Source organism: Paramormyrops kingsleyae, chromosome 1, assembly GCF_048594095.1.
Source record: "Paramormyrops kingsleyae isolate MSU_618 chromosome 1, PKINGS_0.4, whole genome shotgun sequence".
Lineage (NCBI taxonomy): Eukaryota > Metazoa > Chordata > Actinopteri > Osteoglossiformes > Mormyridae > Paramormyrops > Paramormyrops kingsleyae.
This window is the reverse complement of record NC_132797.1, coordinates 66,910,848-67,055,026: the sequence shown is the minus strand read 5'-3', so window position 1 is coordinate 67,055,026 and position 144,179 is coordinate 66,910,848. Positions and strand designations below refer to the sequence as shown.

The following is a 144,179-nucleotide window of genomic DNA, read 5'->3' as shown; positions in this document are numbered from 1 at the left end:
TCTTAAATTGCAGTTCTTAAATAATGAAGCATTTTTTTTCATCTGAAGAGAAATTATTGTAATCTCAGAAGAAATTTGCCCTCAGGATTGTGTCTGAGACATCGAGATTTAAAAGAAGATGCTAGTCATTCATAAGTTAATGTCCATCCATACATACATTTTCCAAACTGCTTATCCTTCTGGGTCTTGGGGGGTCTGGAGCCTATGAGCACAACCCAGGACAGGGGGCCAGCCCATTGCAGGGCACACTCACCATTCACACCTACAGATAATTTTTAATAACTCCAATTAGCCTCAGCATGTTTTTGGACTGAGGGGGGAAACTGGAGGAATCCCCAAGATGACATGGGGAGAACATGCACACATGGAACCCAGGAGGAGACTTGAACCCGGGTCCCAGAGGTGTAAGGCAACAGCACTAAACACTGCACCACCGTGCCACCCACCCAAGTTACTGTATTCATTAAAAATACTGTTTTCTTTACAAAAAATGGTGAAATGATGGTCTATTGGCCTGATTTTCTCTGTGCTGAAATATCAGTTGATTACATCCTCATAAACTGTATGCAAATCGACAATACTTGGCTAGATGAGGAATGCATTATTTCCTTCCTATGTATCAATATTTAACAAATGAACCCTCCCCCCCTCCACACACACACACACACACACACACACACACACACACACACACCCAGTTTATTCCCAACCTAGATCTATCAACAAGAGAGTAGACATTATCTTCATTCTGTACACATTTGGTTTCTGGAAGATTCTCAACAGTGATGGTCTAAATTGTTGTTTTGTGAGGGATTGGGTCAACAATGTCTGTGTTTTGTTAGATATTTTCACTGCATAAAATCCATCTTAAAATCCTTCTTCTCGCACGGCAACCGATATTGCCGTCCAAGTCAGTGAGTCTTATTTAATCACATCTTGCACAGATGCCAGGTATGAGGTCTGGGCGTCGCTAATGGCAGCAGTGCAAACTTGTCTCTGGCAAGCCGTGTGCTTCTTGTGGTATTGGGATCACCGCGGACCCACTGTAACTGATGATTCTCAGTTTGTACAAAACAGTCCCTTTGTTACCTTGCAAATTGGTCCCTGAGACAAATATGTTATGTAAAGGTCAGATTAATATAAGGTGGCTATTACCAGTAGCTTGTGGCAGGAGTGAGTCAGCAACCATATAAATAAAAAATGCAATTATATTTATAGAATTAATAATAACGGCAACAACAATAATATATAACAGAACCAAAGATTAAAGGCTTTGCTTGTATGTTATCATTTCTGAAATAATTACACTGTTTGGAGGATTTAAAAGATGGCTGATGAGCTTGCAGTTTAACTAATTTCGTGCAGATAACTCTGATCAAAGCGGCAGAGTCCGGGGTCAGTGCGGGGCGGTGGGAGGGGCTGGGCTAGAATATAATTCCCGGCGCATAGCCAAGAGCGCCCAATTTCTACGGTTACCAAGTGTAAAAATATTGATATATTCTATTTAAATTTGGGTGTCAACCAGGCCATGGCTCAGCTAGATATACTTGATCTCTCGGACAACTAAAGAAGTGCAGAAAGAATATTAACATTTTAATAAATTTGATATCCTGAAGGAGTTTCAAGAAAATCGGCAGCATGAAGAAAAAATACTGCATGAAAACTGTGCCACATTCAATACCTTGGTTAGTTGGAGAAAATAACAACACTTTTTAAGACACACACTTTTATTTAAGCTGTCACATACTCATACTCTGTCATATTTCAAACAACAAACTAATGAGTCCCAATGAAGTACTTTGCAGAGCTTCTTATGCAAATTACAGGACAGGTCAGCTACGATGCGGCCTCCTCTCTTTGAACGGCGCTCTCCACGGGGTCACGAGATTATTTCAACTTTTCTGGGTCTTGCCCTGGGCTGATATATTTATCTAATTTCCTGCCCTCGCCTTCCCATCACCTATTAATCAGGAGTGGTCGTTAACGAGTTTATGACACTGGTGCTTTGATGAAGACGCTCCCACAACGACATGGAAGAGGCACCACAGACTGACACGTCTCCTGATGCAAACCAGGAGTGAAAAGCTCCACAGCTGATAATTGATCTAAGTACAGAGGAGGATCTGGGACTCCAACCGACAACATGGGCTCTAATCTATATCTGCAGCATAGAAACAAAAAAATGAGTTTCAGTGAAATTTACATTCAGTAAATTAATGCAAAACTGGGGAGGAAAAATGGCATTTCACTTCAAAAATGACATTTTATAAGATCTAACAGCAGATATATACCTGCTTACATATACTGTAAAACTACTGGGGCAATAGGATTTTGTGCTGGGTCTTTTCATCTCAGTGCACGTTTTTGTTCCATGCTGGGAATGCCAGCCCCAGAGAAATCACAGGCAGCTAAAACTTTCCCAGCTATTGCTCTGTTATTCACAAAAGATTTACCAAATTCCTTTAAATAATTTTTCCCCCTTATCTCTTTAATGACTTCACCTAAAATTACTTTCCCTTTGTTCAGTCCCTCCCCCCACCCCCCCCCCCCATCCAATTTTGTTAATGAAGGCCCAGAATGCTAACTCACTTTACCACTCTCACGGGAGAAAAATCTGGACCGGCCGTCGTGCTGTGAGGTCCGGCCCTGAAAACACGACGGTTCGTCTGGGAGTGTGAAACATGCATAGACTTCAAATAGATGATGTCACTCCCTCTGGCTTCCTCCAGACTTTGAAATTCGTTTTTCCGTTTCTAAATATCACATAATGTGAAGACAATACACTGTGGTTGTCCTGTTTTCCCTGTGAAAATTTGAAGAAAAAGTGATTTTTATACGCTGGATTTTAGTGTTGGGTGCTCCAACTGCCTTCCACCATATGAGCTTGATTGATGTTGGATGGAAGGATAGATTTTAATTCTGATAGGCATACCTGGTTGTCTTTTGCTTATAAACCATAGCTATAATAGCTGTACTTAACTGGACTATGATGTTATTTAATGCCAATATGTTTTATATACTCTACTCATTGAAGTATAATAAATGTCATTAACATATATCCAGGAAGCACAAGGTTATGATGTTTTATAAAACAGGCTTCAAGATCCTTTAAAAAAAGCAAAACCGCTAACAAATTATTTAAAAAAGCTAAATTTAGGAGGCCGTAGAAAACAAAGTTTCAAATCATTGGGCCAGCAGGGCAAGCTTGATGACACTTTTATGGCAGACGGTGAGGAAATATTTAACCTTGCCAATCAATATTGCAGTGGGTCGCCTCTTGTATCCCTCGTTGGCTGCGTGCGCGCAGTCGATCAGGCAGGAAGCTGAAAGACCAAATCCTGTGTAAAATGGAAGCTTGGATAAACAAGGCTCCCCAACCGCCTCTGCCCCAGACCATCATTCCACTGTCAGCTTAGGTCTCCAGAACGTGGCATCAGCGCCGTTAAAAGCACTGCCTGATCTTAATATTTCATACTGCCAGCTCGCATATAATATGACACAGTCTTATGTCTGCTGCTGCAGAGTTCTGACGAAACCGCAAAGTGACCCTGATTCAGGTGTTACTGGAGAAATAATGTGCGAAAGGTACAGTCTGTTAATGTTTTCAAGCATCACTTGTAAACTGATTTATTTCAGGAATGCTATAGACTCCTGAGTCCCGGGCTTTTGTTTGGTCTGCATGTTTTATTTCCGTTAGCTATTTGGGATTAGTAGGACCTCATAATCATAAAAACTAAACATTATTTTTTTGAACAATTAATAGTTTTAAACTAAAAACGATGTCCTTATATGAGGACGTAGGACCTCAGGAGGATGCGTAACATTCTCGTTGTTTCGTTGGTCTGTTGTTGCTGTATGTACCATGCTTTATTGCAGGGTTCTTCAACTCTGGACCTCGATTCCAAATCCAGGCCGTGTTTTCAGTTCTCCCAGGTAGTTAGTTTAATAATTACTGCTTCTGATTGGTCAGAGGCTTCACACCTGACTGACAGGTAAAGGAAGGCTGGAAAACCAGCAGTGCTCGGACCTCGAGGACCGTGAGTTGAATAACCCTGCTTTATTGAATTAATGTTTGCATTTTAAAACTTCCTTGAGTGTGAGAAAGGCGCTATATAAATAAAACTTATTATTATTATTGTTATTATGTGCAAAAATGGGGATGTGGGGGATGTGGGGTGTGAGGAAGTATCTCAGAGGACGCAGCGGTGCAGCACAGATGAGGCCAATTAATTATGGATTCAGATTCATATTTTACCTTTCTTCAAACTCCAATAAATGTGACAATGAAGAAGGGACCTCATTACTTGTCATTTCAAAAACCATGCGTGCAGCTACAGAGAGTGCAGGTCATACGACCAGGGACACAAAAAGAAAATAAAACAGGAACATTGAAATGACAGGTACCCCCCAGGTCCGCCCGCCACCCAATGTACGATTCTCTTTGGGTGATTTGCCAGTTTGGAAGCTCTTTGAGAGACTCGGAAGCATGATGCGTTTATGCTGCTTTTCCGTATAACATTTAGCATCTGAGCTAGCAGCCACACTTCAGCATGTGGAATTGAGTGTTGCGGTCTCTATCCTTTAGCTAACATTTAACATTTAATTGATTGGAAAATTTTGGCAACTGAGTAGAAGGAGGGCTCCCCTTGGTAGATTTTGCCGATGAGGGGTGGTGGTGGTTGGACTGGAAGTTGTGTCGCGATCGACCGGAAATGTATTGGGGATCTACCTGTCCGGCATGATTGACCAGTTGTTGACCACCACACTAAGTCAAGTGGAGCTTTACTCTGTATCACTCTATACCTGCGTTTTTCCCACAGCATTATGTGTCACATTACAACATAATTCCCCAGAGAGTGACTGTCAGGAGGAGATAATGTCCAAGATGGGACAAAGAGAGAGAGAATGGCTCAAAATACCATAGCCCATTATAACCAATAAAGGTGAAGTCTTCCATGATTGATGGTGATGCCTGCCAGATTACTGTTTCTACACTTTCAATTTCATTTTACAAAATGCTCTGTTCTATCTAAATATATTTCTCTTTAATCTACTGCCAAGAAATATAATGAGATATGGTGGCTGATGATTTCACCTTGTTATCCTGTCACGCCCTAAAGGTTTCTGATATTAAAAAGGGTTATTAATGTAAAGACAAGTGAGCTAATGATTTTTCTTTCCTATAAGAAGGTTTTCCTATTACAGTTGATGCAATCTGACCAAATGAGGGCAGTTAAAACCACAACTGGAATCCAGTGATGTCGTGCAGCGATGATGTCAAAGTTTCTCACTATTTGTAGGTGACACTTTGGGCTAAAAAGGGGTCTACTGAGATATTGCAGTTTCACTAGAAGGGTGCCGTAAACCCAGATGAATCACTGCCTCTTTCCAGATTAATTCTAGTGTAGAGAAACTTTAAAAACAGGAATTTGCTATCAATCTATCTTCCAACCACTTATCCTGGTCATGGTCGCTGGGAATTCCTATTCAGATTTCAAAATTGCTGACCATGTGCTTATGACTTTGCCCTGTGTATGTTCACATCCTACTGCCGCTGTGAAGAACTAGCTTTGTGATGCATCAGCCTGTTTCATCCCCAGACTAAACATCAAAATTAGAAACAGATGATTAGAATAGATTAGAGGCCAATGTTTTTATTGGGATAAAAGGAGGGTGACACGCTTATTGCCGGAATTCCAGGATAACCAGAGCCTAATTGGCATATCGATGCATGTTGCTGAGGCGTAGGTTGTAGCTCTGTGTTTTTTTGTCCTGCAAGGTTGTAGTTTGCTATTACATTAACAGCTGACACTTTGATCCAAAACAGCTTGCAATTTCACCCACTTCAATTGCTGGATAATTACTGGAGTCGCTCGATTTATGTGCCCTGCTCAAAGGTACAGCAGCCTTCTCAGAAGTGACCCTGCAACCCCCAGCTTATGAACCCCTGTCTTTACCCACAGCGCTACCTGCTCACCAGCTGTTTCCCCATGCTGGTTTTACTGGGACTTTTACAAAGGCTGGACAATGTTATACGGAGTGCCTTAGTTCTCATTTCTAACTAAAGAGGCCCTTCCTTTCCTTATAAATGTAGTTGCATGTTTTACAGGAGCAAGACATTTTACAGATTTCTCTCTTAATTGTTTTCAGTTACAAGATATCCTTGAAAGATGTGTGTCTTTCTCAGTCGACCTATCTGTATGATGCAAATCATGAATATGTGGATCTATGTAACATAAATTGAATTTTAATCTGGATTTGAACAATCCCAAATTTATAATTCTACAATACTAGTTGTAGGAGGGTTTATCAGACTACACTAACAAATAAATCCTATTTGTTTTGAGTACTTGCAGAAATTCATGTAGGATTTGTACTAATTGTATGTCTGTCTCTTCATAATCCACATAGTGATGTAATGCATTAGGAGTAGTTGAAGCTTCTTGTGCAGAAGGTTTTTGTGAGCTTGTATTGTGCGGAATTTGTGTACAAATGCTGCGTGAATGTGTACCATGAGGACAGCAATGACTGGCTTTTTGTATCCTGGCTGTCGATGAGACCCATCGCTGACAGATGAATCTGCCGCGAGGATGTGCCAAGGGCAGATGTCAAACGTGAATCCTGGGTTCTGAAGCAGGGGCAAGTTCTCACAATTCAGGCAGCGAAGGAAAAAAAAAACAAAAAACGCACACACATGAACTTCTGGCTAGAACTCAGTGTAATTCCTGCTACCGTTGAAGTGCACTGGAAACTCTTTCAACTTCTTCATTTTTAGAGCGTATCTGGATTAACGCATCTTAATGGTGCAGCAAATACATGCATATGGCATCTCTAATAGTCCAGTCAGACAGTTATACATATGAATTGAAGAGCAAATTTCCAAAACACACTCAATCATTTTATTATCTACAGAGATGAGAATGTCAAGTTTACTCATAATATATTACATTATTGGGAACCAAAACTCACTCAGTGCTCATGTAATCAAAAGAAGAACTTTTGTTAAATTTCCAAAACTCACCAAACCTAATGAGTACTTACTTACGAACATATCCCCTCTACATATCCCGTAGACTGAGTGAGTTTCAAAAATTAGCTCTTCAATTCCTAATGTCATCTACCTCCAAGTACAACAGCTGGCTCCAGTTATTACAGATATTGACACTATTCTACTGAACATAGCATTAAAACAACAAACGCATGTTCTTCAGTTTGCTGACTCATGACAGTAGGCATGTATCAGCTGTCAACCCTTTAACTACTGGAAACCAGAATTTAACGAGGTACACTGTCCCAGTTTAAGTTACTTTCATGTCGGAGGTTGCAATCAATCAAAACCATTATTCCACATGTGGCAATTAAAATTAACATTACATTTACAATGTTATATACAATATGGGTCTGAAAATGTCATTCACCAACAAGCCAGATTCATCAGCACCCAGCCTGACGACAGTAAACTTTGTAGGAAAGCAATATTCTTCGTTTGCAGTCTTTATTAAGACTTTTGTTTTATTATTATGACCATTTTAGAATCCCATTTATATTTAACATTTAATATCGTTTACAAATATTAAGTGACTCACAAAAATAAAATAACTTATTAAACTTAACATTACATTTATACATTAATAAATTGCATTTCGCAGCATCAAATCTCCGACGCTTCAGTCCAGTTTAATACGTGTGCAAACTATTCAGCTGCAGCCCAATGAAAATTTGAAGACAAGACACCGATGCTCCCTTATCTGGGCCAAAATGAATGTATGTTTACTTCATGCAATAGCTTGCAACTCCCAGCCCCTGATATTATGCTTGTTATTCCCTTGATGGGGTCGTACAGGACTATGAGTTTCTTCACGGCACATTTACAGTACGGTGATTCCTTTTCGGCATTGGCGTGCGACTGTAAATACGTCCAACGATGTATACCGTAATCTAGCAATGTTCTTGTCGTTCATTGAGGCGGACTGGCAGTGCATCGATAATTGTCAAAAGTATCTGAAGATGAACGCTGTACATTGAGAAGCCAAAGTGGCAAAACACACAAGAGGTGGGGGAACTGGAAAAGCATCGTCTGACAGTTGCAATGCCTCTTCTTCGATTTGGCGTTCTCTTCATGTACCAGACCGTACAGTCGCTTCGTAAAGACCGTCTACACTCAAATTGATGCAACACACAGAAAAAAAAATCAAGCCATATTTAAATACTAATGAGTGCTCACTTATAATGTGACCATTTTAATTAAATTAATTTAAAATACTTCCAGGAAACAAAATGCAGTGCAGGTTGAAAACAATCAATCAGAAGCTACAGGAATCACTTCGATGGTATGGACGACACGCCTGGCACTCGTTATGATTCCAGTCGTCTTCCCGCTTCTGTCTGTAGTGAGGGGAAGAGGCATCCAGCAGTCCTTGTCTGTCTGTGAGTTTTTTTTTTCACTGTGGCTCATTTGCAGACGCTAACCCATTCGGTTATCCTGCATTCCTCGCACACCACGTAGCAGCACCAGTGAAACCTGCAGTTGCATCGCTCACTGCGCGTCTGCTGCAGGATGTTGTGTCCCCGGCCGCAGCACAGGCTCTCACAGTTGTCCATCTCCAGGCTGGTCTTGTTGCAGATCCGCCCATGAGTGCCTGCTGAGTCAGCGCCCGGTTCCCTCTCGCAGAAGTCGGGTGACTTCTCGAAGTAGACCAGCTCGTTGGGCCCGGGCCGCCGCCGGTAAGATGGGTGGGCGTGCTCCACTTGGCCTGTGTTACGGTTGTGTGCCTTGATGAGGGAGGCCACCTGGAAACGCTCCTTCAGGATGGTGCCCACTGTGCGGAACTCGGGCGTCACCTGCCAGCACGTCTTCAACTGGCAGCTGCCTGACATACCGTGGCATTTACACTTACGCTTCATATGGTCCATCACAACCTGTGCGGAGGGACAAAGGGGGAGAAGAGAGTTGGACAGAGGACAGTCAGACACTCTACTCAACGTGAAACCTCCATTGTACTCACAGGTCGATCCCACTAGACTTTGCTCAGTCAACATTCTCAAAAAAAAAAAAATCAATAAGGTGTGAAATCTGCAGCTAAAACTCTCTCAAAATTCCATCCAGAAAGTCAGAACTCCATCTTGCTGCCCTAAAGAAGCCTCCCATAGTCGCTGCAATGGATGTGTCTACCAGCCTGAAGCCTGTCTTAGATCCAGTTACAGAACGGGAAAGTCTGCCCATAGCCATGACGAGTCTTTGTACATCGATTCCGATCAGCACAGCAGGTCCATACATTCCCCTTCAATACGGCTAATCTTTCAAAGTCCCCTCTAAATCAAACCAAACTGAGTCATGGCCAACAGTTACAGTGTGATGAAGTTTTCAAACCAGCATTGGGCTACCACATATACCGCTTTGCACTCTCCCACAGCCTTTAATCGCTTTAGTGAAATACTATTATGATAGGATTCAAGTTCCTAAATCAGTTACTAATGGAAATGTAACCTAAAATAATGTAGACACGGTAGACCTCCGTGGAGGAGAGATCTCCTTTCTTGTCTTGCATCATCCCTACACAACCAGACAAATCTAGAGAATTTATCATAAGAGATTCCAGTTAATCGCAATGACTTAATTTAAAGACACTAATCCACCAAAATGGCTTTTAAACATGGTTGGACACTGGAGATCCTGGAGGAAACCTGTGTAGACAGAACCTTTGATGGCATGCCTTATATTAGAACAGGCCCAGGAAAATACATCTGTCTGACAAAGCAACAGGTTGAGGACTTGTCTGTTACCGCTGAAGCAACCAGAGGTCAGATCTCATAGACTAACAAGTTCCTTCTGTCTTGGCGTGAACCCAGAACAGACGCCAAGGTAATATGAGTGTAGAACGGGCCAAACATGCATGAAGATGAATATTCTGGGTTACAAACATAATATTTAATACTAATTATCGTTCCAAGTAGTCACTAGCACTCCCTAAACCCAACCACTTCTTTGCAACAATGAGAAATGCATTTCGTGAACACCATCATAAAGCCATTGCCCTGGAACATTTGAGCATTTGCACAAATGTCATACAAGTCTACGCCTTCACTTCCTGTCTGCATTTTATGAAAGTATGCAGCAGCATCAGTGATACACACACGGTGCAGACCAATATTAGATAAAACTGCTTTTTGAGATTTCTAACCATGTGGCCATTAATTTGGTGGAAAAACGCAGGCATGTTTTGAAGTAATTATAGTAAATCTCTTGGTGTCAGAGCTGTCCTGAGTTCACATCTGGCAGGTTGTAATTGGAAAACAGTGGAACAGCCTCGTCTGTAAACTGGCACCAGACTGAGATCAAATACAATGTACTCATGACACATTAAGACGACGGGAAACTCAAGACTGCATTTCATAATGAGTTTTAGCGTTACATCTACTGCTCTATGACCTGTACTATGCTACAAACTTCAAAATAAAAATAAAAAATCATACATTACTTGCAATAGTAACTGAACCCAAAAATTACATTTGTTTAATCTCAGACTACAGAGTTGCTTGAGTCATTTGTTTGCATTCATAAACACAATTAAAATATTTCAAAGTCTTTAAAACTTTACATTTTAGGACATTGTGATATTCCTGCCACAGGACATTATAAAATATCTCCTAATAGTTGCAATATGTGTGTAACAGAATCTCACTCAACCCGTCTTTATAAATAAGCATTTTGCTGGTTTGTTCAGCAAGTTTTTTTTTTTAATTCTTAAACTTCAAAGGCCTATTTTAATGCAAAAACAGTTAAAAGTCTTCAAAAGACCCAGTTTCAAAGCAAATAAACAGGCCGGCTTCAGCATTATAAGCAGCATTTAAGTCTCTGCGTTGCTCCAGCAAAGCATGCAGCACACGAGAGCATGCGGTTAACTAGGAGCATGCAATTACAGAAGCTGTAGCACGCTGCACACTGAGAACCCACTCACCAAGGAATTAAAGCTCAATTAAACCTAGCTCATAGACTTCATTTGTTTTTTGTGCAGTTACTCTCAATGTGCTAGACTTAGACTGTCTACTTGCTCAAAAGCCATTAAAAGCACTCTACCTCTGGACAGGAAATGAACACTACATGCTCAGATTCTGCTTCCTGGTCAGAGGGTACATACAGTAATATTCTGTTTCTGGGCAGCGGGCAAAAGAATAGAACCTTAGATTCTGACATGATTATCAACTTAATTGGCCACAAGGAAGTCTGAGGTGTTTATCTAATACATTTAGAATATTTTATAAATATTAGGTGCTGTCAAGTTAATGTCAACTCTTAGTGACCAAATAGATGGCACTCTTCCAATCTTTCAACATTCTGTCTTGAGTTTGGCTTTTAAAGTGCTTGTCATAGAGGTCCTTTAAAGTGTTCCTAGAATCCCAATTAAATAACATTCACAATGTAACCTAAATGCAACAGCACTGTAAATTCCACTAAAAGTATCACTCACAAATAACCATCAAGACCATCCAATTCTGGTGACATAAAAGGCACAGTGGTTGGGATTATCATCAATCACTGCCTGGTTTAAGCTAATGGAAGCCAACAGAGCAGCCACTAAGGTGAGGCTTGATATGGATGCCGACTGATGACATGCAATAAACTTTGTAACCTCATCGCTCCCAGCACTACTTGTATACGCCATCCGCGAACATCTATTGCGACACAAACTTTGTTGCATCAAACACTACAGTCCAAAGTCATATCATCTTCAACCACAGTCAAAGCTACTTTAGCAAAACACGTTTGTAATTATAAAAAGCAAAAAGTTCACATTCACCTCTAACTTTAGGAAGTTGCAGTTCTTGAATCATTCTTGCAAATTAATTTTTGGCCTATTGCTGATCAAATCTTGGCGGTGCTTAACGCAAAGCGACAGATGGCATTTTCAGAGCACAGACAAGCTAGCACGGCCTGCAAATGCTTTAGCTAGTCAGTGATGACCGAGCTTGGAGAATTTACTTCATTCAAACATTAAAGCTAATGTCTCTTACATGCAAGTACACAGCGTGAAGGATACCCACTGCTTGTTTACTTTCGATTTATCTATCTAGCATAAATTACTGTTACGCTATTTTGCAGCATGAGGTAGGCCAGGGAATTCTAACATGTGAGGCGTGTTGTTGTTCTACATATAAATGCAAACAGACACACGCAAAAACACACACAGTACAATACGTGATAACTTACGCTCCTTGCCTAAACTCTATGGACCCGTCTGACTTATTCGTTGCCTCTTCTCCTCCATCGTAACCTTTTGAGAAAGGCGGGGAGACTCTCTTTCTACATTCCGCCGTGTTTGATGTCCCAAATCTTCTGCTGGCTTTAAAAACATCTGTTTCCATACAGCCAGGAGCTACTAATTAGAGCTTTTAACAAGACTGAACACCGTCAGAAACAGAAGGTGGGCATGACATGACATGTATTCGGCATTAAAAACCTTCACATTCCCCTATAAAAGGGGACTTTTCCAGTGGCCATGTGCTCTTTCAGACCTCACCTTTTTGTTGTTATTTTTATTGGGGGTGGGGGGTGAGGTTTGTATACTGTCTCTAAAGCTACAGCGCTGCATCACTTGCATGTTGATTATTTTAATATCCTCCTCACACCCCCCGCCCCCTCCCCGCAGAAACTTTAATCCCTTTCTGACATTATGGGAGTCATTTCACACTCATACGATCCACGAAGCAACCGGTCTCATATGGTCTCGTATGATCTGTGTAGCAACAGTTCAAGATGACGAGGAACCTGATACTGTACAGAGCCACTAAATATGCAAATCCTGCAGAGATCTGAGGGACACTGGCTGCGGGGGTTAATTGTCATAGTGTCAGAAAACCTGTAAGTCAATGTGGATGGTGACAGAAAGAAAAATGAATACTAATATAAGATGTTCTTACAACTGCCGAGCAAAGATAGGGTTCCTGTCCACCCACGCAGCCTGACAAACTGATGAGTCAACTTCATTATTAGGCCTAAAAGACCATTTATTATGCATATGAGGTTTTATGGATGGCTTTGTAACTCATTAGTTAAAATTAAACCCATATCAACTATTGAAAATCTTAATTTCTTGCAGAAAAGCATGTGGTGGTTTATGAAGGAACAGAAAAAGCACAGGATATTAAATATTAATTGCATTATGTGTCTTGAGTCAAGTCATGCTAACTAGTAAAAAGAGGATTGTTGAATGTGGGTACTCTCATCGTGGGTATTGAGACCTGCCTGATGCACACATCAAACTTCATGGCCCATTAATTCACTTTAGAGAACTCGGCATGGCTGAAGAGAACCGTTGTTGGGGTATTTTGTCTTGTGCAATCAAGTGCTGATCGCTATCATTAGGGCTACAGCCTTATGGAGAACAGATAATACAAGTTCCATTAGGTGCATATCAAGTGTTATGATTTTCAAAAGAATAATAAATATTTTCTGATATGCCTGGATTATCGTTTGGTAAACTAGCGCTGCACTACTGTGCTGGGTTGCTACAAAAGTACGTTAATTCTCACAGTTCGGTCTTCTTTTTTCCGATGAATTGGTTGAAGGAATGACAAAAAAATGCTTCAAGTAGCATGCTGGTGACGTACGTTGTGGGCTGGGAGGGACCTTGAAAGTCCCTCTGAAAAGAATGCTTGTGTCTTCGATTCAGCGGCATGAACTCTTTGAACATCCCATATCTCAGAGGTGAAAGAGATACGGAACAAAGATCCGCACGTCAAAGACGCGTGTTTACGTGCAAGTGTTTCGGCACAATGGCCTCCGTGAGACAGAAAACGAGGCAATCCCTTTCGGCTCATAAATAAGTTAAATTGAGCAGGCCTAAACTGTGAGCGCATATCCACTCAAGCAAACAAAGCCTTGACTTCCACAAGCATATCATGTAGCTATCTGATCGAAACTTCAATGACTTTGAAACTACACTGCATAAGGTGAATTCATGTCTTTTGGGTTTGCATAAAATCTATTTTAGGCCTGTCAAAATCAGCCATGGTTTTATGAGTTTTAGGGGCAGATGTTTCCGGAAGTCTTACTGCTCACGCTCAGACTCGGGCTTTGCCTAAATCTCAATGGCTTAAAGCATCATCTCACCTGCCTTCCGACTCTGTTGTTGTGCAGCCGCATCTTGGCGTGGATGTCCTTGTGTCTCTCACGGGAGTCCAAGAAGTCCCGAGAGAACTTTTCACCAAACTCCACATTGGGGCTGCAGCCACCCCACTCCCAGGATTCCTGGGGCCCTGGGGAGTCATTGGGGAAGTGCTCCATCACCCCGTGCACCATGCCTTTCCCTCGGTGGACGGCCTCCAGCTGCAGGCGGTTCAGCTTGATCCGAAAGGCCTCCTCGTCCCCCCGCCGCTTCTCGTCGCAGCTGCATGCCTTCAGCTTGCCCATGGCACAGGCGTTGGAGACGGCGTGGACCACGCCAGCCGCCGTGATGGCGTACGCAAAGGCGCTCTCTCTGAATCCTAAGCCGGGGGAGGGAGGGAGGGAGTGGATCAGTGAGGTGTTTCAGATACATTAGCAAAGCTCTTCCCTGTTTTCATATTCTCTCACTGCCCTGGAAACCAAACAGACTATTACCTGACACCAAAAGAAGGTGGGTGTCACGTGTGTCATTGATTGTCAAATGCTCCTAAGAAAGGAGGACCTTGAGAATGTGGACAAAATAACAAAAACACTGAAAAATATACTTATATCAAGGAAAGAATCAGTCCTTCTTGGCTTGATTTCCAGAATTCCTGAGCCTTTCCTTGTGTAGTGGGATATTGGGCCATTAGAAGAAAAGCCCCCAGCCCTTTGAGGGATGATGGGGGTGGGAATGGACCATGCACTCTGTGTTCCATGACATCCCATAAAGGTTCAAGGATGTTTAGGCACAGTGACTGAGGAAGCCATGGAAATCACTTGACTTTTATTCCAGCTCCAGCCTTCTACTCGTCATCCTTTCAAACATCAGTCAGTGAGTTAAATTGGACTGTAGCGCACACAAAAGGCCAGGGGATCATCATTGTCCTCTCAGTTTGCTTTCCTGCTGCTGATAGGTGTTACTGTATGTACGTCGGAACATTCTCTCTATCAACTAGTCTACCTCTCATGGACATTTTGGCTTACATCATCAATCCGGCCCTTACATCCAATCATCTGGGCCTGTTTTGCCCAATAAAAAAAGTTTGTTTTGCTGATATGATGAAACCAGAGGTTTCAGAACCATACAGAAAGACCACAGCCATTTCCGTTCACCCTTGACAAAATCTATAACAATATGCGCACAATTTATTGGATAATGATTAATACAGACCTATAAAATAGGCAAAACATTGAATTTTACTTCCGCTATTTCAGAAGTCAAAAACAGATAGAGGTGGCTGTGTTCTGCAACATCTTAATCAGATAGCCTCGAACAATAATAAAAGTAATAGCCTCAGAAAATAATAAACTCAGGTCCTATAAAAGCAGGTCTCCTCAGGGTGCTCCGTGACCACATTCAAGGAATGATGAAGTGTTAAAGAGCTGTGCTCAGTTAATTTGAAAAAGCCCTCACACAGAATAAGTGTTTGCAGTTGGTAATGTTTATGCAATTAGGGAGGAAAAGGAGCTTGATCTAAACTCCATAGCTTTATGTAGGACATACACTCATTGGCCAGTTTAATGGGTACACCTGCTGGCTAATGCAAGCTGCCTTCTCCTTTAAACAGTGAATGAATTTGCAAGATCTGAATATACACCACAAAGGAAAAGGGTCAGGGGTTTCAGTTACTGTGCAGCTAAACTTACCAAAGGCTCAGACGTGTGATCTGAGTGATTTCAAATCTGGTGTGATTGTTGGTGCTGGACATGGTGATTCTAGAATCTCCGAAATGGGGGTTTTCCTAGATTTCTTATGTAGTAAAGTGTTGAGAGTTTACAGAAAATGTCACGATAAACAAAAATAATGCAGTCAGTGACAGTTCTATTGCCAAAACACAGTGTTAATGAGAGAGGTCAGAGGAGACCAGACTCATAAAGCTAACAGGATGTGCAAAACAGCATAATACAGCACTGGTGTGCAGAAAGGCATCTCCAAATATGAAACTCATCAACCCTTGAAATGGTTATGGAGATGAAAGAGGCTCCTACCTGCACTACATAGTGGTACCTAATAAAATGGCCCCTCAGTATACATGAAATTTACATTGTGCATAAATCACGTGAGAAAACATACTTTAGAACATAAATGAGTTAATAACACAGTAAAGGAGAATTGCATTATTTAACATTGCATCCTTCACTGACTGTACAGAATATATAAGTGCATTTATCACAGCATTTAACATTAATTTGATCTGGAATGAAGATGGATTAAAGATCCGGTAAAACTAAATTTAGAAAAGAATCACGTTGATTGTGACTAATTCTAATATCTTTAAATTATTTTCAAGATGTATGATATTTTAAATATTCATGTACATATGTTCCAAAGTTAAATTTAGAGTCAGTCACTTTACTGTAAAGAATTAACATTTCTTTCTTTTTTTATGTTTCTTGGGAGTATAGAGATCAGATGCACGCATGATGTCTTTTAACGCTGTGGAATGTCTACTGTTGTATCTCTGCATGCAGAACTAACAAGCAAAATGCACTGTAATCCAGCTAGCAAATAGATAAACAAATAAATAAACAATTTACTACTTGATAGATTTTCCATTGATGTTCTTTTGCATTTAGTTAATCATGGCAGTTTTAAAACACAATCTACTTTGGTTTTAAGATGAATCCTATTGAATTTTTCTTTTCATCTATCAAGACTGACAGTAATTTTATAGTCTGGCTGTTATAGGGAGTCATGAATCATCCATGGCCATGCATTGTTGGGAAATGACCCGGACAGTAAATACTAACTGGCCAATTGGGAGTCTTCCTGTTTGACCTCTGAATGCAGCTTCATGTAACGTCTGATTTCCCTTGCCTACCATGGAGAAAAGTGCAGATGGCCAGTCCTTTAGCTGTTTAAATTAAAAATGAAATTATGTGATTGAATTTGAACTGGAACTGACTGAAAATGATTCGGTGAACCAGTCATGAGGACAGAACAACTTTTGGATTAAACTGGGATCAAAAACAGTTAATATATACAGAACTGAAATCCTCACAACACCCAGCTTGCCTTCTCTAACAGAAACTTACTTCCAGACATACACAAAAATATGATACTGGCTAGGTATGGGCACCCCTAGTGTGGAGAAAAGCACTCGTTTCTGGACTAGGGTGAGCTTTGTACATGCACACACACACACACACACATACTCACACATACATCGGGAAGCCAATCCTGTTTTATTCCATCCCCTTCTAATTCCATGGGGGGTGGATGGCACTTAAAAGCAGCCTAGAGACATAGACATGGAAAGGCTGTTTTAGACAAGAGGAGCCTGGAACAAATCAATCTAACAAATAATTTAAAGTGAGAGACACGCCCGGGTGAGCTGATGGCCAAGGGAGTGGGAAAACGAATTAAAGATTGAAGAAAACTGTCACTTTGGGTTACAGAAACCAACTAAACTGGTTTTTTATGCTTTGCACCTCTGAGAGTTGGGAAAGTGCTGAAAGCGAATTCACAACAGTCATGCTGGCAGAAAGTGGGGAAATCAGACAGCAGAGGAGAAACTCCATGGATGCGTCTGAAGACCCCTGCAGCTGTAGGAACGTGGCCCAGTAAACCTGCCTGTTTTTGGACATAATTATTGACCGCACTGCTCAGGGCAAGTCCATAGTAATCGGACGGGAGGGTATAGCTTTCATCACGCGGAATACAGACAGTTAATCCCCGCAAATAAAGAAAATATTAGGGCACAACTTGCACGCCTGCTCCACAATCACACAGGAATATCTTTTTTAATTTATCAGTTTCTTTCCAACAAAGACAAGCAAATCAGCAACAACAGGTTCTCCTTGTTTCTAATCAAAATCTTTCCAGCACATATGAGTGTTAGTAAAACACAGGATCCTTTGGATATGTGGTAATATTTAATCACTACAAGCATGATTCTTATTACTGCTATTACACTAATGGCATTATAATAGCTGCTAAGCAAATATATTATCTATAATGAATTAGAGCAACAGGTGCATACTTAAAGAAGGAACACATCTTTTTCTTAAAGGTACAACAGAAAGATTCCTATTGGATTTAAACCACTGGGCTTAGAGTCATTGACTACTACATAAACCTTCTACCTGAGAAGGTTCCTCCTGGGATCCGTCCTCGCTTCTCACCTCGGCTGAACATGACGCTGTCGTAGGGGATCTTGTTCCTGGTTTCCAGGCTGGAGCAGTTCCAGCGATGGCCACGGAACTGGTGCTGGCACTCGTGGATAGCGATCTGGATGCCCTGGATGGCTGAGGCCGTGACGTCGGGATTTCGCATGCACACGTCCAGTTGTTGCCGGGTCAGGCCCGAGAGGGTCAGGCACACGGTGTTGGCATTCAGAATTGGATCTATCGGGATCTTCAGTCCCAGAATCTCATTGGAATCTACCCTACAACACAGAGGAACGGAACCTTAATGCCCTTTGAGTTGACATCAGCGTTCTCCACAGAAAGTCAAGCAGAAAGATCAAAATGTGATGCAGCTGGAGAGAACATAATTACAAGTGAAGTGAAACATCATATGCTGGCTACAAGTAATAACGTGTTATTACACGTCATAGCTGTAATAAGTTATGACATTTTATCTTTACGAAACATTGAAGAATTCAAATTTATAAAAGTATTATTAAGTCTTTAGCTAGTTACTGGGTCTAACGTCATTACAGCATATGGAAATATTTATATACTCCTTATTATCAATGATTGATATGTAAATATACACATAAGTCTTCCTTTCCAAGACTGAGAAATACTTATGAATTGGAACGCAGTCTCAGAGCAATATTATATTTGCAATTAACAATGTCCATTGATTCGTTCGTTGAGCCTGTTTTCTCAGTTTAAAACATCTTGGATCCTTTTAATAAGATTATTAACCGGGAGAAACTCTATTAATTGCATGCATTATGCATTAAAACAATAATAAAAAAAATCTATTAATCTATTAATATTAGTCAGAGTAAAAATAAACATCAAAAGAGCACATTAACCAAAATTATCCCAGCGCGGGCAGGTATGTTATTACGTATTCAATACAGTCAAATGCTGCCAAACCTATTAAATAGTTTAAAGAGTTCCACAACTACTGCAGAACAGAAAAAGAATACTAGAAAATACGCAGTAGCTCTCATATGTTAACATCCAGTGCAAATGTAGACTGAATCATCAATTGACTAGGAGAAATAAGCGCAAAAAGGTGGACTACAACTTTGACAGTTTCAAAATAAAGCTCGCATAGCATTGGACTGCTTGTACAGTTGCAGACTTCCTGTTAGCACACGTATCGTGTATGAAAAGTAAATGCGCGGAAATAAAAGCCATTTCAGTCATGAACTTACCACTGTGAAAGGAAACCTACTAGCAGTGCTAAATACAGCATTGGGAAATCCATGACTCGCTGTTTCGGATACCCCAAGGGTCTTGGAGGAGATGTCCTAATCTCTTCTGGGTAAGATGACAAGCTCTTAAAGGAAAAAAAATCAGCAAAACTTTCCCTCCTAAGAATAAGTTCCCAGTAACAGAGAGTGAGAGGCGAGATCCAGTTCAATTCACAGAGTACTACGCGTAAGTGTCATTGAAACTATAAGAAGCTGCCGGACGACTGACTTTAAGAGGAAGACGCCGCAAAAGTTTCTATCAGATATGAGCGACTTCTTAGAGCCAGCGTAGTACATTGGACTTATGAAATGAAACAGAATGAATGAAAAGCGGCACTCTGGCTGCCCTGTGATATTCACACGTGTGGCTCCTATCCGAAGTGATTTTGGTTTTAGACCCACAGCGCTCTCTCGATCTCCAGCCAAGCCGACTTGTGATGTTTTGCCTGTCCTGATGGCATTGTAACTACACCTCTGAGAAGTCTGCCAGCCCACTGATGCGTCACACGACAGTAAACATAGAGGAACATGTTCTTTGAAACAACACATCGACAGCTCTCCATAACCTATTCAACTGATATATATGTACATATATATATACATATATATATATATACACACACACAAACACACATATATGTCATGTTGGTTACTCCTTACATTAAAAACGCAGTCCCCTAATTTATGGATATCATTTTACAAGCGGCATAATTCAGTTTGATTCAAGTGATTTTTTTTTATTTCCTGAATTGAGATATTGACCATCCAAACAAACGCTGCGTTAATGTGAGGTTTATGCTTGTGAATATGAATCATGCATGATATATCTTGTCATTGGACTATAAGTTTAGATTAAATTAACTTTACTTATCACAGGGGGAAATTCCTGAAATACGTATATGATTTATATAATTAATAAGATCTTAATATAATTTGTTAAAGTGAAATCAGTTTGAAATAAGATTGAAAAAAATATATATCTCTGTCCATTTCTACTTTTAATGCATAAAAATGCGAAATAAAGAAGGACTATATTAATAATTTATTTGATATAAAAAAAAATGTTGACCATAGATCATATGTTAAAACTTCTGAGTACATGCACCAAAATTCATAGGGGTGTACATAATTACTGCACAGTGTGTGTATATATCATACATCATTATCATAAAAAACACGAAAGGGACACGAAATTTCTCTAAGCAAAAATAACTGTTTCCTCGGTGGCCACACGAGACGCGCAGTTACATGCACCGTATCGAAGTTATTGAGGTGCAGACTGTTCACATTGCAGACCGTTTTCCAGGCACCCACACAGCTCATATTTACATAGATTATGTGGCCAACAATACAGGGCTTGTGTGTTCCTTCAACATTTCTGCTCTCACTCTACAACAATCCAACTAATAATCAACGTAAAACATCCCAGACACTCGCAGCTACACAATCGCGCAATGCAGCAGACCCGCATTTGCGCGCGCGTCCCATTAAAACTCGGTATTGCGACATTCTCGTGTGTCTGCTGCTGTATGCCAGCAAAGCAGAGCGGGTTCATTAGTGTTGCTGTGCTGCATACATCATTGAAGCCTGCTGCCAGTTACGTTGATGTATGTTTAATATCTCCATGCATTGCGCGTGCCTATGGAGGCAATCCGACTTACAGATCCGGGGTTGACATCCAGGGTTCAAAGTAAGCCCTGCAAAGGATCCATACAACGTTTACTCACCATCCAATAATTTCCTCCCGTATTCCAAAAATGTACTTTTCAGCTGAATTTATGACTTTGAACATTCTGTATGTGTGTGTGTGTGCTTGTGTGTGTGGGTTATGTATATATTACATTGTGGAGACCAAATATCCCCACAATGCGATAAAAAAACTTTTATTTTTACATTGTGGGGATCATTTATTTGGTCCCCACAAGAGAATCTGACTTCAGTACAAATCTTGTGTTGTTTTTTTGTTGGTTACATGTGGTTAAAGTTAAGGCTGGGAAGGGGCTTAGGTTGTCATTGTTGGGATTAGGTGTTTTCTCATAGAAATGAATGGACAGTCCCCACAATGATATGAATGCAAATGTGTGTGTGTGTGTGTGTGTGTGTGTGTGTATTTCTGAATGCAGCGGTTTTCAATGATGGAGAAGCCTATGCCACATCACAGGTGAACCATAAATTTGACTGTGCTTCGCTGATATTAATGCATATGGTATATATACATGTTAGCAGCAAGGGTGAAATTGGGGGGGGGGGGGGGGGCAGGTGGGGTGAGAGGGGAACCCTGGGCCTTGTAATTTACGGGGCCCCCTGCCACTCCAAACCATCTATATAACAATTTTGGTTAAGATGTAATCATCTATACTAATACAAAATATCTTAAATTTAGCTGATCGATTTTCCAGCGCAAGCCCCCCTCTCCCTCTGATCGGAGATCTTTTTCCAATAGCGCTCTCGCCCCCACCCTGATTGCTACAGTAAGTGCTACTGGCACTCCTTGCTTTGCTTAATATATTGATGTTCCATCATTCTTAATTTCCTCTTGTTTCTCCTTGGGCTCCAAAAATTGCTCCAATGGCTCACTTTTCCGGGGGCCCTAGGCTGGTATGGGTGGGGGGGGGGGGCCCTAAGTTAGTCCACCCCTGGTTAGCAGTGATCAGGGGCACAGTCAGGGAATGGACACCCCGGCAGATTCTGGGGGCCGTTGAATGCAAAAAATTGGATGATGGGGCCTAGAATTTCTCGGTGTGGCCCTGGCAGTCAGTATAAACACCTTGTCTTAATATCAGTTGAGGCTTTACCATTCTGTTATGTTCTTTATATAGAATTTCCAGCTTGAAAAGTCACAAGCTCGTCTAATATGTGTCTTTGGCTTCCGGCCACAGAGGAAATCAGAGCTCCAGCTGATAAACTTCTCACCACTTGTACGAGTCCCGCACCTGAGCATGTTGAGAAGCGTAGACAGGACCGGACTGCTGCATGCTGTCCTATTCGCTACCTGTGAGGTCATGTGACCACCCATCTGGGGAATAACTGAGCGACCAGGAAGCTCTGGCAGGCAATGTGTGCTCTGACAAGTCAACCAGGTTGAAATCATTTCAGCGGACATTTTTTGCACAACAAATCCATGAAAACGCATAAATATGGTCTCCATCAAGAGTGCGGGATGTTGCCAGAGATCTATAACTAAGGCTCTAATACAAAGTGATGTTAATTTTCCCCATTGTTCTTAGGGGATTTATCCTCTGGACATACTGCAACATAGCCAATTATAATGGAAACAATACTTCTGTTTAATTTAGGCTGCTGCCATTGTTGTTTTCTAACCTGCCCATTTACACTTTAATTTCTTCATTGAAGGAGAAATACTCTTATAACCTATATGTGTCATTATGACAACATTGTACCTTTGCATCTCGAAAAGAAGATAATTCCAATGCATCTGTTTTTTTTTCCATTTTTCCCTGTTACTAATTTGGATTTTTTTAATTGTTTCATGTAATGTCTCAGTCACCTTAAGTTTTATAGGATTAATGGATGGCGGACATTTCAGCTTCCTGTCTGGGGGAAAAAAAACACCTTTTCAGACCAAAATTACAATGGCCTTGGGCTGAAAATTCCTTGGGGTGGCTCCACTAATGAAAGACATTCTTTTGGCAAGTTCTGTGCTTTCCAGAAATTATATAGCTTTAGTTTGACAATTTGTTTCATAATTAAATTCCATACCACTGGACTGGAACCACTGTTTTTCGTGTTCTTTTTTTCTTGAAGTACCTATTACCAATGACATCTGATTATCACGTCAAGGTACCGCAAAACAGATTACGTGAGAAGCCCAGATCAGTAAGGTAGACTCCTGAAAGATAACAGGTGCAAAATATTATCATGTTGTCATAGCTGTGTGATGCTTAAATAAAACAGACTCTATAGACAAACAAAGTCTTAATCGAGGATAAATTAATAAAACATCTTGCAGATTATTTTCATAAGGTTTTGGTAAGCAGATTTGTTTTATTTTATTTGTTTCACTAAGAGATTGTTCTGAGATTTTCTGAATTTAACTGCAATTATTTCAATGTTAGTGCAGCAAATAAGTCAAAACAAAATTAATAATCAGGTCTGGTTTATAATCTGATGACAATTCAGGCACTGTCAGAATTACTGACAAATGAACAATCCGCCATTCCCGCTATTCTCCTATAATTTTTAATATATATGGAGAGAATTCTTTATTGTCAAAAAAAATTTTGGGGGCCTTTATATAAATAAATAGCACTGGATAACACTGGACTCCCAAGAACAAAAGTATGTGATAGATTGTCAGGCTGGTTACAGGTGCATTTGCATTTTGGAGAATGTGTATTTCATATTATTTGCGATTTTTAGTGAGGAACGAGAGGAGTGCAGCAAAGGCTAAGTAAGAATATTGCTATAACGTAGAAAAACCTGTAATAAGCAAATATACAACTTCGTTGTAGAGTTGAATTTACTGAGGCAGTAAATTTGCTTAAAAAGGCTGTGAGTGTTCCAGAAACATGTAGAATCTCTTGGTAGGAGATTTTTATTATACGATGATGGAAAGAAGCGTGAATGTGTTCATTTGTGACTATGCCTTTTCAGTGTAGCACACCAAAGAGTAAGAAACCTTTTCTTCACCTCAATGAGTCACATAAGGTCAACAGTCATTCACCCTCTCGGGGATCATAGTTCGAGCAGAGAAGTGAACTTTTTCACTGACTTTGCAAAACAGTGTGGCATTTTGTTTTTCTTTCTATTAAGTTGTTCGACGCCATCGAAGAGGAGGCAGAATTTTGTTCTTTGTTCCTCCTGTTCTGCTTTGTTTATTTGCTTGGGATTGGTTGGGGTTGGTTTACAGTCTGAGAAAGTTCTTATACCTCATCTCATTACAAAAAATAAGGGCAACAGCGTGACTTGAGCATCACTTGGTAATAAATCTTGAAGAAGTTCATACTCTATCTTTATGTGCATTTGCCTCTTTCTGCCTGTAGGCGGCAGTAGAGAGAAGTAGCTACTGGGTTTACCAATTCTGGGTGAGGGTAATGCTGCAGATTCTTTGGCCTAGGTATGGATGAAGTCTTGCTCTGTTCCCTGTCAATAGTTGCAGGAAGGACATGATATTTTCCACATTCCTTGTATGTATTTCAAGACAGAGCTATATTGAGATTTTTCGATCTTAAAAGCAATTATAAGATAGTAAATTTGACTTTGGGAGTCAGGTAGAATAAGAGAGTAGAAACATAGCTCATAAATCTTCTGGACAATTTTATTTACTAGTGAGGAACTTCATTATTCTTCTTGAGTGTTTTATGTGTGATTTCAGACAAAGGGTTCTCATATTTTCAAGCAGGTACATAGATATTAGGTTTCATTATTAATTCAGATTTATTGCAGTGAGTGAGGTGTGTCATTAGACGTGGGACTGAACTTTGTCTGAACATTCAAATATACCACAACTTACCATGCAATTTAAAGACTTTCGGTGTTCTGGTTAGGTAGCAACTGGAGGAAGGAGTGGTCACGCGAGCCGGGATCGGCTTAGCCATTGTGAAACCTTGGACTCCCTCTACTGGAGAGTATGGAGATGCCAGTGTACCTGCGTGGTTCCAGGCTGGGCACGCTTTGCGGCTGTAATCCAGTCTGACTTATGCGGTACCTCCTATTAGGAGAACATCTGGTGAGAACCTCTAGGACCTGTACTCTGAGATAACTTGCTACCGTCAAGAGAAAGCAAGGTTGTTTATCGTTTTGTTAATGGCTGAGCATCTTTCGTTTTTCACTCAGACTTTGTTGTTCTTGAATATGCATCCAGGATGAACACAAAAGCGAATCAGAAGATGTAGGATGATGACCTTGCTTGGCTTGCTGTGTCATTGTAGCCTGCTGAGAATTAGCCAAAGCCAGACTGAACGTTCTTGACTGCCTTCTCATGGATCAGTCATCATGCCCTTTGACAAACGTTTGCGAAATGATGATGCAGTTATGACTAACTTCCACTTCTCAGATTGAGAGCAAGTCATTTTTTGTTCTGTTTATCCAGATAGGAAATTAAACAACCATAATAATCAAAAATAGATGCATTTGCTTTTGATGGAAGAAAATACCTCATGTCTGCAGGCAGAAGGATAAAGTATTTTTAAAGCAGTTTTTGAGCAAGGCCCTTGATCAGACCCTGCTCTCTGAAAAAGGTATGTGACTTTGGATAAACATGTCTGCTAAATAAATAAAAAGTAAATGCAATGTAAATGTTTCAGAAAGAAAAGGGTGAATTGAAGCTGGAGATAGAGGTCCTGTGAGATGGTACGTTTTGCTCTCCTTTAAAAGCCTTGCGCAACACATTTTCAGGTCAGAGGAGATGGAGGTGAAGATAACATGGGAAGAAGCGTCAGCCTGAGGTCAGTCTGGTGACACATCTGGCTGGCAGGGTGGAGTGATGCATGGAACACTGTCCTGGGGTTCTGCTGACAGCTCAACTCTGGAATTAATCCAGTAATATAAATACAACAGAAAATAGCCCCGGTTTCTCATCCACTTAAATTGACCATAAAGTTGCCCTGACCCACAGTGTAAATAACTGTCAGTGATTCCCTGTTTCTCTTTGGCACTGGACTCTTCTTCGCAAGTCGCACTCCCAGTGACCGAGAACATGCTGCTCAAATAGCGCCATCTTGTGTTCAGAAAGCATAGGGGAATTCATATTATCTACTCCAACCCTACAGTGTCACACAGAGTGTTTTAACTCTGCATCAGAGTATTTCTGTACAGGTCGTATGGGCCAGAAATTCTTAGCGTGTGGCATAGACGTAAGATAGTTTTGTTTAAAGATGTAGCCTTTGATTCGGAACAATTGCAAGTAATATCTTGCAATGGCAATTATGATAGCTACCGTTTGTTTCTCAGAGGCTTGACAATGGTCTATGACAGTGATTGTGGCGGTGATTTAGTGTACGTTTGTGTTAAAAGCCATAGGAGGATGCCCTTTGCTCTTGAAGAATCTGTTCGTGCTCATCACACATCTCTGAAATTCATTCCCAAACCCAAAGCACACACATTTGACTGATTCATCTCAACCACTTAAATACAGCAAGGCTAGAGATTATCTTTGTGGGTTACAATTAGATGATGAACCCACAGATAAACCTCCAGCTTCAGACAATCATTCCCTGAAGAGAAGGATTTAGATCCAGATAGGACTTTATAAAATGACTTACATAGAGTAAGCACCTCAATTTGGATAAATAATGGTTGTCAAAGCTGGGTGTACACTGTAGTATTGAATTACCTCCGGCACTTGTCTCATACCTTCTGTCTCTCTCTCTTCTCTCCGTCTTTCTGTGTTTAATTGCTTGTCTCTGATTGAGACAGGCTTGCGAGCCGAGTCTCCTGTAGGGTGCCTTGGGAGAAGGCTGTGGTTTCCAAAATTTTCAAAAAAAAAAAAAGCCTCAAGACCTGATTGGCTCAGAAACAGAGGTTCGCAACATCAGATAGCAACAAGACGTACAACTGTAACCTTCCAAATCGGACAACTGCAGATTGAAACATGTTACGGGCCCCTGAAAAGACAAGATGATGTCAGACGGGTTCTTTTCAGTGGAGCATATTGATTATGCAAAATGACTCGCAACAGTACAAACAGAGCCGACGCGAGCCAAGGCGGCTACTACGTTCGCAGCGTGGAGAGTGTATGCAGATATCTCTGACAAGTTAAAGCATTGTAATATATTGTAGTCCCCAGGCGATGACCACTGCGAATATTCAAATTATTTCTTAAAGGTCTACAGCAAAGATCGCATGGCTAATAGAAGGTGTTAGACAGCAGAGTTGAGATAGCAAGATGCTTAATGAGAAATGATTCTCGTTTGATTGACCCAAGGAAATGAGAGCGTCAGGGGCTGGCTGCTCTCCCCGTACGACGGCTGGCATTCGCGAGCGCCGGGAGTGTGTGCGTGTTTGTGTGTGCTATTAACGACAGGTACAGACAGACATGCCCCCAAAGAGGCCACATTCCTGGAAAAATATGGAGCAGGAGGTGGCGATGCCGGGTATGGCGGGGGAAAGGAGTTCGCGTCGACCTCCACGTCCATCATCCTGCCTGGCTGTGAGGCGTCCATGGGATCCCACCAGCTTTTGCCCCCATCGAGCTGCAGTTTAAGCAAGATGAAGCTCTCCCCCTCGCCTTCCATACTGCTGGCCCGAATTCCTGGAAAATATTAGCTTGTGCCGACTTGCAGGGCTCGAACTAATACGTAGGGAGTCTATTCCAGTGGCGTAAATAACTCCAAACAACACCTATTTTCTTGATGGAGTCTCATGCAGATGAGGCCTGATAGACGGGGTCAGGAATGGCCGCACAGTGCTGACCTAGCGTGAAGTCACCTGGTTAAAATAACACTTGTGGCGTTTGAGGTAAATGACGGGACAAAGTGGTACTGGCTTTACTAAACTGACTCAAGAATGGGAGAGAGAGAGAGAGAGGGAAAGAGAGAGAGAAATCCAGTTTAAACAAATGTCCTGTCTTCTGGTGTGAGCTGCGATGTTGACTGGTGCATTTAAAGCCAAGAGCTACAGTTGAAAAAGGACCGCTCTCTACTCGAAGGGTTTTTTTTTAATGCCAGTTTACATCAAATATTTTGGCAGGTGTTTTTAATGCTCCGTATGAAGAACTGCTAAATGCCAGAGTCTGAAGTGATCATGCAAATTAGTGCAAAATTCCTTAAGGTATTTTTACATATGTGCTAAATTTAGATTTTCTTTCCAGTATTCGTGCCTCTCCACACTTACAGGGACAATGACAGGGCAAAAATCTTGATTTCACTGTGAAATTACGTTTGCTCCTAAATTTTCAGACAGTCTCCTGATCATTCCCACAGTTTTTAAATTTTTTATTAAAGGCTTGTGCATTATAAAAATCTGTCCGTCCGTCCATCCATCCATCCATCCATCCATCCATCACCCAGTTCTCCAGTCTGAGGTCAGGGGGTCCTGGAGCCCAGGCAGCCTGGGTGGGACGTCAGTCCTGCACACTTGAACATTACGGCTGATTTTGGAAGACTGATTTCATGACCTTTGGCAGAAAACCTGCATGACAAGTAGAGAACATGCAAGCTCTTTACACAGAGCTACTGACCGAACCCACTACACCACCCTCAATAAACCTTGTGATAGAGAAATGTATAATTCTCATATTGGCATAATAATTTGTGCATTTTCCTGCACATCAGATCTAGGTATAGGGCATGTCATGGATATTTAATACATAAGCACAGTCCTCTCATGTGTTGGCCTGTCGTGATTCCTCTTCCGAGGTCACGCTTCTACAGGCATCTCAGGCAGATTCATCCACAAGTACGTTTCATATACAGATAAACCACAAGACAATGTTATTACTGCATTTTTCTGTATTTGGAGTAGGAAAATAATGTTTTGATGAGGATACATAGGATAAGTTCAGTGTTAGGATCACAGTGAGGAACGAGCCTTTTTCGGAGAGCGACAGAAGAGAAGATCAATGTCACGGCCTCAGAACTGGTGCAGCACTCTTCAGATGTATAGAAAAAAAACAGTGATTCACACTGCTGACCAAAATGAAGGGAGAGAATACTCTGATTTTACTCAACTATATTGCTTCAATTGGTAAATAACCAAAGAACCTTAGAACCACTGCTAAACAAGGTAAGGAAAAAAAAATGGAAAACTGGCCATTTTACAAAAAAAAAAAAACAAAAAAAAAAAACGATGTTAATACATATTTGGGGAAGTTTCAGTAAAAGTGCAAGACCCCCATACGTTAAATAAGCAAAGACCAAAGGGTAAAATAATTTCTTGATACCTCACAGGAAGAAATTGTCTTGAAATGCTGCAGGTTGCAGCTCGTTTTAGGTTTACACAACAATATACTCGTAAGAGCAGAAAACAAATGTTTACATGAAGCAGAAATGTTTCCATAGTCTGATACAGCTCTCCTTCTTCAAAGTGCTTTTGACAAAGGTGGGCACATTCGTCTTATCACCGTGAGTAGTCTTAGTGATATTACAGTATCATAAATAAAACAAGAAAAAGAATGAGTATCCATAATTATCTATAGATTTGGGTGACAGGTCACTGAAATGGTCATGTATTCGTTCTGTTCTAGGTATTCCTGCGATCCCATGTGTCTTTGTGTCGATGACCCTTCATCAACAGCAAGAAAAAGGATAATGTTCTAATGTTCTTCCACTGCCTTCTTATGCGGGAACAAAGCATTCTAGAGTGCTTATTCATCGATTCCCATAAGTAAAGGTTTTTAAAGTGCCACACACCCATGCCTATGAGTCACATTAAGTCCTCAAAACAGAAATCTGCTTCTCTTTTTGGTCAAAGATTGGTCTAGAGTTTTATGATGTATAGTCCTACTCCAGCAGAGACACTGACTTCTTTTTTCTGGAGAGTTCCAGAAGTTCAGACTCCACACTTTGCAGAGTTTTAGAAACTTAGTAAGGTACTCTGAAAAGTTTATTTTTTTTTGCCACTGAGGCTTTCGTCTCCATTTGTTTGTGTTCTACAAACTGACACCTAGTCATGTCCATAAAAAAGTTCTCTGTCGTGACAACCCAACATTCCCTTCTGGAATTTTCCACAAACAACAACACTGTTCATGCAGTCAAGGGCATTCGGCATAAGCTGCTCTTCACAGCTCCAGAAGTTGAAATGAGCATCTCATTTCTGGAGTGTTCTGGATTTTATTTTTAGGCCACTGTTTGCCAAGCTCTAAGAGTTCCAGAGGACGGAGCCGAGCTCCCCGGTTTCCAGAAGGGCTCCAGAAGTTCCTGCTGCTGTTTCCCGTTCTTACGGATGCTCCCGGGAGTCTTTTCAGATGCAGAGACTGAGCTCCTTGCGCACGGAGCACTTCTTGCACTGCACTACGCAGCACCAGTGGAACCTGCACAAGCAGTTCTCCTCGAAGACCAGTGTCTCGTCCCGGTAACCGCGCTCGCAGCAGAGCAGGTCGCAGCCACTCACGTCCATGGCCGTGCTGTTGCACGTGCGGCCTCGGGTACCCAGGGAACCCGTCTTCCTGTTGGGCAGACAGAAATCCGGCGACTCGGCCGAGTAGATTAGGTCCTGTTTGTCTGGAGGCTTGATGTTCTGCCCTACGGGGATGAGAGTCTTCCCGTCGTTACCGCCCATCACCTTGAAGGCTCCATTAAATCTCTCCAAAAGGCGATCGCCCACTTCACGAAAATGAGGCATCTTTTTCCAGCAGGTCCGAAGAGTACAGGAACCAGACAGCCCGTGACACTTACATTCAGTCCTCATATAATTCTTCACCGCCTGTAGTTAGACAGAGATGGATTGCCAAGATAAAGGGAGACGCTATTCTAAAAGAATTTACCCTCTTGTTGCCTCAAGCCATCCCAGAGCTTACAGGACTTGACGGCAGAGATCAGTTAGACACACGCTCCCCGATAATTAACCCGTGATAAATGCCGGGCCCTTATCTCCCTTCTGATTTTAATTAAAATGCTTCAAAATTGCACGTTGGAGGGGGGGAGGGGGGTGTTGTTTACTTTTCTCATTATCTGAAAGGACTTGCGCAGCTGTTATCTCAGAAATGTAATATGTCCGTCCAAATCCATATTTCTCCATCAGCGAGGCCCACACCTGCCCAAACACTATGCCTGACCCCCTTGCTCAGGCAGTCTTTAGCTGTGTGGTAGCGTCTCAGGCTGAGATGAAGCCACATGGACACAAGGAGAGCAGAGGTGAATCCTGAGCGATTCTTTATTCTATAATTAACAAGGAAAGCCAGACATGCCCCGAGTTTTACGTTGACTACCAAATCACTGCTCTGTGAGGTCACCACCCTCAACAAGAAAGCCAATCTAGTCCTCAAATTCCAGTCTAGTTATTTACTTAGTCTTTGAAGAGAACATCTATGAACCCGGCAAGAAAATACGGCTTCAAAGCGCAGTGAAGTGACGTGTCGTTCCGACGTTCCCGATATGCAATACGCAACCGCTATAAAAGCTTATTTACAATGACACTAAAATGCGACTCGCAACTTGTTTTAGATGTTTTGACAGACGAACAGAAAAGTCTCGTGAGGCTTAACATGCATTTTCCCTTGTGCCCTTTCAAGTCTGGCGGCAGTTAACAGGCAACATGGTACATAAAGGATGAGAAATGAGGCCGAATCCTTTGAGTAGAGGGAAAGCTTCATAGCTGCACTCTTCTGCCCTGTTTCTGCGGTCTACGACACGCGTTATGGTCATGTAGGCGTGACTATCTGTGAGTATTTGCACAGGTAATAAAACATTTGAGTGTACATGAGAAATTATTCAGGTATTTGCCGCGTCGCCCCAACGTCTCCGAAGTGGTTTTTTTTTTTTCCCCCCGGAGACTGTAAAAACAACGTGAGGTGAATAATTACGCACATGTGCGTGAAATAGCATCAAGCGTAACGTAAAAAAATTAAAATAAAAAATTTAAATCGGCTTATTGAAAGCAGATACGGATATATACTGTTTGCTTGTACAGGTTATGAGAAATTCATCAGGCATTACCAGTCTCCCTGCCTCGTTGTTGTGAAGGTCGATCAGCGTCCGTATGTCGCTCTTCCCCTTCTTTCTCTTGGCGTCCATGAACTGCTTGGACTTCTCGTAGCCGAACTCCACGTCGTCGCCGCAGCCGCCCCACTCCCACTTCACCCCGTCACCTCCGGCGCCGCCGGGAGGCCTGGGTGGGGCTCGGCTGCGGGTGGCCTCGCAGCCGCACTGCAACAGCTCCCCCATGCTGCAGGCCTGCGTCACTGCATGTGCCACGCCTGCTGCCGTGATGGCGTACACGAACGCTGTCTCCCGGATATCTGAGACACACAGGTGGGGTGGGGGCAGTGGGGAGGGGAGGGTGGTAAGGTTAGCGAGGGGGAGTTTTAAGTGGGGGCCCCTGTGTGACCTTGTCCGACAGTGCCTTCAGGTCACGTTCTGATAATCATGTCCTTTCATGCTCTACGCTCCTTACCAGCTCACTGGGGGACTCAAATTAACATCAATGGGCTCCGCTTGTATGGTTATATGGTATGTCCACCTCTACCCCAGTGTTTTTTAACCCGGTCTACAGGCGCCCCCAGACAGTCCATGTTTTTGCTCCCTCCCACTCCCAGACAGTCCACACTTCTTCTCCAGTAGACGGCTGGGAGGGAGCAAAAACGTGGACCATCTGGGACCCCCCCAGGGACCAGGTTGACAAACACTGCGCTAGCCACTCCATCCCTCTGTTCTAAGAGCCCCCCCTCCCCCAAAACCACGACCAGTTACACCATTAGATCCTGGCCTTTCTCTTTCACGTTACTCAGATATTACATTTTGACTTTTAAAGAGATCTAAATCAATTCCCACAAAATATTTTATACTAAATCCTATCATCAGCAGTATAGTCAGGAGGAGAGAGGGGGGGGAGGGAATAAATGACAGAGAAGAGGGAAAAAAACACTGAACAGCTCATTGTGATGAAGCTGAAATGAATAACTTTTATATTCCTTTAAATTCTGAAGCCAGTTTCATATCGCATGATTCAATGAATGGGATTCATTATCGTAAGTCAAATGAAATCTGTGCCATGTGATTGGCCCCTAAAGTCAGCGCGCCGTGATATTAACACCAGCTGTCAGTCTGCACACCAAGTGCTGCTCCCTCGCAGAACGACACCCTGACTCTGTCCGGCCCGGCGCTCCGACACCCCCACGCACCTGCGCCCCCCCATGTAAGTGGGTCCCAGGGCCGCCTCACCCTCTGCTTTCAGTTTGCCTGACAGTAGCCGCATTTGTCCTTGAGGTTGCCTCATTCTGCTGGGATCTGCTGGGCTGAATGTGGTGCCCCCAACCCCAACAAGGTGGGGTTTTCCTTTGGCAGACTAGCAAACTGTCCAAAGGGAGTAACCACCCCCCCCCCACCCACCCACAATTTAAAAACGTCCATACCATTGTACTAAAGCTTGCCATAGCTTATATGTATCATTGAGATAGTCCCCCCCCTGATATTCAATAATTTTGCCCTTCAAGAACTCATTGCCCCTCAAAGAAGTCATTTTTCCCCTACGTGTCCCTACTTTGGAGGGGGGGGGGAGGCAATAGAAAGTGTTTTTGTAGTCGGGGGGTGTACTGGCGGAAGGGATTTGTGGGATAGATGCAATTGAACACAGTGGTTAGGTGGGTAAAAGTAGAACTAATCATAAGCTGGAGAGATTTCACACTGTCACTGAGTCATGGTGCTCTATCTTGGTGCTCTGCTGTGTGGATCCTCGCTTGCACACTTCATGTTTATGTTAGTGGTGCTGAAACAGGAGCCGCAAGCCCATTCTTAGGTCATTTTCAGAACTATTGATTGACCAACTTCTACACAATCTTCTTTTAGATTAATTGTTCTGTAAGTAATTGAAGAGGAAAACATCTATGCGGGTAAAATTTCTAGCCAAGTAGCTGACAATTGTGCATCATTTGACAGACGAAAGTTCGTGAGATTTCAGTGCAGAAACAGATAACTTCACTTTTGTTGAGCGGCTGATCCAGGTGTGCTTAGAGAATTTATACATTTTCCACCTGGTTTGTTTGTATTGTTGAGCTTCTTTTTGGGAGTTCATATCTAATTAAGCGATTAGGGTTATTAAAAATTAAAATTCTCCAGAATTTAACTGGCTGTGTATTCTCCTCCGGGACACAAATTCCGAGCGCATTTGTACAGCTGCCTGTGTCTGGGCCTGTCTGCTAGAGTGACTGATGCCAGGAGGGTCTCCTACAAGAATTAGGATTTTTTTTTTTTTTGCTTAACTTTAAGTCAATGATGCATGGATGCAAAAAAAGAAAGAATGAGAGAATACAAGGCCGTCTTGAGTATGGGAGACACAGACTCATGGTCATGAATAAATATGATTGATTTATTTTGCTTTCTGCGAGCTGTCATCCAGAAAAGGTTAGCCATATCTTACAGCACGTATGCATACCTGAAATCCATTTCATTAACTGCTGATATACAGGAGCACAGCAAGTAATCCACAAGATTGCTTCTCGTTCCGACTCTTCGCAAAAGAGCGAAATTCCAACCGCGTCTGATATACATCCGGAATCGTGCATGATCTTTGTCGTAGCTGATGACATCTTTGTCGTAGCTGATGACTATATATAAAAGAAAAAAAATCTGGGACGGTACGTTAACGATGGTGTTTAATGACGCATTCCTCGCATATTTGCAGGTGTGTAATTGTGCTTATAGGAACAGGAGGGTGAAACAAGAGAGACAATTAGCCTCCAAAGACCATACGCCTCAGGCAGGTAGACGCTGTTTATTCTGCGGCCATATTGTGTTACCTGACATGACCTTGCCGTCACCTCAGATAAAGTCTATTTCGAGAAAAAAGGCTTCACAAAGAGTTTTGGGGCTCTGCCCATGCTTTGGTCCAACAATTTTTAGCAGCATATACAGCTAGATAGACTACCTATGTCACTAAAATGCAAGGTGGTCCTCATAGGGCCCCTGCTGAGACCTGAACCCCTCAACTCTCAGGTTGTGAACCCACATGCTAAGCCGCTGCACTACCCTAAAACGTCCCACAAACCAGAAAAATGCACGAAGTGTTAGAGCTGACTGAGAGCACGGTGGCACTGGAGAAGCTGGAGATCAAATACGGCACCTACAACCACATGGCCAAACTTTGTGTATCTAACATTTTATCCGTATTTCATATACCTAAGCAGAGCATGTTCACGTTAAAGTCTCTGTTCGGCTGTAGCACTGAGACTGAGACATGTATCCCTCTTAAATCTTCGAATTGTCGAATCTGAGTTAGGACATTTTTTTTCGCAAGACTGACTTTTTGAACCCATGGGAAGAACCTATACAGCGAAGCGATTCTCATTTATACCAAAACCCAGCGGCCTTAACAGCCAACGAACAAATGCTGTTGTATCCTCAGTAGCGATATGAATCGCATCCGTGCTAAAACAGAAAAAAACCAACAACCACAATTCATTTTTGCCTAGTTAAAATAATATCATTGCCATAAGCCAAGAAAAGCACTCGACAGGATTATGGCCTGAATTTGCCCTGGGGGGGGGGGGGGGGGGGAGGGGGGGATACTTTTGTCATTTGCCTATGTTATTACCCAGAATGTGCAGGTTTTCTGTTTTTTCCAGTGCATGACCCTGGCGAAAGCAACCAAGCCGAAACCTCAAAACTATATATGACATGAAAGGATGACTGACAGCAACACAGACAGAAGCCACTCTGATAGCAATGTAAATCACATTCTTGGAGTGGGGGTGGGATTACAGACAGATAAGCATATTTATTAAATTTCTCATTATTGTCCCCCAGCATATCTAATTGCTTCATTATAACCCAGAGACAACATTAGGCTGCCAGGAGACATCATGAAAAAGTCTGGCAAGGAGGAGCACTTCCTTGGGCCAAGAAAACAACAGGTTTCGTCTCTAAGTTTGAAAAGAAAAGGGTAATAGCCTGAGGTCAATTTTTGCAAAGGGGAGCAGAGAAAAAACACACACGTCCTAAGCCACTCTTCAGAGTTACACAGGTGGTTTGAGTGGTTTATGAGAGCACTCACGACTTTGTGGTTCTTTAAATGGGCTCATGTTAATTGTAGGTATATTCTACTAGCCAGAACCACCAAGTAACAGAAGCCACAAAAAAATAAAACCTCAGGGAGCCATCGCTTCATCTCGAAATATTTTTGGCCATCGCTCCTTACAGCAGTAAGATATGCCAAGATACGTCTGTCTCTGTCGAATCTCATGTCTCTCTCTAGCAGAATAATCATTAAAGATGTTTGTGCAGAATTGCTCATACAACCCTAAGGAATACAAACACAATAATACGGCGAAAGGAACGCAAGGGTTCCTCTGAAACTATATCGAGTTGCTCAAACATCGCAGGCTCGGGCTAGGGGTCATGAAACTGGGGTTACTGCACCACCCACAAAACTGGGTTGAATAAGACTGACCATTGTCGTTCAGAGGTGTACTGCCCTCTACTGGTCTGCCTCGTTTTAGTCAAAGTTTACAGTAACGGTGCATGCAATTACACTTCAAGAGAACTTTACGATTTTACTCAATGAGCTACCAGCATTGTGCTACAGTACCACCAGCCTGTTCATCTTTTCCAGAAGAGTTCAGACATATGCATGTCTTTTAAACACAAGAGGCCATAACAAAGGGGTATGAAATCCTTCTAGATTAAATGCTTTGAAATGGGTAAAGCCTACATTTTCCTTTGCCACTTTCTTTTCTTAGTACCACTGTTATGGCGATTCCTGAAGTTCAGCTGGGCCTTTATTTGGCTTGCAGTATGATTTTTGCTCACCACCACGAAGCTCACACCACTGACATTGCAGTCGACCAGTGCGGGGTCGACAAAAGCCCCAAACCGGCGGATTTACCCCACGGCACGAGACGAAGGACTTCTACAACGCTAAAACAGAGCAGTGTCTAATGACAGTACGGCAGGGAGGAAAAAAAGCCGGAGAGCTTTTAAAATTCAACAGAATAATTGCAGAGAGCAACAGGCATGCATTAGTGCATTACTTTTATTACAGACTTCAAAGAGCTGGCAGATGAGGAGGATCAATGGTTACGGGAGGCAATTTTAGAGATCATACTGAGTATGCAATCTGAAGCAGGGGAAGCGTGGCAGTGGGTAAAAATGTCTCTCACAGATACAACAGGCATCCTTGTTCTCTGGCGCGGCCACAACTGCAGTGTTGGCATGCGGGAAAAATGGTTTGGTGGACTGGCTCTCCCCTGTGGGGGTCACAGGTTCATCGCCCGGGACTGAAGACGCGAGGATGATTCGCGACAGGCGGACAGGCGTGACGGATTCCAAAAGGGTGACAAGGTGACAGATTAGTCAGCAGGTGGTCTGTCAGCGCTTTTACATGAGCGGCTGATGGACTCGGTCTTTGGGTGACGGTTTAGACAGGTGAGAAGCTATTTCCATGGTTTTGTTTTGCTACTGTATATAGGAGGGAATAAGAAGAGATAACAGATTCATCCAACGTTCAGAAAAGACCCAAATAAAGCTCAATGGAGACTGAGATGCCAAATGCTTAGAGCTGACTGAGAGCACGGTGGCACTGGAGAAGCTGGAGATCTAAACACAGACACAGTGCTACTCATATATTTACTTGGACTTAAACCAGTCTTCAACTTTTTTTTGTGTAACTACAGATACAAGGTTGCAGAGGGTTGGAAGTTCTGAAGCAAAGAATCTGTTACTTTCTGCCATCTTTTCTGCACCCCTCAAACTTGCTCTCACCCAGGCAAAAAGACAATTTCCTCCTGGGGATGAAATAAATATTTCTATTCTATTCTATTCTATTCTATTCTATTCTCTTCTATCCTATAGTTTCTGAAACGTTGCTTGCACTCCATTAATATATGTCTATATCTCTATTAATTCAGTGGATTCGTCAGTAGTCTTCATCGCATCCCTCTAAACAGTGCGAAGTTACCTTTCATCACAACCTAAGCCCTCTGGTTGGATACTACACCCACACGCGTTTCCAAAATCTTGCTCAACATCTAGTGGTGTTCTCCACCACACAACACAGCTCTCCATTACTCACCTTGCTGCAGGATTCTGCCAAAGTACTTGTTCTGACTGGTGCAGTTCCACCGTCGAAAGCGAAACTGGTGCTGGCACTCTCGCACCCCCAGCTTGGCGCCCTTGGCCACCTCGTGGACGATCTCCGGCTGGGTCTGGCACAGTTCTGCCTGCTTGCCGGCGAGCCGCTTGGTCTTCCGGCAGATGCTGTTGGGGTCCATGACTAAGGGGCTGCCCACAGCCCTGCCAGAAACAACATTGGTTGTGAGCTCAGATCCTTGTACAGATTCCAGAGAAGATATTGAATGTTCAACTGCTTTCAAGAAAAAGTACAAATAAAGTCCCGGGCTACAGCAGATAAAGATCTGTTGTTGTCATTCCCCATTATTAGATGAAAATCACTTTTACTCCCCAGAAGGAAACACACATAATATGTAATCATGCATTTACTCCATCAAACACATATGATGGCATTAAGATTAATAATAGAAAAAGGCAGCTGTTGACAGTGGATTTCTGAAACATGCATGTTCAGATTCAGGTTCACAGTTTCAGTGTAGGATTTGCGTCCAGCACTCAGACCCCAGGCCAGAACTTCCCTGTGTCTTCCCAGTTATAACCTAAGAGCAGCAGCATTCAGTACAGTGTCGTTCTGTTTGACTTCCACTTATCTGATCAAGCATATGCTTCAATGGTGATTCACAAAGATTGAGTCTTTATCTAGACAACATCAAAAGTATGATTCCAAATGCACTTTGTCTCCAAAGAGCTCTATCTTTGTAAATAATATTAGGAGAAGCAAAAGCACACTGTTCTTGAAAGTGAAGGTTTGTACCGTTGATTTTTTTAAATTAAAAAGTTATAAATTTAAAGTTAAAAAAGTTATGAACAAACACCTTTGGTTATCTTTTCACCTAAAAGTAAAACTCTCATAAACTATAAACAGATGGCTATGAAAAAAATGTTAAGAGTGTCTTTCAATTAACCCCCAACTGCATTAACAGTACAAACATCTGTCAGTCAAAAAAAAGCCTTGTAATTCCAGTTCTGTTTAGTGATGGATGAATGGCAGCCATTGTCTGCTGTTTGAACACGCACCTCGAACAAACACAAACTTGATCACAAATGAAATGTTGCATGTTCAAACAACATGCGGGCCTCGTCTAACATTACACACATGATGTTTTTATTGAACTTCTATGGTCATTCCATAACTATTTCAAACAAAAGCTTGGAGTGCTTACATAAACCATGTCTTCACTACCTGGTCTTGGAATTCGCGAAATGAGGCAGACAATGGAAATCTGAGCACAGTGGTACGTTTACGCACTCGATGGTCCTCTGGTTCAGCTTGAGAATCTATTTACTGTGTTTCCATAGAGAGGAACCGAGGAACATGGACCGCAGTACTGCTCTGTAGGTCATAATCTACTGAATCCACCCCGCTATTACCAAGAACTGCTGACGTGGTACATTTATACCTCCTTATTATCAAACGGCTCAGAGTCTCCAGACCTGCACAGAAGTATCACCTGCCAGAGTCAGAGACTCTGGATCCACATGTTGAATTTTTTTTTTAAAAAGGCAACTCGTTTTACAGTGAGAGGTGTGGATTTATTAAAAAACTGAAAACCATGACGACCCCCCGCCCCCCCCCCCCCCACACCACCACCACCACATTTTTTAAGCCAGCAGCCTCTCACCACTGGAATTACAGATCCCCATTCAGTCATTCATTACTGGATACTGAAAGTGAGTTGACCTGCAGATGCGCCTCAACTGTGAACCCAAAAGCCAATAGATCGGTCACTTTGCAGTACGCATCACATCTCCATGGTTACAGTTACAATTCAGGGAACAAATTTATGCTACTTTTTAGAGGCTGAATCGGGTCTCTATAATTGATCCTTATCTTTACACCGTTGGGGTCTCCTGTATAAAACATAAATGCTCAGAGCAACACAAAGCTAGCAAACAAGGAGGGAGAATGACCAGCTGGAATTTTCCATCTGGCACATTCACTCTGCTCCACGATCTCAAAATACGGTGACGTGAGAGATCTTTTAGTGGCCTTGTAGAGAAAATGCCAGAGAGAATCCGGGGATGACACACATATATTATATATGTATATAAGACTTATCTTGGCATACTATAAGGTTTGTGTGTGTGTGTGTCCTTATCATTGAAACTTAAGCTCGCAAAGGCAGATAACGTAAAGATAAGGGCTAATCATAACATAAACAGGGATGTAAAGCCATCTTCACAATCAGGAAACGATGGGGCAATGTCACGCATGAAATGCAGGACAAACTAAAAAACACAAAAATACAGACAGGAACTATGATAAGAAACTTCTGACAGAACAATTGCTCCTTATGTAGATGAGGTTTTAGATGCGTCCTCAGTTAATACTGTAGACCTCAGGTTTCATTATAGACAGCAAAACCAGAGATGTCTCGTTTTTTTCTTCTAAATGTTGGAAATGATCCCCAAAGTATGCTGGATATGAAGTCAGTCACGACAGGGCTGGGAAGAGCACGAGCGCCTTGGGTTCAGTCCTGTGGTCGGTGGCACGGAGCCATGGCAAAGTCCCCGGTACGCAGAGTCTGAGATCCCCCGGTGTGGAACAGGGCCGGTCCCACACTAGTGCCTGTCACATGTTTGTCTTTAAACATGCAAATTTGATGGGTGGGGTGTGGTGGCTGTAACGGGATTGGGGTGGAGATGGAGGCTCCCGGAGTAGAACCTGAGGGCCAGGCTAATAGAGAAGCGCCCACATGCAGCGCGTGACGTGCGGTGTGCGTGAGCTTGGAGAGGTGGAGAGGACTCGCTCGCTTCATCTTTATCTGATCCCACCACCTTGCGCTTTTTTTTCTTCTTTTTTTGTTTTTTCACCATAACTGGAAATCGCCTAATTTTTCCAAAACAAAGTCTCACTTACAAATTTGAAGGGGGGTGGGTTGAGATAATATCTCGCGATAACGCGGCGTTCGGCAGGTGGCGGGGCCCCGGGAGGGGCGGCAAGACGCATGCGGGGCCGCCGGGGGAACGAGGCTGCGGGGCTGGAGGCTCGCGCGCATCTGGGGAGCACGCGCCTGGCTGACAGCCAGTGCATGAGCCGCAAGAGAAGGGTGGTGGTATTTGGGGGGGGGGGGGGGGGTTAGCCCAGCCTAGGGGGGAATCAAGGGCAACAGAAAAACAGCCCGAGACCCGCAAATCTAGGTCGGGTGTGTGTGGGTGTATATGCGCCGGGGTGCAGCTACAAGGCGCAGCGTACTAAGCGCCTCTCTGCAGGGGCGACCCGACAGTGAGCAGCGGTCTCTCTAAAGCAGCGCGATGAAAGCATCTTTGTCCCACCGGGCTGGTCGCTCCAGGTGTGGACTCTACTCCGCAGCAAACACCGCGCTCTGACCTTGACTCTGCCGCTGGACAGTCTTGGAAACTCTTGCACCAGCAATAATACCGTTTATATCGTACTGCGAAATATCTAATTACTTGGCATTTTCTTCCACAGTGCCAAAAAAGCCCTTCTGACCCTAATATACACTACAGAATGCAGAAATGGAAATTATTTTATGATGACATATCTGTTGCATCTATGTCCACCAAGAATTCCGTCTCTGACTCCTTCCTCATGTCGTAGCTTTGACTACAGGCTATAACTCGGCGGACTGTTGACCCATCACAGTATCTAAAATGAATAAGCCATTTAGTTTTTCATTACGAAACTAAACATTCTCATGTCTCAGATTGGCCAGATGGTATTGCATTATAAAGCAATAATTTCTCATAAATGCGAAAAAAAAAATCGGGAAAATGTACACAATTATAATATTTCCCATAAACTTAAAGTTTGCTAATATTTTGGGGCCCTTGAATTATGCCATTAAAACTCATTTGGTTTAACAATTAAAGGGGCTCCAAAGAGTGTTAGCCTGCAGAGTCCCTCCGTGTTCCCAGTATAACATCCCACATAAAGATTATGGTTTGGGGCTGCATACCGTTGTTACCTAATTAGCGCTGTTTCTAAAACAAACAAGTTATCCACCCTTCGGAAATGATACCAAGTAACGAAAATGTGATATTACCAAACTGACGACTTAGGGCAGCACGTCAGAATAATTTGAAAAACCTTAACTGATACTACTACTACTAGTAGTACTACTATACTACTACTAGTAACAATAATAGACTAATAACAATATCAACAACATTAATAATAATAATTATTATAATAATGTATTTGTTGGTGGATTTGTTGAAAAATGTTTTTTTTTATCGCGAAATTACCGTTTATATTCAGGTAAATAAAATTGCCTTGTAAATGTATATTTCATGATAACTTACCACCACAACCCGATAATGTTGACTGGACAAAGAAGAATAAAAAACAAGGCAAGCTGAGTTCGAGATATTGGGACCATCCTGTTGAGAGTGAACTCCTCCAGAAAAATCAAAGAAATTACAGGGAAACGCCGGATTCATGCGGGGATTCTCACGGAACGTCCTGAAGGGTCGGCGAGCTTTCAGCACCCCCCAAAAAATGCGTGCAAAATCCTTTGAACTCCTCTTCAGTCATGTCGGTGAGTTCGATCATTCGCCGGGGCGGCTGGAGACGTTCGCGCAGATAGTAGGTGCGTTTGCCTGGGATGCATGATCTCAACCCTCAACAGCCGGGGGAACTAATATGAAGGTGACAGGCACGTCCCGACTGAAAACTCCCAAATTCCAATAGCGCAGCGATTTCGATCTGGCAGCGAGGTTTCTGCAGCCCGAGGGGGGTGGAAAGAAGCCAGACCTCGGGCAGGAGCTACAAAAAAGTGAAATCAAAGAGCCAACACGTTCTACGCGGAAATTCAACCGTATTATCGCACTAATGTTCAGCCACGGTTGGTACTGAACCGACATGTGCTTGTCGCTCTGTGCCAGACTGCGCATGGTTTCGGATTGAAAGGCTACAGGTAGGCGTCAAGCACATCATGTCAACCCCTAAAAGCACTCCCCCCCCCACCCCCCCCCCCCCCCAGCCTTCAACCGAGAATGTTCCTTAGAAATACTATAAACTGCCTCCGAGCGTGACTTGGGGCCAAGAGAAATCCTTTTTTGTCACTCCTAAAAAAGTTGAATAATTGGATGAAACCGACTGCGCTTGAGAGTCCAGGCAGAGGAAGCGTCTCACTTACTAGGAGCTGCGTTTACAGTAAAGAAATCAGAGTTGAATTCGGTGCAATGGGCTCCGTTTGGGCCAGTCTGACAACCAGGTACGTTTTAAAAAGTTGCAAACGTACCAATTTCAAATAAAACCTATATTCATGTAATTACTAGAAAAAAATATATAGAAACATAATTTATATAACATTAAAATAATTTTAAACAGCTTTCAAAACATTTCTTATATTTTTCCCAATTGCATCTGTTGCAGCTGGGGGTCAAACTCATTTAAGTGATTTCCTAAATTTTAAAATATCTTGTGTTCAAAGAAACTCTGACCATGCGTGAGCATTTTTTTCTGGTAGGTTATTATCAAGTTTGATCAGTAAAAACTTGCAAACCGAACGTAACATAAATCATAATCCCCGCCAAATACCTGCTTTTTCAGGAAATATGGGAAGGTGTACTGTACAAACACGTCCAGCTCAACGCAGACGCTGGGAAAACGCGTGCGGTCAAACAGAACCAGATTGTTAACGTTGCATAGTCCTGTCAGGGGGGGCATGTTTGGTATTTGTTTGGAAAGCGCATTAAAATGTGACGGGATAAACTGTATCATCAAAAGACTCCCCAGTCCTTCCTGGATACTTGTGACAGCAAGACCCCCGCCTCCCCAGGAAAACTGCTACAGAGCATATGGGATATATCCAGTGCTTCCAACGCGAAAGCCCCATCAAAAAGACCAATAATAGCCAGCCCTTACTACTTTCAAAACAGCTATAGGACTGACCATTATGTTATTTCCCATGTAGTACAGTTCTTTTTAATGTTCAATATAGTACAGTTATTTTAATGTTCAATCATTACAGCTATCAAGCGTTTTTTATACACAAAACATTTGTTCTTCATATAGGCTCTGTTATTAAACTAAAGGTATTTCAAATCAAAGTAAAAAGTACATTTTTGTTGTCTGACTGTTGTTCGTTACATTTTCTTGTAGAAGTGTGTCAGATAATTTTTTAAGTTAATTGACTTCGTAGTCTGTTGGGTACTAGACGTACCGTCAAATAATAGTAAACTGCAAAAGTCGTTTTCCCAGTATTGGAAACTGTACTGATAAAGCCGGACACAGCTTCCAGTATTTGCCTATTTAATTTTAGTTTTGTACTTGCCATGTGCTAATTCGGCGGAAATCAGACGTTTGAAGACATAATACACGGAGTATTTGAGATGTATTGAAACGTGCAGCAGGGACAGTGCTGAGCCCCAGCCGTGTGCTCGCGCACTAACCACCCACCCGCAACGAGCTCTTTCGCTTTCATCAATTTACTCCGTGATTTTCATTTTATCCCCACCAGACTGGGGAGGCGGGAAGCTCCGCCCACACCAGCTTTACAGCGGGTAGTCTTCATAACGAGTCAGAAATCTAAGCCTCCACACAGACCCGCTCCTACAGAATACGAAAGATTTACTATTGCATACCAATGATATCAATCAAACTCCAGGGGAAAGCAAAATATGTCACTTAGTCGGTGCACGTGATGGGTATATTTTTCATCTAGTTCCTTTATACCTCCGAACAGAGAGATCAGTTGAACCATTTGTCCGCTATCTCACAGCCCAAACTCTTTGATTCTCTCTCCCCCCTCTACTCTCTTCCCTTCCCAACTTCAAAGAGGAAATATGGTAAAGTTTTGTCTAAAGCCGCAGGTGTGTCACAGCCGTATCATTCTGATTGATCAATTTTTACTTAAAAGGGAAGATAAATCTGCTTCAGCTCTGTGATATTTTAATGTGTGCAAAACAGCGATACAGGTACCCTGAGATCATACAGCAAAGGTCGCCATAACTCCTGCATCGGGTTTGGGTTTTACTGTTTTGGTTTGCTGCGGTCACAAGGGGTTTCCTGTTTCTCCACTGTGTTTCACAGTTTTACAAAAGCTGCGTTGCACTTTCCCCAAACTAAACTAAATGGGGAAAAAAACAAACACTTACTATTTTTGACCTAATACTTTCTCCTGATTACTACAAAGATGCAGCAGTTGACTCTTCTTTCTTAGACTGTTGCATATACTTTTAGTCAAAGTATCATTTTTTGCTAAATTATTTAATAACTTGTTCCCTAAAAGCATGTATTATGTAAACTGTCTTCGTTATGTAGTGTGAGGTTTTTGTTTCCCTTATCCTGATTAAACTAGATTAAACTCGACCTTAATCACAGGCCCCAGGTCTCCAATAACACGCTGATTTGCGTGCGAGCACGCGTGTGTGCGTGCGTGCATGCGTGTGTGTTTTGTTAGGGAGGAGTGATTTCTCATACTTGGCTTGAACTTTGTGGACAATAAAGATCCCATTTCAAAGTGCAGCGGGGTGTTAAGCCCAGGGTCCTGGCGAAACCTTCCTGGGAACCGGCTTTAGCGAATCCATCGCAGCGTCTGCAGCGCGGCACTTCCCAGATTCCCGGAGAGGGCTGAGGTATCTCCCCGGATCACCTTTGCCCCGTGCACCCCGCCCGAGTCCGGAGCGCACGCCCTCTCTCATCTCAGTCAACCGGCTGTGAAATTGGGGCCTTTCGTCGGATGGCCCTGCCAAGACAAAACCTCTTCTTCCTCTCGCTCCTCAAGCCACTTCCTGGCCGCCCCACACGCTTCCCTTTTGTATCCTGTCCTTTTAATCCCTGCAGCCACCTCGTCCTCACTTCCCTCCCCGGGGACTCTCGTCTAAAACGATTAGAAACCCTGTCACACATAATATTTTTTACGTTAAGTCGAAAAAAAAAAAAAAAAAAGAATCTCGGCCAAATTAAAAACATATGATTGTTATATGCCATAACCCTTTAAAACAAACCGCAGCCATTTTTGGAATCCCTGCGAGAAGTGGAGTTCACGAAATTCCTCAAAAAACTGGCAGCGGAGCCGTGTTATAAAATGTCACGACTGCCACAGGCTCTTGCGTTCTGGTAAATAACGGCGCGTCAGTTGGGCTGTTTCGGTTATCACGTGACGCCCCGTCTGTGGTAAACGGGACTGATGGGGCTTGAAATACGGTAGTTTGACGTGCTAATATTGATCTGGGAGAAGCCGGGCTTGTTCCAGTCCTCGTGAGAGCCTGTAAAGGATCCACATGTGAGCGGACTATGTCTGCTCCGAACAGCAGACGCCGTTTCGTATTTTCTTCATCGGACAGCCCAAGTCGAGGCCTATCGACGCTGACACTCATGTTCCTGGTATGTCTTTGTTCTGCCGCTTGTGTATTGCCCTCAGAAACAACAAGTTTCACCTCTGACATTTTGTGGGAGTCGCGTGCCTCCTTGTCCACATTATACTTCCATTGAAGATTACATGAACTGGCTGTAAAGCGCATTCAGATTGTTATTTTTGTTTTTTATTTTTTACTGAGTATGAGATCAGCTCCCTAACCCTGACCACTCTCCTCAAAAAACGGGCCAGGTTATTGAAAGCGTAATTAATCCCAGCAGCGGTTGTGTCCATCAGAGCGCGTCAGATTTAAAACTCCACAATAATGTCGCCGTGAAACCTCTCTTTATTAGATTAAGGCCTGGCCCAATCAGTGGTGTTAACCGTTGTGCACTGTTAAAGAGGGCCTCATTGTGTTCCGTTCTGATGCGTACAGACGCCTCGGTGACCCCGTGCTGTCCTCCTCGCGAGTGTCACGTTCACGCTGGCCTGACAGATACTTCCAGCGTCTCCCTAGAAAGTTACAATACACGTCTCTGCCAGTAAAGCGCTATTGTCGAAGAAAGGCTACTGTACAATGGGGATTTTATTCCTGCCCAAAATAAGCTAGAGTCCTATTCATGTCGCTACCTAGCATTGACATGTAACCGCACAGAAAATGTTGTGCAATAAAGCTGCTTTTAATGTCATAAAAACCAGTGACTTTTCCTCATGCTGGCCCAACTGCGGAACCAATCACCGCACTAGAGGAGAAAGACAGAAAAAACAATTGCATCCATGAAGGACATATTGCTGACATAAATAGTTTGCCTAAAGAGTTCTTTGTTGGCTTTCAGAAGGCTGCTCTCATAAGGTTAGTGAGCTGTACCGTATTGAAATAAAAGTCAAGGATTTATGTCTTGCTTTTAGGCATTTTTAAGTTTCAGCAACACGGTGGCCCGTCTTATAGAACGGTTGCTTTATATGCTCAGGGTTTGAGGTTCGAACCCCATCTGTGTTCTGTGCACATGGAGTTCTGTGAGATTCTTCTAAGTACTCCAGTTCCTTCTTGCAGTCCAAAGATATACAGTTAACTGGGTGTCTATATTGCCCATAGTGTGTGCCTCATGATGAATAGCCTCCTGTCCGGCATGTTACCCCCACCTTGCTGCCTGGGATAGGATTGCCCCCCTGCTCAGGATAATTGTTTGCAAGACTCATGGATATTATTTAGTTTCTATTTTATTTTTTATAGACATGTACTACCTTTAAATGACCGGTGCTTTTCCTTATATTCCTCACACATGTGTTTTTAAACAGTTTAAATCCACAGGAGAAATGATCATCATATGAAGAATTAATTCTCTTCTTAATCTGCAGTAACATTACCTGAGATAAGTGAAATAATAGTCATTTTATGCAAGGGGAATAATGGCAAATTTCCAGTGTAATGCATGGCTTTTTTAATCGTACAGAGAGACTATCTTGTAATCTGAGAAGTTACAAATGTAGTAATGGTAACTGATCGTAAATTAAAGTGGCCTCCTTTAAATAAATATTCAACAAACAACATTTGGCACTCATACCTGAAGCTTGAAATATATCACTATATCGTTCTTTTTCCAAAACAAATACTCTTGTCTCGCAATATAAGCTCAGACATGCAATATTGAGTAATTAACGTTTGTCGTTTCTAAGGAAATACCGCCACCCAGTGGATATTAGAGTGAACAACACAATACATGCTTTGGGGTATGGATGCGATAAAAAGCTGTGAAATAATTGCAGTATGCATGACACATCATGCATTATCTGTTTTACACCGTGCTTGCTTATTTTTCATTTAGTTGACCATACATATAGTAATATCCATTTCAATGCAATAGGTCTAAAAACAAGAGATAAATTACATGGGAAGCAGTATACATTTCAACAATTAATTCTGCCCTATGCTTTCATTTTTAATAGGATTTTTCTGTTGTGTTAATCCTATTCCGTATCTTAAACAAACAGATTCTCTGTATCCCAACTTGACCCAGCCTAGTGTGTCAAGAAACCAGAATTAAAATTGTGTGGGTTTGGGTTCAGTCCCAGTCAAGAGTTTACCAGGACTCATATAAAGATATGCTGTAATAAAGTGCTTAATTATGTTCAATTTCTCCCCCTCCCCCTGCTGTGAATCTCTGTCTCCTTCACTTGGCATATGGATGATGAAAGTGGTTTTCTTACAGTTCACTTTGAGTTTGGGACAACAAGAGAAACGACCAGTACCATAAAAGTATCCATTGTTTTAATTCCCTGAGACGTTTCCAAACGCAGCACAGAAAGGACCATTCTTCATTATTTTGGTTTTATTTCGCAATACATATTCTCCGTATAATCTGCTGCTGTTCCAGACCATAAATTTTCTATGGTGAAAATAGTGTGGCAATCAACAGATAAAATTTAGTAGTCTGAATGATTGTGAGGTGCAAGGTAATACTTAATAATCCTAAAGATGATCTGAAAGTTTAATGCCCACTGGGAACAGTTTGCAGTCAGGGGAATTTTCTTAGTACAGAAGGAGAGGAGCACTGCAGGAGAAAAATGTCTCATATTGTGATATATTAATGAAGAAATTCAAATGGCTCATACTCTCATGCTGTAAGGAATCCATTGTTCATGGTCATACAGTAACATGGGAAAATATGGGAAAATATAGGAACATCAGTGCCACGCCCATCTACTGAATTACAAGAACATCCGTTTTTCTCAGACATAGTTTGGAAAGGATACACCAGAATAGTGGATGTTTTTATTACTATTATTATTATTCAGTTGATAAAATGCCACATATATCCAGAGGGACTTGCAGATTTTAACTTTCACTGTTGCTGAATTCAAACAGATCCCATGATGTGGAATAAATACAGGCAAGATTATCATCGTAAGACCACCTCCCTGCCACCAGAAAGATGGAAAATAACTGTATTTATTAGCAAAGTACACTGCAGCACATATCCCAATCTTCGAAAAGAAAAAAAAAAAAACATTTGTGAGCCATGTACGGAACATCGTATCAGAAAAGCTATTTCAGAAATATCAGCGTGCACAGCCCTTCTTGAAGCAGAGTGGCTGGGGCCCCACCAATATTAAGATTTTGCATAAATATCCCAGCTGCCAAACAGCTGAAAAGCAAACAGCGGCTGCTACCCAACTCCTCACAAGTGTTTTCTTTGCTACAGTCAGTCCCGCATGGAGGACGGAGCCAGCTGTGCACGGTACGTGTCGAACAGAACCCCCCAGAAGCCTTGTGGAGTCCAGCGGACACCTCACATCATACCACATGCTGCTAGTGTCAGGGCTTTCCCAAAACGTGCGAGAATGAGTTCACGCCGGATGAAAGAGATCTAAGTGGGAGTGGTGCACGGTCCCATATGGACTCTCTTAGCACGAGTGGCTAGTGAACCTGCCAGCTCATCCACATAAGCGGTGGTCAGGTTTTAGATGCTGCAAACATATCAAAATAATCCCAGATCATGTGTAATAGGTGAAAGTAAGTCCACTGTTGAGTTTGTGGGGGCTCTGGAGATTAATCCAGCACACAAGGCAGGGGTACTGTCACAGGGTACACTCACACGCAATGGGCAATTTAGAAATACCAGCGCATTGGACTATGTGTCTCTGAACTGCAAGAAGAAGCCGGAGAATACAGGAGAACATGGACACACACAGCAAGGGCAGGATTAGGACCCCCTAACTCTGCAGGTGTTAACTACAGTGCTATTCCACATGAAAACATCACTAGCTAACATCAGATTTTTTTAATTTAAAGTTGTATTGAATTTTGTTGATTCCTGCTGCTTCCTGTAATCATACCTGGGACAGATGTCACCTATTGCATTAAACCTTTGCACACCTACATTTGAGTTTGTACTGCTCTTTTTGGGCAGCTGGATGTACATATAAGTGTGTCTGTGCTTTCTTTTTAGAGCACTGGCTGTGTGTGTGTGTGTGTGTGTGTGTGTGTGTGTGTGTGTGTGCACTCCCTTACTGGTTTTGACAAACGTGGGGCCTATGGGTGGGGAATAGTGGGAAGCTTCTGTGATTCTTCCAACACACCAGTAAGAGATCTGACAGCAGCCTGACCAACACTAGACGCCTCACCTACTGTAGCCATGTCCATGATGCCCTCATCCAGTAAACTTTCAGTTACTTCTCAGGGGAAAATGTTACAGTATTACTGCCAGTTCCTAAATAATGTTAAAGGCATTACTGCATGCTTGTTATTCACTTTCTAATCTGACATGCACCATTTGTGTGAAAATGAAGTCTTGTAGCTATGGGATTGCTGGATTCAGTAGACCTGTTACTCTGAGAACACTCATCCAGTGTGACGCTATGCTCTGGTCTACGTTATGCCCAGTTTATCATCCATCCATCCATACATCCATCCATCCATCTGCTTTTTATCAGCTGCTGTGCGTCCAGTTGGGGATCACCGCCATCTGAAGATGTTCCCTGAAAGCCTGAAGAGCAACCCAGGATGCACAGATCAAAGACAAGCTATGTGAGCTGAAGGGACATGTTAGGGCGCGTGTTAAGCTCAGACAGACGGCGGTAGCTGTGCTTAACCAGAAACCAGATCCGAAACTGGATCGACATGGTCTGCTCTCAGTGCTAGACCCACCCATTTCCACTGTTTTACTTAGTGGCTGGGAACAGCATTGAGGGTTTGTTGCTTGGGTGACAGGATCATCTGAAAAAACAGGTTGGGAAGCATTTATACAGCTGTACCTGGATTTGGGCTCAGTTAAACTCAGCTAAAGGAACCTTGCTAAGGGAAACTCTAGCAGGGCCACTGACTGACCAAGGTAAGATTGCATAACCTCAGACAGGTGGTGCAAACCTCAAAGATCAGATCTGCGAGTAGATGCAAGCTGTAGCGTAGCAAATATCCCCAGAAACAGCCTACCTAATATATCCCGGATTAATTTTCAAACTCACCATTGTGACGGGGGGAAGGGGGTGTTAGCTTAGTCTTAAAATATGCCGAACAAATTGCCCGCCTGAGGGTTCAGATTGCCGTCCGGGCAACAGCCTTGCAATCGTATACCATCCGACACCGGATCAGACCGCTTTTCATTGTCGTCTCCCAAATAACAAATTACTTCAGATTCAAACATATTCCACGAAATAGACAGCATTCCTTCAGGTACATCCGTGTCAATTATGTAGCTATAAGAAAACCATCAAACTCATATCCCCGAATCAAGGTCACTGTTCAGTATTATTAAATGTGTCCTTGTTGGGAGACGATCTATTTTCATTATTGTTACAGTTTGATATTACTGAATGATAACATGCTATGTTGATAATTACATCAACTTTCCCTGGCCCTTTTACTCTATGCTACACTACAAGTTTCTGCTGTGGTGATATACATAAGACATTATTTAGCAATATCTTTGTTTTAAATTATTTTCTGTAATCAGATTGTCATAGGGACATTACATTTGAATATAATAATATTTTAAATTACTACATAATTATGGCTTACATGGTGACTTTGTGAGTGGCACTGTGAGTGGCCTCACATCTCCAGGGTTAGGAGCTTAAATTGCATTTATATGGAGTTTGCATGACGAAAAGATTTTGGATAAGAGGAATAAAGATTTTGTCATTGTTATTTTTTCTGTTGTCTGAAAGCCAATTCAATTCGTATTTCAATAGCCAATTATAAATATAGCATTTGCGATATCAACACATAGAAAACTAAACAAATTTTAGTAATTTGGAAATCACTCCCAACCGGACTCATGCTCCACACAGCACGTTTAAGTAAATACTGCCCCCTGGTGGTGAATAGTGCAGCTTTAAGCTTCTCTTTTGAACGTGCCGTTTCCTTGACATGTTTTAAATGCAAGTCTTATATATAGTTATTTTTTTCTTTACAAGTTAAATCAAGAATCAGGTAGAATTTATTGTGATGCTTTCAAATCATCTGAAACAGTAGCGATGCCCGTATCAAGACGACTCGGAAATCAAGTCAAATTCACTTTAGTCAGGCTATTACACCAGACACTGCAGATCTTGTTTGCAGGAGCCCGCAACAGGGGTAGGAACTGCCCATTTTTTGTGCTAGAACAGGGGTTCCCTACTTTCTCCCCTATGAAACTTGCCTCAGGCGGAGGACCCACTACCCGCCCCCTTAGAAAAAACTGACAAGTGGTCCACATATAGACCACTGGCCTATTTTATAGACCACTGTATAAACCTGTTAGGTGCATGTCCATCTGTCCATCCATTTTCTGAAACCGCTTAACTATATAAAACATGGCACTTTATACAAATCAGACTGCTCAGGACAAAAAGTAATCAATCAAATAAAATAAACAAATTAAATATTCTTGCATAGTTTGTCCACTCTGGGTTGCAGCTGGCTTGGGGACAACCTAAAATCATTGCAATGGGCAAGAGCCATTGGGTGACTTTTTCTCTGGGTATTCGTCTCTCAGATTACTCCACATTTCTGGCTGGGTGGGCAGAAAATTGCATTTTCAAACTTTAATCATTGGCAATTTAAATTAATTCCTCTTGTGACATCAAATTAAGACTCTCATCATCAGTTCTTGACACAAACGATTTTCTGATCCAGTTTAGATGAAGATTATCCAGCTCTGGGCAAGAGTCACTGAATTCATTCTTTCAGGTGCGACAATATTATATGGCAAACACTGTCTGCAGTAGCACTGGACGTTATAATTTCCTGGCGTAGGAGTGGGAACATTTCAATACTTCTTTTGTTAAGCTACCTCTTCCAAAGTCCAGTTTTCTGTAGAAAGGTGCAAACTTTATCCTGCAAACCGAGCAGGCTGTGTTGTGATTGCATCCCTGCATTTATTGGGAAATAGGCCTACCAGAATAACGTTTTGTAAAATACCGCATACCACAGTATATCTGAAAAGGATGGCGGGTATTAAAAATTAGATGCCGTCCCGAAGCCAAATGTTAGCTTGCTGGCCCGGGGAGGGGGTTGGTGTGTGCTGTGTGTTAGTGGTAAAACTGTCAAACCAGAGTTAGAAACTGGCAGTAAAATTTGCTGACCTGGTGCGATGGGGTTGCAACACGCAATTTAGCCTTTTTCCAAATCTATATTTCAAAAATTGTGGATCATATAAACATTTTATTTTGTACTGGCGGTTTCCCTGGTATATGCGGTATATAAGAGGTATATGCGGTATATAAAAGGTATATGCGGTATATGTGGTATATAAGAGGTATATGCGGTATATAAAAGGTATATGCGGTATATGTGGTATATAAGAGGTATATGCGGTATATAAGAGGTATATGCGGTATATAAAAGGTATATGCGGTATATGTGGTATATAAGAGGTATATGCGGTATATAAGAGGTATTGGAGGAAATTGCTGACAATGGCAAATTATGCAATAGCTCTCAGATTATATAAAATGAAAAGGCAAAAGGCATAAAAACAAAGAAATCTTATGTTTTGTGTATGTGTTTTTTATTTATTTATTTGGGGGGGGTTACTATTTTGAATGGTTAGGCCTAATACTTGCCCAAAACTATCAAAGCCTTATTCCAGAACAGAGGTCATTTGTGCAATTAGATGTCTTGAATCTGTTTATTCATAATCCACCTGACTGGGAAGGGAGGTAAGGGGCTTAATTGGCAAAATGTTATGGTTGAATATGTAAAATTTTGTTATGCACAGCACAAAGAAGCTTAAAAGTCGTTTATTTTAAATTAGGCTAGAACAGGGGTCTCCAACTCCGGTCCTGGAGAGCTACTATCCAGTAGGTTTTCTATCCTACCTGGCTTCTGATGAGCCACACCTGGTCCTGGTATATACCTGAGAACAGATGTGGCTCAAGTTAATTTTATTTTCTATATAGCCCCAGATCACAACAAAAGTCATTTAAGGTTACATTTCCTATAGAACAGGTCTATACATTGTCCTTTTATTAAAGGACTAAATAGCCTTATGTTATTTATCTTATTTACACAACAGCTTGTCATGTTTGTCTCTACACGGTCGCGCGTTTACAATTCTCTTCCGCTCTCTGTATCTCGCATGGCGGAGTTCCGCCCCGATGCGCGCGCACAGATACGTGCGCGCACACACAGGTGAGCACACTCCCACCAGCGGACAGAGAGCGCGCGTCAACCAAAAGCTGCACACTTAGTGAATAATTGTCATAAAAGAAATGTTCTGATGTTTAGTTCAACTGTCATGACTACTGTCATTAAAAGAAACACATGAACCCCACGGTGTCCGTCTGACCCCCCACCCCACCAAAGTTGTAAACCTAGGGGAAACACTGGAATGTGTATATCCTAATTAAATTATGATTAAATGCGTCCATAACCTTATGGTTGTAACAATACTTTACATTAGCCTATACTATAAGCTCGGGAAACAAAAAAATGAGCTACAGTCTATGATTCTGGATCGAGCAAAAGAAACAAGAAGGATAAACAGCGGATGGACTCTCTGACGTTAGCTTTTATGTAGGAGGAGCCAGGACCACTGACACGTCTTAAAATAAAGCTTAAATTAATGTCTCGATTGTTAGCAAACCGTACCGCTAGACTGTAAACTTTTTTCCCCTGGATCTGACCAACTCTTTTCGATTTTATAGCGGCTTCGTCTTGGGTATCCCACCTAGAGAGCCGCGGTCGATGTAAAGCAATGAGATTCTCCATGTTGTCTCTCCTGAGGCCGGTCGCGCAAGTAGCTATTGGCATCTCCTTAGGACTTACCCTGAGTTTACTGAGCGTGTCACTGGTGAGAGACCCCTGCGATTTCCACGAGAAGTCGGAAAAAGAGCGTATTATAGGTCAGGGGGGCGATCTGAACGGCGCTAGAAAACCAAATACAGTTCCTATCGCCAAACATGAGAATGGGGAGAGCGAGGATAATTTTATACCCAGGATTATACCCTACATACCAGCTAGACAAAGTGAACCAAAGAAACTTTTCAGGTAAGACCCAACACATAACAAACAATACCAAACGTATTTTTAATAAATGTAAGGAAAATAGCTTATTCGTCTGGTATTGTTGCCTACTTAGAACGCTTTAGGAGCCTAAATAGTTGTTGGGTAGTTGAACACATCGACTTAAATTGCTAAACCAGTAGGTCTTTGATACGAGTAGTTTCCTTCTAAACATTATTTGTAGAAAGTGCAGTTCTGTGCTTTATAGGCCTATGAGGTGCCAAAATGTTTCCGTCAAGCTGTCAGCGATTTGAATTAGAAAAAAAATGTAGCTGTGAGACTAATTATGCTTAATTTTAATCAACGGATTTCCTACCATGATTACTTGGAAAAACTACCCGTGGCATTTACGAATATGCTTTCATTGACAAGAGGGGTCATTTAGTCTATGCAAGTTTTAGTGGGATATGTTAACCGTAAGGCAAAAATGAATATTTATCCTGGGGAAAAAACTGCGAAATAGCGTTTCCGAGGATCAGTATCCATTTAAAAGTAGCTGCCACAGTGAGACGGACACTTTAAAACTTTCCATCAGTGGAACATAAAGCAGTTTCATACTCCTGCACTTATAAGTTGCCCGTATGAGAAAATGCACTGTGTGTTAGGACAATGAGCGGTGGTTTTTCACGAAGGGTGACTTATTATAATGTATAATTCTTATAATTGCTGCACTATGGGAAAATTAAAGCAGTAAGGCGAATTAGGCAGCATAGGTGAAGATGGAGACTGCTACTCATAAATAAATAATATTAAGCTAATGTAGAGTACTTTATGTATATTTTATTACTACGGGCTGAGCATCTGTTTCCTCGTGTGTCCTGCATTCAGCTGAATGCTGTTGGTTGTGTAAAATAGGCTACTCTGCTTATCTTATTTTTGCTGTGCATTCTTACGGTCTGACAGCTCTAATTGAGACTGAGCCGAAAAAAATGTCACTGAGGTGGTTGAGGTTTTACGTAAAAATGTGAGAAATATTTGGGATGACAAACGCTTGTCAGCTACCGACACGTCTTATATTGTCGTGTCTTTTATATGGGTTTTTTGCCTCTGATTTTTTTGTCGCTGGTAAAAGCAGCAGGTGCATCTTAAGTTTTCCGTTTCGCCGAGGTGGAAGAGCTCAGCGACATAACATACTGTAGCATGCCGAAAAGTACAGAAATTACCCATTTCAAAATTACCGAGATTAAAGCCATCATTAAAATGTTATAAAATTTTGTTTTTTTTATGGCAAATGTTATATGAAACATCTCATCGATGTGTGTAATAAAGGTACATCATTAGGCTATATATTAAATAACATCAGCGACCATAATAGCAATTACGGTAGCTTACGATACACGGTCTACGGTGTCCCTCGTGTAAAATGTGTTTTGTGTTGTGTTTTGTGGTTTTGCTAAATAAATATACATATTTATCACCTCAGCGTGAAGAATTCTCATTACTGTGCATATAATGCGAAATATAGTGGAAAGCAAACACTTTCGCTCCTGTACAGTGCGTGTCAATCCACTAGGCGAAGTAGTCGGCAGCCTCAACTCAACATATATGTTTCAGTAATACTAGTAGCGCAGAGTGGTCTCTTGGAAGCCTTACCCCCACCCTTCATTCTTGCATATCTTCTAGAAATTAATTCTAGCTGGCAACACTGTGTCGATGAGCCAGCCAGTCCAAGTTGGGTAACTCCATTGAGAGCTATTTCCATTAGCCAGGAATGGACTTCCTATTTACTTTGGTTTCGAGACAGCCGACACGTGATAAATTGAACGTATGTGTTTTTGTTATGCTAAATGTGTAACAGAGATGGGCACAAAAACATCAAAATGTTACAAATACTTGCTCATCAAATGTAACAAAATACAGGTGTGAGAAAATGTATAATTAAAATACGAGTAATTTGAAAATACAAAAATACACAAAATAGTAACAGCCCTAGTAATGTGTAATACAAAATATACTTGCTCTAACTTTAAACAGAATAATACAGCATATTACCTCTGTAATAGTATTAACTGTGAAGTGAAAAATGTCTTTTGTAATACAGTGGTACCTCGGTTCTCGAACTTAATCCGTTCCGGACCCCGGATCGAATCCTAAAAAGTTCGAGTTCTGATCGAATTTTTCCCATAAGAAATAATGGAAAACCAATTAATTGGTAACCGCCCCCCCCCAAAAAAAAAAAAAAATACACCTAAATATGTTTTTAGCATTTAAACACAAAATGAACAGGACAAAACAAGAAGAGCATTTTTTTCTTAATGGCTTCCAAAACGATAAAGATCTTATCCCAACATTACCCCTGTCCTGCCCCGATCGTCCGCTCCTTCCGTGTGCCACGCCCCCTCGTTAACCTCATGTGGGATCCCCATATGATCAGCTGTTTCTGGTCATTAGTCCTTTGTATCAAGTCCGCGTTTCAGTTTGTTTCCCCAGTCCGGTCATTGGGTGCGTTCGACTTGCTTACAGCGCTGGCTTAAAGCAACGCATTCTGATCCTGACGCAATGCATTACTGTTAGATGCATTGCGAGTTTGCGCAAGAGTGCACACAAGAGTGTCCAGCTGCAGACGCCTGTAGAGTGGAGCTCCACCGGAAATACGTCACCTCCACGGGAAATACGTAATTTTAAGGGGCGTAAAGTGGATCTCATCTATACGGACGTAAAGTGGAGCTCCACAGGAAACACGTGACCTCTACCGGAAACTACCACTCTGTTAGCGAAAAGAGACAATATAGAATCTAAGGAGACATTCCTCTTTGGTTTTCAGATCCAAGAGGACATGGAATTATTTTTACAGGCCTGTGTTGACCAGCGGGGCCTCCGGGTTAATGCTGTCTGTTATGAGAAAGATTAAATTACTGGCACATGAGTGTGTTGATTGATTTTTTTTATTTATTTCATTCTGTTTGTTGTTGCTGTCTAAATAAATTTAGCAGTTGATTGAATATAATTGTTACATGTTGATAACTGGTACGCAAGTACGCATTCACCTTTAAAAGCGATACGTGCGGCAATCGATTGCTGTGACAGTGTAAATGCGTAGTTATTTTATGTGCATTTGCGCTGATATGACAAGAAAATACCATGCATTTCAACCTATATACCGCAAATTAAGTACGAATTAGCATATACAGGTTAAAATGCATAATAATTTCTTGTCATATCAGCGCAAATGCACATAAAATACGTACGCATTTGCGCTGTTCCAGCAATCGTATATAGTATATGTTTATAACAGTTAAGGCAAGACCAATATATATATATATTAGTAATGTGTATAGAAAGTAACATAATAGCAATTGCGTATGTATGGTATGTTTATAACTGCTCATCTTAATATTCCACAAACTAGATCAGACCAGATATATATATATTGTTGGAGCACGGCGTCTCCACCGGGTCCGTGGATGAGAAGAGATTCACAGCTGACACGGGGAGAAGTTGCAAATCACCGGTTTATTGTCTTGACTGATTATAATCAGGGAGCGGCCGTCTGACATACATTCAGCATGTACAGGAGGAGGCTCTGCCATATGTATCAGCTGTATCCCTTTTAAAGTCCTTTGGGCATCCCCCCCTTCTCGGTACCTTCCGTGTACGTGACAACCACATGTGTGATTCCAGCCGGCTCGTACTGTAGTTGTCCTTCTGGAAGGCTAAAAGATAAGTAGGGGCCGTTGATATTCTCTGTCGCCCTCCCTATCTGTTCCGATTAGGTAGCCTTGCTTTGCCGGCGCGCCAGTCAGTTCTCGTTTTGATTAGTTACAGCATTATAGAATCATTCCCTTTATTTTATTAATTATTCCCTCAATATATGTATATATATATATATATGTATGTATGTGTGTGTGTATACATATATATATAATTTCTCTAGCGTATAAATGAACAAAAACATACTTTTTGAGAATTTTACAACTGAAATTCCGCTGTAACACACAGTTTGGTCACGTGTTTCCTGTGGAGCTCCACTTTACGTCCGTATACAAGAGTGTCCAGCTGCAGACGCCTGTAGAGTGGAGCTCCACCGGAAATACGTCACCTTCACAGGAAACACGTGATCTTTAAGGACGTAAAGTGGCAAGAGGGTCTAGCTGCAGACAGTGCAGGGTGTGTCACTACCGAAAATGTTACACCTACCGAAAATGTAACTTCCGCTACTACGCATGCGCACATTCATCACGCATGCGTCCACGAAACCACATTTTCTGGCACTTCTTTATTACGCATGCGTAATGTACACTTCCACAGGCCCGATACTGCGCATGTATTCACATTTTGCGGCAGACCGTGATTGCGTGATTCAGGGCTTGGACATCGTGTATCATCATTCATTGGTCACGTACTGTGAAATGGGTCATTGATGTTTATATTTGTAGTTCAGCCGTCACTTTAGTGTGGTATTTAAACCATATTGCTTTGCCGATTGTAATATTTGCATCTGTGTGCGCGTTGTTTGTAGTGCCTGACAGTAATCTTACATAAGGTTTTTCCCAAGGGTATTGCTGAATAGATGCCTTTTCTTTAGAAAACGTAATAAAATTGGGGTGTATATCAATCTTGTGTACCCATATTGCTTATCAAGGGGCTGTGATATATGTACAGCATTTTCTAAAAAAAAAAAGTCACACCAAAATAATAGTTAAGAACTTTTATTTGCACAACATAAACAATGTTTATGTTGTGCGGTTTGGCCCAAGAAAAAACAATCCGTCGTCTGTCAGAAACAAATATAATTAGCTTTATTTAGCACCACAAGACACTGCCATAACTGACACGAGTGTGTGGTAATTACACTGATACAATTAAGAAATGAAATGACTAAGGAGAAAAAAAGCAGACTTAGTTTAAGTAACTTCACAGCACATCGAACTGGGAGTAGTACATAATGGTAACATTAAAGTAATGTCACCTTTGACTGTAAAATTGATGGCCATACCCTGTATTTTACGTTGCTCCTTCTGAAGCACGTTGGGCATTAAAGGCCTATGCAGAATAAAATCTTTTAAAGTCGAAGGACTCCATCATTATCCGGTTAAATCTTGTCTTTCTTCTCGCTGTCGACATTCTTATCAAAAATCAACAGACGATGAAATGTGACGCGATGCCGTAAAAATAGAACGCCTCCTTCCAGAAGTCGCTAGCGTGCGCATGCGTAGTAGCGGAAGTTACATTTTCGGTAGGTGTAACATTTTCGGTAGTGACAGGGTGCACTGCAGACGCCTGTAAACTGTAGAGTGGAGCCCCACCGGAAATACGTCACCTCCACAGGAAACACGTGATTTTTAAGGACGTAAAGTGGTGCTCCGGTTAGGGTTAGGGTAATGGTTAGGGTTAAAAGGTTAGGGTTTATTCGCTGTGACACAGAGTTGAGGCCACGTGTTTCCTGTGGAGGTGAAGTATTTCCGGTGGAGCTCCACTGCAGCTGGACCCTTCTCACACACCTTTGCCCTTATTGGCTTATGAGTTTAGTTACACGCATGACGTTTGTATCCCAGGCATTTTCCATGCGTAATCTGCTATTTCTCCCGAATATCACGTAAAGCAGTGAGAACTGGTTTTCAGTTAATTTACCTGGTAAAATAAAGTTTAAATAAATGACAAATGCTGTAATAGTACACGTAAGTTAGTGGTTTATTTGTTGTTAGTTACTGTAATGTTGCGCTGCTTTATTTGGTTAATTGTCCAGTCTGTGAAGAAGGCATTAAAGTAAGAATTGCCTTGTAGTATGACTCATTTCCTGGCGCGTACAATTTATATTAGGTCAGCGTTCACGGTTCGACTTCTGATATTCATATCGAGTTCTAGGTCAAACTGGTTTGTTCGAGAAATTCGAGTTCTAGTGAGTTCGAGAACCGAGGAACCACTGTATTTGCTAATGTAATGAGAGCTCAACAGGCTGCACCTGCTGCAGTGGGGGTGTTGCGATTCCGGAACCGTGACATGGGATCATAAATGTATTGTGGTTTCGGTCTCGTCTCATAACCATTACACCCTTAAATTTATACTGTGTTTCCCACAGAATTAGTAGCATGGCTGATGGGCGGCACACCAACGATTTCTTAAATGATCGTAATGCGTTAATTTCCGCCTTTATCTTACAGTAGGTTGCGGAGTACATGGAAAGTCAAAGAAGAAACGTTTTTCAGATATACTAATATATTATACTATACATTTCATATCGGTAAGCCAAGCGCCGGTAGTATTTTGCATAAATAGCTGGCCTATGTTATTTATATGAATAATGTGCTGTGTGTGGCGTGCGAAAACACCTTTTGGCTGTGGAGGAAAGGCTAAAATGCACATAAAAAGCTACGTTAAAAAAAAATACCCGTGTATGTGTGGACAAGGCCTAAGTCTTCCATATATTACAAACCAAAGGATGCCACTGTCTGTTTAAATGAACTAGAATGCCACAATCATGCAAGCAAGTTAATTCACAAGTTCTAGAGTACAGCACTGCTGTTTGCTAATTACTCAATTTTTCTGTCCCTATAATGACATTCAGTGAGCGATATCTGAGAGTGTACTTTACCTTAAGGCAATTTGCCTTGAGCACCAAAGCAGCTTCTTTGCTCGGATTACTGGTTATGGGAAACGAAGTTTCCAACGAGCAAGCTGGGCCTAACGGGATGTCACATGATTTATTTGCATCTAGCCAAAGACGGTGATAGGCTGTATTTAAAAGTCTGTAAGCCTGGTGATGAAGATCCTTAAAATAACAGAAAATAAATTAATAAACACACAAACAAATATATACATAAATAAAAAGATATTTTAAGTATTTGAAACATTTTAATACATAAAATACAGTCTCTCAAAGTATTTTGTTACAAATGACATAATTTTTCTGTCCAGCAAAAATACAAAATGCTCAAAGTAATTAAATACATATTTTATATACATTTAATTTAAATATTGCTCTGATGTGTAATTACCTACTTTAACAATGCTAAACAGTTTTTCTTGTCTTCCTACTTAACTTTGATTATAGTCATACGTTGTATGTTCACATAACGGTGTAACAATTTCTTGCCCCTTGTACCTTCAATGTAATAACATTTGTAAAGTGTGTGCCCCAGTCAAAAAGTTATTTGTGATGTTAATTTCTTATTTGAAAGTGTCTGACAAAGTGAGCGTGCTTATTTGGTTGCATTTGTGTGAGAACAGCACAGTTAATTACATTTTTAGGTTGTTTTTTTAACCTTTTGCTTTGCTGAAAATCTACTTTCAGCTGTTAACTAATTAATTCAACATGGAGTTGTCTGAACATGTTTGCTCCAATGTCGTTCAATCATTTAACCTCAATTGTCCCCATTGAAAGTCTTTCTTAAGGGTATTTGTCAAATCAGCCTTTTTATAATGAAATCCAGTTGTTGAGACTACAGTGGGGGCAGTGTGTGGTTTTGTTGGTTAAGACTGTCAAGTGGTCCGATGGTTGTGAGTTAAGATACCATTGTGGTGTTTTCATTAAGGGCATTTGGTCAAAGGCCCAACCCCAGTGGCTCCAGGGACTGTTTGACGCTGCTCTCTGATCACTTAAAAGCGTTTGCTAAATAAATAAATGTATTGTAAATATAAAGAACACTAGGAGATTGTATATAATGTTTTATGCTTTGTTCTCTCAGGACCAGGTATATCAGCACTGAGCTGAGGATATGTGAGCGCCTCTTTGTGGGTGTCCTGACATCCAAGGACACAGTCGGCACGCTGGGGGTAGCCGTGAACCGCACAATCAGCCACCACCTGGATGCGGTGGTCTTCTTCACAGGCACCCTCAATCACAAGATCCCAAATGGCATGACTGTGGTCACCCATGGTGACGAGCCCCTCATTTGGAACATGTTCCAAACTGTCAGGTATGTTCTTGAGAGATACATCGATATGTATGACTGGTTCTACTTCAGCCAGGATGACACATACACAGAGGCAGACCACCTGAAAGCTCTCGTCGGACACTTGAGCATGAATGTCAACCTCTACATGGGCCACCCCCAGGAATTTATTGGTGGGAAGGTCAAGGGAACATACTGCCGTGGAGGTTATGGGTATCTCCTGTCCCGATCCTTGCTGCTTCAGCTAAATCCTTTCCTAGAGAACTGTCAGAATGACATTCTGAGCACCAGACCAGATGAGTGGCTTGGGAGATGCATTGTTAATCATGTAAAAATCAACTGTGTTGATGAACATGAGGTAAGACTTTTTTGGTCTTGAGTGACTGTCTTGGCTAATGGCCCTTTCAGATAGGAAAACAATAATTCAGACAAGTAGCTTTTCTACTTACAAGTGCTTACCTACTTAGTTCAGGTTGGTATATTGTTAGCTTTCATCAATTTTGTTTCCCCTTGTGATGTCAAAAACTATAATTAAGTTAAAGTATTGACTACCAGATAAGGGTTTTGTGAGTTTATCTTAATGAATTCAGAAACCATACATCTATGTTCAATTGTCTTAGCATGCTTTAAAATTTTTTGTCTTTTTTGACCAATTATAATGTTTTTTAGGGTCTTAAGTATTATCATTATAAAATGGGGAAAAAATTGGATCTAAATATTTGGGACAATTTACACTTGAAAAACATCATCGCTGTGCATCCAATATCAGATCCTGAACTGATGTACAAATTACACAAGATGTTCACTGAGATTGAGTTGCAGAGAACCTACCAAGAAATAGAGAAACTGCAGGTAAGCTGCTCAACATCAGTAACTCTTCCTTCTCCTTTGAGGTTCTTGAAAAAGACAAACATGCTTACTAAATACATTGAATGTATTCATAGGTACCTGTTAATTTTTATGTACAATCTTAGACAAAGAGAGGAACTGTCAAAGCACAACACTGGGTGGAGTGGTATATTCCACAACTATAATCTAGGGGCTGTTAAGTCAGAGACATGAACTGCAGTGCCCATGTAGATTTGGTAGTATCAGGTTTTAATTCAGAGTAGTTCATCATACAGCTTGGTTGCTGTACATAAACAGGGTAAAGCTGGGTGAGGAAAGATAATGGACTTCTGAACAGCAGGAAGTATGATATGATCTGAATGATTGCCAGGAGATATATACTCAATAGCTGGTCAATTTTTTATTTCCCATGGATAATAATTCTGCTTCAGTCCCATGAACTATTTTTTGGAGTGTCTGCAGTGGTGCTCACTTGTGTGGTGTAGAATATGCTAAATTGGTCGTAAAATTAAGGGATAACCTTATTGACACATGGTCCCAGATTCTTGCGAGACTGCATAATGCTCTTTTGCCATGATACCACAGAATCACGCATTCGTGTTGTTTTGGCAAGCACATAGTATCTTAACGTTCTGTAGCTTCCAATATTTCCCTTCCTTTAATATCCCGTGTGGCTTTGCATTTTGCAGAAAAACTTTCTATTTCTTGTAATATATAGTGATACTTTATTGATGCATTAAAGTAACACAGAAAACTGTTCATCTCCATACAGGCAGAAATAAAAAATATCAGTGAAGTGGCCTTTGAAGGTAATAAGAGCACTCAGTGGCCTATAGGGCTAAACCCACCCTTTGAACCAAAGACTCGTTTTGAGGTCCTGAGATGGGAATACTTCACTGAAAATGAGCTGTATTTTTGTGCGGATGGATCACCTAAATGTGAGCTACGTGGGATCAATAAATTGGACATCACTGATATCATTGAGGTTGCCATGGAGGAGCTAGGCAAGAAGTACAAACCCATACTACAGCTGAAAAAGCAGCAGCTTGTTAATGGATACAGACGGTTTGACCCCACAAGAGGCATGGAATACACACTGGACCTGCAACTTGAGGTGGTCAGTGAAAAGGGAAGGAGTTGCTCTATCATCAAAAGGGTTCACCTTCTGCGCCCGTTGAGTAAAGTTGAAATCATACCCATGCCTTTGGTCTCAGAAGCTACACAAGTTCACATAGTGCTTCCGATGACTGTTCATGACCTTGAATATGCCCCCGGGTTTCTTGATCTGTATGCCAAAAATTGCTTTGAAAGGTCTGAGAATACCATTTTAACTTTGCTCTTTATCTATAACCCCCTGGAAGCACAACATATTGAAAAAAATGACATTTTTGCCAATATTAAAGCGAAGATTGTTGCCTACGAGCAAGAGTATCCCACGGCAAAAATCCCATGGATTAGTGTTAGGGCAGACAACCTCTCTAAAATTAAAATCGTGGACGTAATTTCGAAGAAGCTCCCAGTTGATACATTGTTGTTCATTGCCAGTGTCAACACTAATATAAACTCTGAGTTCCTGAGTCACTGTAGGTTGAACTCCATCAGCAACTGGCAAGTCTTCTTTCCAATTCACTTCCAAGGTTACAACCCTGATATCGCCTTCCACAACAAGCATCCTCCATCCACCATTGACCTGGTCAAAGACTCTGGTTACTTTGACCGCAACATCTTCGACGAGGCATGTTTCTACAACTCGGACTACATGGCTGCGCTCAGCACCATGGCCTCCGACGTTCAGGAGAACGAAGACCTCCTGGACACTTTGGACTTGTATGACATGTTCATTAATTATTCCAAGTTGCATGTGTTTAGGGCAGTTGAGCCCAACTTGCGTCAAAGCTACCGGCACCAGACGTGTGACCGACATCTTAGCGAGGAGATGTACCACAGGTGTGTGCAGAGTAACCTGAACAATGTGGGTTCTGGCTCCCAGCTGGCCACCATACTGTTTGAACTACAGCGGGGCAACAGCACTTGACCAGAAGCAAAAAACTGAAAAATTGGCAGAGTTTCTCTAGCTTTTACCACACTGACTCTGTTTTTTATGACTCATTTGCCCACCACTTTTTCTGGTTAGGGTCACAGTACTTGGTGTTAGAGTTTAAAAATACAGCACATTTCTGAAGGGTTGCCATACTTGCATGACAAGAACAAGCTGTTTTGTGGAGGGAATTTTAATTGTGGTATGTGAGCATTTAGCCTTTGTTACTTGCTCTGCCTTGTCAAGCTATTGCCTATTGACTGGCTCTTTTTGCACATTTCACAAATGCCTTTGCTGTTGTTCAGAGGAACAATTCCAGGCTTTAATACTATGAATCTGCTCTTTTCAAATAACAGGTGATGACATCCATTTAAACAATCACTACTTTACTATGCACTCTGAGTACACACTCATGTTATAGTTAGGTATGGATTACAAATGGAATATTTTAGTATTGCTCAAGTATTGGCAGAAGTGCCTTGAAGAAGATCTGGAAAATTTTAATGTGAAGCAGGAGTTGCTGTCATAGAAAATTCTGAGATCTGCCTCGTATTTCAGACAAAGTGGCATTTTGAAGCCCAAGGCCATTAGGAAGAATTATGTGCAATACAAGTCACAATGTATATGCACTAGGGCCCAAACGAGCTGTCTGCTCTAGCAGCTTGTGGGCTGTTGCTGGAGTATGCTTGACACTTGTCGAAAGAGGCAAAATTCAAGTACATCCTCACTGTTGGAGTTCAACTTGATGGTTATACTATGCTGATCTAATTTTTGCACAGCAGAGCAAATACCATAAAGGTGGCTGTTTTTTCTTTATTATTTTCTTAACAGGGTAGTTATTATTTCCTTTTTAAATTGCACTTGTCCAGACCGTCAAGTGAAGACATTGCTGTTATTTCTCTTCTGATTGGACAAAAAAAGAAAATTGGATATTTTTTGATCATGCAATTGTATAGAGGCAGAGACCAGCTACTTTACAAGCAAATTAGCCTTTCCTGGTATGTAAATATTTAGTCAAAATGATGGAACTGAATATTTAATGCTTGACTTTTTATTTGTCAGAATAGCATGTCATGCAACATATTTGACAAGAATGAAATAATCCATTCAAAGAAATGATCAATCTGAATTCACTAGGCATTCAGAGATACATGGAGATTAGAACTAATTTACTACTGGAGGCAGCTGAGGAATGTGAATCGATCTGAATCGATGCCGTGTTTCGTCTTGTTAACGGTGAAGGTGTTTTCATATTGTTATTAAGAATGTTGTGAGAATTTACAGAAGGCACATTGATGAGGTTTACAGTTTATAAGTAAACTGTTCATATAAATGTTATGTATTTGTACACTGGAAATAGATTTTAGTTGAGTATTGAACTGTAAGACATACTGTGTGCACTTGTATAGGTGTACCATATGCAAATTACTTTTATACTTTACTAGCGCTGGTAGACTGTCTTAGAAGCCTGTGAAGAATGAGATTATCATCCTGTTTTGTTAGGCTGCACTGTGTTAAACAATGTACCTACTGACAGGACACTGTAACCCCCCCCACCACACCCCTCCTAATGAGATTTTTTTTTAAAATTGCTTCCATCTGTTTAGTTTTATATTCCACACAAATGTATTAAATACCCAGTAATTTGTGCTATTTTTTGTACTGAATTTACATATTGCAAGAGGACCATGACAGGCTTTGTAAGTCCAAGAATTGGACCATTATAATAACGTTTATATATAAAAAAAAAAGAGAGAGAGCGAGAGAGACTATTTGAAGTCTTGGAATTCAAGATGTCAAGCGGGAGGTAATACAAAGGCACAGGACTGTCCTGCCCTAATGATGTCATAGTGGATGTTTGCTCTGGTGTGAATCAGGCTCAAAGGAAGGCAGCTTTGCAGATGTTCACAAATGCAGCCAGATCAAAAAGGAGTGAGATGTATGAGGAGTGAATTCACATTGTTTTTTTTTTTTTTTTTCTGTAGTTCGGGGTCTTTTCTCATATCCAGGCCCTCTCTCTTCTGCAGCAATGTGCTGTACCAGAGAGTCACGAATATGCAGAGTATTTCTATATGAGCATATGTAGATAGCAATTTTGCTCATCAAACTTGCATACTGACGTAAAAAGCAATTTGTGGGGAAGCTTGCGGTTTCTGTTCAACCTTTTTAAAAGAAATTGTTTCTTACAAATTATGGATAGTTATTTTTTTAACATATTTTTCCAGAATGTTCACCTATTTTGATTAAATAAACCATTTAAAAAATGAAGTGTAATTAAGCACCTCATTCAGATGTTTGCTCTCATGAAGTGATTCATCCTAATATGCTTACTGATTTAATGGTTTAAAAGGCAGGTCTGACCACCATATTGAATGTTAATGCAAACTAGAAATTCAAATCCATCAACAGAACCCAATTCTGCCTTTAGATGTCAGTCGTATTACAAGAATGGAATTTTTTCCTCCACTCTGGTGGAACCTGGACCATAATTAGTTTATAATAGAAGTTTGTTTTTTGTAATTTTTTCCCTACTTACTTGTCAATTTATATCCGTTTGTGAATGTTAAAATTTCAAATACTAGTATGTAAACTGTTTGTTTGTAGTATGTGTGTATAATATATATGATGTTGTAATACACAAAAAATGGTACAAAAATATAGAGCAACAAATATTTCCATATTAATTTGCATTATTTGTATTATTTGTATTATTTCTAAGGAAAGTCTACAGGATGTTACTAGAACTTTCTTTTTTTAATCATTGAGATTCGTAGTAGTTTTGTGAAAATATGATGTCACGTGATTCTACGCATTATTGTGTGTCAGAAAGGCAATCAAGAATTAAGAAATATACCTGTAAAATGGCTTATGAAGTTGCTGTATTGTCTAAGGGAAAACGGCATTGTGAGAGCAAAATGTGTTTTGTGATGTGCTGGTCTGATGACATAAAGGACCTCATTGTGAGTCCGAGCTTGAGGGTGTCGGGCTGTTTGTTCGCTGAATCCCTTCTGTAATGTCCCAGTTACTGATCTTTCCCACTAACACTTTATCCTTCAGTTTTTTAAATCTTCAAGGGAGGGGGGAGGTTTGTTGTTTGTGTACGATCACCTTCCCGTAGAATCTATCAGATTTCACTAAGGGATTTAGTCCTAAATGCTCATTTAGAATCGGATTGAACATGCAACAAAGATCCCATAATACACTGCACTCCTCTGGACAAGATTACAACCAAACCATTGTAGGTCAGCTATAATTAAGTTGATTTATTGTTGATATTGCCTTTTAAAGCTGTTTTCTTAATGTAATGAAGTTTAAAAAAATCTTAAATTGGACAGAGGTCAATTCCGGGATGCTACTATGAGTTTGCATGCTCTCCCTGTGTGTGTGTGTGTGTGTGTAGTCCAGATATACCTTACAGTACCTTGTGGGGATCATACACCGCAGCGAGCTTCTATTTTCTCCATCTTCTCACATCATTATATCACTTTCGGGACTGTTTGGATGATCTGGTGATGCCAGAAAACAAGGACACACTTGCTGCTACCTCATCCCACGCGTACTTCACCTTGAAAGGCTTTGGTGGAACAGTGCTGCTCCCATAGATGATACTGTATGCTCGTGCATTGTCACTTCGCGCGCAAGCACGTCCATTTCCTCTGACGTAAAGCGATCTTGTTTTGCCATGCAAACACGTCATTTTAATAGCAATCCACAATGGATCATGCGCCGCTGCCTTTTAAGATGAGGTGACACGCCATTCCAATTGGTTCATGGCATGTTACCCCCAAAACACGCCTCTGAACAATTAAGAGAATTAGGGCAACATTTTTCTGCCTTGCACTGCGGCAAAGTCTGGTTTTTCCACCATCAAAATAGCAAAATAGATTTGGACACGTCCATAACTGTTAGTTCCGCTCTTTGCGCTCTATGATTTGCATCAGATCATCAAAATAGAGCCACAGGAGTTTGGTGTAGTTGGCGCAGCCACCATTCAGCCGGGAATGTGCACAGCACAAATACTACAGATTATGGTATGTGGAACGGCACTGTCATTGTGTGCATCTTACAGATTTCTGTACGTATTTTTATGTTCAGACATCTACAGAAAACAACATGCGACTCAAAGTACAAACAACCTATAGACATTCGCTTTATTAATCTGACTTTTAATTATAATACTGAATTATAATTCCCATTACATTTATAAAACGTTTTCAAACAAAACAAAAATCAGGTACAACAGTAGTCTTATGTACAAAATGTTTCTTTTTTTTCTTTCCAGTAAGTTCCATGGCTACGATATCAACTCTATTTGTTTAGGATTGCCTGTCCAATGCCTCTTCCCTCCCGATACGGAATCCTTCACCAGAAATGATGCACACTCCATTGTTCTTCCTCTTTAAGAAGGCGGAATAATGAATACATAATTTATGGGGGAAAAATCCACATTACTTGCTATGATTATTTATGATTATATACCTGTTATAATAGATTATGATATGTTATGATACTATGCATAGAGTGTACATGATTATTGGCGGATAACCATTGGAAAAGTATGATTTTGAATTTCAATAGCCATGTGCAGTTCCTGACTATCGGAAAAAGGATTTGCCATATGTATTTAGCATGGTGCACACTTGCTTAAATTCACCTATGATTCAATTATGATGCTTTACTGTAGCAGAGTGGTTCTGATCATTACTAATATAGCAAAACTAAGAATAACAGCTATGTGTAGATATATAAAATAACAGAGAAACTTAAGAATCCAAAGAGCCCATGGTTGAATGGAACACTAGACTGTTTGTATCAAAAGGTTTAGGCCAATGAGAATGTTTGACTCAGATTCATCTACATTGATCCCCAAACTGGATCCCAGCCAATCAGATCAAGGCAAATGCCTTTGTCCATCTAATGGCCATCGCTTAGGAACACCAATCACAGAAGAATTCCACAAGCCAATGACCCACAGAGGCCTGTATATACTGGTTCACATGGGAGACCACATAGGCTTTGTTCAATGGAGACTCAATGTAGGAGTAATAATGGGGGTGAGGGCAGCTAGAGCAAAGTGGGTAGATATGTAAATTACAGGAGTCATGGTATTACTTCAGGAAAACGTTGTGTCCCATCAGAGAATTGGGGACATACTGGTTTTGTTGACTGACCTATTATTCCATCCAGTAACATAGGACACGATTTTATTTAATCGTGTGCATTTGCTTGCAATATCTATAATCGCCACTGCTCTCAGCATGTTTTTCCCCTCAAAGATGAATAAAAAACCTACATGCACATCGACCCCTAGCTGGCGAATGGCAAAGAGACTAAATGATGCTCATTACTACTCCACACATGTCCTTGTCCATGGGAAACACAAAGGAAGATTTGTAACAGAATGACCCTTTACTTGGTCAAATCAACTGGCAGCAGCAATCAGCAGCTCTGCTTCATTCTGAATGAGGTTCATAATAGTTAAAAATGTTTTCTGACCAGATCACTTTGAAATCTTCACATATTAACAAATAGCATTACAAAAATTCCGTAGATTATCTATTTAACAGAAAATGAAATGTCTGTGCCTGTTGGAGATTTGTTGCTACGTGTTGCTATTCTTGTGCTATCGGCCGTTCAGTGGACGCTGCAGAGACAGATGTACACAGAGGGATATTCTGGAATGAGGTACAGTATGATGTATGATATGATGAGGGGAATACACACTGTTGGGGGAAAAAAATGTCAGACTTGAGGTTATCGTTTTCTTTCTTTTCTTAGTACAAACTGGGTCTACATTACATGCAGTCCTTGAGTGGTTTCTCCTAAGTGGGCATTTAGCAAAATGGTCAGTATAGAAATACTAAGATAACAAGAGGAGAGCTTCCCGAAGGAGGAGAACAGAGAGAGGCTTTAGTCTCCAGCAGGACAACACTGACAGATCTACGCTGCACCTTTGAACGCAAAGTCTGTTTGCAGCACAGGTTGGGTGTTTGACTTTGGCTGTAGCTTTCACTGGTGGACAGCGAGAGGGTAAAGCTGAGAGCCCAGCGTCCGTCACTGCGCCCCCAACTCCGCGCAAAAAGAGCACTTCCGCCACCTAGTGGCGGGGACGGCTCTAGCAGGCGAAGTCCTCAAAGACACTGTGCTGCGCGTGGTGGTGATGGTTGGGAAGGATCGTGGTCGGGAAGCTCGCCCCCTCCGTGTGACTCCTTGGCATTTCGCTGGGGTCCTAGCAGCCACAAAATAAATAAATAAATAGCTCAATCCTTCATGAACCGATAGCAGACAGTAAGTATAGGTAGCAGAGTTGATATGTTTTATCATGGAAGCTCAAAATGCTCCAGTATTATTACAGGGTAAAAAATAATGCTGTTCTGGATTAAATCCATCCAGGAGCATCACTGGAGATTTATAAAACAAGGAGGCTAAACCTTTGCTAGGGATGCCTGATTTGTTAAAGTAATTAGAGTATTTTTATCTGGGTGTGTGTGTGTGAATGCATTTATCACAGCAAAACTGGAAATAAGTACATGCAGATGAGAAGGGAGGCAATGAGCAAGTGTTCATGGGTAATAAGGAGACATTAGCTATGGAGAGACACCTGTAGAAGTGCGCTTATTAACTGCCCGCGCGCTTGGCCACATGGGAACCGAGTCGGCGGTGAATAGTGAGGCGGCTGTTTACTGCAGATTGAGCGCGTCCGTGAGTAATTTACGAGCAGGGCACGTCAAAACGAGCAATCAGTTGCTCGCATGAGGAAAGGACGATAAATTAGAATTACAAGTGACACGTTTAATCTTTTTTTTTTTTTTTTTAAGCGAGAGGGCGCTCACTAAGCGAAGTTTATGAGGACGACTGCTCCTGCACAAGGTGTGAGTCATTCCAGTGTAATAGTATCTGTGACACTTTACAGTTTTCTTTTAGTAGTTTTCTTTCAGAATGTTCCCATTATCCCAGAATACCAGGTTATCCGAGGCAATCCCGCTCACCGTGGCTTTCATATCGTCCAGCCGCACCGTGGCCACGCTGCCCATCTGCTGCTTATTCTGTTCCTTCTTAGGTGGTTTCAGCAGACGCTGTATCCGGTCCTTCATAACCTGGTGGGGGGGGGGGGGGGTTAAGAAGGTGTGTGGGAGGTATCACATGTCACACCATCTAATCTACTGACTACATAACCACAGACGCTGATGTGTGCCACATGTGCTGCGGTAACTTTGAATTTAGAAAAAATGCAAATGTATGTGAAAATAGCAGAAATGTTTTCAATTTTCTGAATAAGTATCGCATTTTCGATCCTGAGTATGTGAATATACCTCATAGATGTAATCAAGCACTTCTAAGATTGTCAGAACACTGGCCCCGATGAACAGTCCCATCTGGCCACCAATGTCACCTGACAGGAAACAGAGAGGCTGCATTGATGGGTGGGGCCTGCAGGGGGCGATGTCCAGCCAATGGAATACCAATTTATGGCTAAAAAAGGTTTTCTTAAGGATACTGAATGCTTTCAGTTTCAGAATGCTTTCTAAAGGCTACACATGTACTTTAAACATACAGATAATTAAAAATGAAACTCCAGATATTTTGTCATTGATTATGTAATAAAACACAGTGAAACCCACCTAACAATCCAGCCACATCATATGCTTTCTTTTGTTCAATGGTTTCATAGTTCAGGGCTTCAAAGAAAATATCCAAAACAAGAAAGTTGTCTCTGTAATTTGAAAAATATTAAATATATTGATGACCACTAACCATAAGCATATAGCCTTTAGTTTTGATTTTCTTAATGAATAATCAGTTTTGCGCACATAATTACCTGCAAGGTATTATTAAAATGAGCTGAATAAAAAAATTTAAAAACAGGGATCCTTTTGTTACAGTGATTGGGCAACAACACCAAAGCATCTTTTTAAATAACATTGTGCTAAATTGTGCTTTTTAATTTCATCCTCTTCCCATCATACCAAGATAACTGCGTGCTGTCCTGCAGTTATAAAATGTATTTCCATCAAAATTACAATTGAAGCTATTAAAAAAAAGGGGGGGGGGGGCTGGGGAAAAAATCTTTCCTTATTCTAATTTTAAAGTTCTGTTTAAACATATATTCTGGTTTTTAGAGGGTTGCTGGTGGGCACTAAATGTAAAGAAAAATCATAAGGACAAAACAAATGGTGTCTTCTTCCATGCTACAGGCATCTCAGAAGGCAGACCCGTGAGGCCCCCTGCTCCTCTCCTCTGCCACTGACCACTCTCCTTCTACCCAGGTGCTTTCCAAACCCTGTTCATCAGTTCCGCTAACACAAACCAGCTGGGCTTCATTAGCCCTTAGCCTGGTTACCCACTGTTGCAGATGAAAAGCCCCAAAAGTCTACCCCTGTGTCCTTGAGCTGCCCCTTACACTGCCTGCAGATAAATAGACATACAGGCTAAGAGATGTTAGATTTGTGAACTTCGGGGTTGGAGGGCAGCTCACCTCACCTTGTATATCAAAGCATTGCACGTGGGTGCATTTCTGGCGCCCAGCTGGTTACCTTATGTAGTCCTCCGACTTGTCGTACTTGCGGGAGAGGTACCGTGCAGAGCCCTTGCTGGGTATCTTCACCATGGAGAGCTCCTTGCCGTAACGAGTCAGGTTACACGGGGTGTCACAGGCGCAGGATTCGCTCTTCTGCAGCGCAGCTGTGGGGCGTAATGCACAGGGTGTCTGTGGAATGTGCTGCATGCGCCGTCACATTCGAGGGGAAACAAACACACACACACACATGCCCCCCCCCCCCCCAAGCATCCACGTGGATCCCTTACTTTCTCCTTTCTCCATGAGAAAATTCAATTTAGAGAGGAGAAAACAGAAAGGCGGATTTGGGAATTGGCTGCTGAAATACAAACACGGTCAATTATGATCTGCATAATGAGATCATCTGTATGCAGGGGAGCTGATCCTTAAACTGAAGGAAAAATATATTATTTTAAAGTATTATTAAAGTATTAAAATAATACTCTAAATAATTATCCCTCAAAATAAAGAATTCATTCCCATTTCTTGAAAAGAGAACACAACAGCTACAATGAAATATAGACAATGTAAAAGTCTCGGGTGATATACCTAGATTTGGATCAGTCATCTAATGAGGTCAGTTTACTTTTGGAAAATTAATTAAATTTCGGACTTGTTAGACCCGAAGATCATGATTGTACTGATACATTTCTCATCTAATACAGAAATCAACGGATTCATTTTACGAAAATGTAAAGTTTGAGGATGAACCCGCAGCCTTGCTCTGCACGATATAAAGGAGCGTGCTGCCTCTGAAATATCTCATCAATCAATGGCGATTTCAAAGCAATCTGAATGGACAGATGGAGAAGGGGAGGCACAAAACAGCCCCCCCACATCCAACATGCAGACGGGCACATTGTCCCTCAATTCCTCCAGGACTTGATGGTGGCAAAGGTAAGAATCACAGTTCCGTATCACCCACGGGAGAATTCGGTTATTGCACAGAAGAGTCAGCTGGGACTGAGAGCTTTTATAAAGAAGTCAAAAAGCTTGTCTTACCTAGTGCCGTGTCTACACACATGATTTTGCTGGGAGGGCAGATATCAGAATTTCCTAAACAGAAGATGTGAAAACATTATGAAATAGCTGGACAAAGGCTGTTCCTGAAATGAATGAGACACACAGGAGAGGTGGGCACTCAGAATATGTTCAATTTTTGATTCATTTGTACAGGATCTTAGGGTCACACCACAGAATAACCTTTAATTTATTTCTGCTGTAACATCAATTGTGCAACTGATATGGGGAAAGAAAACTTGAGTATCAAAGACGGTATTTCGGGAATACAATTTTTTTTTTGTCATCTGTATCTAGCAAAATGTTTTTAACATACACTATGTGGCCAAAAGTATGTGGACCCCAGCTTGTCTGACATCAAATTCCGAAACCAAGGGTATTAATACGAAGTTGGTCCACTCCTGCTGAAATAGTCTGTACTCTTATGGGAAAGTTTTCCATTAGATAGTCATTGGGGGGGATTTGCTGCCATTCAGGTTGGGTAATGATGTTGGGTGATCAGGTCCCTATCTGTGAGCTTGGGTGTCCTACCAGTTCACACCTGAACTTGCTCCCAGACGTTTTGACCTTCACAATCACCTCACTTGCGGTCGACCAGAACAGCTCTAGCAGGGCAGAAATGTGGTGAACTGATGGTGCCAAGTGGGAAGTCATCAAACTCTCCTGTACAACGACTCATTCTGCTGCTTTTGTTTGTTTGACTGTGAGCTTAATTATACACTAATGTCAGCAATGTGTGTAGCTTAACTAGGCCGTTCCTCTAATTAACTGTGGTGTTCCCATACTTTTAGCCCTGTAGTGTATTTCTGCAAAAGAGCAGCTCTCTATGTTACCCCTATTTATAGTGATATTCACAGATTATTATTAACAGAGCTGGAAAGACTGATGACGGACTGTGATGAGTAACAGAGACAGGTGAGAGAGAGACAAAGACAGGTGGGTGACATGTAGGGACAGGGGGATAAGTGACAGGTAAAGATGAGTGAGAGATAGGGTCCGGGCCCCTGAATGAGTGATGGCTAATGGAGTGAGACATTGGATGTGGGAGAGAGTGACGGTAATGATAAGTCAGTGACTTATCAGGGAGGGGGACAGGCACCTGGCATGTGTACCATGCGGCACTGACACTGCCGCTGCACCTCCTGCGTCTCGCAGCTCAGCCGGCATGCGCTGATGCTGTAGGTGTCATAGCCCGGGATCATCTGGTCCTGCGTGGAGCGACAGTTCCCCCAGGGCTGGGGCAGGTAGGTCAGCTGAGAGACACAGTGCAGATCAGGGCCCGTCCCTAGATGGGTAGGGGTCAGGTGGGGAGGGAAGGGTAATGACGGGACCTACCCTCTGCTCCTGGCATGACACGAAGGTCTGGAAGCCTGGGGAGACCCCAAATCCTAGCTGGTGGATGTATGGGGGCTCATCCTGACTGTGGATCTGAACTCGGATGCCTGCTTCCAACGAAGTCTCGTCTTCCAGATGAGAGAGACACGCAACGGGCTCCAAAACAGGCACAACATTTGCGTTTCCCTAGATATCCAGTGATATCCAGTGTGACTTGTGTGCAGACGATTAAAATTCATTTGTGGAACTTACTTGTCTCTTTCCAAATGGGCAGATATTCATCCTGCTGAATATCCAGCATGATCTCCAAGCCGTTCCCCATTCCTCCTTGCTTTGTTCTCTTGGATGCATTCTTGTTCCCGTTAAACGTGTAGCACTTCCCATACCATGTGTAGACCTGGAATCGTTTAACAAAACGAATGCTCTGTTCAATCAGGACCATGAGATAAATCAACAGTGTTTCCCAATTTGGCCTTTGGGGACTTGCAGCATTGGGAGCTGAGAGGGAGCAAAAATGTGGACCGACTGTGGCTCCCCGAGTACCGGGCTGGGAAACACTGATCTAGTGATCTACAGTATATATTTCTAATTTGAAGTATTTTATTATGGTAACTTTTACGGTTATGAGACAGTCTATAGAACAGGGGACTCAAAGAACAGGCCCAAAATGTTTTTTCTAATTATCATTAAATCCAGCCTGCTGATCAATAATTCGGTTTCCACAGAGAATAAAAAAAACGAATCAGTGTTCGACAAATTTTAACGCTGGCGTTTAGTAAGTGATCCATATATTTTAAAAAAAGACTCAAGTGGCCCATTAGGGTTTCTAGCCCCTGGGTTATTTTAGGATGACACTCCTGCTCTAGAAAGAGCCTGAAAATGGCTGTTATGCCTGAGTTAGGGAGGTATAATATTGTAACAGTGTAACTGTGCACGTGATCAGTAGCAGGGAGAAACAGATGGAAAAGACGTGTGCAGTTCAGGGGCAGAGATGTATAATAAAGCTGTCCAAGCTGTAAAGCAAAGTGAAGTCAGCTGTAGCTGGTTGAAATAGTGCAGAAGAAGACTTATTGCCAATCTTGAAATTTATCACCCTGGTTACCGGTACCTTCAGAGCAGAGTTCATTCTTCAGTGCCGTGTATCACATTCCCAAAGAACACCTTGTATAGATTTTCGCGAAGCAAAACTATCCATCACGCCAAAGTCAATGGGGGAATATCTGCAGATTCACAAGTAGCTGAAGCAATGAAGGGTCTTTCACTACATCTCAGCTGGGATTCCTGCAGCGGTGAAACGAAACCTGCACTGCTGCAAGTTCGAGGCATGCCGGGGGGATCTTGATTGGACGTCACATAAGTCCCTCCCACTGACCTGTGAGGTGCTTTGCTTGCCAGTGGTGAGACAGGTGTCACATTAATTGGCTTTAGCTCCTCCCCATATTGCTGGCTATGTTTAAAGAAAGCAAGTGGCTTGACATTAAGTGTTTCAGAGCAGTTCCCAGTCTCAGGAGGGTTGTAAATGGCTCATTCTGGGATACAGAACATCTGGAATAAGAAACCATCTGAGAGGCTACTCTTTATTATATACGCCTCAGAGTATCTGTTTAAATTGCTGGATCCCTTCGTACATGGAAGTCCTCAGTGGAGATAAATGGCTACATTATTAAACCATTATACAGAACTGCATAAAATGTGTATTTAATGTACATTCACATATTCATATTTTCGCAAAGCTTACATCTGTTTCTGACCATATAAAATATTAATTACTGCTATTCCTGAGCCAGATATATGGGTAGCCTTTTTAAAACGAGGGATATCAATAATTTTGGAGGCAAACTCTTAAAATTCATTGTGTAACTGCCAGGAGCTATTAAACCAAGCAAATATTTTTACTAATTATTCAGAGTATTTTGAGATTCTGAAAAAGTGCACCATATATTTATTTTTTAATTTGTGCAAATTTGACCTAGTTTGAAAAATTCATTAGTTTTGATAGATTGATCTGTCTTATATGCTTATTTGATCACCCTAAAAGGCAAAACTAAAGGCTTTGATGAAATTAACTTAATTTCATTTTATCAACATTAATAAACTCAATAGTTCCCCCTAGTTTAATCTGATGAAAAGTAAAAAGAATCTACAATGGAGCAGAATCTCTATATTACTCTCTATGACTCTATATTAAGTTCATATATACCACACACAGACACACACACACACACATACATACATACATATGTAATGCACAGATGTACATACTGTACTGTACACGCACAGACACTCATGAGCCAAAACATTATTACTACCCCCATATGATGTGAATAACATTGTCTATCTTCTTAAAAACAGCACATGTCACGGTCTGGCATATATTTGACAATAAGCCAACATTCAGTACTCAAATCTGACGTGTTGAATCCAAAAGAAATGCGCAGGAGTAAAGACCTGAGCAACTTTGATAAGGGCCAAATTGTTGTAGCCAGACTGCTGGGTCAGAGCATCTCTGAAAGTACGAGGCATGTGGGGAGCTTACTGGGAGTCCGAGGAGAGAAAGACCACAAACCACTGACAGCGTGTTGGGTGACCAGCCAGCACTCATCGAAGCGAGATATGAGCGAAGGTCATCGTGTCTCGTACATACCAGCAGAAAGGCTACTGTGGCAAAAATTGCAGATAACGTTAGGAATGTTGACGGGAGTGATGGGTCGTGCCACACAGTAGATGAATAAATAATATTAAATAAATAAAGCATATTAAGAAGAGGATAGATTATAATGCAATATAACTGGAAACATTTCCCTAGAAAAAGTTACGAGTAAAGGTACTGGCACATTCTCCACTGTCCGTGTCTCTCTTTTCTGATAACATGAGGTCAATGAGGCACAAAATATTCACAAAATGCTCCTCGACAGCTGGGAGTGGGCTAGTGGATCAGATGACTTTGACGTGCTTTTCACTCTATTACACAGATACTTGAACTGATGCACAGAGCCAAAAGAGCACATGTCCACGAAAGGCTTAGGCCTGAACACACTCAGAAACAATGGCCCTTTTCACACATTAATTCAATAATAATACGACTAGCTTTATTGAACTGCTTCCCAGTACATTTGCCATTATTTAGCTACTCCTACTGAATTCCTGTGAACAGCTAAGACCCTAAATACAACATGAATTTAATTATTACCTGCCTTATGAAGCTGTTATTTATAACGCACTACAGATACCTTTATAATGCAGTACAAAGCATCCTTGATGCTTAAACTGACAATTATAATGCATTATAAAGGTATCTACAGTGCATTATAGATATAGCTTCATAAAGCATTCATAATACATAATACACATGGCTATAATGTGTTATGCCTTTTGATAAATATTTATAATAATTTTTTATAATGCTTTATGAATTCATTATTATTTGTTATGAATGTGTTTATAAATTACTAAAAACACGGGCTTCAGTAAAGTGTTTATTTCATTAACATGCAAAACCATACTGACATTACATATTAAATATATCTGGGTAAAAAGGTTGTGCCTTATTGCAGCATACATAGAACCACAAAAACAAAACCCCTTTTCCATGGCAAAAACCTGAAAATGACAAGTCCAATTATTTGGCCGTTGGAAAAAAAAAAGCAATGAAATCCTTTCAATTATAAAAGGTATATATGATATTCCTCAGTGTGTCTGTTATTGCTTTGTATGTGATTGTTGGTGAGGGAACACTGTCACTCGAGCTTTGCAGCCTTCAAAACAACGAGGTAGCCATTGAAGTGGACTTGCAGGTCTTCAAAGTGAGCCCACTAAAATAAAATCCCAAATGAATGTCAGGAGCTTGGAAAGCTGAAATAGCCCATACTTAAAGCGTCCTCCATCTCAACAATGCAGCAGACCTCCGTGATCCCTCTGAAGTCGAGGACAAACAATCCACTGCGTAAACCTTCATTTGGGAACCACATGAGTACACTGACTACTGATGCTAAACTGTTAATCAAAGCGGACTGGAGCACAGTAGGTGTGTGCTCTACAATTTAGCTCTGGTTGCAGGATTCTCTCTGCCCGCAGCCTTCAATTTGCAGCCAGCTATGTTGTAATTCAAAATACACATTTTGTTATATTCTGGCCTGAACTTCTAGAAGAAAACAAATCACTTCCTAGCCTTTGACCGAACCAGGTTCGCTAATCCATAATATTTTATGATTGTATGTCAAGTGCAGCTAGAACGGTTGAGTTAAAAAAAAAAAAATAATGGTTTAAAAATCTTTTCTGTGGAAGAGATTTAGCAGTTATGCAGGCGAGAACAGTAATGTCAAAGATACCGCAAAGGCTGTAGTGCGTGAAGTGGGCTTCTAAGATAGGCGCTATTAATTAGCTGTGCTTTAATCTCTTTAATCTTAACATGGTATAGCTCTGAAGGGAAGTAGCACAGATTATGTCAAATACGGCTCCATTGTGGTGATAACGACCTTCTGCCTTGCAGTTCTGATGACAGGTCATGACTCTGAAAAGTACTGAACCCATGAAATACTTAGACAAAAGCAATAAAGCCCAAAATCAATCTCCAGAGTGAAACGTGGGCCCTTGCCCTTGTCAGCAAGACACCCAGAGAGGGTCTGACCCCCAGCCAGTGGCACAGAGTGGCTTAGCTCAGATTGGCGTAGCTGGAGAGAGCCTCCTCCTAGATTTCTCATCTCTAGGGCCCTCTCTGACAAGGCTGTCTGATTGATGGACCCATTTTCCCTAGTAAGACCTCTCACCTGAACTCAGCGAGGACAAAACTCTGGTTCTCGCCAATTTCTGGAAAACTCCAGCACATAGGTGTCAAAAATTAAAACTGAGAGTATGTTTGTGCCATTATGGCAATAATATGCTTGAGGCTGCCCCCCCCCCCCTCCCCAGTCATAATGCCAATCCAAAGTGGATCGTTTTCGATGCTGAATCAGTCTTATAAGTTACTGAAACCAAGTTGTGTCTTGTGTTTGTGAACAGTGAGGAAAATAGTTAGAGAAGAAAAAGCATTTGCTTCACCGGTCACATGTTATCCACTCAGTTACAGACTCTGCAGCCAAGTAAATGTCGTCCGTCATATAAATCAGAACAGATGAATGCCATATGTATTGATCTCATGCATCAACATCCAACAGATGGTTTGTGGACGCGATTGAAATTAGTTCCTGCAAGAATGGCCCATTCCAGAATGTGGTACCCATCTATTAATTAATTTACTTGCTTATACTGCATTATCTTAGTGACGCCAATGGGAATACTTAATGTTAACCTAATTTTCAATGACTGTAGGCTGTGTATTTACAGGTGAGATCAGCAGGGGGGGCGTCAGTGGGAACCAGAAAGCCCCCCCCCCCCAACGAGAGCTGCTGCATTAACGGCACATTGGATGCATTAACATGCACCGAGGGCCCTCAGAGCTAAGCATCGTTTGGAAAGATGCCGGACCACAGTTCATTTGCATAAATCTTTCCCCTTCCGGCTCCCAGCTTTAATTGGGCTTAATGTCTGGCCATTAAGAGTTATTTGGCAGTTCCCAGACTGCGTTGTCCTTCCCTCTTCTCCACTTTAAATACCTATGCCGGGCAAGTGAAACTCCTTAAGCTTCCACTTTTACGAGACGTCGCCCGGGTAACGCCAGGCAGCCCGTCGCTCGACGCCCCTTTAAAGAGACTTCAGTGTGGGCACCTCCCCGGGGAACATCCATTTCCTCTTTATTGCCTGGCTTTATGTCACCGAAAGCGTTTTCATTTGTACACAGGGCAGAGAAATTCATTACTGATTGGGGGGTGTGGAGGGTTGGCTACACCAGCGGGAAGCTGATTGGCAGCCCACATCCATTAGCTACGGCGTGTGCGGGACTCGATAAGGCCCAAGACACATTGTGTAGCTGGCTAACGGCTTTATAAATCAGACGGACGCGCCCTCCATGGAGACGTGTCCCGACGTTGACAGCCACGCAGTGGTTCAAGCCTAATGATCCGTGGCCAAATTTCACAGTCCATGGAGATGGAGCGAAATCAATAAAGCTGGATGAAAATTAGAATGTGAGTAAAGGAGAGAAGAAAAAAAAACACGAACGTAGCAGACAAAAAATTCATGTCTGCGTAAATTTGCATCTGTAATTATTTTATGCATCGGTCATGCAGATAATGAGAAGATGTTTTTACGATGGTAGTCACTAAATTAAAAATATACATTAGCTGTAAGACTATTTTTCTATTTAATAATCAACAAAATTATTAGTCAGATACAATGTATTTATACAGAGTAAGAAACTTCTTGGAAACATTTGACTTATTAGAACAGATATGGTGATGGTTCCCTTTAGAAAATTAACAAACTCTTTCTGCAACTAAGAAGCCCAGCAACTTCAACATAAACCATCTAAGATATTTTATTTATTATCTCCTTGATAGGGAGGTCTTCCTCCACACTCCTTCCTTCCAAGTTTCCATAACCTCATGTGTCTCTCTTCAGCCATCTGCGCAGATGCACACCTGTACAATCCCTGCACAGTAATTATCTGTCTTCTCTCTGAAGTTTTCATTCTGCTTGTAAATCTCTGTATTTATCTGCATAACCTCACACATCCCTAGTCATCGTGTTTATGATCAGCTGTATTTATGTATATTTCTATGCACAACATCACCACCATCAGAAAAAATAAATCCCTGGTACTGTCATTGTGCTCGAAGATTAAGCATGACTAAGCATGACTCCGATTCTCCTTTTGGGTCCCCAAAAACACACGGCGCATTTATGTGTGGTGTACATGCAGACCAAGAATTACAGGTCTTAAAATGGTTCTGCTTCGTTCACTGTGGTTTATGCATATAAGTGTCTCCCAGTGGGCCACGTAACACATGATTTTTATCGGGTGTCGCTTCTGAACTTTCGTAGGGGAAACTGAATGAGTCATTGAACTTCGTCTTTTCATGCCTGCTGCTCTGTAATCACAGGATGGGGGCTGCATGTGTGATTCTCCTGTCAGCAGGAACACAGACCATTAGACAGTAAGCTTCTCCTACGTAGACAGATTTTTTTAGTAAGGATTACACCATTTGTGGAGGACTGCGTTTTACGTGGGGCGCCACAGAGACTCACTGCTCAGCACTATCGCCTCATATTTTCAGCCCTGGGAGTTTAATTCCCACCCCCATGTGTGCAGTTCGCATTCGCTCCCTATGGCACGTTTCCTCCTGCAGTCCAAAGACTAACTGGCATCTCTAAATCGCCTGTAGTGCATGACTGTGCGAGTGACCTGAGATGGACTGGCATTTTGTGCGGGATGCACCCCAGCCTTGTGCCCCATGCTGCCCCGGGAGGGGATCCAGCCCTCATGCCGTGACCCTGTCCGGGACAGGTGGCTAGAAGATGGATGGATTTCATTTGCAATTTAAATGAGTTAATTCCTGTCCCGTTATTTTGACTTTCTATGACCATGCAGTATGTATTCGGGTTTTTCCTTTGTAAGGCTACCATTTTAGCCAAAGCAACTTACATTGTATATAGTTTAGAAGCTAGAAACCAAAGCCGTTGAGCACTTTGCTTAAGGATATATCAGCAGGTCCTTTCTGGGGGCTGAGCCAGCAAAAAATGTAAGCCCTTTAACCCCTGTACTATCTGCAAGTGCTTATAATTCATTTCACCATCAGCCAAAGACTTCACCATGGTTACTAAAGTTCTGGATTCCCCCCCGAGGCTTCTTGACTGGGTCGTAAAGTGGATGGCGACACGTAAAAGCCCCCCCCTCCGAACGTGCGCCCGCTGAGCTGAAGCGGCTACATGCTATTTGTCCCCGGTAGCGGTCAATTCCTCCACACGCACAATTCCTCCACCGCTTGCCTTACCACCCAATCCCAAAGGGAAAGTGGGGGAGGGAGAGAGGGACCAGTCCCCAGAGGCCGGTGTTAAGTACACTGCAAGTACGGGGAGCACAACAGACCTAAATAGCCATGTCCCGTAACACTTACACAAGACTCCATTTTCACTTGGAAAAAAAAACAACTTTCCAAGACCTAAACTCCATCTAAACATCCGTTAATGGGTTTCACCATGTGGCTCAGCAGGTTAGGACTCTGTGCCCGTGATCAGAAGGTCACCAACTCAAATCCCGGAGCTGGCAGAATGATGTCACTGTCTGGTGCTTGAGCAAGGCCCTTAACCGCCACCTCCTCCAAGCTGTCTGATCCTGCCTCCTGGACTGTGTGTCATACTGGGGAAAAACAACTGTAATGTGAAACTATAAAAACCCATTATCACTGTTTACATACGAACGTAAAGTAATACACACATTATTTATCAACTACATTTTGTGAACATTAAATGAACTGTAGCAAAGGATATAATTTCCTTTCTTACTTCCAGTCAAATTGGGCTGTTTGCAAGTTGTTTATGTATCATGAACATTTCATCCTTTATGTTTGACACTGTTTTCACTCCTTTTCAACGGAGGTACGCTGTTTATATATTTTTGTTTATACGATATGTTTTGTAACATCCTCCCAGACTGAGATTGAGCTGTCTTTATACTTCCTATCATTGTCTGATTTGATGGAGTTTGCAAGGCGGATGAACTAAAGGTGGGAGGATTCATCTAACATTGTATTACTCTTGCCACTGTTTGAATATTTTTAATCTCTTTAAGCTAAGCACGGATCTTGACTCCGCAAACCTAAAACACTAACATTTTCCTTCAAGACTTTCCTTCTTCTGCTCACGTATTTATATCTCATCAGAGATCGCATTCACGTGCCTCATGCATAACTCAGTATTTAGTTTAATGTTGAATATATTTGTTTTATCTGACTCTCTTGGCAAACACTTCAAAGGGAATATTCATTAAAACAAGGTTTAAACAAAAGTACTTTATATTTCTGTACGTGTACATGCAGATATCACTACAATCCATCAATCAAGGTGAACAAACCTTTAATGTTAAATGTTAAATATTAAATACAGCTCATTTGCTTATTTCCAGATCTGCATGGATATATCAGCCGTTTGGTTAGGTAAATAATTATAAGCAAATATATCTTCAAATTAAGGGCTACTTTAAGCAGAATCATTTTCCATTTGCATTAATTTATCAGGAACCCAGAGTAAACCATGTAACACTTTTGTCATTCACCAGGTGGAGCAAGAAGCAAAGATAAACACAGTTTTTATAACCATAACTCAAATAAAACAGTAATAATATGCCTATAGCATGGTACCAAATTAGTGTTCATAAAGCTCATGTGAACGAACCTGAAGGTTCAAAGTTATACATAGTTATATACGAGAGTAGCTTAGCCTTGTTGCTAACAGACATACATCAGTGTCCTTTCAATACACTATGGCATTAGCATCCCAGACTAGGGCCACCTTTGCAGATGTTGCACATGTTCTGGATGCTGCCATGGCGACTGACCTGGTCTATTCAAAGGCAGATGGCCAAATCGCTGTGTGTAGTAAGTCTTCTTCCTCCATCTTTGCGCAAATGTTAGATATGAAGTGAAGCTGAGGTGCAGTTAGCTGCAGATTTTGCTCACATGCGCTACCCGCTCCCATTTCAGTCATCCCATGATCCCCGGGAATGCTGGGAATCTAGCATCCTTTAAAACCCGGAACCTGCCTGGGGTGATGCTTCTGTGCTCACTGGGGAATGAGGTAAAGGTCAGGCGGATCAGTGATGGTGCATGGTGATACACAAAGAGTACCGTGATCCAGATTAGAGGTCTCCCTGAAGGACCTAAGTAGCTCTTTGATAACATACATTATGAAGAGGCAGTGATTTGTATCAAAGAAATATCTATTAAGCAGACATTATGCTATTTGTATATAATATTTAAAATGATCACAATACAGGGTGATTTAGTGGCTGAATGGGTATCATTATTACCCCCAGGGTTTGGGGTTATTGCATGATTTTGCGAATATGTGAGCTGAGGTGGCCTGGTTGGCTGCCCTTGGCACCGTCTGCACTACCTGCGACACTGGAGACACTGACCAGGAGACACTGACCAGGAGGAGTGGATGCAGAATGGATGTACCAACATGCATCTCTTCTCCATCCATCCATCCATCCATTTACTTCCGCTTATCTGCATCTCTTCTCTAAGTGAGAAATATATAATGTTTCTATAGCACATACGAAAACACCCAAAGTTAAACATGACGGATGTTTAAAGTGGTCTTTATAAAAAATGTAGACAAATGATCATCACACACCTGTTCACATGGCAGTCATGGGAACCGAATAATTTATTTCAACATATTTCAAACGTTACGTCTCTGACATATTAGTATTGGTATAATATGACAACTCAGAACCAGTGGTTGTTTTAAATAAAGCGTTACTGCGGGTTTAATAAAGGCAACTATTAGATACATAGCAGCTCAGGTTGTTGCAGGAATATCTTGCATTTCCCTCCTCAGAAACGATCAGCAATAACATTTACGATCCTGTTCTATAAAATCACCTGATTATCTCTCATTTACAATCTGAAATTAATTTCCTGCAAGTTAACCTTTGAGTCTGTGTAACTCCAATGATATTAAAGAGGCCAAAAATTATTCCCTGTGAATTAAAAAGTATTCTGAAGGTTTCCAATTTATTTAGATTACTAAATATCAAGGCAAATCAAATTTGTCACTCACCTTGCCCTCGCGGCGATATTGTTCACTTTATTTAGATACTTGGTTTTCTCGTTTGGGAAATTTCACTTTAAAATGAACTCAAGGCACCAGCTCAAGCCCTGTATTACATTTTTGCAAAATGAAAGGGAAAATATAATCATATCTTGTTGTTATATTAATATAGAACGTAGCCCTTCTGGCCAAAGTCTATCCAATTATTCCCTGTTCCAGTCGGTGTCAAAAGCAGTCTGATAACAGATCGTATTTTCTCCTTGAAGAAGGTATCTTCTTCATCTGACCTCTAACTCCATCTACTAAAGTCACAACCTTTATCTGAATTTAAAAATAAACCCTGGACACAAGTTCTGCAATAAGAAACTTTAATAAAATAAAGAATTTAATCGAAATGATATATTATTTTTGAAAGAATTAGTATTAATCAGCATTTGCCTTTTTATATGGAAGACTATTAATTGGGTGCAAACATTTATGAGCAAATAGTGAAAAATTAGAGTCATTACGGCAGATAAACCAAATAGCTTTTAAGTATGCATTTTTTCCTTGCACTGGCAAATGCATACATTACTGTTTAAATATTTAATTCTGTACAGAACATGCAAGTCCCCCAGATGAAAGGCAAGTATTAAGTAAAGAGCATTTACATAATATCGTACATGGCAATCTGTCTGTGGTGCCACACCTAAAGTGTGCTCTCAGAGGGTTCTTTTAAGGACCCACAGATGTCTGTGGATGGAAGGAATTGTAACAGCAACTGACAGGTTATATAATCTTAAGAGAGAACAGCGGCCCCCTATTACACATCAATTTTGAACATACCCTAAGTATTCATGAACAGCTATTCCTTAAAATAGGGTACAGACATGTTTTTTGTTTGTGAACTAATTTCTTAGTCAAAGGTGCGGGAGCACTGAATATATGTTCATAGACCTGGCAATTATACATTTTAATCAGTAAAAAATGCATTTTTTAGAAAAAAATCCAATTCAATACTATTGAACAATTTTCAGTGTATCCTGTTAAAAAGTAACATTTTCTCCGCACTTTGAACTTATTGTTTATCTATGTTGAATACAAACACTAGGAATGTTTTTGTGTGTTTGCATTGGTTCAGGGTGTGGAGATAGGAGGGGGGCTTGGGATGTGAGGCAGATCTGCCTCTGAAGATTTACAAAGGAAGCAGACACACATGCAGACGCACAAAAAAAGCCCTCAGAGCCCAGTGGTGACTCATTGGCCCAATTCCCCCGAGGGCTGTTCCAGACCTGATACTGATGTCTGACAGTTTGCAAGTGTCAACGGGACCTTTGTCAGAGCGATGGCTGAGGATTCCGCAAGAAGCCATGTTCTCCTCCTATGGCTCTCACACTCCCATTCTCTTCCCATAACCCCCGACTGATGGGGTGCTTTTGAAACCAGCAGTGCTGAACATCCTGCTAGAGAAAATTGTGAGATCATTCATCTAAAAATGGGCTCATGTCCCTGGCCTAGTAAGTTGAGGTATGAAGCTGAATTGTAATAATTATGGATTTCGATTCATGTAAGAATCGTACTTTCCTTTGCTGCACTCAAAGCTTGAAGAACACAAGAATCTTTGTAGCCACATTAGCATTCAATTTTCCTTCTTCTCTTGTCAATTATTGGATGTGTATTTCAAACAAACCCTTCTCTGCAGCATGTACTTTCTGTCTGAATGAGTAATGAACCCATGGAAAGTCCTGCAAAGAGTGTTAGAAATAGAAAACCAACACTTTATCAGGACAGGCATAGCAATAAAGCCAACACATCAGTATGAAGCTTCCCACAGCAGACTTTCTGCATGGGATCTTTATCTTTCATAGGAAAATGCATTTTCTTTGACCGTTTCTTATTGAACAGCCAATGAAGTCAGCAGGGAAGTGTTTTGATGCACAGGGACACACCTGCTCTTGTAAAATAGCCTGTCACACGTTTGTAGGCACCCTCAGCAAAAGCAGTGCCTCAACTGTAACACACTCAACAAAAGCAGTGCTTAATTAACCTGCAAAACCCTTCGCAAAAGCAGTGCCTCAACTGTAACACACTCAACAAAAGCAGTGCTTAATTAACCTGCAAAACCCTTCGCAAAAGCAGTGCTTCAACTGCAAAACCCTTGGAGAAAGCAGTGCTTCAACTGCAAAAGCCTCCATGAAAGCAGTGCTTCACCTGCAAAACCTGAAAAATGAAGGCTGATGTTAATTTGCAGGTCACCTGCCCTGATGTTGTTTATACTGCAGTTTATACATCAACTTGCAAAAAAACATAAACTCTTTGGTTCTATGAAGAGATTATTAAAGGGTTCATCTTAAAGTACTGTGTGTTTGACATTTTGTTGGGTACAGTTTTGTTTCCCATGTTACAAAAAACAATAATTTACCCCCAGTGGTATTGTTCCTCAGAGTCAATTTCTGTACCTTAAATTAGACTACAAGGTATATTTACCTACAGCTAGGGCAAAGTTTGCAGACTTTTGAGGTTACAGCCCTAGTGACAAGTATTTACACCCTCAAAGGCACAAATTGGTACTTTTATTTGTAATTTGTATTTTTCTGTGCCAAGAATCACTTCTCCTAAACTGTTTGTCTTTGGACCCCAGCAAAGCATGAGGAATGCACGCTTCCACTCAGACTTCACACAAGCACAGGGGGACTCAAAAACAGTCCTATAGGTATGAGCCCACAGCACCACTCACTGACCCACCATGTTGCTCCAGTATAAAGTATAAAACCAATATAAAACTCAAGAAACCTAATTGTCATGCCACAGGAAAGTAATTTCAATGGCCTGCCAAATATCACTCGTTTCTCCTCGAAATGATTTTACAAAGACCAAAACAAGGGGCTGTCTCCATTCAACTACTTTGTATGAATGTGATCCAATAGATTTGTATGTACTATAGATGCATACATATATACACCTGTGCTGTTACTAACAGGTATCTCAAATTCTCTAAGGCCTCAATTCAAAAAATGAAATTATAACCTAACATTTCCATAATTTGAATTTGAGCTACCTGATGCTAATAGCACAAGTGTAAATATTTATACATCATGCATCGGCACAAATACATGGATGTATTGTTTGGTAACGGCCTTAATTCTACAAAGCTTCCCTGTATCCTATACACTTTCTGCATAGGGCAGGGTGTAGCTTAGCAGGTTAGGGTTCTGAGTCCGGTTAGGGGTTGTGGGTTTAAATCCCATGGCTGACAGTGTACCCATATCATTGTTGGGCCCTTTACCCTACCGCCTAACCCCGACTTTTCCTGACTCGTACATCACTTTGGATGAAGGCGTCTGTTAAAACATGTAAATGCGGATCATGCCTATCACAACTTACAAAAGGGCATGGGGGGGGGGAAGCTTTGATCCAATTAACATATTCGTTTTGCAGGTTCTTTTATGTGAGCACAAGTAGCCTGGGGAGAAAAAGATGGAGATGGAGGAGTTCTACGCAAGTTTTTTTTTTTGCTTTTCCTATTTTCCTGTCACACCCCAAGTGGAAGCGGACTCGGGACCAGCACTGCGAGCGAATGACAGCATGCTTGGCCTTCCTGGGGTTAAAAAGGGAACCTCGCGCTGTCAGAGCTCAGGCCGTCCAAGGAATAAAAAAATAACAGAACTGAGGTGTTAATGGCTTCATGTTCAAAATTGCCTCCTTACTCACAAACTTTTCCGGAGAACTTTCTAGAGCAGCATAGGGTTTTAAACCCAAATGGTCAGACATGTTACTGTTTGCTTTTCTGTTAATGGCTCTTATTTCTTGACCCTAGTCCCAACCCCGTCCGCTCACAACATCAAAGGAAGAGCACAAACACATATATATGACTGTCCTAAAGCCCAGTTTAATTAAACTATAGTCCCTTGTTCTTTAAATGGACACACCTGGCAAAGTCTCCTTTTATTAAAAAATTAAGAGGTATCCCTCCTCTGGGAGTCTGAGACTTGCACTAAAAACTGTGCACAATATGTTTTTAATTTCCCCAGAGGAAATGGCATGGAACAGTTTTAGCGGTGGGAGGCGCGGTTGGCGATAAGGGAACTGAACAAACATGTCAATGCCTGCACTCGGCTTTACTGGAATCGTGGATAGCAAATAATCGTAATAATAATAATAATAAAACACACACAAATAGCCTCAGACTGTATGTTGTTTTTCAGGTTTGGACTAGGAGAGGTTACTTTATCCTGGGACAAAGTAGCCTCACAGCACGAGGAAACAATTAATGGAAAAATGCAACAAAATCACAACTAAGAAATCAACCTGTAAAGACTTCAAACTGTAAAGACTTCAAACTGTAAAGACTTCAAATAGTGCAACTTTCATGATGATCGGATGGCATATTAATCATTTCCAAATGCTCACTGACGTTCATGATTAAGCAACCTTTTGCTGGATTTTTCTCACATAAACAACAAATGATCAAATGACCATTTAGGGTAACAAGAGTTTGACCCAATTTAGCACAATACTAGTCATCAAATGGCATTTTAAGTTTAGATTTATAATTAAGAAAAGCGAGGCACTCCATTCAAGAATCAAGGTTTTTAAACTTAAAAATATTACAGCTGGTATTTTGATAGGGATGTGTGAAGAAAAGCACAAAGAAGAAAAAGAAAGTTTTGTGCAAAGGGAAAAGTTAAAGCAGTGTAAAAACGTGCCATCAATCTGGAAGATTAAATGCCATCTGTTATCGCAGACACTCTGTGACGGGAATGATAACAAAAAAGAAATTTCAAACAGTTGCCCTTTCAAAAGGAACTTTTCTCCTGCATGTGAATGCAAGATATCTTGAGAAATATGTAAGTGGAAAGCATTTAGAAGTATGTTTGGAAATACCAGAACGATATGCTTTGTATTCCACCCTGTTGTTTAGTCTTCTATGGAATATTTTCAGCTTCTCTCAGTTCTGTGCTTCTATGTAACGTTAATCAATTTTAAATCTAAGTTAAACTCATGTGAAGCGAAACATGACTACCAATAAATTATCCCATGCCATTTGGCTCTGGGGCTGTAGGACGAGACGGGCTGGTGTGCACTGAGAAACCGCTAACAGAGGAACGTGAAATTGACTTGCGTAACAGAGCCGATGCGAGATTAAAGGCCCAAAGCCCTGGTAGATAACGGTCAAAACTCGAGACCTCAAATTAAAAACCAGACCATGAGTCGTCGTTCTCCCATCTCCCCCCCCTGCCAAGTCTCCCGAGACCCCCTCTCTAGCTATATTCCATGGGCGGACATGTGTGTTTTCCAGTCAATGGCAACTGAAACACCACCCCCACCCTTATCAAGTGGGTGGTACGATACATGATCCCTGACAACTTTTCACCAGGGATTAGAGGTGGAAGGACTCACACCGGCCTTGTCAGTACCGGGGATAACATTTTTTGATTCAGCAATTTAAACTAATTTCAAGGCTGGCTCCGCAGCAATTTTCTGGATCACTGGAATGTCATGGCATGCCCCCTTATCGAAGGAACCCACAGTGGAAAGAAAGTCTATGCTAATGAGCTGGGGGCATGGTGTTGTTGTGAACGCCAAAGGGCACCCACATTCTAGTCTCTTAGGCAACCAAGGAATGATTATCCATGGAATCTGAGAGATAAACATTACAGTTTGAAGCTGTTTTTGTTTATGGTGTGATGAGGCAAAGGTGACACACTTTATTTGTTAACCTTGACATTCTTCAAATATTCTTCCGTATTCCTGAAAATGACAATCAATTCAGTGGTCTACATTTAGAAGATGAAATGTTCTGTTTTTGTCAAACACGATGCAATATTTGAACGGGCCACTTGAATCCTGAATTACTTTTCGATCATCTTGTTAAGCTCCCACAATATTTTTGGGCCAGCTTTCATATTGTTAATGAAAATGCTAGCCCTACATCCTTCCCATAAATATCAAATGGATGGTATTCAAATTACAAAGGCGCGTATACCTGAATGTGCGTGTCGGGCAAATGTATTATTTAAAACATGATGCTTTAGCGCAGGACACGTTTCCCGAAGATCGCCACGATTCAAAGGCCACGGAACCGACCATTATCGAAGGGGACCTATTAGCCCCATATCTTGCATTTCATTGCGGCAGCTGCAGTCGGGTGAGATAAATAAATAAATAAATAAATAAATAAATAAATAAAGCACGAATCGTTTCTGCTGTGTAGCTCCGGGGTGGAGGACAGCAAAATCACATCCAAGTTTATTGATGCTGCCGGCACCCTTTTTCCCTTTGAACACGAACAACTGAAATATTCAACTGAAACCTCAAAGTTATTAAAAGCGGTAGCGAGAGAAAAAAAAAAAAAACCAAGATCGTTTTATCCGAATCTGCGGATTACCGCGTTACTCCTTTAATCGGCTCCTTTCATTTCAGACCCGTTTGCCAGAACAAAGGGAACAGTGGAACTGTCTGGACTTATTTGTCCAGTAAAATAAAAGATTCTTTGATTGAAGGAAGGAAAAAAAAAAAACTATGCTGCCTAAATCGTTTACAAATGCCTGTTTGGGATTGTTTCACAAAAACTTAAAAGAGAAACCCTAAAAGACTGAAAAGCAATTTCCCCAGCATGACATGTGAACCGGTATGTGCTGGCAAATGTATAGTAGCAAAACAGGATGTGAAATAAAATGGGAGAATAGGGAGGTGTCAATCCAGCTGTTTTATACGTAGGGGTGTTGGGAAGGCCTCATCTCATCCTGCAGTAGTCCCCCTCAGCCTGCCCCCCCCCCCCCACCCTGCACCGCAGCTGTTCGTTCATCCTCCAAAGAATGTGGTGGTGGGGGGGGGGAGGGGGTGGGGGCTGGATTATGGCCTGCAGGTAAACTGGCCTCCAGCCCTCAAACTCCCTGTTGAGTTTCCCCGAAACCAACCACAGAGACTGCAGAAAGCCAAGCTCCACAGCGGCGATGCCGATCTGCACGGCTCTTTCTTGTTCTGTCATGTGGTTGAATATCAATGTGCGCCGTCCTCCAGGGTCGTGTCTGGCTTTGTGAGGCCTCCCCACAGCAGGTGCGACACTATAGCCACCCGTGTAATTATTACAGAGCCATATGAACAGGTGGGAATGTCAGCATCACTATGCCTTTGCTAATTAAAGAATATTTAATTACAACGCCACGTTGAAAAGCTTTAATTTAAATCCTCTACATTTGTCAAACTGGGAGCCCAGAAAAGCTGATTAAATTCACCTCGAGGCTTAAAATACATCATCTGGATATTGACAGCCTCTATAAAACAGATATTCCCAGAGAAAACATCATTCTCACCAGAGTGGGGCGCCCCCTATTGGTGATACTATCACAGCTGCGATATACTACATGAACATCGTAGCCAACTGAGGCGAAGAAAGAAGCTAATTTGATAGCCATTACAACATGCCAGACTAGATGTCACTTCAATATTGTCCCCAACAGCCTCATTAATTAGCTCAGCACAGAGAATAATGACTCAATGAAGTTATTTCAGTACATGTCTTTTTAAGGGTCAGTCACTTGGCTGTGCCTTGTTCGCCCGTGTGGACTGAAATGCGGTCTCTACCCTCCCTTTCCAGATGGTCTCTATTAATGCTTCAAAATAACCCTAAAAGACTCTTTAAAAGGTGTCTTACCCTGCTGAGTTACCCCACCAGGATAGCGGTAGATAAATTAACATACAATGTACAATTCAAACTGACAAAAACTCTAACTCTAAAATTGACCAACCGCTACCAAACACACAGAATGATTCAAAGCAAGTTGTTAAACTGTAACAGTACTGTGATAAACGTTAATTAAATGCTAACATTACTGAATTACTATTACTTATTTGCATTTGGTAATATGTAATTATGAGCATATTACCTTTTTCTGAGATGCAGGAAGATGTAAGAAAGTGTCAAAGTGTATGTGTAACATATGGAACGGAGGCTCCTTATCTCACACAAACCTTTAAATGACAAAAAAAATATAATATCATTTTGAAATTGGAAGTTATTCCCTTTGATGCTGTGAAATAAACGGTGTGCCCAAATGGATATGTGATTCTCCGTCGCTGGCCTCCAGCTAAAAAAACAATTACCAGAAAATCTATTTCTACACAGGGCCGTCTATTTTTTAAATAATTTTTTTAACAAGTCTCTTAAAGATAACATTCCATTGACGCATTAAGGTCCTAACCCAGTTGTCTGACTTGTTTGGTTGTATTAAATTCAAATGCTTTTTAAAACAACTGAAACAGTGTGATCAAAGTGTTGCAGCAGAATCCGTGATTGCAGAAATTGTATATTCTATTAAGGGACTGCAGTTACATTTCTGACTTTAGAACCGGGGCATCTAACTTACCCTCCCTCCATCGTGTTCTGTTTCTTTTGGTTCTATGGGCACGCGGGTCACTAGCATTGTTAACGCCGTGGCAACAGCTAATGACAGGTGTATTAAGCGATCATGGGATTTCACCGGCTATTAAGCTCGAATCCCAGGAGACGGCATCAATACAAAGATTGCAGCTGTCATGAGGCTGTCATCTAGCTAGACGTGAATGCGGTCAAGTATGAACGTAAACTTTTGCCTCCGATTAGGAAAAAATACTGCTGATGTAAGAAATGAGGCTCAGAAACCCATTGTGGGCGGAAACACGGAGCACACTGTCAGTCACTGCTCAGTCTAACCCAATGGGAACCACAAGACACCAGGGGAAAGTGTGATAAAACCAGTCTATGATTGACTGCACACAATTATCCCAACAATTGTAGGTTTACAGGCCTCATTTCTCCTGTCACTAATGTTTATGGCATGGGAACACTTGACTGACAGCTTTCTTTAATTTTTTTTCTTCCTGAACACAAAGATTCATTATTAATCTGAGAAATATGAGAGTATTATAAACAGACATTCAATACATTACCTCTGTGCTAGTAACTTTTAAACATTCTGTGTTTGTAAATCAAAAAGTTATAATCATCTCCTTTCGCTCCTCAGGTAAAATGCAGCCTAAATGACTCCTTATGTTAGATTATAAATGAACCGAGTCATTTCTTTTCATTCACCTTTGATGTTACCGTATGTGAAGTTCAGCCATATGTAATGTTCTACAATGCACATGCTCATTTTATGAATTAACTGTTGAAGATACAATTGACTTCACAGAAATATTTTAAAAATATTAAGAGTAAATCTGATTTCATCTTAATGAATAAAAAGCTAAAAAAAATCCAATGAAATCAATGTGTGTGTTTGTTATTCATCTTACACCTTGTTAAATTGTTTAGTTGTTATTGAAGTTATTTTCATGAAAATTGTTAAAGTGGTAGTTCATCTTTATTTTATAATCTTCCAAGATTTAACAAATGGGCTGATCAGACCTCAGAATTACAGATGACGTCAGCAATTAGCATAAAAACACGTTAGCTTGAAACGTACAAAGCATATGTTGGCTCACGGAAAGGGGGTTTGGACCTGCACAGTGGTTAGCATCAGCAAAGAGAATCACGCAGGCTTGTTCCGGGGGCCGTGAGGAAGCATGCATTCTCAGGAACAAACCCATGCTGGGCACCCTGTGCGAGCTTCCCTGGGGAGGCCCTGGCATTGATAAAATACAAAATGCGATCAGGCGACGTGTATTTAACAGAGGCCTGCCAAATCAAACCAGAAAATGTGGCTTGGGCCATTGATATCTGACAGAATGGACAATAGACAATAAAACCTAGAATCTGATAGAGAGTTTAGATTCATTTAGGCTGTAGCAGGTTATAGTGGAAACCAGTCAATGTGAATTCTATTGACTTACACCTGTATTTATACTATAAGGTTGAGCCCTCAGCCTCCAGAAATGATGTTTTTATCGATTAAAATATTTAGATAAAGTGGAAAAATTGGAGTTACTACACTGTAGTAAACATTTCCAAATATACAATCAGAATCTTTCCCCAGGGTGTTTCAGGGCCCTTTTGTTCCAGCCAAGTTCAGTTACACAATGAAAGAAATGACACAATGAAACGGTGCCCATGACAACCCCCCCCCATTGCTAATAGCTATAGCCAGCCAGGTACAACAGCATACGTGATTTTCAGGCAATAGCAAAGACAGCTTTAAGAGACTGTACCACCTTTCATTTCATGATTGCATGCTTCCATATTTACCAGTGATATTTTCATTAAATTTTTCTTAAATGTATTAATCGAACACCCATTAGTATGCATAGTTTAAAACAATTTACTATTCCAATCTATAATGTATCTTTTAACGCTTAAAAATGATACATTTAAACAACGGTTTTGTTTTACATTATTGTGCATTTGGTTCCTTAAAAAATACTGGCTTTAAGTGCTTTTAGAACTATTTCTCTGTTTTATAATGCGCTGCTTTTATACTGCACTAGGAAAGCTTTTCCTCCAGTTTTCCTCTCGCTTTTTCTTCAAATAAGTGAGGAAAATGAAACACCTCCTTCCCGCGGAGTCAGGCTTCCTGGAAGCTTCATACCGAACTGCTGCTGCTAATTCAGATTAAGGACGGTGAGTCTCTGTACTGCCTACGTACGGATACCCGGGGTGCGGCTAGTGCATCGTTACCTCTGCCAGCACCGGTGTTAGGTCTGTCTCAGAAGGCGGCACATAGACACCACAAACAGGGGAACAACGTGGAGATGACTACTATCCTGTCTGAGGGCGACACCGTGAACGAGTCACGCAGCGCTGGCTTTATTGATTTCCACTGGACACTCTCACGTCTTGGCCTGGCTCACGGCATCTTTTTCTGGATGTCTGGAGAGCTTCCCTGCTGCCCTGCACTTGCTCAGAGGGGAGCCTTAAATATGTTTGCCTGATCTGCATTCATATTGGCAAAGTCTCCGCACCAGAATACAAAGAATCCTGCCTGACTTCTGGAGACCCCTTGTGAACACTGCTAGAAATTCAAAAAGCATAATTCTGCATTTCTTAGGTATGTCTAGCAGTTGGGGTCACAGCATAACTAGCATTATCTCCAGCCTGACCTCATCCCAGAGTCAGCACCACCTCCTGTCCAAGAAAGTAAAATAACTCAGGCAAATAAATAAAACACAACACCTTCCTCAGATTCCATCAAGGTGCCATCCAGTCTCAAACATGCATAACCTGCAACGAAATAACACTGGAAGCACTGGATCTTATGCACTGAATGAAAGACTCGGGTCACGTCTTTTGCACACTGTGGTTGCTTCTCTCATTCTATCCTCTCAGCTTCCCCACAATCACGAAAGATACTTTGGTCATTGAGGTAACAGTCAGAATTAAGGATTTGCCCAAAATGACCCAGAGGCTAATAACCGAACAGAACCTTCAGAAAACAATGAACACTGCAGCATGGTCAAATACACCTTTAATGATGAACAACAGAAAACCGCACGGCTGTTGCCATGACAGCGAACATGCATTGATGTATTGTACTTTGTATCATTAGTCATAAGAGAAATAATGAATGGAGGATCATGTTTTGAGTATTAAAAAATAATTGTTTGGTCTACTCTGACTGAGCCAATTTAAAGAAAAGGTCATATTATAAAGAAGATCAAAGACTGATATGCTACCCTAATCATGACAGAAAGGCGTTTAATATCTATAGGCTACTTAAGAACAGTGACATTCAGGATGAAAACAAACTGTGAAGTAGCACAAAATCACTGTAAATATTCTCCGGTTTAACATAACCATTGGATCTTTCATTCCTCCCAATACCTTATTGCCCCACTGAAGAAAATAATAGTTTTTTATTTGTATCTATTTTGTATTTATATGTCTACGTGCACAATAAATTTGACATATTATCCACATGTGATTTTGATGTGAGAAATATTGTGTAAAAATATGATCTGTTGTCCAAAAATTCCCATACGAAACAGAAATGTTAGGCCTAGCTTGAAATTTTATGGAAAAAAGAAACTCTTAATGCAAATATAAGCCAGCCAAGCAAATGAGCACAGTGAATAAAGTTCTGACAAGTAATACGTTTCATATAATTTTGACGTCAGGTTGTTATGGAATTAGATGTGCAAAAAAAGAATGCAATATAAAGCATAAATAATAAAGAGCGTTTGAAAAAGTAATTGCTTAGATGAACGCTTTTAGATATTCCTGTGTGCTGGGATTGGAAATTGTGGATCACATGAGCCTTGGAAGAGGCCTAGTCTTACAAAGGCGTCAGCACCAGCGCAGTGCGTTCTGCAGATAATGACGCACCCAAAGGCAACATTAACACAGTAGCCCATGGAAAATGTACCATGAAAGCAGGTTCATTAAGGGGCTGCCTCTGCTGCCTTCTGCCTTTCATTTAATGAATACCAGAAGATAGCGTCCGCTACAGATTTGCTTGTGAGGAGGGCCAATGAGACGATGCTGGAAATGAGGCCTCCAGCTGTGGCTGGTAAACTGCTATCGATTTTACAAAGAAAAATTGCAGGCACTGGAAAATAACCATCAATCATGGATTTTTTTAAGCACAACAAAACATTTTGATGCTGTTGCCTTCAAACAGCAACTTCAAAAGCTATTGACTATTTATAATGCTGCGGCAAATGTGAAAATGTAATGTTAAGGAAACTAAACACATTTAATAAGACTTTCCACAGCTTCATGAATATTCTGCACAATCTACTGTGAGTCTCTTCTCAATAAGACAATTATCGGTGCTCTCTTTGTTTGTATAACACAGTACATATGTGTGTGTGTGTATATATATATATATATATATATATATATATAAGAAAGGACTTTAGCTAATATGCTAATATCAAACTACTTATATAGTGCAATCTCTCCAGTATAAAACAATGTTTACAATAGGTAAAATCCTTTAGCAAATAATTTTATTCTTTGATGGTCTCAGTAGATTCTACATTTAGGTATTGTATTTAGTTGTTTTTTTTATTATTATTCTACTATGGTGTTTAACAGATAGAAGGAAATCTGTAAATAATCTAAAAACATCTGAATTTTTGTGTTATTTACAGTTCCCTTTATAAATATATGTTATTTACATTTTGCAGTTCTGCTGCCACAATACATATTATTAAATGCAAAATTGCTGATTATGACTGTACAGGGATTAAATTGAGATAATTGTAAGAGAAGAGGAACTGTGGGGGTTGCATGGGAAAATATTGTGAAAGATGTTTGTACAGAATCAGGAATATGCATGAGCATCTGGTCACTTTTTTATGTTTTTTTTTTTTTTTTTGATGTCATCACAGCGTAGAGGCTTGAATAGAAGCAGATGAATCGATGACCTTTGCCGTGTTCTACCCGACGCCGACTGCCTCTCTCTGTTCTCTCGCCGACCACCCCAGATGCCTCCCATTGGCCAAGAGCAAATGTTAAATTAGCAGCAGCATGCAAGGCTCAAAAAGCCACAGAGAAAAGGTCATCGAGTTACTATTATAACACTCTTCATTACTGCATGGTGTGTGAGGGCCTAGCAGAGACCTAGTTCTTTGGCGGCCTGTGGTTTTCACTATTCTGTTTTTAAGTGCCGCACATCACACAAGTATTTCACTGAAATGCAGAGGTGAACTGGCTCTGTTTTCTTAATGTGAACATAAGCTATTGATGCAGACGGATTGATTGACTGGGGGAAATAAATAGGCTTTTTTGTTCTGAACAGTGAGAGAATGAATAAACTGTGATTTATTCTTCTGCTGTCTTCATCAGCTCTGGCAGAAGCTTGCCAGTAACTGGCTTCCAGCAATTAGAGTTGTGTCATTCCTCCTATCAGTGCTTTGTCCACCCATGTGGTGCCAGCTGATTGGCAATTTGAAAATAGGGAGGAGCTTGCAGGAAGATACGCCCCATTAAACTGCTCTAATGTCTTGTGAGATGACATGCTGCTACAATAAGCTTCTGCTTCAGGCATGGTTGTGAAGACACACATACAGGTGAGTGTAAACATACACTGTAGGAGTCACAGCACAGGGTTAGTATCCTGGGAACTGGGGGTTAAACATCAGGGGTCCATGGATGTGATTATTCCGCTGAGGCTTGAACTGGTGACCATCCAATCACAGACACAGAGGCTTAGCCCACTGAGCCACACATCGCCCCTTCTGTTAGCCTGATTGAATTCCTACAGCTATCCAGTAGAAGGCAAAAACCTTCCTACATATTTATTTTCAACATGCATGTACATTACAAGGTGACTCATTTACTGGCATTGCTTACCGCTCCCCAGCTAGGGGTTTGATTCTCACCCCTGCTCTGTGTGGAGTTTGCATGTTCTCCCTGTGTTGTATAGGATCCTTCCAGATACACTTTCCTCATGCAGCCATAAGATGTACTGTTAGGTGAATTATCTGTAAATTTCCCATAGTGCATTGCCTGGGGTAGGCTGCTGTGATCCTGTACTGGATAAGCAGAGATATACATCACACATATATATCAGTGGACAGCCATGAGTCAAAGGCTGTTAAATTCTATATTCTCAAAGAAAAAGTTCATTAATCACGCAGGTTCAATATCTGAGAAAAAAAAACATCTAGATGAAGATTTCAAACCAAAGGTGTCTTACTCTTTATAAATCTGCCATTCATTACAGGCCCTTACAGGGCCATGCCTCTTTTCACTCCTTGTTTTAACATTATAGCTTGAATCTGAGACAGAGACCATTGGGGCAAGGCTGTAGGGACCCTGCTTCAAGGGTGGTGTTTGAGCTGTGCAAGAATAGCTTATCATTAAAGCCATTGTTTCATATTCACCTCTCTGTCACTGTGACAGTGACTTGAGTCTGTCTGTCCTTCTGTGACAGCCTCTGGGGGCAGGCTGGGCCATAGATGACAGAAACGCGTGGAAGAAGCACATGTAGTGCTTGAGTCAATATCACTATGAGGTGCCTTTGGTGTCCTCATCACACTCACTCAGTTATCATGAAAAAGTGGCAGAATAATGAAAGTCTGAGGTTTTATTACAAGTGGCCAAACACTTGCACACATATCAGTACAATGAAAAGTCTCTTAAAATGTGTTTCCTTCATTTTATACACTTGTATTTCATTGGATGCACGTGATTTTGGCATGTCCCACACACCGCTCTGCTAACTACAGTGTGTGTAATAAGTGGTTAAATGAAACTAAATTAATTTTTTTAAAACATGGTTTTATTGTCCACAATAAGTTATTTGATAAAACAAGTAATTCCGATCATGTATATTCTATTTTCATAATCATACTGAACATTTTGCATGTGTCCCTGAAATTGCTGTCCACCCTGTCATTATGGGGTAACTGCCCCTTTAAGAAACCCTCTGACGTTCTCAGTGACATCACTACGAGCATTTTGTCTTTTTTCAATGGAGGCTGAAGCAGTGGCTAGTTGCAGAGTAAGTATTTACACTTATCTTTTGTAATTTTCATCATATTATGTGTATAGTTGGATGTTGTCAAGCTTAACATGTCCACCCTGTCATAGTGAAATATCAATTGTTAAAAAAATCATTGAGAAATTTGAAATATATTTATAAAACAGTACACAGTTAGCTTGCTGACTGTAACATGTTGCTAAGTAAAGGTCCACCATGTGCTCATTAAATGCTAATATTAGCCAAAAATGTCCACCCTGTCATTGTCCACCCTGTCAGCAAGCCTTCCATGACAGGGTGGACATGGTTTATGACAGGAAGGACATACGCATGGTTTAGGCCACATGCTGAAAATGTAACACATATTACAACAGCTATTACACACGTTTTATGACAGTACATGCTATAAATAGTAAGAATGGACAATATGGACAATTTTTGCCATATCAATATAAGCAAGCCTAGTTTGATACGGCAAGCCTAGTTTACCAGGACTGTCAATTAAAGTGTGTAAGGGAACATTTTGAATCATCTTTTTCAAGGAATGAGTTCAAAAGGAGCTGAGATAGCTAGGAGGTATCGGGAACGTCGTGATGCTGACCCAGACAGAAGAAGAAAGTATCTTGAGAAAGAAAGGGCCAAATGGAAAAAAGACAGAGAGACTGGAAAGAAGAAGGGTGTCAATGAGCTCAGTGAGAGAGAAAAGAGGGCAAAAAGAAAGAAATGGAGAGAGGCAAAAAGTCGAGCCAGAGCCAAAAACAGGGCCAGTGCTTTGCTACAGTCAGAAACACCACCCAACTCCCCTGCTGAAACTGAAAATCAGCGTAGGCCAGGGCCCTCCAGGTTAGATCATTCGAAGTTAAGCTGATGAGACTTTTTAGAAAGTTTAAATTTATTTGAAAGACAATTATCAACTGTTTATGTCCCTATAATATTTAACTTGCTAAAATCTTTTTTTAAATCCTTACAAATAGTTTGTGTTTCAGGCAACAGCGTCAAGGGGAAAGCATTCGAAGGAGTTCGAAGAGAAAACTGAAAAAACAGATTGAAATATTAGAGGCACAGCTTGCAAAAGAGAAAAGTAAAACTGAGAAATATAAGAAGAGGTACCATCGGGCCAAGAAAGAAAGTGTGTCCAAATCACCACGTACAAAAGTCAATGCTTTGTTGGCACGTCAAAAAGTGAATTCACCCATCAAAAGGGCTCTTCTTTTCCATACATCTGTAATTGAAGATATTAGAAGAAAATATGAAAATGCAAAAACAAACAGAGAGAAGCAGCTGATAGCAAAAGTGGTCAGTGGAAACATTCTAAAGAAGTATAAGCTCCAAAAGCATGCCCAGACTGCTTTTGGCTACTCTAAGAAGAGAGCAAAGTATTCTGTGGATCTGACCTACCGTGGTAGAAGGTGCGTCAGTCGAAATGAGATTAGGAAGAATGTTACATCATTTTTTCTTCGAGATGATGTTAGTCGAATGACAACTGGTCGCAAACAAACGGTCACACGGCTGAAGAAAAAAATGCAAAAGAGGTTGCTTACTGATACAATGAAAAACTTGCATAGGAGGTTTCTCTCTGAGCACACTGGCCACATGTCATATACCTCCTTTTGCCGTCTCAGACCCTTTTGGGTGGTAACCCCCTCTTCCTCTGACCGTGACACATGTCTCTGCAAAAAACATGAGAACTTGCAATTCATTGCCAATGCCTTGCAGAGCCAAGGTTTACTTTCCTCAAGAAACATTGAGGAAATGTCTGAAGCAACCATGTGTGACCCGAAAGCCAAAGTCTGTGCTTATGGTGAGTGCAGTGAATGCCTCCTAACTTGTCATCCGATGCTGAGAACCCCTGAGGAAAAGAACATTCGTTTATCTCAGTGGATGACAGAGAAGATCAAAAAGGATGATAAGGTGTCAATAATAACAATGAAAAGGGAGATAACAACAACAGAGCATGAACTTAACACAGATTTCCAGGAGAGGCTTCTCCATTTTAGAAGCCATGTCTTCAACATCAAATGGCAGTTTGATGCCTACAGGGTGCTCAGGAGGAGTCTGAAGCCCAATGAGTCCCTCATCCATATAGATTTTAGCGAAAATTACTCATGTAAGTACAGCAAAGAAATACAATCTGTGCATTTTGGAGGCTCACACAAGCAGGCCAGCCTGCACACTGGAGTGCTCTACACCACTGGTGAACAAGCGCCACACACCTTCTGCTCCATATCACCCTCCAGAAGACACAACCCTGTGGCCATCTGGGCCCACCTTGATCCTGTTTTGAAGGTAGTGAGAGAACGACACCCTCAAGTCAGCACACTTCATTTTTTCAGCGATGGGCCTGCAACGCAGTATCGACAAAAGGGAAATTTCTTCTACCTCTCAACGGAACCCTACAAGTATGGCTTCAAAGAAATAACATGGAATTTCTTTGAGGCTAATCATGGGAAGGGGGCACCAGACGGTGTGGGTGGGGCCCTCAAGAGGTCAGCAGACCGGATTGTAGCAAATGGAGGAGACATTCCTGATGCCCAGAACTTGTATAACAAGCTGAAAAGCCTGGACACATCTGTCGAGCTTTTCTTCATCCCAGAGAGGGATATTGAATCAAAGCCTGAGGTACCTGCAATAGCTGCCATAAAAGGCACTATGAAAATCCACCAAGCTATCAGTCTGACACCCGGCCAAATGAAATACAGAGGCATTTCATGTCTGTGTAAAAGGGAGGAAGGTGTTTTGGACTGTCCCTGCTTTAACCTTCAAGAGGTCACTCTAGTTAATGTTCCTGTTTCATCTGACAAGTCCCAAGCGTGTGGAAAGACACCAGATAATCCTATGAGACCAGAAATGATTGAGGTAAAGCACATCGGAGAGTGGTGCGTCATTAATTATGACAATGAAGCATACCCAGGTATCATCATGGATGCAGAAGGGCACAGTGTGAAAGTTAAGTGTATGCAACGCCATGGCATAAACAAGTTCCGCTGGCCAAGTCTTCGGGACGACATCTGTTGGTACCATGATTGGCAGGTACTTTGCCTAATACCAGAACCACAGGCTCTGAATAAGCGCTCTGTACAGATTGAAGCGTCTGCATGGAAGTATGTTGAACAGCAACTGCAGAACTGAGCCATGTCTGCAGAAAGGGAGAGTGTTTGGAGATGCATCCAAGTGAAATTTCTCTAATATTCTGTTTTTTCAAATCAACTGTTCTCCACGTAAAAACATTTTTCTTCTTGTTCTAAAGTTTAATGTTTGACTTTCACTGTGCAGAATTAACATTAATGTTTCATTTTGGCCATCTTTATTCAGTGGCTGCATACAGGTTGCGTGGATCAAAACCAGTCTGTTCAACTGGTAATTTCCCCCTACATGGGAAAAGGCTTTTTTTTTTTTTTTACATAATTTTCTTGCATTGCTCCTTGCATTTATGAGGCCATTCAATGACATTTCACAACGTGTCCACCCTGTCATGCCCAGGGTCCACCCTGTCATGTCACTGTCCACCCTGTTATTTTCATGTTTTATGAAAATAAACACATTATTTTCACAAGTTAGCAAAATATTTTGTGTTATTCCTTTATAAACAAATGAGGGCCAAATAGTATTGCTTGAAAGATTGACCAGATATCTTTTTTGTTAGATTTTATTTAAAAAAGAAAGTGTAACTCTCGCAGATTTTATAGAGAAACAAATAGTTTGCCATAATTTCATTATTATCCAAATAGTTTTCCCACTAACTAAAATATATTGTTGAGAAAGGGACTACATAGCTTTCTGAAAATGTACATTTTATAATCACTATGCAATTTAAATGTATTTACTCTGCTTTGAAATTGTCCATGACAGGGTGGACGTATTTTCACGTTTGCATGTAAGTTGTCTGCTTGCAGTTAATTTATAAAAAGTGTGGGAGCTTGACCAACATGCATTTCTAACAGTATAACATGTACTTAATGTAATTAATATGAAGTTCAATGGAAAATCTCAGCTTTTTTTTGATGAAATGGGGAAGTCTCAAAGGCACCTTATGGTGATATTGACTCGCTTAGTGCTCTGATCTGCCCCCGCCGTCCATCCCCCCACTGCCAATCTGCTGGAACAAACACCCTGCCACTATACATGGAGCATGAAGAATATACTATACACTATACACTAATTCCGCTCTTCTGTGAAATCCATAATTAATCAGCCTTCACTTTTGGATGTTATCTCTCTCTCTGTCCCTCTATTAATAATCATTTAAATTACTTACATTACACACCATTACTAAGCATATCCTGTTTACAGCTGTTCATGCATCCTTCTGCAGACCACAATGCACTGCAAAGCTGCTACTGAGTTCACACCTAAATGCCGCAGCAGATGCCTCAACGTAAATAAGTATCAATAAATGGTGTAACTAAGGAAATCTAAAACTATTTTGGAATGCAGCCAAATGGAGTATTTCTGCACCGTGGAGATACTTTTGTGCAAATATCAGTCAAAGAACTTGTCTATGCATAAGTGAAAGAAAATTAATTATGGGTTCAAAATGGTCCCAAACTATTTTAGGTGCCACAGATGGCTCATTGCAAAGATTCTCAGTGGTGGTTTTGATGATTCTACATGTATGCTGATATTTCCTGGCTGAGATCTTAATTAATTAGCTTCAATTGAGCTGCAGATTGAATGAATCGTGTCATTCCCCCAACAAAAATTTGGTAAATTGTAATTAATCTTAGTTGGGATGTTAAAAAAGAAAAATAAAACCCATAATTTAGCATTAAAAAAAAAGACTATATCTCATTTTCAAAAAAAAAAAGTCAGACCAAACATGACCAGTAAGATTCCTTCAGGGATTCTGAGCCAAATCAGCTGTGCACCGACGTTTTCATGACCAACAAAGCTCACACTATTTGGAAGTATATACCTCTTAAAGGACTGTTATCATGAATTCAGCCTTAAATTCAGTTTTTACATGGATGTATTTCAGATAAATTTTATGTTTACAGACATAGAATAAAAAAGATTCTCTGCTTTTATATTTTTATCTAGAAATACGATAAAAATAATTAACTGGCAGTTTTTAAAAATGTCCATCTTTTTTTAAAAAAACAGATTGGAATAAAATCAACAGCATGAACAAGCCTAATTAACTCAATTAGTTTAAATAGAATTGAAAATCGGCTCGTGGCTTGCATTATTAGACATAGTAATAGGGTTATGGAAGAGGGGAAACTTCATGATAGAGTGGTTTGAGAGATACGCAGTCGACGTGTCATGTTGGAGTGGGGTCCTGGAAGATAGCGCCCCCTGTCAGTAGGGCAGATATATTACTTTGTGAGATGCAGGATGCAAACTAGACCCTCACAGGTCTGACCATGGGCTGTTGCCACACAAGTACACATAACTTCTTTTTTTTTTTTGGAGAGAGAGCATGTTTGAGTAAGATTTATCAGAGCATATAAAGCTCATCCACTGCCTGTAGGACTCTTTCTGCATCACTAGACCAGCAAATGGATGTTCTATGTGCTATGAGTGGTTCGTACACAGCCATCCGGCTAAGGCATCCAGCTAAGGAAGGGAGAAAAAATTGGACCTTTTTCTCTAATACAAAATGCTCACAATCCACGCTGAACCTCAGTCCGCCGTGTTGACGTAAGTCTGTCCTCTGCTGCAGACTAATGCCTGTCCTTCAGGTTTTCAAGTACTTTCTTCTCTTATTTGTCCTGAAGTATATCCACCACACAAGAATCCACAATTAAGCTCCGATCACAATCCCCCCCAAGCTCTCATCTCGTATTGGTCTTGAGAAGTGGTTCCAGGCCCAAGATGTGGCCTCCTTGTACAGACACAATGGCCATGGGCGTGTAGGAAATGGTCTGCGAGTTATGCATGACATGTAAATTGTGAAACATGCCAATATTATGTTACACGGCTGCGACTGGCTACACGCCTTATAAATATGAAGTTATTTATGTGTGGAAATTATGGTATGGAAGGCATTTTATTAGGCACTGTAAATTTAATTTGTAAGCTTACATCACATCTACCAATGATCTTTACATGTGCTTGTAGTTTCAATTTATGCTGGGCGTAGAAGATCAAGCCAAATACCAGTGTGCAAGTGAAACATTTGGAATAGCAGAATTTATGGCATTTTATGCAGTATCAATAAATGGTGTTTACTTGGTAGGGAAAGAATATAATGTGCGACTATGCTTGAATGAACAAGTATTCATCAGTCATCTGTATTCCTGGGGCTGTGGCATGTGTTGCAGCTAGCAATATCCTATAGAATATTCCAGAATATTCCACAGCACCACCTCATATCAGTTACCAAAATATGAATATGCAATGAACAGTTATGCTAGACATAAAAATGTACCGAATTCTGACATAAAGTAATAAATATCTGATATAAAATAAGTGCATTGTTTGAACAATAGAGCTAGAATTATAAAATCACTGTACTGATGTGATGCTATATAACAGCAGCACATAGAATCAGACAACTGTTGACATCTGCCTGTATAATATCACAAATCCCATACAAAATTAATCATAGAGATAAGCCGATCCCACAGGCTAAATACTGAAATTAAATGTAGTTGCTTCATAAGGTTAGTTTTGGATAATTAAATTATATCATAAAGATATCATTTTATAGCATGTCTGAAGATGAAGAACCCAACAAACCTGATATCCCAGTTCAGAGGTGTAATTCCAAGACTTAATAAATATTAGCATACTGGTGGCTGATTCAGGTTTATATATGGAAAAAATATAGGTTACGAATGCGATCCATTCCCAAAGTCTGTCTTTAAGTAAAATCTGTAGTTAAGTTGGAACAATAGTAATACAGTGCATAATAATTATTTTGAAAAATAATAATGATGATAATAATACAGTAATAATAAAAGAAACTATATACGCTACTGAACCTCAAGTTGACGAACCGCTGAAGCTGCACTAGGTTTTCAAGAGCGTAACTAAGCAGTACGTGCGTTTGTTATTACGAATCATTGTATTTAACTCAAATGTTTGTTATAATAGAGGCTTTATGTCAAAGCGTTTGTAAGTACGAGTTGTTAGTAAGTCGGATGTTCGTAACCTGGGGACTGCCCGTTTAAATTTAGTCTAACCACTAAGAATGACCCTATCATGGGAAATCCAGAGAGTATATTCAGAGACCACAGAGGAACAGCACATATGACGAAGGTCACCATTAGGTAAATTACCCATCAGATCCTTCAGGGACCTTTTGCTATTATAAAACATCTCTGGTTATGACTCTGTAAGGGGGGGGTGATAAGGACATGAGGGGGTGGGGGCAGTACTGAAAGGTGAGCCGCAAGTTATGTTATCAAGCTGGTTGTGCTGACAGAATGGCAGAGAGGAATTCTTCATCTCCACAAGGATGATGATGATGGTCTTGCTCAAAACATTCACTGAGACACTTCATCTAACTGGTAGGCTGAACTCAAGTCAAAGAGAGCGTGTATTTCCTGTAGTAGGTCAAAAAAATTAACCAACCAACACAAAGGCTGTTTACTCCATCCGGGTGAGGTGTCTCATGCTTTGGCAGCATTCCCTAATGTAACCCTGATTTCATTAGTGGTAAAATCCAGAAGAACCCAAGAAATTGTTTTAAATTCCCGCAGACCTCACCGGGCACGGAAACTCTCTCTGGTGAACCACAGACCCCTGCATGTACCAGAGCACTCCAGAGTGATTCTTAATTAAAGTCAACCTTGCGTTTTCATGATCGATCAGTGCCTCTACTCTTTCCTGATTTCAGATCCACCCACATCCCGATGTGGCACGGACGCGCTTGCGGTAATGCTGTTTGGTGGAAGCCCGCCGCGTTTGTTTATCCAAAGTCACTTTAATCAAGAGGCAGGCATGCTGCAAATAAATCAATTTCTGTCACCCATAAGGCTGAATTAAAAACTTAATTCATTTCCTTCTGGAAGCGGTGTCAGAATGAAGACGGCTCGGCCCAGAAAATAATCGTGAAACAAGGGAAATGTGGCCGTCATTAGCATTTCAGAATGCTACCGCTAAAAATGTACATTGCATTCTCAATTAAAGTTCAATTAACATTTTTATTTAAAGATAATGAATCTGATCCTTTGAATCAATGTGAGTATATGCATATGTTTCAGACCAAAATGTAAATATGCCTTATTATGCACTATTTTGATTTTTTTAAAGGGAAAGAAAGAGTCAGCAGTATATTTAAGGCTTGATGTGACACATATAATGGTGCAATAAAAAATACAATGATAGGTTTGTTTTTGGCCAACATTTCACCTGTCACTCATACAGGGTAAAAACATACTGTTTTTTCCTTAAATTTAAAAAGTTAAAAAACAAGCTAAAATAAGTTTTAAAAGAGTTTTTAAAATGTAGCTACTCTTTTTAATTTATATAATATGTTTATATTAATTCTGAGTTTTTTTCACCAATTTATAACTTTCAACAGGGTTCCTAAACGTTTTCCATTTTAAATTTCCATACTTTTGCAGACTATACGGGGTTGGTAAAGGTTATCTGGGGGTGCGGTGGGGGGGGGGAGTTGGCGCCCCTTCAGGAGATGAATCTCTGGGAGCGATTTGCTACTGGCTGCGACTGCAGGACAAAGCCTCTGCCCACCAGGGGGGGTGACGGCTCGCCTGTGTTCGTAATGTTGAACAGCTTTACATGTTGCTTTCCGTTTACATAGGGGATCCTTAGCCAGCCCGTTACAACACTACGGATTGGCAAACCAAGCAGGTGAAAACTCGCATTTCCCCCTTGTGAGCGCTGTAATTTGCAAAGCAGCCTACGTCGATATTTCTCGCTGGAGAGTAATCGAACGTGCAGACATATTCCCACTACTTTGTTTGGGCCGCTGTCTTCAGTGTACACTCTGTGCACAATCGTGTTGCTGGCACCTGGCTCATATTGGTGCTTTCACCAAAAATATTAATAGGTAGATTGAGATTTTTTTAGAATATAATAGGCCTTTTTTTGTCAATAGTAATATTGAAAATATTTCCATACTTTCTTTTCTTTTTCCATAGTTATCCAAATGTGGTAAATATCAAAATCATATTTTCATACACAGTGTTGAGGAAGTTACTCACAAAAGTAATTCATTACAGACAGAGGTGGTGTACTCTGTGACTGGGACTCCTTATACTCAACTGGTTTGCTGAAACAAAACCTTAGTCTGGATTTGTACTTTCTGGATCTTTCCACCTCTGTCTTTAACGGATTACTTTTGTGAGTAACTTCCCCAACACTGTCCATTCTTTTCCAGACTGGGCAGGAATCCTGTTTTATTGCGGAAATAAGAGGAAACATTTGTTGAGGAATATGGGCCAGATTTAAAGTGACCATTACAGCAACATAAAATGATTTGAAAAAAAAAAGTTTCGAAACTGTGGCAGAGGAGGTGTCTCAGAAAATGTGATCACACTTCACTATTGCTCCCACCATCTTTTTATGTGGGTATGCAAACCCCTGGCAGTGAACCGTGAAACAGAAAAATGAATAGTCATAATAAAAAATAACATGTTTTCATCATCAGAAATAACATATTTTTCAGTTAAGCTGAGCAGTTACAGCAGGATTCCCCAATTCTGGTTCTGCAGGGCCAGAATCCAACACAGTTTGCAGATTTATCTGCTCAATCACACCTTAATCAGCTAATTACCAGGATTACTAGGTGTGTCTGAGCTGGGAAATCTGCAAACTGTGTTGGATTCTGGCCCTGCAGAACCAGAATTGGGGAACCTTGAATTACAGTATATCATGCTTTTAGAACTACATTTTATATTAAAGTAGCAATAGGTAAAATAAATGATCTTTTGTAAGCACCCTTGAAATAAAATACCTAGGTGACGTACAAATAGATGTCCGATATCAGTTTTAATAAAGTCTTGGGTGATAAATTATTCTCCAAAGCTTCAAAGGATATTGTTCCCGAAAGCTGTAAAATCAGCTCCGGTGGGGCTCATTTCCTGAATCCCACTCATTTCCTCCGTTGTGACTTTGTACAAGTGGCTTTTTCCTTTGCCATGGTGACACAGTGGCCCTCCTGAAAATAACCGCGATTCTACTGGCACTTTCTTGACCAGCAAACAAAAGCGGGTCCTTTCATTGTCTCAGCGAAACATGGGGGCGGACTGTTGCCATCCGTGTAATAAAATCACAGACTTTATCTACAGGATGTATGTCAAACGCTCTCGCATGGATATGTGCTCACAGCGAAAATGGAAAAGGGAAGAGAATGGCTGCCAGACTCACTGGTAACTAATGATTCAACAACAGACTGAACAAATAGATTGTATGTCGCACACATCCATATATCTACATATATCCATCCATCCATCCATCCATCCATCCATCTTCTAATTGCTTATCCAAGTCAGGGTCATAGAGCTCACATGTACAGTACATGTTTTGTTAAACTTGCTAGTAACTGATGATTCCTGGGTCAGATCTACCTTTTCAGAGACCCTAAGCAAAGCTTTATTTGGGTGGCCCCCATTTTCAGGAAAATTTCTCTGTGCAACATAAGTAATTGGGACCCCCCCATTATATACTGTTTATTAGCACGAATGTCTTATTTGTGTCTCATTAAATTGGTCATAAACACAGTACTGGAACTGCTAACAATGGCCACCAATGAACCTGGCTACAGTTGGCATTGCTATATGGCTTTCCCACTTGTATTTCTAGAACACGGTTGGTGGTGTCATTCCCAGCGCCAGCTGACCTCCGAGGCAAATGGAACCACAGCCCTTGCCCAGATCCGGCCCTGGATGATTCAATATCAGCAGGGGAATATATATTATGATATGTATGTTCAACATTGTGTACAGTATAAACATTCACGCACCCATATATGTACCCATTTATGTGAAAACCGAACATGGAAAGAGAAACCGGTAGTTAGGAGCCTTACTAGAAATGTACGAGGAGAGGCGGAAATGGGGCCACACCGCAGGTCCAAGGAAACCTGGGGGGGGGGGGGGGGGGGACCATCCGCTAAGCAGCGACAACCAATCACTACCCGAGTATGGTACTTACATGGGGAAATGCCCATGCCAGTCCTGGAAGGGGCCGCTTAGCTGATCACACTTCAGACTGTCATTAACCTTCCGAAGCCCCAGTACGGCCCCGTGATCCCAGGGATACGGGAAACTGGGAGATGATTTACATAATTAGGGGCAGGAACCGGAGAAGTGGGAGTGCACAGCGAGGGAGTGTAAGATGTCACTGCTACTGCACATCAAGACTTGTAAGAAGGAAAACAAAGAAGGTAACGAAACTGTTTGTTCTGAAAAAAGTCATCTAAACCTGTCACGACTTAATAACGCAGATGAGGAGTTTCCGTTTTTAACACAATTTTCCAACTGCCGAAGAAACAGTTGCAGCAATATAATGAAAAATCCAAGCTCTGATGTACTTAAAAGAACCATGGTTATTTTACTGAATTTGATTTGATTGTGAAACCATACATTAAATTCAGAATGTATAACATTGTTTCAGCTGATCAATACTTTTCTTTAGAAATAATTCACACTGCATTTGTACTCTCTGAGGTGCCTTTAAGAGGGAAAATTAACATAATTAGCAGCTAGCTGACTGAAAATTATTGTAACACTATTACAAGGACACTTCAAACAGCCAATTGATTAGTAAGCTTGAGAAAAATCTTAAAATCTGATGTGCTTGTGAAGTGCTAATTAGGATTATTGATCCATGATCCTCTTAAGACAGTTTAACATGGAAGAAGCCCACACTGATGTTAAGAGCTAGAGTCCATAATGACAAAAACAGGCTATAGGCCTAACCCAGATATTTCCAAATGAAAAATAATGAATGAAACAGACATACATTTACATATTATACCGGTGTATATATCAGGACTCGGCTGGTCTTGAGTTGAGAGTGAATTGTGATTCAATGTGAATTCATTGTACATCTCAGCATCAGTATGAAGCCAAAATCACACATCGGAAGAAAGTCAACAGTACAATGAATTTCAGCAATTAAGGTAACATTACCATTCTCAATAGAAATACTTCATTCTAAACATATAACTGACCTTCTAGAAATATAAGCAACCTTATTAATGCAATTCCTCCTTGGAGGACATTAAGGTATGTTTCACAATAAACTGTGGCCTGTATTTCCTGAAAGAAATTCACCCTCATTATTAACAGAAAAGCTTTAATTTGCCTCAAAAGGCTATAGCAGTTAAATGGCTTTGCTCTATGGCAAAATTCATATTAAGAGGGAGCACCTTGCTGACCTCTTCATGGTTTCTAATTCATGTTTTCCCATGAATCCTTGGTGTTATGAAAAGGTAATAAATAGGCTGGATGATGAGTAAATGCTCAGTGGGAATGAATGAAACTGTCAGCAATATGCGTGGCAGGAGGCGTAACATAAAAATGCTAATTTTATTGCTTACCAACATGAAATATGTTACTTGGTATAGACTGTAAACACCAGAGTCAACATATGAGATTTCCAAATTCAGGTGGAATTCCCCATTAGAGGTGAGTGTCTAGTGGAAAATAATAGCAATTTCAAAACTGCATTTTGGATAGGCAGCAAACATTTAATAATACTTATACAGCACTTATACTGAATGTTATTTACAGTCAGGAATGCTTAACCTGTGTCTACCAGAAGGCGAATGCAGCCATTTAGTAAGAGCTAATGCAATTTTAGACTCTCACTAACTTTATGGCATTTGTGAAAGCTGCGCATATTTTAATAGAGTGACTGGTCTGTGATCCTATCAGGAAAAAAATAGCTTTTTCCATAAATCCACCATGTAATTCCCTGCCATGCAGATTTCCTGGACACTTGGCAAAATTAACTGTGAAATGCTTAAACATTGGAATTCTTGAACACAAAAATTCAGGTAAAATATGTAATAAGGGTAATTTATGGCAGTCAAGCCTTATTACATAAATGATTTGTCCATCTTCCACTGCCAATGTGATGTGCATGCATAATACGTTTCACTAATCCATTGAACATTCTAAACAGTTCTGTCCAGGGAGACAGGGGATCGTAGCAATATAGATTGATAAAAAAGAGTAAAGCTGTAAAACACTGTGAATCCAAAGTATATTTCGCAAATAATACAATTATACTTTTTTGGATACCCTTTGCAAGAGAGGATATTTTGTTACTTTTGAAAGACACTAGAATAATATCACAAATGACATTCGCAAGACATTTCACAATACATATTCTGTTATATATGACCTAAAATGTGCATTGAGTTTTTTGAAGCTTCTGGTAACGATAAGTGTCATATGAAGAAAATTGCAGTGTAAAATATGAGTCCTTCTCATGCTGGGCAGACATCGGTAACCCCCGGATCGTACTTTGAATTGCTAATTTATCGGAGATGGAAATTGCTGCAAACTGTCAGGAAACCAGGCCTCCCTCCTCGCTTCGTCAATTTACCATGTTTTGCTTTCAGTCAGAATGAACCGTTTGCAGTTTTCAACAGCATTGATCAAACCCCGTGAGGCCATGGTGGGGATATTAGAGAGAAAATGATCAGTTTGGAATTGGAGAAACGGCTTGCTGGGAAGAGACTGACTACCTACAGAGGGACCTAACATTAGTTTGGTGTTATGGTTGGCTGTGGACAAAACATGGTGTGTCACCATGTTGTCATGAAGAGCTGGATAGAATAATATTGACTGAACATGTCTATGATTTGTTTGCAATACAGGGCTACCTCTTCATCCCTTTATCATCTTTATTTTCAAGGCCGACAGAAGTCGCCTTTGGCTTCCGTAAAAACCATGCGGTCTACAACTTTAAACATTTATAAATAGTACTTAATTATTTTCATAAACAGAAAAAAATCCATCTCCATGAAGTAACGCTCAACATGCTATGGACTTCAATACAATGAAATTCCATATCCTGAAAGATATTTCATGTTTAAGTTATTATTAGTAGTTTGTACCAATGCAGTACACAACAGCTAGTAAAACCAGTGATTTTGCTTGATTCGTTCCTTGCTTCACAGGAATCCACATTGCAAATTCAGAGAAATCGGTAGAATTTTCCATTTTGAGAATATATTGACAATAAGGCATGCTGAATGAATGTAGCAGCTGCTTTAAGCTCTCTTGTGGTATGATTTTGACCTTACATCTGGATTGGAAATAAAAGCACATTTTTATTCATTAGTTTGTAGAGTTTAATGTCTCCACCAAGACAGCAGAAGAAGAATAATTAACGTACGATATAACCACCATAAAGGAACAAAGCCTTGTACCAAATGGATTTGAAAACAGATGAATGGTCGTGTTATTTACCATGGTAGACATACTTCCCAAAGCAATTTCTGAAGAATATTTTCAAGGCATCCTCACATACTGTATTTACAGCCGTGACCGGGATCTGCATAGGAACCATGTGGAGCTCGTATGGTGCTCACCATATGTAATCCTCAAAGCCTCCCACTTAAGCCACGTCCCCCTGATCTGGCATGACACCAATCCAGTGGACATCTGCACACCTCCAAGCATGACGTAACCATCCAATACTCTGGGTTTTGCCAAATGACAATAGGTGGCTGCGACACCCGTTCTGCACTTACACTGGCACCTGTCTTCAATCCAATCATGGCGATTATCAAAGGGTGTGATTTCAAGCAGCTGTACGGCACTTACTGCTAAATCGCGGAATTAAACAATAGCGCACCAACTGATGCACCACCAAATCAAGATTTGTTATCAAATCTTAAAATCAGCACAAAACATAAAAGCATCGTGGTCTTTCTAGAGAAAGCAAAGCAGTGCTTACAGCATACTTTTATGGTCTAATATGTTTTGTGTTATTTGAACATTTTTTAAATTTAAGGCAAGGTTGAAAGTGTTCTCAGGGTCATTACACCTAGATAAAAAATAGCTCAGATATGTGGTACTTCCTGTTCACCTGGATCCCTGGGTTTTATGGATATATTCAATTTGCACAACTAATGTTTATGGAAAGTATGCCGCTCAAGGCCAGTATTGCGTGCTGCTGATGGGATTGACACCTTACTATTAAACCACCAAATAGCACCGTTATTTCTGATTGGTTTCTTGAATGGACTTCTGATTGCTTCTGCCACACGTCCTGAGCTCTGAATGGCAAGAAACCAGAAGTAACTTCAGTTAGGGCTCCATCCATCCATCCATTACTTTCCTCTTGTCCGGGGTTCGGGTCATGGGGGTAGCAGCTTCAGAAGAGATACCCAGACCTCTGTCTCCCCCACCTACCTCTACCAGCTCTTCGGGGGGGATGCTCAGTTACAGCTCAATTTGTATTATTCTTGCAAGTACCGCACCCAGCATTTTCTAGACTTCTCAAAAATCCTGTCACTGTGACAGCATTAAACGTGAGTCCCAGCCAGCAACATTGAGCAGAATCCCACGAGAGACGTCACACTTGACATGCAGAGATAAGCCATCATTTGTATCACTGTCCCTGGCTTTTCCTTGGCCTAGACACGGACCAGATCAGTAATTACAAAGCTGTGTTGTTTGCAAATCTATACTCTGACCTTTATGCTCTAAATGCAGCTCAAAACAGCCACAGGAAAGTGGAGTGTGATTCAGCAGAGGGCGGCTTCTACCGGCGGGAGAGGGGGGAGGAAAAAACAGTGCAGATCTCATTACCAATGGAGATTACCAGCTGTGGCCAGGGTTATGCGGGTTAAGGAAATTGAAATATCCTGGGATGAAGTATACATTAAAGAGATCCTGACGGGCATTAAGGCATTTGGGGCACCTCCAAATTTAGTGGGAGATACCAAATCAAATATGGAGCCGTCAGCCTTCGACTCGCCTGCTAATCTCCACAACTCTTCCATTGCAAAGCCGATAAGTTGCATTAGATTTAAACTAATACGTGGAGACCCAGCATACGTGGATTCTACCAGGCCAATGGCTGAGCCACGTCGGTTTATTGTGGAACTTAAAGCTCCGCACTTGGTGGAGAGACGGGACCTTGGTCGGTAGGAGTGTCGTATATATTCTATGAACCCTGTCCCTAAGGGGCTATAACTTCCTGGTAGTGAAAAGCATGCTGGGAATGGACACTTAATTATATTTATTAGAGTTACTTGTGCTTAGCACTTATTTTCTTACTTTATTGTAACTTTCTCACTTTCTGGTGCTTGTAGCAATGCAACACATGTAAATAGTTATTTATAGTTGGTTTAAAGGTCTGCACACACCATTGATGAACAGGCTAGCAGGGCAGTAGAGACTGGTTAGTTTCCACAATGTGGTTTATGTTGAGTGCATTTTACCAGCAAAGCTACTCTGTTTGCTGTGCCATTTTATTGCTGTTAGAATATACTATGACCTGATGACACTGCACAAGTAGGAGGGATCACTGAATCGGTAAGTTCAGTCATGCCATCAAAAGTACACAGAGCTGAGCATTTATGACCATCGATCATTCTTAAAACCCATTTTAATAGTTAAATAAGTATCTCTATGCATGCAGAATGCTGTACATTAAGTGTGCTCCACTATTGCTTTACTGCAACTTTGTGCATTAAGTCAAACACGATCTCACTTTATATTCAAATCATGAGATGCCTAGCTTGTAAAAAAAAAAAATGTCAGGTCATTATAGACTGCATTTTTTGCCAGAATAAAATGAATACATGAAACCATTATTACCCACAAGGCAACAAGGAAGGAGAATGACCACCTCCAGAATATTTCCCGATCCTTTCTTTCTGAATCTGCCAGCCAGATCTGACAAGGTCTCCCTGCTTCTTTTACAAATTCTCAGTCCTGTCATGTCAGGGTCAGACTCTAATCACGCCGGAGCTTGATCAAAGGCTTGGGGGAGAGGCGAGGGGAGAGCGAGCCTAATTTCTCACAGTGCAAGGATTAATCCCATAACCCTGCCCCCCACCCCCCCCCCCCCCCCCCCCCCCCCACACACACACACACACACACCTCCTGCCAGGCATCTGCACCCCGCTACCTATGAGGAAGATGGACAGCTCCTACACCTTGTATAATCAGAAAGATTAAATGTATGGGAAGAATCAGGACTCCATATAATCTCACAAGACAGATGGCTGTGTAGATAAGAGATGAAGGGCAAAACACTCCCTCACTCTTTTAGGTAGTCAATTAAAAGGGAAATATACTTTATAGCTGGGTGTGTCAAGTGAGGTCTGGACATATACTCCAGGAATGAATGTACAAAAGATTACAAAAATCTTTTGTTTACATCTAACAACAGCTACAGTGAGGGAAAAAATAGTTGAACCCCTGTTGAATTCCTAAGTTCACCCATTTATAAAGAAAAGTGAAGTCTATAATTTCAATGGTAGGTTTATTTTAACATCAAAAGATAGATTTTCAACAAAACAAACAAGAAAAAGTAATTATTTAACAGGTACAGATCAATTTGTTATTTATATAGGGAAATAATTATTTGATCCCCTACAAGCCAGCAAGAAATTAGGTCAAGTACATGTGCACTAACACAACATAAGTAGTACTTAATTAAGTATTAACAGATGCCAAGCCAATGGAATTACTTTGATAAATAGTATACTTTGGTCAATAACCTGTCTAAATTTTCAAACTTATCACCATGGGAAATACCAAAGAGCTGTCTAAGGACATAAGAGACAAGATTGTTGACCTTCACAAATATGGAATGGGCTACATGACCATCAGCAAGCAGCTTGGTGAGAAAGTGACAACTGTTGGAGCAATTATCCACAAATGGAAGAAAGACAAAATAACTGTCAATCACCCATGTGTTACACCCCGATCCTCCTGTGCCATGTCCCCCTCGTTAACCTCATGTGGATTCCCAGTGTTTATCAGCTGTTTTGAGTTGTCTTCGTTAGTTAGGTGTATTTAAGTCCGCATCAGACTTTATTGCTTTACTGCTTCCTTGGTCTGTGCTCGGCACGGTCATGACACATGGTCTGGGGGCCCAAGGAAGATCTCATCTCATCTCATCCATCATCAATGATCTTTAGAATCGTGAGGGCTAACCACAGAACTACACGGGAGGAGCTCGTTAATGATCTCAAAGCAGCAAGGACCACAGTCACTAAGAAAACCTTTGGTAACACATTATGTCATTACGGTTTGAAATCCTGCAGTGCTCACAAAGTATCCCTGCTCAAGAAGGCTCATGTTCAGGCCCTTCTGGAGTATGCCAGTGAACAGCTGAATAATTCCAGTGAGGCTTGGAAGAATGTGATGTGGTCAGATGAGACCAAAATCGAGCTGTTTGGCATCAACTCTACTCGCCATGTTTGGAGGGAAAAGAATGCTGACTATAACCCCAGGAAGACCATCTCTACCGTCAAACACGGAGGTGGAAGGATTATGCTTTGTGGATATTTTTCTGCCAAGGGTACAGGACGGCTGCACCGCATCGAAGGAAAGATGGACCGGGCTATGTACCATAAAATCTTGGATGAGAACCTCCTTCCTTCAGCCAGGGCACTGAAAATGCAGTGTGGGTGGGTCTTCCAGCAAGACAATGAACCTAAGCATATGGCCAAGGCAACAAAGGAGTGGTTCAAGAAGAAGCACATTTAGGTCATGGAGAGCCCTAGCTAGTCTCCTGACCTTAATCTCATAGAAAACCTATAGAGGGAACTCAAGCTTCATGGATCCAAGCGACAGCCTAAAAACCTTAGAGATTTGGAGGAGGTCTGCATAGAGTGACGACCTGGATGCAAACCTAGTGACCAACTACAGGAAAGGTCTGACAGCTGTGCTCGCAAACAATGGTTAATCCACCAAGTACTAAAGCATGTGTTCCAAGGGAACAAATACTTATTTCCCTATATAAATGACAAATTGGTTTGAAACTGTTACATGATGATTTTTTTCTTACTGATTTTGTTGACAATCTATGGTTTGCTGTTAAAATAAACATACCAGTGAAGTTATAGACTTCTTATTTCTTTATTAATGGATCAACTTAAGAATTCAGCATGGGGTCAAGTAATTATTTCCCTCACTGTATGTATATGCAAATTATGTCTTTCTGCCTGTAATGAAATCATATTCTTATCCTATACTTCTATGTAACTAAAAAAAGAATTTTTTAAATTTAAAACATGGAAGCTGATAGGCGTTACAATGTGGAAAGATGAGACAATAGTCTGCATTGACACCTGCGAGCCACCAGAATGACAGAGACCCAGAGAACATGTGGGGATTAGAGGCTGCCGGACATGTCATTGTACAACGATGCTGGAGACGTGCTGGTAGCACCTGCAAAGGCACGTGAATGGTATTTAAAAGCAACGAAGCAAGGCATTATGGGAACTTCACTCACGTGTACTGTATGTCATTCTCCACCAAGTATTAACCTGTGCTACTTGAACCCTGACTTAAAGATTTAACATATCTACAGGTATGGCAGATTATTTTATGTGACTGATACACCTCAGTGCAAACAGCTGAAATTAACCATGACTTAAATCTGCACACCCCCAGTACATGCCACAAAAAGAACCTACTTAGAAATCCAAGGAGAAAAACCCTAAAACCAGTTTAAGAAACAAGCTTTGAGCTTGACAGGTACCAGCTGAATCGATGCTCTAGAATCTTTTCAGTTCTGAGAGTGGGCTTATCGTGACGCAACCCCTACAATTTTAATGTTTTTTCTTTTCATTTTGCTGAGCAGATGTGGTCAAACCCTCTTCACAGTTTACTCAATTACCTCTGAATTTTACTTTTCCCACTGGTCCTTCCCCAGAAAATGGGTGCAAGGCAAGTGTTAAAGTTACCGAGGACTGCAAAATTCCAAATTGCATTTTGACTGATCGATACTTCTAAAGTTACTTCTAAATCAGCCAAAGTTAAAATCACCACAGTTGAATAATAACACAGAAATAAAATGAAGGAAAGGAAATAAGTTTTACAAATTCACAGAGGAATGCTGTGCAATACTCTCCAATCCGTGTGGGTGTTGTGTATCTCAGTGGGTTAGCAACAAGAATGGAACATTGTTGCTTCAGATCTCAGGGTCAACTGAGTCATTTCATTGTTGGGCCCTTGAGAAAGGCCCTTAACCTGCCATTGCTCTAGGGACTTTCTGACCCTGATTTCTTTTCCAAGCTAACAAATTTTCAGGATTGATTCAAGCTACTGTCAAGTCCACCAGCGAATCTTGCCACGGATCCAGGATCCAGCCCAGATCTTTTATGGATAAGGTCCCACATCCCTAGAGTACCATTCGTTGCAGGACCTGTTCGATAAGGAGAAGACATCTGTCCTTCCTCCCCACTGCTCCTCGGACTATGTGATAGATCTTCTGTCTAGGGCACACCTCCTACAGAGTAAGATTTACCCTCTGTCTCATCTTGAAGACTATGCCCTACACAAATACATCAAAGGGACACTAGAAAATGGGTTGCCAGACCCGCCACGTCACCTACAGCCTCCAGTTTCTTTTTTGTGTAAAAGAAGGACTGAGGCTTCTGTCCTTGCACAGCCTTGATCGATGCCACCATCAAATTTTGCTACCACCTGCCTCTAATCCCAGAACAAGTCAGAAGGACCAGATTCATCGTTCAAAATGTTTTAATCGAATTTATATTTGCAAGGGTAAGGATTGGAAGTCCAACTTTACAACCATTAAGGGGAATCACGAGTACCTATATGCCATAAGGTCTGGCCAGTGCATTGTAGTCTTTCATGAACAAGTTCTTCCCGGGACAGGTTTGTCATCGTTTATATAGAAGATATATTGGTTTGCTCTCCAAGGCTGGCTGAGTATTGTAAACATGTGCAAGCAAGCAATCCAACAATGTTTAAGAAAGCATCAGCTTTATGCTGAAGCAGAAAACAGTGAATTTCACAGATCTGCTGTTTTTTTTTTAGGTTATATACTGAGTCTGCAAGCAATAAAATTTGGATGAAAAGAAAGCGCAAGCTGTTTGTGGCTGGCCAGAGCCAAAGAGAGCCAAGGATATTTGGAGTTTGCTCATTTTTTTAGGCAAGTAATCAAAAAAAAGTCCCTGGCATATTGGCACATTTAAAATACATCACATTAAAACTTATTATTTCCATTTGCCACCAAAGTATTGGATATCTCCTGTTTTCCATATCTTTCTTCTTAAGACCATCAGTTACAGTCCTACACTCTTCTTGCAGACTCTAAATTCCATCCTTCACTGGAACCCCGGCCTGACAAGCCGGCCTGCTCCACCCGAGCCCTATTGGATTCCCAGTGCTGCCTCAGACAGCTCCAGTATCTGGTGGACTGGGTGAGCTATGGTCCTAAAGAGCTGGGATATGCTGGTCCTGTCTCTCATAGCAGATTTCATTCGGGACCATCCTGCCCCAAGGCCACGTGGCCTTATGTCCCACTGGGGGTCCAGGGCATCAGGTGATGCCTTAAGAGAGGGAGGTGCTGTCAATCCACCAGCCAATCAGCCCAGATCTACTGAACCAGTTACCTTTCCCTGAACCGCATCACTTGTTTATTGAACTCACCTGGAACTTCCTGTGTACATAAGCAGGACATAAACACCACACACATCAGCTTGCTGTGAGCATCGCAAGCTTATCTCGAACAGCTTCTTGTCCATTTTTTTTTGGAATGCGATTTTGGTTATACTCTGTCCCAACACAAATACGACTGTTTCCCCCTGTATTTTCAATTTACGAGTTTGGACTGAGTTCCAGTGTTATATTATGAATGGCTGTGGATCACTCCTGGGCCTTGACATGAATCATTACAGCTACTTTATATTAAGGAAGAGCTTCTCCTGGGACTTGGTGCATCAGCCCTTGGGAATCTGATTCCATCTCCACAGGCAGCACATTAATGACAGCTAGGCTGTGTATCAGCCACAAGATTTATAATTCAGCAATAACTCTGAGATTCCTAGAGAATTAAATTAGCACAAAACCTGTCAAGTGTCTGTAACTGTATTCCTATCCAAAATGTGGTGATGTACACACACAGTACAAATAGTCCCCGTGACAGAATCCTGCAAAAGGGACACGTTCATTTCTAGCTGCAGTTTTCCATTCACCAATAATTCAGCAGACAGATGTTTAACGCACCAGTTAAAGTAAATTAAATCCAAAAACAAGTTCATGTAGGACTAAAGGAATATGGAATAAAAACTACATCCATGAAACTGTTCATACTTTGTCTTCAGGGCCTTTATTTGGGGTTTTGATGAAGTTATTGACTGTGCTAATAAAATAAAAAGCAAGCATGAGATACAGACATCTTTCTCCAGTAGCCATCTTTAAGTGACACAGGGTACATCTCAAAGTACTGGCTACAATGATGGCCTCAGCTCAAGAGGATATACGCAACAGTTTGTAGAATGTATAAAATCATTGCACAGATTACAATTTCACAGGTGGAAACGAGCCCTGCCACTCAACATGACTGAAAGCTATCAGCGTATCAAGTAGTTTCCAATGCATCATCCTGGAACGCTGAGCCCTACGGGGTTATTGTCAAACACTGGTGTATGATTGGCCGATCCTAGGCCATGTGATCTTAATTCCACTGGGTAGCCATGTATACAGATGTACTGACAATCTGTGATCATAGCTTACACTCACGAGCAGGCCTCATGGGTTATAAAGCTTTTTTGTTACAGGTAATGAACACACTCATTCGTTTCACCCGTGTCTTATTAAAAATTACATGAAATTGATAATTTAACAATACAGCAATTGAGTGCTCTTTCCATGATCTGACAATGATTTCAATTATGCTATGTTTAATTTTATAGTTCAGCAACAGGAATCTACATTTAAGCAGTTTAGCTTTTAAAAATATCAGGTGTTTAACTTTTGTAATCAGTATAACCACACCCCCGAAACACAAGCCACAGTAACCCTTCATCACTTTTGGTATACCTGGTATATCATTGCCTGGATGAACAACTACCATAACTGAGTGTATAAACATATTTTCAATCCCTGCATGCTTGTACTTTTTAAAATTTTCACTGCAACCTCATCCTTGAATTTCATCATGCACTCATTAGATTGTACGCCCATCTCTGCTTGTTCTCCAATGAGTTTGCAACATTATCTGAAGACACAACTGAAGGAAATTCAGAGAAGCAGAACTTCAGCAACTTGCGTTGGCAAGTTTTCAAGGGCCGTGCTTATTCCCAGGGCACACAGTGCATTAACACACATAGCTGTTCTGGCATTTAAAATGCATGCTTATTTCCTGCCCGGTATTTTATCATTATTTTCTTTCTCCTTAGATTCTGCACAGGCAGGTGACCTAATCAAAGTTGGTCCATTATCCCAAGCCTGTCTAATAAATTTAAATGCAGACCCTACACCAGTGTTTCCTAATCCGATCCTTGGGGACCCACAGCCACTCCAGGCTTTTGCTCCCTCTGTGGGTCCCCAAGGATTGGGAAATACTGCCCTCTACTCTTCTTAGCGCTTTTTCTTATTTATTCATTATCCAGACATATTGTTTCAACCAACACATCTCCCTACCCCAGCTCCCCAATTAAAAGAAGGGTCTCCTTATAGGTGACCTTTCCCGACTTTATATTTTCCAAAGTTATATTTTCACAGCTCATTTCCTCACATTTTTATCCATTCTGTGTGCATTCAATGTAGTTGTAAGTTGAACCGAATTCTGCAACTGTTAAATAATGATGGATTCTTTCATTTGCAGTTTTAATAGCATACTGTTAAACCACATTCAAATTAGCAAGCTTGAACTCTCCTCTTCTTTCAGTTAGACATTATAGACAATAATAACCATGGAAAATAATGTTACGAAATAGATCTGTTAAGGTCTGAGTTGAGCTTCAGGGTAAGCTATTTTCAATTCAACATGGCCGACAAAAATAACATGAAACAAGCGATATAACCGACAGACGAAAAACTGCAAATAGCAGATGAATTTAACTCTTTCTGCATGCCACATGTAAACTGCACTAAAAAAGTTTGATTTCCAGGAAAGGTTTCAGGCCAAACGAGTATGAGGTTTATATATTACGTACTGTTTCACACTGTAATCAGCCGTCTCTCAAAATGTTACCCTCCCTGCCAAACACACTGGGTGCCGAAAACTGATATTAATGACGGGAAAAGATTTAACATCCAGCTACAATTGGAACTTGCAGCACTGCCACTTCGCTGTTTGAGTTAAACTCAAGTCCAAATTGTCCAAGTTTCATTAACTAGTAGCAGCTAATCTGGTAGCATCTCCTTGTACCCAGTGAGAGGAGAAATTAGTGTGGGCTAATTAATGCAATATTTTCACCCTTCTTGTAAACCAACTATACAACAAGTGAGTGCTTTGTTCAGCTAGTACCCCTACACCTTGATCTTAGAATGAACAAATGATTTAGTTTCTGCATTTCAGTTTCTGTTTTTACAACATTATCTGGTCTAAACAGTATAACTTTTAAAGAAATCTGGTTTTGTAATTTTTTAATCAATTTAATCAATTTGTCCCAGACCAAAACCAGAGTAAACCTTTTTTTAATTTCTGTTGTAGCTAGTATACAACTCTGGAGAAAATTAAGAGACCACTCTATATATATTTTTTTTAAATTGCATTTTTAAATCCTGGTTTAATGCTGGTTCTGCTGGCAGAAGGCGACACTGGGCGGCAGATTCTAGGTTCAAAGTTTCTAAGACAGCAGTACACAAGAAAAAGGTGAAGCAGGAGACACAGGCAATGACCAAAAACCAGCCAGATTGAGGGCAGAAGCAACTTTCTAAATTCATAAATGGCCATCAACTTATCTGGCAGTGCCTCATAACTCGGAGGACGACCTCAAATGACCTTCAAAAAGAATGGGAAACATTAAGTGGTGTGAAGTGCACTGCTACTGGTACAATTCATATCAGGCTCCTCGAAGCAGGACTGAAGACCCATAAAGCAAGGAAGAAGTCCTTCATCAATGAGAAGCAGGGAAAAGCCAGGCTGGAGTTTGCAAAAATGATATATTGTAGCGTCGGTGAGATCTATGCATCCAAGCATGCTCGCAGGCTGTGTAAATAGCCATGTGTTTGTCATTGTAAACAGCCCTTGCATTCCTGTTGTATTGTTATAGTTAATACTTATATTTCCCGATTGTGGCTTGTATGTTTGCTTATGTCTTATCTGCACCCTCCATAGCTTTGTATAAATCTCCCACCTTGTGTGTGTACCTTACATTCCGGCGTATGACTTCCTTGTGCTTCTGATATTGTGTTTGGTTTGGTCCTCATTGGGTGTCTGTTATAGTCCTTATAAGGACTGTAATAACAGAACATGTTCTTCCTGGCAAGCAAGTCTCCTCGTTCTTTGCTGCTCTCGCGAAGCCTCGGTCTGCTGGGCGCTACAATATTTTACAGTCGCATTCCCATAAACTGAGAAGTAAATGAAAATATATATGTTGCTCTGGTCTCATAATTTTCCCCAGAGCTGTACGTAATATGAACTCAGATATCACAGGATGATTAAATTGGGCATTGGACACCCTGAAAACTATAGAAATATGAATTGGCATCAAGAAAAAAAACAGACTGCATGTGAGAAAGAGCAGAAGCACCACATCATGGCGACACAAAACTAGATGTCTGCGAGGGTCAGAGCAGACCTGTGGTCTGACCAGTTCACATTAGATCTGTGTAGTACTGAACCAGCAGCTGTGTCGACCACAGTCATCTCATTAACACTCGTCTCTCGTTCCATTACTACGGGCAGCAGGATAAATGAGAAACAGGCACGGAGAGAGCGGAACGTGTGTGAAAATCATTCCCAGAATACATTTAGGCGTGTGGCTTTGTTTACAGAGTATAGTCCTGAACCAGCCAGCCATGATGATGACAGTTGTCCAGTCTTCCTGTATTCGTCCTATCCTCTGCTGGTTTCTACAGAGCAGTATAGAGTGAGGAACATAGTGTAGCACTCAGCCAGTTGGAGATCTGAACACTTCTGAGTGACGAGCCATGTACCGGTGAGCAAGCAGAGCCCTCATATTCCATCAGGCTTATAAAGTCCGCCCACTCCTGTGCCGATTACTGATTGCCGATTGGCCAAACAGTATGATGTAATGTATTTACTTCCCCCCCATCTTCAATGTTCCACTCTTACACAGTTCTACAGATGCAGCTCTCTAGCAAAACCGAGGCATGCTATTAATCACTGTATTATGTTTATGGCCTGTGTAAAACAGCTCAGTAATCAAGGTATAATTATAATTTGATTGTTGAATTAGCCCCTAACCACAGTAAAAGACAAAATGGTTTATTAATTCAAATTATGAAGTACAAATGCCAGCCAAATAAAGTGAGTGTAATGTTTATTGAATAAAAATATGTATTATAACGGAATGTATGCCTATATAATTGAAAGGCCATTCTATAAAAGTGCTGGCAGAGGAAATCAGATCATCATGGGAGACTCTCTAACTGGTCTGAAGGCCCAGAGTTTGGGGGTTTCTGAGTGTTTTTTTGCACTTGTTCAGAACCTGTTGTCTTAACAGATATGCAGAGGTTAATATAACAAGGTGAACACTTCCTTACAGCAACACATAAGTGGTAGGTTTCATTGGATGACCGCTTTAGGTAAAATATTAACAGAGTGGATCAATTCAACTGTTATGTCAATGTTATGTCCCTATCTTTGCTCCAGGCCAAGATTTACACTCTGCCCAGCTGAGTGGAACTGAAGGTGTCCTGTGGTATCTGACACCAAGACGTTAGCAGCAGATCCTTTACGTCAGGGGTGGCCAATCTTATCCGCAAAGGGCCGGTGTGTATGCAGGTTTTTGGGATAACCTGCAGGTCAGCTGTTCAAACCCAGGTGTGAGGACTCTTCAGCCAATCAGTCCTCTAATTAGTAATCTAATTAGAGAGTTGCAGCGAAAACCCGCATACACACCGGCCCTTTGCGGATAAGATTGGCCACCCCTGCTTTACGTCCTGTAAGATGCGAGGTGGAGCCTCCATGGATCAGACTTGTTTGTCCAGCACATCCCACAGATGCTGTATCGGATTGAGATCCGAGGAATTTGGAGACCAAGTCAACACCTTGAATCATGTTCATGTTCCTCAAACCATACCTGAATGATTTTTGCGGTGTGGCATGGTGCATTATCCTGCTGAAACAGGCCACTGCCATTGGGAAATACCTTTGCCATGAAGGGGTGTACCTGGTCTGCAATAATGTTTAGTTAGGTGTCAAAATAACATCCACATTAATGCCAGTACCCAAGGTTTCCCAGCAGAACATTGTCCTCCTCCTTGCCTTCTTCCCATAGTGCATCCTGGTACCATCTCCTCCCCAGGTAAACGATGCACACACACCCAGTCGTCCATATGATGTAACAGAAAATGTAAATCAGACCAGCCTCCTTCCATTGCTCCACGGTCCAGTTCTGATGCTCATTGTAGGCGCTTTCGATGGTGGACAGGGGTCAGCATGGGCACTCTGACCAGACTGTGTCTACGCAGCAAGCTGTGATGCAGTGTGTGTTCTGACACCTTTCTATCACAGTCAGCATTAACTTTTTCAGCAATTTGTGCTAAAGTAGCCTCTCCTGTGGGATCAGACCAGACTGGCTATCCTTTGCTCCCCACTCGCATCAATAAGCTTTGGGCATCCATGACCCTGTCGCCAGTTCATCGGTTGGTTTTTCTTGGAGCACTTTTGGTGGGTACTGACCACTGCATAGTCACTCAGGTCCCTACGCTTGCCCAGTTTCCCTGCTTCCAACGCATCAACTTCAAGAACTGACAGTGCACTTTTCTAATATATAATGGCACCCTTGACAGTTGCCATTGTAACAAGGTAATCAATGTTATATACTTCACCTGTCAGTGATTTTAATGTTATGGCTGATTGGTACATATACACCATACAGTATATACACCCTCTGCCCCTCACTGGACTAGTGCATTTATCGCTGAGCCATTTAACTGCATGACCTGATTCTGGTTACTGGTTATTCTGATTTTAAATTTTGTTTATTACCGTTTTTCCTGCCAGGTTTCTGACAAGGTTCTGTTTATCGCCTCAGCATTTAGTGTATGACTTGCACTCTGTTGCCTGGCCGGTTTTGACCCATTATCTGGATTTTGTCTCCGAAAGTGGCCTGTTAAAGACACCTCGCTACCCACTTCATTAGACCGACCTTTTAAAATTGATTGTTAAAGTCAGTACCAAACGTGCGCCTTTGACCTTCTCCAGAGGGTGTAAAATGTGTCGGCAGTGCTTATGCCCATCCAGTTCCGCTGGACTGAAAATCTGTGTGCAACTCAAAAAAAAATTCAACAGGTATTCTAGCATAAATTTTCATTTTTCAGGGAAGCTGTAAACATACCAGCGAAAAAAAATTATAAAAAGCCCAAGATAAGTCAGCTGCAAGATTTGGCTCTCATTCCATCCTGGGGTTTCTAAGATCCTCTCCTATGAGTCATATGAACTGTTTCTCTGGGCAATGAGGATGTCAAGGACAGATGTGAAAATGATCAAGATGCCACGCTTAATTAACATCCATATTTAATTTTTAATAACGTGCTTATCAATGTGGCCATAAATGAAACTGAGCAGATTATGATTTGCGGAGATGGAACCCCTTCTGTACCTACCCTACATTTATTTCTAGGCTGATGAAAATAAAAGCCATTTATAATGCAGCAAAACAATGGTGAGCTTAGAATTAAAATACATCACGTCTCTATGTCAAAAAAGTCATTCATGCACAATGTTTGCATTTATAATACCTAATTATCAGCCTTTAAGTTCGTCACTACTAAAAATGTGCTAAGGTCGCATCAGTAGTTGCATCTGACCATTAATTAAAAAAATCGTGATGGTATAAACTTTCTGTTATACCAGTTATATACTTCCTGTATAAATCATTTTGATTCAGAGGGAGAAGAGGCTTGGAAGGAAGGTCACACTCTTCTGTAGTGAGGCTTCATCTCCGGACACCTTCCCATAGTTACATAATTCATAAATAACCAGTAATTTCACTGCTGTTTTTCCGAATTATAAAAACAGCAAAGATTTAATTCATGGCATCTGATTCTGCGGTTATTTATAGCTGGGCATAAGCGAAGCATATCATTAAAAATCATTTATGTTTTCGCATGTGGCAGCCAAATTTATGTGCTGAGATGTGATCTGCATTTCTGGCCATAACTCATGTTCCATGTGCTCCAGTTAGGGAGGTTCATCTCATCTTTCGTCTGACCTCCCCTCCACCTCTGCCGGAGAGGGTCACAGTGGCCGTGTGCCAGGCAAATCAGGCCAGACGTGCTTCTCCATGGCGACAGACTCCAGCTTGCTTTGGGGCATCCCAAACCATTCCCAAGCCAGCTGGGAGATAAAATCCCCCCAGTGTGTCCGTGGTACAGGACAGCTCTTCTGGGACCCATCCAGGTGGCATACATGAGGTTCTTGACCTATCTCAGTTGGCTCCTCTTGACCTGAAGGAGCAGCGTTACTGTTTTCAGGTCCTTCTAGATCTTCAAGCTTGTCACCTCGTTATATCCAGCAACCCCACATAGACACCAAGTTTCAGTCACTTGTGCTTGTGGCCATGTTCTTTGGTCAATACCCATGATGCGTAACCATAGATATGGATTGAGGTGTAGGAACCAGTAAGCCTTAAGTCTCCTCATATGACGTAACCCCTGTTTCACCACCACGGACCCTCAATGTCACCAAACAGATCCACCTATTAATCTCATGTTCCTTTATACCAACACTCGGGATCAAGATCCAAAAGCACTTAAGGAGTTCCCCGTTCCGCCAAGATCAGAGCAAAATCCAAACACCCTGAGGGAGTCCCTCAAAAAAACTCCCAGTCTCCAACAAACAGGAAGCACCCTTCCTCAGGCTGAGTGCATTAACACAGCTGTAACGCCCCCTTTCCTTGGAGAATCAATGTCAGCACAGATTTCAGACTGCCTGTCCCGACGAAGGCCGGGTTCCCCCGGTGATTTCATTTTAATGGGTCGTTGAGCTGGTGACAGCAGCATTTAGGGAACAAGAATGTATTTCAAGTTATTGACAATCAAATACACAGAACTGTCTCATTAACATAGATCGCGGGGCATCTTTACTAACTCAGTGGATGGCTGTATGATCATATGAATGTCAGAGATGAGGAAGAAATTAGTGAGGATAGACAAATGGCACTTTTTTCCTTCACTCAAAGTGTTGATATCCTTTGAGATTGAGCAATATAGACGGGTGAATTTTTGTTTTTCTTTCTTGATTTTTCACTGCTTCAAGACAGGTTGGCTCGCTTTGCCAACATACGCAGCTTAACGCACCTCTGTGCGACGGCTCGAGCCTGCCAGCAGAAGTCGGTTCTTCTTTATTCGTTAAGGGACAAGGAAATGGCTTCATCGTCTCTGCACACTTGCTTAGGCACGAGGTGCAGCGCTGAGGCTGTTGCTCTGCAGACTGCAACCCCGGCTGGTTCCCCAGGTCAGAACAGAGCGTGACTAACACTGGGAAGGTACTTCAGTTTCCGGAAGCACTGGGAAGCTGTCTGCCAGTTTCACAACAGTTTCATCACGGTGGATCCCATGGCAGGTAGCTGTGACATGATTCTGAGGGAGCAAAACTAAAATGTGAGGAATGAAAGAAAAAACACGTGACATTTGAAATTATGTGTACTATGACATTACAATATACTAAATGATTAAGCTACTATACTCAAATGAACTTCAATATAAGTTAAAATAATAGGCCCTTCATTACACTCCAATGCATACATTGCTACTTAAGTGTTAATAACAGTAATGCTGTTCTTAGATGACATAACGGCTTGATGAGTAATCAAGTACTGTGTGATGGTTTAAATAATATTTAAATTTATTCGATTGAAAGTAAAGGTCAAGTGGTCCGCTGATATCGGCTGAATGCCGAGGCAGAATGACTATTCCTTGGAAACGCTTGCAGCTCTACAACAAAATCAGAGGCCAGTTCTTCCCTAATTTATAGCAATTAATAAAACAGCCATGAAAAATGAATCCTTTAGACAAAAGCAGTATTTAAACATGCATTTTTTTTTATTTGCAGCATCCCCTCTACCTGATGTTTAAATCATTAGTCTTAGCCTTTTAAAAACCACTGTACTAGGCCAGCTTGTATGGGATCAGAATAGCCAATCACAGCCACACAGTAGGGAAGGAAGCCAGCCAAGGCACAGTCAAGTCACCCCCACGTGACATCAGCCTCTTGTCACCTGCAGTTCAGACTCCATAATCCACCTAAAACTAAGTAGGTTTAGGGCTGGCCAGTACTTGGATGGGAGACCAACTAGGAAAGTGGGTTGCTGCTGTAAGAGGTGTTGGTGTTGCCAACAGGTTCGATCATCCTGTGGTCAGTGTAGATTCCAGTGCTGCAGTGATGGGGACACTGTGCTGTTCTCTGGATGAGATGTAAAGTGTGTATGTCTTAATGTAACTTTCATTCATTCATCCCCATTATCCAGTGTCCTGAAGTCAGTTATAGCCAGTTGCCAGATCTATACAGAACACTGGTGGGACCACAGGGACACTGGACCCAGCTGAAAGCTGACTGGCCCCTGGATGAATATGAATTACGGCTCCTCTTATGCCCTCCACTTTAAAAAACCCTAGAATCGCCATTGCCTGTTGCTAAGGAACTCAAGCACACAGATGGTGGCTGACACAAACTGGACATGAACCACATGTACTGGAACTTACAGTAAGAGTGGGAAAACACCCTAGACTTTCATCACTGAGACTCAAAAAAATCTTCCAGGTAAGTGGGAGACAATTCTAGCAGTGGTAGATGGACTACGTAAGTCAACCTGGCTGGGAAATCACGTCGAGGCAATCTGTACCCTAATCCCCTGCCGTCTCCTAATCTGTTTTTAAGGATCTGTTTCCGCGGCGAATGTTGTGCAGTTGGACGTAAACACTCCTCCCGCGGGCGGAACATCTGCGAGGCGCGGGCTGCTTCTCGGGCGCCGGGCTCCGGCGAGGGGCCACGGGGGGAAAACCGCATTAACGGGCGAGGGAAAAAGCATCCTCAAAAGGGCAATTTAATACAGTCACTGCTCGCATCAATAATGGAATAGGAGCTGGGGATTCGGGGGAACAAGGGACTACACAAACAGCAAGCGGCAGCCAGAAATCCAAGTGCGTATTTTTGATTCCCATTTCAACGATTCATTAAAGCGCACGCTAAAGTAAACGTACGCCGAATGGGGCACCCCGGCACGTCTGCCTGATTGATTTACAAACCGAACGCCAGCACAGTAAATTTGGTCTCATTACTATTCCATGACATTCTTAAATTAAAGGCTTTTTGCTGTCTATGGCCCAATTAATCCGCGTGCCTGCGATAAATCTGCAAGTCGGTCGGATTCTCAATTTATCCCCTGCTTTCTGGAAGTACAGCATGGCTGTGTCAAACGCAGGATGCTGATGGTGTCAAAATGATCGAGATGTCAAAATTTCCAAACAGAAGATGGGAAAACAATTATAATAATAATAATGCAGGGATGGAAATTCCCTAAAAAGATCAATGAAAAGCAAAGTGGAGAGAGCCGAGTATAAAGCCAAATGCCCAGCCAAGCAGATAGAACAGTACTTCATGCAGAAATTCCCGGAAGTAGATACGGACTGTGACATTTATGTCTCATAGTATTTATTCCATCCGTACGGTAGTCCTGCTCAAAACTGACATTTTAATGCAGATTGCAGTGCGGCCGTTATTTTTTTTTGTACATTTGTGATCCCCTTGAAATTGTAAACATGCCGTACCTTTCGAAATAATTAACCGATGCAGGTAAAGGAAAAATAGGAGCATAGATCAGGAACCACAGCTCGCGTCCATTACGTGGTTTGGTTTACACGTGTTTTCAGTTTAAATCTTCTCAGCTCAGAAATTCAGCAGAAAAACGGGGACCCTTAAATAACAGCATATAAAAATAAACAATAAGAAGACAAACGATCATTGTATTATTTTCTATTGATCATCATGTATTCAGAAAGATCTCTGACAAGCTATTGTGATCTACTACAAAGAGTAAAGAGCAAATCGCCAAATTACGTGTCATTAACTGCAGGAGAATTGCAGCAAATACTATTGACTGCATTTAAACAGGCTTAACGAGGAACCTTAATGGCTTTGCTGACTTTTAAATCGAGCTTTTAAAAACAGCACATTCTGAGGAAACGCAGACCTACTACTTGACAATCCAAACTGCTTTGCTACTCCTTGCAAAACAAACGGCAGCTATTTCAGCAGAAACTGGACACGAGCTTGTTAAAGAAAAAGTTGATTCCCCTATCGGGCATCTTTCGCGATGGCACACGCTCGCAGTCTTGCGTAACTTTCACCAGACAGAAATCTGCGTAACTCCAAGTGGCAGAAGCCCCTTGGGTTGGGCCACAGGGGCCTGTGCAGGGGGGTAACAGAGGGCCAGCCGGGAAAGCCACCTCGGCATGGCCACAGTGCATTAAACGGGCCTATTTTAAAGCGGCTCCTCAGTTGCTAAAGACATCAGTGACCAAAGGAAATAAACCAGACAGACCCCCACACTTTTCAATACAATAAGCAGTCTTGAGCAGCACAGGCTCCTTCCGTGAGACGCAGAGTAATAGTGCGAGTGTGATTCACATCACAGTGGCGCCAGCTTTTAGGGAAAAGGGCGACGCGGAGGAGGAATGGGGAAGTGCAGGAACTCCAGTCTGTCTCATCAGACGCTGGATGGCGGTGGGACTTGGGTGCAGACGATTATCTCCGTCGGAGAGCTCGGAATGACGATGCGGAGTGCCAAACCTTTCTGGGTTCAGGAGTAGCTTGAAAAGATGTTTTTTTACCCCCCATTTCTCTAAGTTAACAGCAAGGCTGGGAGAGAGTTTGAGTCACAGATATAGCGTAGTAAACGAAAGGTTGCGTAGCAACCGTGAATGGTGACATGCTGAGGCATGTGGCCCGAACAGCAGGGGGCGCCAGCCGCAAATGCGTCACCGGTCCAGCGGCCCGATGGACCAAGGAGGCCTGATGCTGTGGGGTGGGGTGGGGGGTGGCGGGTGGACTGTGAGGTTAATTGACAGCCTGTTTTTTGGACGGGCCCCCAGAAATGCGGTCACTTTCACGGTCTCAGGCCCTCCGTCTCTGTCAAGAGAAGGTGGGGGTGGTGGTGAAATTAGGGGGGGCGGGCTCTGTGGGGGGGGATGATGTCATTCATACCCTTCTATACCCATGTGAGAGCCCTATGGGAGTATCCCCGACCACAAAACAACAAAGACCACCCGTCAGAATTACACATCATATGGAGAACAAGTCTCCCAAGTTCATCTGCTGGTCTTTAACATTTAGGGATTATGTTCCAAAAGTCTGAACACACACATAGATAATTAAGAGCACGTCTTAAAATACATTACCCATACTCAGCTGGCAATAAAGCGTTGCTGAAGGTATGGAGATGTTGCAGAGAGGTCATATTTTCATTTATTTTGTCTTTTTTAGGCAGGAATCTTATCAGTAGTGAAACAAACTAGGTTGTCTGTTTGCACGTGGCATGGGTGGCGGGGGGGGGGGGGAGCTGAAGCCCACGCTGGTTATAAAAGATGGTGGGGGTGTTAATTTCTCAAAAGCTGCAGTAGGACCGGACACGCTGACAGAAGACGCAATGCCGGGAACATTTATCCCAGAGTTAAACGGGATTTTATAGATCGTTCCGCCGTCTCTTTCCGTCTGTTTGCTAAACTCATGAATTTATGCAAAAGGAAGCCTGATCGCATTAAAAGAAAAATGTTGAAATTCATCTGCAAACACATCTGCTTAATAAGCCAAACAGCCCCAAAATGCTCCTCTTCGCATAATATTGCCAAATTCTCCAAATATCCAGAAAGGCAAAGGTCTCTAATGAATGACATGTAAATATTTAAAAACGGGAAATTTGCAATTATTCATTTAGTTTAGTAACCAAGTTGTTCATTGCCATCAAGAATACCGTGGCACTTTTAATTATAGCCTAAAGCAAAATTGTTTTACCGGAGACCAATTCAGCTTATTTTCTGGCTATAACACAAAGTATCCCACCCAGCAAGCACAGCTTCAAGAACTTAATTCAATTTTAAAATGAAATAACCTTATGATTTCTTATGCAAATTTCACTCAATTAACTTGCCCAAGAGGCGTGCAGACTACACGTAAATCTGGAAGGCTGCGTGATATGATTGGTGCTTTTTAAAGGGTGCCTGCCTTTAAATATCACTAAATGCTCTGACACTAACATCTGCCTGCTGAGAATCCAGCAGATCGTGAACACATCCTAGATTGAGGTATTTGTGGCAATGAGAGGGAAATCACCCATGCAAACACCAGGCAATGAAATAGATTATATTTATAGACACGGCCTTGTTTTTTCCCACCACAAGCAATATTATTATAAAATAGAATGAACTCACAGATTGGAGGATGTGGTCATACTTGTTATATACTGTAGTATGTGCAATACCACAGTAACGAATTAGACTGATGGACAGATTTCTTTACAATTCCCATTAAAAAATAAAAGTTTTCTACTTGGGGTGGCACAGTGGGTGACACTGTTACTTCATGCCATGGCTCTTCGCGTGTGGAGTTTGCATGTTCTTCCCGTGTCGTTGTGGACTTTCCTCCAGGTGCTCCGGTTTCCCCCCACAGTCCATAAACCTAGTTAACTGGAGTCACCAAATTGCCCGTAGGTGTGCGTGTGTGAGTGAATGGTGTGTGAGTGAATGGTGTGTGAGTAGCCCTGCGATGGGTTCGCGCCCCATCCTGGGTTGTTCCCTGCCTTGCCCCCTTAGCCTCTGGGATAGGCTCCCGACCCCCTGCGACCCTGAACAGGACCAGCATTTACACAAAATGGATGGATAAATGGATGAATGTTTTCACCTAAATGTTTCATCATATGAACAACATCGGCACTCTAACACACTAAAAGTACACAAAACTTCACATCTTATGAAACGTTTAACTGCTCATCTATATGAATGTAATTAAAACATTTTGGTTGAAAACTTAAGCAAAGTCCATGTTTCACCCTCAGAATAAAAAGTAAAATCCTCATATGTAGCCAATAGCTGATTCGGTCTGCAGATCACCGGTTCACTGTCAAATCACCAACCTGCCTATCCACAGTCTGGTTTAGACATTCAGTTGCCATTCCGTTTCACTGTGTTTAATAGCTATCCTATAACGCTGTGCTGTGGAAGAGTCCTATGGTTTTCTGAACATTTGGGAAATGCTGAGGCTGGTGTGAAGTTCAGACTGAACCTTCTTCCCCACATCCTCCATCGTCTCCAACCAGTCTCAGTTACACTACCTCCGGACATGAAGCACATTACAATTTGGCAAGGGGGGTGATTTGATGTTTGTTGGACAGTGACAATCCTACAGTATCAGATACTAAATGAGAGGAATGGGGGGGGGGGGGGATGGTCTCAGAGACTTCCAGAAGATCTTAATCCATAATGAAGCTGTTCCTGATCTCCAGGAAGTTCATGAGGCTTAATAGCTAACGTGGGACAAACAATTTCTAGAGCTCACCATTTATCGCACAAATAAAGAACTTGTCTGTCAGGACGGAAGAAACAGTTTTCATTAAAAGGAAGCTTTGTTCTTGCTTCAAAACAACTTTGCATAATTAAATTTTAATAGCTGCCGCATTCGCCATCTATTGTTTGATGTCCCTGTAGTAGGTGACATTTCTCGTTGTTGGATTAAAAATTACAATGTTACGATGTGCAGAAAGGCACTTTTTTCCCCCCTCGCTGCTGATGCTTTGAAGATAACTGCGACTACAGAGGAAAAAAAAAAACGTCTGACAGATTCAAAAAGGAAAGGAAAATTAGTCACATTTTCTTTCTTTTCTGTTGCAAATGGCTGATCAAAGTTACCCCTAATATTTCTGATTACAGAGGCAACTTTCAGAAAGGTCTTACTTCCAGGCTTATCTCAATGCAAATTGCTTCCAGTCTCGTGCCGTTTCAAGTAGGGAAAATGTAGCTGTGGATTTGGCTTGCACCTTTCGATAAAGAGTATGTAAGACACTCATGACATTCCTGTCTGGACATGCCGGAGTCGAAGGTTGTTTATTTGGCCAATTCGAGACTTGTGCTGGTTATTTTTTTTTTAATCCTAGTAGTGGGGAGAACATAATCAGTGATGGGAGAACATTTTTCCCGGCATAGCACCATGCGGCAGCTGAATGGGGCTGTGGTTCTGTGAAAACAGCTGAAAAGTGCTTAATTTATAACGCCACATTCTGTACAAGCTGCTGACACTGGTGGCAGCATTAAGCCACCGTTTGCCTGAGAAAAGTGAACACGACTCTGCCTCTGCTGCAGCAGCTATTCTGCACGGCTGCTTTTACATCAACAACATTATTAAAGATCTCCCAATTACGGCTTACAATTTCCCCATAAATCTTCAAAAATACACAGATCCTTTTACTGGGACACGTCAAGATAAATGCCTTTATGGGGGACCTGGTGCTTTTGAACAAGAACTCGATTTCTCTTATTAAGATCCCTGGCTGAATTTCAGAATTCAGTTTATACAGAAGGGAACTTTTAAGATGTTTTATTATTAAGCTGAAATTTACTTCTTAAATGCTTGGCGAAAGTTATTTGTTAGGCTGACAGCTCTCTTGGTAAATTGGAGAAGTCTGAGTTACTTTGGTGACACTCACCACGGTGAAGTCCTTCACGGAGCAGTTCTGTCCACTGAAGTTGCAGCTCTTGAGCATCTCCTCCAGCTGGTGGCCCGTCCTGTTGAAGATGTCCTGCATGTCGGGGGCAGGGTACTTCAAGTCCGTGGGCTTGTGGCCTTCCTTGTTTTTGGGCGGCAACCCCATCAGGGCAGCCAGGTGGTAGATGTCGCCGTCCGACAGCGCTGAAAAGCGGAAGCGGTTGATGTTGCAGATGGTGACGGCGGGGAACACCATATCCGGGCTCGCCTCCTCGTTCACCGCCGTGACGTGCGGGTGCTCCAGGTATGAGATGGCGCACTTCGCTGATTGGTACAGGAAGAAGACCAGTGACACGAGGAAGGCCAGTGCCCACAGGGTCTGCCGGATGCCCAGACGGCCGGTGACGAATATGTGGTTAATCCCATGCAGGGAACAGGAGTTGGCGAAGCCGGCCAGGTCCCTCACCGGGGGGCCGCAGCTCTCCTCGATCAGACTCTCCCTGTCCCCCTCCTGCTTGCCCGACGGCTTCTCATCCTCCTCAGCAAACTTGATCTTGCACACAAATTCGATCGGCATGTGGGCAGCCAGGTCTGCACTCCGTGACAACCGCGATCCAACCCTGCTCCTGCGAGTGCCCTCACTCTCGCGGCTTGTCTGTCTCCGGAGCAAATCTCAACTCCAGAAAGAGAGAGAGAGATGAGAGAGGGAGAAAAAGAGAGAGAGAGAGATGGAGTGAGAGAGAGAGAGAGAAGAGAAAAAAAGGAGCAGGAGCGGGAGCGATGCTCTGGATGATTCCGCTGCCTCCTCCACGGCCGGACACAGATGCCGCCGCTTCTGCAGCCACTCCTCCGGAACCTTCTCTGAGCACCACGCGCAGCCTGGCTTTTCAGGACCAGCACAGCTGTCCAAAGGAATACAGACAGGCGTCTTCCGACCCACGCACGGAAACACAGCATCTCGCAGGTCCGGCATGCAGGGGGTGGAACAGGGGCTGCTTAATAATTCATGAGCATGCAACGTTGTGAATATTACCTTCTCGCTGGAAAAAAAAAGGAGGGGGGGGGGCGGCTAGAACTTTCTCCTCGTCCCACCACTTCCCATAAAACTGCTGCCGGTTAATTCACTTGTTTGAGCCACTCCCCCCCCCCACCACAGCAGCAATGTGGGCGTAATTTCTAACATCTACAGCCCCCCAAACCCCCCCCCCCCCCCCCCCAAAGCGCCCTGATCCCCAGCGAGTGACTAATTGAAACAATAATGAGGACCGAGGGAACTGGAAATGAGCGCCAGACAACTCTTACCAATCAATCTCCTCTTTTTTGGGGGGTGGGTGGGATAAAAAAGTAGAAGCCTATTGATCACGTAAAAGCATGTGTCAGAGATTAAGGATGGCACTACAACGGTCCTTTCTTATCAGGAATTAATGGTAGCATAGGAAGGCTCCAGCTCGAATTTAAATTAGTGGACACCTAATTTGTAAGCAGATGATGCTGGACGTGTTGAAATAAATATATTGATTCTAATCTCTTACTGTGTCGATTCTCATAGACGGTATTTTCCGTAAGCAAAAGAAAGTTCTGCAAATACACTAAAAAATATTAAAGGATTCGTTCCAATACACAGTTTATTCTCTCATTAACATTAGTCATGCTCGACTCATGGGGGTGGGGTCATTTATACAGAAGGTTATTTCAAAAGTGAATTTCTCATCTCTGAACGTGTGATCCATCTGATGCCACCGTTTAAGGCTGTAAAAGCTTATAAATGCAGATTTTTATTTATTTATTTTTTTTCCCATAAAAGATGACGTATGACGAGTGATATAAATCCATTAAAAACAGCCATTGTCTGCAATCACGTAAAATGACAGGTGGCTGTCTATAGGACTGGCGTGAGGAAAGGGCAGTTTATTAAAACAGCGAAGCAGCTACAAGTGTCCACTCTCCTATTCCTGATGGACCTATTTCGGAACTCTGGGAAAGCATTTCAAAAACAAAACGCTGTTATCGATTGAAAAGCAAATGGCACATACAGATTGCAGATTTTTAATTGGATATGTTTCGTAGCGATGCCACAATCAGGAAAAAAAAACTCACAAACCTGGCAGACTAAGCATTGTTTATTTTGGCTTTGTATAAAAGTGTGAATCAAGACCTGAATATACACGAGGAAATAAACATTCTGTAAATGGAGCACTGGCTTATGATGCGAAGTTAAAGCCCTGCTCACCCTGGGTTTTTACTGACTGCCCGACCCCGCAAGGAGTTAAAACGAGAAATATGCTATTTTGAAAATCTTTAAGATTTTGGGTCACCCCAGAGTTTGATTTTCACCAGGAGCATAATGCACATTGAACAGCCCTTATGTGAGCGCACTCCTATTGACTACTCATCCTTTTAAAAGGTGATCCCCAGGGGCATCTGTGATGTTTACGGAAAGACAGTGGAAGCAGTAATATTTCTTTTCTTGTGGGCCGGGGCAGTTGTAGGGGTGGGGGGGGGGTGAGAATCGAGAGAGGAGTGAAATGATGTCATCAAATGTTGCAATATATGACAATTATGCAATTCCATTAAGGGGATTAAGTATAATCTAATTTTACAGATTTGTATTTTTCTGTATAGATTATGCATAAATCACCACAACAGCTACCAACTGCAAGGCAAAAACAAGGAGAAAACAAACAGAAACCCTCAGGCTGTAGAGGCGACTGCAGAACTGCACCATGGATATTTGTATGTGTCCCTGTTGTTGGGCTTCCTCTGTAGAACTGTGTCCACACATCTACCAAAATAATCTCTTTCTGCAGTGTACACAGATTTAGCATTTAGCGCTGGCTTAGTTAAATGTCACTAACTGGCCTTGGGCTTTCCAACACCTTTAAAGACTCAGTAAGCAATATACAGCATAATTCACAGCAAATTAAATGAAAAACAATCCCACAGACATGTACATTTGATAAAGTTTCAATACTTTCCCCCCAAAAAGAAATCATTTAGACGATTTAAAAATAAATGTTCAAAATGTCATTGCTTCTGCAGAAACAGCCTGTTGATCCTCGCTTGGCATTTCTAAGTGTAATCATTTTTATAAGCGTACATAATAAGGTATAAGTATACTTTTCTGTGGATGATGGAAAGATGTTTATTTCCAAGATGGGGGGGGGGGGGTAAAAGTTGCTGACCTTTGGCAGTGACCAGGGGGGGTTTGCTAAGTCGGCGTCCCCTCAGAAGAGGCGGTCCTGGGCAGCTGTCCATCGGCCCCTGCATCCATACATACATCCGTCCATTCATGCGCTGCATGGTTGCCATGAGATGGATGGGAAGCCAGCCCGTTGCAGAGCACGCACACGCTCACACCACAGGCTATTTAGAGATGCCAATTTATGTAATTCCCTGCCTTTGGACTGCTGTAGAAAACCGGAAAAT

The 144,179-nt window shown here is 41.5% G+C and overlaps 4 protein-coding genes across 6 annotated transcripts; 1 reads left to right on the top strand and 3 right to left on the bottom strand.

Moving 5' to 3' along the window:
- Window positions 1–6,876: 6,876 nt before the first annotated feature.
- Window positions 6,877–19,959, bottom strand: wnt10a (wingless-type MMTV integration site family, member 10a). Of its 3 annotated transcripts, none has more exons than XM_023820149.2 (4): window positions 19,483–19,959; window positions 18,233–18,534; window positions 14,111–14,484; window positions 6,877–8,919 (listed from the first exon to the last, which is right to left on the bottom strand). In XM_023820149.2, the coding sequence occupies exons 1-4, from the start codon at window positions 19,533–19,535 to the stop codon at window positions 8,452–8,454; spliced, it is 1,197 nt and encodes a 398-aa protein (XP_023675917.2). In that variant the 5' UTR covers window positions 19,536–19,959; the 3' UTR covers window positions 6,877–8,451. The 3 variants fall into 3 exon arrangements, with proteins under 3 accessions (XP_023675917.2, XP_023675992.1, XP_023676069.2); XM_023820224.1 differs by having other exon boundaries at window positions 18,272–18,534; XM_023820301.2 differs by lacking the exon at window positions 19,483–19,959 and having other exon boundaries at window positions 18,233–18,865.
- Window positions 19,960–29,136: 9,177 nt separating this feature from the next.
- On the bottom strand, window positions 29,137–43,060 carry wnt6b (wingless-type MMTV integration site family, member 6b). Its single transcript, XM_023820426.2, has 4 exons — window positions 42,468–43,060; window positions 38,143–38,363; window positions 32,076–32,377; window positions 29,137–30,843 (listed from the first exon to the last, which is right to left on the bottom strand). Exons 1-4 carry the CDS (start codon window positions 42,542–42,544, stop codon window positions 30,382–30,384), a joined length of 1,062 nt encoding a protein of 353 aa, XP_023676194.1. The 5' UTR covers window positions 42,545–43,060; the 3' UTR covers window positions 29,137–30,381.
- Window positions 43,061–54,857: 11,797 nt separating this feature from the next.
- Window positions 54,858–69,118, top strand: chpfa (chondroitin polymerizing factor a). The gene is made up of 4 exons (XM_023807420.2): window positions 54,858–55,439; window positions 63,080–63,644; window positions 63,956–64,138; window positions 64,908–69,118. The coding sequence occupies exons 1-4, from the start codon at window positions 55,147–55,149 to the stop codon at window positions 66,168–66,170; spliced, it is 2,304 nt and encodes a 767-aa protein (XP_023663188.2). The 5' UTR covers window positions 54,858–55,146; the 3' UTR covers window positions 66,171–69,118.
- A 1,204-nt stretch (window positions 69,119–70,322) lies between these two features.
- On the bottom strand, window positions 70,323–141,690 carry asic4a (acid-sensing (proton-gated) ion channel family member 4a). The gene is made up of 10 exons (XM_072718117.1): window positions 140,755–141,690; window positions 77,338–77,482; window positions 77,086–77,213; window positions 76,850–77,003; window positions 75,733–75,786; window positions 74,708–74,855; window positions 73,796–73,887; window positions 73,487–73,566; window positions 73,163–73,270; window positions 70,323–72,402 (listed from the first exon to the last, which is right to left on the bottom strand). The coding sequence occupies exons 1-10, from the start codon at window positions 141,328–141,330 to the stop codon at window positions 72,289–72,291; spliced, it is 1,599 nt and encodes a 532-aa protein (XP_072574218.1). The 5' UTR covers window positions 141,331–141,690; the 3' UTR covers window positions 70,323–72,288.
- Between the last annotated feature and the right edge of the window lie 2,489 nt (window positions 141,691–144,179).

Excerpts from the sequence above, each read along its gene's own strand:
- wnt6b (XM_023820426.2), bottom strand. The coding sequence starts at position 42,544 with ATGGTCCCAATATCTCGAACTCAGCTTGCCTTGTTTTTTATTCTTCTT. Across the intron at positions 38,364-42,467 it reads AACATTATCGGGTTGTGGTG|GGCTGTGGGCAGCCCCTTAG; the intron begins GTAAGTTATCAT and ends TGTTTCTGGCAG. Across the intron at positions 30,844-32,075 it reads ACAACGAGGCAGGGAGACTG|GCGGTGAAGAATTATATGAG; the intron begins GTAATGCCTGAT and ends GTCTAACTACAG.
- chpfa (XM_023807420.2), top strand. The coding sequence starts at position 55,147 with ATGAGATTCTCCATGTTGTCTCTCCTGAGGCCGGTCGCGCAAGTAGCT. Across the intron at positions 63,645-63,955 it reads ACTGTGTTGATGAACATGAG|GGTCTTAAGTATTATCATTA; the intron begins GTAAGACTTTTT and ends AATGTTTTTTAG. Across the intron at positions 64,139-64,907 it reads AAGAAATAGAGAAACTGCAG|GCAGAAATAAAAAATATCAG; the intron begins GTAAGCTGCTCA and ends ATCTCCATACAG.
- asic4a (XM_072718117.1), bottom strand. The coding sequence starts at position 141,330 with ATGCCGATCGAATTTGTGTGCAAGATCAAGTTTGCTGAGGAGGATGAG. Across the intron at positions 73,888-74,707 it reads AAGTCGGAGGACTACATAAG|AGACAACTTTCTTGTTTTGG; the intron begins GTAACCAGCTGG and ends TTCAAATTACAG. Across the intron at positions 73,567-73,795 it reads TGATGTGGCTGGATTGTTAG|GTGACATTGGTGGCCAGATG; the intron begins GTGGGTTTCACT and ends GTTTCCTGTCAG.
- wnt10a (XM_023820149.2), bottom strand. The coding sequence starts at position 19,535 with ATGGATTTCCCAATGCTGTATTTAGCACTGCTAGTAGGTTTCCTTTCA. Across the intron at positions 18,535-19,482 it reads GTAGGTTTCCTTTCACAGTG|GGTAGATTCCAATGAGATTC; the intron begins GTAAGTTCATGA and ends TCTGTGTTGTAG. Across the intron at positions 8,920-14,110 it reads ACAACAGAGTCGGAAGGCAG|GTTGTGATGGACCATATGAA; the intron begins GTGAGATGATGC and ends CCCTCCGCACAG.